Genomic DNA, 144,179 nt, shown 5'->3' with positions numbered 1-144,179 from the left:
CATTTGTGTTTGTTCTTTGGAAAATTGTCTGTTCAAGCCCCTTGCCGATTTTTAAATAGGAATGTTTGACTTTTTGTTGTTGAGTCGTAGGCTCTCTTCCTGTATTCTGTACATTAGAGCCTTGTCAGGTGTGTTGTTTCCAAATATTTTCTACCATATTGTAGGTTGTCTTATTACTTTTATGATGAAATTCTTTGATGCATAAAATTATTTTGAAAAGTCCAATTTATTTTTTCTTTTGCTTCTCATGCTTTTGTGGTAAACCTAAGAAATCATTACCTAATTTAATACAACGTCCTGAAGAAGATTCTGTACATTTTCTTATAGGGGTTTTATACTTTTAGTTATTATGTATAGATTTTTAAATCTATTTTGAGTTAATATTTGTATATGGTATGCAGTAAGGGCTCCACATCCCTTCATTTGAATGTGGATCTTCCATTTTCCTAGCACCATTTCTTGAAGAAACTATTCTTTCCCCATTGAGTGGACTTGGCACCCTTGTTAAAAATCAAGTGGCCATCCAGGTGAGGGTTATCACTGACCTTGCAGTTCAGTTCTACTATTTGATATATCTGTGCTTCTGGCAGTACCATGCTAATTTGATTACTGTAGCTTTGTAATAAGTTTTAAAGTCATGAAGTGTGAGTCTTCCAACTTCATTCTTTTTCAAGATGGTTTTGGCTATTTGGAGCCTCTTACTCTTCCATATAAGTGTGAGAATTGACTTTCCCATTTATGAAAAGAAGGCTGTTGGAATTTTGATTGGGATTACATTGAATCTTTAAATCGATTTAGGTAGATTAACATCATAACAATATTTAGTCTTCCAATCTATGAACATAGAGTGTCCTTCCATTTATGTAGGTCTTCTTTGATTTCTTTCAGCAATATTTTGCAATTTTCTTTGTGCAAGTGCCTTATATCTTGGTTAAATTTATTCCTAGATATTTGATTATTTTAGTTACTATTGTAAATGGATTGATCATTACTAATGTATAGAAACACTACTGATTTTTGCATGTTGAACCTTTACCCTGCTACTTTGCTGAATTAATTTATTAGTTCTAGTAGCTTTATGGTATATTTTTCAGGATTTTTTTTATATATGGAATCATGTCATCTATAAATAGGAACAGTTTTACTGCTTCCTTTCCAATTTTGGTGCCTTTTGTTTCTTAGTATTGCCTAGTTGCTCTAGCTAAAACTTCCAGTACAATGTTGAATTCATCCAGGCATTGCTTTCTTCCTGAAGGTGCTGCTGGTGATCTGTGGCTCCTCTGTCACAAGGCAAGGAACATGGCAATGTCTGCTGCTCTCTCCCTTCTCCTCTAGGTTTCGTTGATTTCAGCATCTTGTTTCCATGGCTTTCTCCTTCTCTTTCTGTATTTATTCCACTTATAAAGGACTCCGTTAATAAGATTAAGTCCCTTCCTGAATGAGGTGGGTCACACCTTAACTGAAGTAGCCTCATCAAAATGTCCTACTTATATAGTGGGTTTACATCCATAGGAGTGAATTAGATTTAAGAACATGTTTTTCTGGGGTACAACAGCTTCAAACCACCACAGTTGGTATGTCCAGTGTCTGGTCTTCTATGTGATTTATCTTGTCCCTCTGGATGGGCTATCATTTCTTGTTTCTTTATTTGTCTTGTACTCTTTTGTTGCACACTGCACATATTTATTTATTTATTTTTTTATGTTAACTCTGGGATTTAGTCTCTGAGGTGTCTTCTCTTTACGTTTGTATGCAGCTAGTGAAGTGACAGACACTTCCTTGATTTCCAGGTGCTAAAGAAAACAAATCAGCACACAAAAAGACACCCTTCACAGTCTTTACAGATTGGCTTTGTGTTGGCTCATGCTCTCTTTCAGAGGTTAGCCTTCTGCTCAAGACCAGCCTGCAGTGAGTGAGAAGGGCAGGGTCCTCTCCATCTTTTCTGAGTCTGCATCTTGTACTGGGAATATGCTTGCTCTGGATTTACAAACTCCCCTATTTACAGGAATTTGAATGCCCCCTCTACTTCCTTTGAATTAGAATTTCTACCTCCTCTGGGTGTTCCATTGTATAGCTTAAACCAGATAATTCTTTGCCCCAGGTCACTTTGACTTAATTGTTTCCCACACTACTTAGTTGTTTGCAAGTTGCTTCTGTATATGGGGCAAGTTCTGGTAAGGCAAGGTAGAGATGAGTTTCTTCATTCAGTGTTTCTGGATGCCACCTGATAGATTGCACTGACATAGAGGCACCCCAGTAAGGACGCACAATAGAAGCATAGGCTCACTCCACCCTGCACCAGGCAGGGGTGAGGGAGGGGCCAGGAAGGGCACCAGATACTTCTACTATTTTTTTTTTTTTCATGCACAGGCTCTGGGAATTGAACCCGGGTCTCTAGCATGGCAGGCAAGAACTCTGCCATGAGCCACGATTGTACCACCCCACATACTTCTACTATTTTTAAAGCAGAGTTTTCTTAATTTGGTACTTTCCCAGTTACTACAACCCTTTATCTGCTTCCTGAAGTTGAGGAAAATGGCACTGCCAGTTTGGCTAGTCATTCAAAGATTCTGTCAAGGAATGGTACCATGGAGCAACTTATACCATGATCTTTTTGACCCAAAGCCTCCCATGTTAATTTTTAAATGTATAGTTGGATGACCTGAAACCTCTAGATGCATATTCAGTATTTATTTATAGTTCATGTCATTTATAAAAATGTATTTTCTGTGGACCTATTTAGTAAGTCTTTAACATTCATTATTTCTCTGATCATCATTCTTTATATTTGAAGGTATAATGAGAGAAGCAATTGTTCAATTATCTTCCATATAAATTAATTAAATATTATATTTAATTTTTACGACAACCTTGAGAAATATCTCCATTTTATAGATGTGAAATAGTTGAGATTTGAGTGATGAGCTCAAGATCACAGAGCTGGTAAGTGAGCACTTGGTCACTTAGATACAAAACTTTTAAACTTTTTCTCCTTGGCCTAACCATGTTTTCTTTAATACCACATGATATAGCCAAATACATGCAACAGTTTAAAGATAACTGTCTACATATTCAATTCCTATTTCTGCAGGGTTTTTTCAATAAGGCTTTAGTTCTCATCTTTGTACTTTATTCAATAATATTTAAAGTTAGGTCTGAATATTCGGTTAGGATATAACATTCCTAACGTCTCTTCCCAGCGGGTACTATCAAGTTCCATTGATAAAATAAGGCTTGTTGCATAAGGAAAAAAGTTGTTGTTTCACATACATTAAGGGCAGGACTGAGGTACAGACTATTCTAATTGTCTTCAACTATTAAATATCTTATTATATTTTAGGTCAGATAATTTGGCTTGTAACATTCAAAACTGTATTAATTATGGGATTTTATAAAAAGGTTATGCAGTGTATGTTTGCCAGTTGGGAAAGAAAGATAATTATGCTTGAATGTAGGTCACATTTAAGAAACTCTCTTAGGCCTAATGGGAACCATGTTTCTATAAGAATTAAGAGTTAATGATATTCAACAGATTGGCTCTTCTCATCCCGTGACCCAGTTCTTATGGTCAAGGGTGCTTTTTCCTTTTTTTTTTTTTTTTTGTGAGGATGCTTAGGAAGAGAAACTTGAATTATTTCCCATAGGGAAGTTTTGGGCCAATTGTGGCAGCTACTGAATTTGACCTTGCTGGTTGTGGTAGTAAGATTCAGGTGTCAACTTGGCTAGGTGAAGGTGCCTAGTTCTATTGCTGTGGACATGAGCCAATGGCATGTGAACATCATCGGTTGCTGATTACATCTGTAGTTGGCTAGGACGTGAGCCTACTGCAATGAATGGTGTTTGATTTAATTGGCTGGTGCTTAAATGAGAGACTCAATGTAGCACAGCCCAAGCAGCTCAGCCTACCTCATCTCAGCACTCGTAGCTCAGCCTGGGCCTTTGGAGATGCAGAAAGGAATCACCCTGGGGAAAGAGGTTGGAACCCAGGGGCCTGGAGAGAAGACCAGCAGAGATTTCCCTGTGCCTTCCCATGTAAGAAAGAACCTCAGCTGAAAGTTAGCTGCCTTTCCTCTGAAGAACTATACGTTAACTAAATAAATCACCTTTTTTTTGAAAGCCAATCCGTCTCTGGTGTGTTGCATTCCAGCAGCTAGCAAACTAGAACACTGGTTATAAAAAATGGTGAGTGAAAAATACATTCTAGGTTTTCATAGCAGATAATTCTTCTAAATCCTTCCGCAAAGTTGTTTTATGCTGATTTTTATCCAGAAAGCATACTTTTTTCCGCAATGTCTTGTTTTATTCACCATCCTTGAAAAGTTGTTTGGTATAATCAAACTTTCAGTGTTTTTGTTTGTTTTTGAGGTTTTTGGTTTCAGCACAATCAAATGGCAAATCTAAAGGCTACCATCCATTGAGAAATAGAGAGTTCATCCTCAAAACTGAGTTTGATGTTGGGCTTTGATGTAATTTTGTAGCATCTAAGGAATCTTTGTCAGACCATACCTAATTAGCCATTTTACTTGAGGCAGTAAGAATACTCTACTGGAAAATTTCCCAGGCCTTTCCCCACCCCTCCAAACCCTACTCCTCAATACTAAGAGAAAGGCTGCCACAAAATAACAAGCTTTTAAATTCTTTGCATGTTCCAGGAGAAAACATAAAGTTTTCTAATGGTGTAGTTGGATTTCCAGGAATGGCACATGATTTTGCAAGATATGTAGCAAAATATATCTCAGCCTCCTAATATCAAGAGCCAAGCTTTGATTTCACCATTATAACTTAAATGGTTTAACTTGATTTGGGTTGAGGCAAGATTGCTTTTCAAAAGGAAAAAAAGGAAGAGAGAGAGATCTAAATTCTAGTTTATAGTTAACAGGGCTGGGATTTTTTGTCTGTTTAAAAGATAAAGTTAGTTATTGTTTTCATCTGTGCTTTTTCTTATTACTAATGAAACATTATAGGTCGCTGATCAGCTGATGAATTATTCTAAGTATGAATTTTATAGTGTGTACTTTTCATTATCTCTCTTCCATCTTTAAAGAATTAAGGCACTTTCCTCTTGTCCAAAGCTATGAGCTGGACCCTCACTGGAGGAAAAAAACAAAACTGGGTTCCCCTAAACATGTGACCAGAGCTGGGGCCCGACTGGCTGGTGAGGGTATCTCAAGGCAGGTGCTGGGCGTGGAGGCCAGGAGGCACAGGCTGTCAAGGAAACAGATTGGACCCTGTCTGGGGGAGTTGCCCCTCCTTCACTTGTACACCTCACATCACAGTGCTTGGACCCGGATGGCTGATTAGCCAGAGATTCCTTTGAGCTTCAAACAAAAGCTCGGGTAATGTTCCTCAGGGAAGGAACAACCTAAGACAGGCACAGCTGCAAAGGGGTCATCAGGAAAAAAACTTGGAGCCAACAGAGGTGGGGCACAGACCCTCACCCCCCAACTATGCAGGGGCCAACCCCCTGCATGGCTACCTTGTTTCCTACACCCAGCTCAGATCCAGATATGCCAACACCTGCAACAAGAAAAGGACGAAATATAGGTAGTGCTATGACCCCTTCTTCTAAGTCGGGGTAAGCATCAAAGGGGGGAACGTTGCAGGAAGCCCCTGTTTGTTAAAGCCACTTCCTGTTGCAGCAGGCAGGCCCCTGTTTACTCGGGCCACTCCCTGTTGAAAAATCTCCCAAGGCTGGTCAATAGTTAGGATAAGAGAAGTTCCTGTGAAGCTCCCTACCCACCACCAACCACTCATCTGCTTCTGCAAACCCAGCTTTGCACCCTTCCCAATTTAAACCAGCCAATCATTTGCCTTGTCTTTAATGCGTCATCCTGTCTGAAAAAAAGTGATGTTAACCTTTTGTTCGAAGCTCAGACTTTCAGAGGCTACTTGGCTAAGTCCTATGGCCATAGATGAATAAAAAACTACTTCCTGAAAAAAAAAAACAGCAATTAAGGCACTTTAGCAAACTGTTTTAAGGAACTAACCATATCATAAAAGCATATTGCAAAAAGCATGTTTCCAGTGCAGACACCACACTTCGGAAGGGTATATGATGCCCTGATAATCAGGACGATGGAAAGATCTAGGCCCTGCAGTAACTCTCCTGACTGGGTTGCTTTCCCCTTCCCCTCAGCAAGTACTTGGCCTGCAAGGATTGAATGCCTAGCTAGCCAAACAGTTTGTATCGGTGTTCCTATTTTGAGTGTTGTTTTACTTTCCCTGTGGGTGTTTGTGTGCAAAAAGCATCTTCAGGTTCATTTTATTATGTCTCTTAAAGGAAGGCCCCACATCTTTTCTCTCTATTGGCATCTCCATGAAACTCCCTTGTAGGTTTCTAAACACAGTAAAAGTTCACGCAGGCTTTACTATGTGTATCACTTTGCTGCATAGTTAGATTAAAAATGAGATTCTTGGAATCCAGAATTGAGAAAATATAGTTTTTCTTGGTCCTAATGAGGCCCATCGAGCATTTCAACTTCAAAGTTCTTTTCTAATGGAGTGTGAGTGATGTGTGAATTCCTTGGGATTTTGAGCTTTATATGAATAAGAAACTCTGAGATCACTTCTTACCAATGGGTGAGCTACTAGAGCAGTTATCCAAATGCCGCTCATCTTTTGGGTGTTGTATGTTTAGCAAATCTTATTGACTGTAGTTCTAACTCTCACTCAGTCTTGGAGGAAAAGATAGAATGTTAAAGCCAAGTGCACATAAAGAAAATATCCAGCTATTCTTGACATCCTCCAGGATGTCTTGTTTCAAAACAAGAACTTGATTTATTTCTTAAGATTTATAAGATGCCCAGAGTGTTCTCCAGTCAAAGGCTGTGGTTAGCTCCTCACCAAGATTTTTGTTTTTAAGAGCCCAAGATGGTGGGTGAAGCCAGGCACTGCTCACATCAGCTTTAATGCAGTATGAAGAGGAAGTAATGGTTATTTTGTGTTTTAAGGAATGTCTAATGGGTAGGAAATCATTCAGGGAGCAAAGTAACATGTCTGCCCCCAGTGAATTCTGTGAAGACATTCTTAAATATTGGAGAAGAGCGAGACTTAGAATAAAGGCAGGATAGTGTTTAGCAGAGCTTCCTTAAGTTCTTTTCAAAGCCCTAGGATAACTTATTAGGGTGGGTTCATGGCAGAATAAATGCAAGCGTTTCTGAGGCTTTGTAAATTAGGGACTTTTCATTAAATCCAAGAGTTTGAGGTAGCAGAAATGGCATGGGTTGGATAAAAAGTACCACAGGGTGAACGTCTAAATCTGAGATAAGTAAATTAAGGATTCTATCTTGCCCTGTTTGTGTAGTATTCACTAGTTTTGAAGTTATAATTATGAACACTGTGGGGGATAATTTTAAACTCGACAGAAAGGTGTCTGTTTTATTACCAAACCTAGCACTTTATTTCTATGAGGACATGAGTGATTTTAGGGTAATTTTTGATTTTTAGAATACCGCATTTGATATTCCCATTATGAGCTTTTGAATATGTTGCACTCATAACATAGCTACAATGGTATAGATTTTTGTTTTTAATAGCCAGAGCCATTGTATGCTGTGGCTCTTGGATTTGATCCAAAATGATTCAAAGTTCAATGAAAATCTTTGGAGTCCAGAGCTCTGGAACTGATTGCAACCAAACAGTAGGTCAGCACTGGGAGAAGTGAAAGAAGTCGTTGCCCTGATTGCCGCAAGGGGAAATGAAAGAAGAGACATGCTTATCAACATTTTATTATTAGGGTGGTGAGTGGGTGGAGGGAGAAGCAGGCACTTTACTAAGTATCTACTCAATGTCTTGCATGTTAATAGATGCTTTAATATATTATTGCATCTAATCCTTGCTAAATCCTGAAGGATTTATCATCTTTATTATAGATAGGGAAATTGAAGAGAGAGATTGAGGAAACAGCCCAAAGTCATACAACCAGAATGTGGTGAAGAAATTTTATTAACTCTGGTGATTGATTCTAAAGCCGCAGCTAGTTCTAGTATACCTCAGGTAGATATTACCTGGTTAAGTTTTTATTTATGACAGCTGTAGATCTATAACCAGTGAGGTCATCCTCACTGTACAATGACCAGGGGTGATCAGATCACCCAATTTTCTAGGGCTTTAAAAAGTCAAGGTAACAACCTCCAGATGGGTCCATAGACCAGATTTGTCCTGAAACCTAGAGGGCGCAGCCTCCCCAGAACATCACCTAGTTCCATCTTCCTACCCCATATCACTGACAGCCCCTTCCAACATGAAAATTTAGAGGTGGCCATAGCCCAAACACCCCTAAAGAGTGAGTAGAAAGATCAAAGGTGATGGTGGAGTTATACAGAGAAGGTAGGGTTTAACAAATGGGTATGATTACTGAATCATATTGATATTTCTTTTAGTGTCCAGTATCTTAGAGCAGCTAGAAGTAAAAACCTAAAATTGTAGAACTGTAACCCATACCAAACTCTGAAATCTATTCTACAGCTAATTGTTGCAGTGTGCTTTAAAATTTATTGCTTTTTTATATGTTATTTTTCACAAAAAAGAAAAAAAAGTTTATTGTGATGATTAAAAACTATTTATTCCTTCTAGCCTCCCATATTCTGGAGCAGCTAGACGGAGAAATCTGAGAGGATGGTATGGTAGCCCATGACAAACTCTGGGATCTGTCCTGTTACTACTTGTTGAAGAGTGCCTTGAAAACTATTTTCTTTCTTTGCTTTGTATATACTTTATATTATACCATTTTAAAACGTTTTTAAAAATTCAAGGTACAGATTTCAAGGAACCTTGATTTTGAATTAGAATTTTTTCTACATTATTCCTTCACACATTCAACAGGTATTTGTTGAGCCACAACTATGTGCCAGGTACTGATCTAGAAAATGGGGCTCCAGCAGAAAGCAAGGCAAATGCAGTTCTTGTCTTCATGAGCTTAAGTTCTAGAGCTGGTAAACAAGAGTTAAACACATTCAACACCATGAAGGGCTTAGTTCAGTGAGTAGAACCATAATATAATCCTAACACTACAGAATGCTGCAAGAATAAGATATTCCGGTGAACTGAATATTCTGGTTATTCACATGGACTTAATTAAGAAGCAGATCTGGTCTCACCGCATGGCAAATCTGGGAAATCCCCAGATGAGGAAGTCCATGGTGTCTCACCCCCTGGGTTAGATGTCATAAAGCAATGCCCCTCATCCTTCTGTAGCATATATCACTCAAACTGTTGCTCCTTAAAAATTATTTTTAGTCTTTTCTTCGAGTGGACTTTGCTTGATTTCATTGGTATTAAAAGTGGAGTAGAGTACTCACTCAACAAGGTTGTCTCATCTCTATTGTGGGGTGAGAGTAATTTTTCAAGAAAGGGAATGCCATAATCAAGTTTTTCATCTTTTAAAGATCATAGCATTTTGATTTAGAATGCTCTCAAAGACATAGATAAATGAAAAATGAATGTTTCAAAATGATTATTATAAAGCCATTTATTTAAAAAATACATTAAACAGCACTGTGCAGTTTTAAAGGTGCATGCATACATAGAAAAATATTTAGGAAGAGACACAAAGTCCTTGGGGAGGAACCCGGGATTACAGTTGGTTGTTAAATGAGACTTTGTATAATCCATGCTATTAGAATATTCTACTTGGATAATGTTTAGAGTAAAAACTAATGCTAATGTGAAAAGAGGTAAATTTAATGGAGATCAACTTGGAGGCTGTTGTTATAGTCTAGAAGAGGAATGATTCTGACCTGAATAAAAGTGGGGGAAGAGATATGGGAGGCAGTTTGGTCTAGTGGTTGAGAACAAGAGCTCTTATTCTAGACTGCGTGAGTCTTGGCTCTTACACTCATTAGCTATGCACCATTTAGATAAGTTGCTCAACCTTATGTCATGGCTATTCAGCTATAAATGAATATGAAAAGAATAATACCTACATCATTGGTTGTTGTGATAATTGAATGATTTAGTGTATGTAAAGAGTTTAGAACAATGCTTGGCACATAGTGAGACCTATATAAATGTTAGTCATTATTTTAGGGGCGTATACAGGACTAGGTTGTGGGAAATGGGAAGAATGATGTATAATAGACAATTCTAGTACATTGAGCACCAAACTGATGTTGAATGACTTAAAGCCTTGTGGATAATCATACTTTCATGACCATCACTTCCCACTGTATGCCCTAAAGTCATAGGGATATAGAACATTATAATGAATCTTTACTAATTCTATGGCAGTTACTACAAGTTGCTCTTTTAATCATGAATTACAACCTGGAACAAGATGGTCACATCACTTAGGTTCTCGGACTAGTTGTGTAATTAGCAAGTTGGTGACCATGCCACTTATCATTAGTGCTTAGGGTTTTTTTTTTTGTAATTAATAAGTTGCCTCTAATATTTACAGATATAAAGTGTTCCTCTTCTACTTCTCCCTGCTTACTCTATGGCATTTTCAGTCACAGAAACAATCTGCTTCTTTGTATAATTTGTGAAGAACAAGACAAGTTAAAAGAAAAGCCACAATGTCTCAGGATCCATTTGTGTGAGGACACAAAGATAAATATCACCCTGTGGAGATAAAAAGACCCTGGTATGGCACAACTCCTTACCTCATTTTAAGGATTCAATGAGGAAAAGTATGCTCTGAGAAAATGTAAAGCAATGCACACATTCGTATTTAGTCTATAGACTTTTTTTTTTTTGCAAGGGCAGACACCGGGAATCAAACCCGTGTCTCTGGCATGGCAGGTGAGAATTCTGCCACTGAGCCACTGTCGCAGCACCCAGCCATGGTTGCACCACCCTATTGACTTTTTAGTTGTCGTATTTTTCTCTTCTGTATAAAATACTGTGTAGAGAAAATTCACCAAATTAATATATCTCTTCGGGTTTGTCCACTTGTCCCATCTTTGAGTAGACTGACTGTTGAGTAATTCATTGTTTAAAACCTTGGCATTTTGTTCACTTCGATATTGAAGACACTGGCAGGACCATTATTAAACCTTGGGAAAAGTATTTAATTTAGGTGTTATTCTCCCTTCTCTACTCAATGACTCCCCATGCATCTTGTCCATCATATCTCCAAATTAAGTTTTAATGATATTAAGAACTGTTCATCTCTGCCCAGCAAACTACTTGACCCTTTCTGGAGGCCTTAATCTGGCATTTTTTGGCCTTTATTTTGATCATAAATTAACCAATATCTAGCCTCTTAGATAAGTCTGTATAATCTATAACCATAGCCCCAATTTCACTCCTTTCTCTTTGCTGGCCTATATCCCAGAGCATAATGCCTTCCTGCTTTCTACCCCAGGAATAGGAGCAGGTTTATTATTGTTAATCTTCTTCTTCTAATTATCATTTAGAAACAAAGAGATAGGCATTTACATATTTCTGATATATTCCTAATCTTCAACTTTTCTGATTTACATAGCAGGAAATACTCAATTTGTTATAATTAATTTGAAGTTTGATTCCCAAATGAGAAGTTACTGATATTTTGTGAAATTCAAAAACATGCTTAAAAACACTTTATTTGAAACATAATTGTCATACCATAAACTGCATATATTTCAGTGTACCATTGAAAATCTACTTTTGAATAGCAAACCTAAGTTCATTTTCGACAGAAACTCCTAGATGAGTACCTTCCCATCTTTCTGTTGCCTTCAAAGCTTAGCTTCCCAAAGGTATTGTCTTAATTTGCTGTCCTTAATTATACTCACCTTCCGATAAGTTTATTCTCAATACCTCTCAATCATGTTAATGTGCTCATTACTCAAAACTCAGCTGCTAAATTCAGTGGATCTTTTTCTGCACTTTTCTTGGATTCTTTGTGACATTTGCCACCATTGATCACCCTCTACCAACTTGAGACATTCAACTTCCTTGGCATCCGTGATAACAGGTTCTTCCTGTCCCCCTCTCACCATTGACACGGTTTCTTCTCATGTTTCTTTCTTCTTCCTCTACCTTCCACTTACGTGGTAGCTTTACCATAGCTCCGTTCTTCATTGTTTATCATCTTATTCTCTCCACGCAACTCCCTCCCACCCCCTCCAACATGAGCCCATGCTCTCAACTTTTTAGTGATACTAAACATATGTTGATGAGTCACAAATGAATGATTTCCTCTTAGACCTATGTGGCAGGTTGAATTATGTATCCTAATGAAAGACATGTTCTTAATCCTAATCCACAGTCCTGTAGGTATGAACTCATGTATAAATAGGACCTTTTGAACATGCTATTTTTCATTAAGTTATGGCCAAATGAATCAGGGTGGGTCTTAATTCATCTTACTGGAGGTCTTATGAAGGGAGGAAACTGGAACCCCAAAGTCTATGCAGGCCACACAGGAGAAGCCAGAAGTTAGTAGACACTGGGCGAGCAGGTGTGAGGACAGAGAGATTGCCTTGTGTTGGGAGGCAGAGATACAGCCATAGAATCCCAAGGAGTATGATAAACCAACACCAGAATGCTGTAGACTTTTGAGAGAAAGTGTTGCCTTGCCAAAATTTCAGATTTGTAGCCTCTGAGACCATGAACCAATAAATTCGTATTGCTTAAACTAACCTATTGTGTAGTATTTGTCACAACAGTCTGGCAAACTAAGGCAGCCTCTTTTCTAACATCCAGATTGACAACTGGACATTTCTTTTTATAATATAGGGATATAAAATTCAATATTTCAAAATCTCACTTCATTATTCTCTCCTCAAAAATCTTCTCCTCCATTTCTATTCATGGACATAAATTATAGATCTTCTCTGTGGGAAGCATACAATGTTGGCTGGGGAAACAAAATATGACTGCAAGAAAAAAAATCACAAATGAGCTGTGTTGCTTATGTCAACTTGGTATAGTGAAACAGTAAAGGGCTCAGTAATATAGTATAATGCTAGAGAAAAGAGCCTTAGAGAATAAATTCCTGGTAATGGGGCAGAGCTAATATATGCAAAGAGTATTCAGAAAAGTGATAACATCAAAATCGGGTAGGGGTTGTCAGAAAAGACTTCATAAAGCAGGCACAACTTCATTCCTTCATTTATTCCACAGATGAATGTTGAACATTTTCCGTAGGCCAGGAATTCTTAGGTTCTGGATATGCAGCAGTGGACAAGAGACCATGACCTTGCTTGTTTTCTACTGGGAAGAATCAGACAATAAACATTGTAAAAAATAATTAAAAATACAATGTTAGAGATAAATACTGTGAAAAAATAATAGGGTTTAATGGAAGATAAAGTAACTTAGAAGGGTGGAGAGAGATTCTTTTAGATAAGTGATGAAGGAAATCTTTCAGAGGTGTGACATTTGAACTATAACCTGGGTGTTGAGTAGGATTCATCCATGTGAACATCTGGGGCAAGAGTATTGCAGCAGAGAGTATCTGGTATTGAATGGATTAGTATACTTTTGTTGAACTGAGAACAGGATGAGGGCATCTCAGTGGGACAGGAAATAAGTGAAGCCCCAGAGCCTGGTTCTCTCAGCCCTGGCTGCTTGTTACTGGAGAAGCTAGAAGATTCTGATTCGATTTGTCTGGGGTGAGGTCCAATGTTGGTATTTTTTCAAAGCTCTTTTGGGGCAGACAAGGCTGAACTTCACTGGTCAACAGGCAAATGATGAAGTCCTCACCATCAGTGACACAGCAAGGACTAGGAGATGGGCAGTAATGTAGAAGAAGCAAGTGGCATAGCAAAGATGAAGCCTAATTCAAAGCACTCTCTAAAACCAGGCCAATTGCCTGGACATTATGTGTCAAACTGTAAAGAGAACACTGCAACTTGAACACAGGGGTGGCATAATGGAAAGGAAAAGCTTTAGGAAGATGAGATTGAATTTAAATACAGTAGGCTGTATAACAGAAAGGTAAATTAGGAGGCAATTGCAACAGTTTAGGCATGCTGGGATGATGGTGTGTTAGAAAGTGGCAGAAGAGAAAATAAACGAGACAGTTCATAAGCAGAATTTGTTGGAGAAAAGAGAGAGAATAATAAAGAGTACTCCTGTACAGAGCACATGTAAGAAATGGGAAAGTTGAAAATTGGTATAGTTATGACATGAAATTATAATAATACACTATACTTTACAAAGTATTTTCTCCTCCATTTGTATTATGGAATCCTGACAAAAGTTCTATAAAGTAAGTCATATTACCCTCACTTTAAGACAGAGAAATGGTGCCTGAGAAAGCTTCAATAACTTGTCCAAAGTCACATAGCTAATACGTGCCTGAGCTATAACTCGATTTCATATCACCTGGCTCCAAATCCAGTGCTATTTCATTCATTCAACAAACATGTATAGAGTACTTGGCCAATGAGCTGAATAAGACACATTCTTGTCCCTTGAAGGGGTTTATAGTAGAGTTGGAAAATCGTTGTGTGAATAAATCATAATAAAAATTTGAATGCTACAGTAGAGTTGCAAACTACTTTACCATCATGGTAAATGGAGGGTAATCAATTTGTTTTTGGGGGGTGGTGGTCATGTGGAATGAAGAAGGATCATTTGAATTCCAGCCTTTGGAAGTTTTAATCAAGTGACATGGACATATTTGAAGCCAAGTGCCTGGCCTCTTTCTGATGCAGGCAGGATGGCATGGAAGGGTGTAATAAGAAAGGGAAGGTGACCAGTTGCAAAGCTACTATGCTAGTTAGGGAGAGAAATGATGAGTGTCTGATCTAAGGTAGTGGCAATGGGGCAGAAAGAAGAATATGGTTTGAAGAATATGCCCACACAAAATGTACAGGAATTAGAAATTGATTGTGTGCAGTGATTGGGCTAGAGGGAGGAGACTGGCTTTCTCCAATCTTGGCTGACTGGGTACATATGTATTTTCTAAGCTAAGCTACACATGGACAAACAAAGACACTAAAATCAAGAAAAGTCCTGAGAATGGAGGTGAGATGAGGTGGGAAGGACAGAAGATGATGAACAGCTCTAAATAGCTTGTTGCCTATTACTCCATTATGTGGTTTAAGGCTAGAGTATAAGATTTGGATTTAGAAGATGTGGCTTTCTGTTGCAGCCCTGATAATTATGTAGAATTTTGCATATACCATGACACATCCCTAACTATGATATGATTTAAATCAGGTGCTAACAAGTCACCTGAATTCCTTAAGAGGTAGGACCTAGAATTTGGTGGTAGGCTCAGGGGAGGAGTGCTGGAACCATACCAGTGATGGTGCATTCCCCTATGCAACCTGAGCCATGCTCTGTGCCTCAGTTATCCTCAGTAAAATGGGGATAATAATAGTATAGCTACTTTGCAGGTTTGTTGTCAGGCTTAAATATAAAGTTCTTAGGATAGTGCCTGATACTGAACAGTGGCTAAGTTCACATATCCTCTAGTGCCTAGCTAAGTATTGGGTCTTAGTAAGTGCTGGAAAATGTTTGTTGAGTGAATAATGAATCTGCCTCTCTTGCTCAATTCAGAGAGAAAGGGCTTCAAAACCAAATTGAGCTATTAGAAGAAGCCCACAAAATGGGTGTGCAGCCCTGAGTTTATTAGACTCCAACAAATCTGGAACAGATGGATCTCTGTGTTTTTCTTTCACTGACATTTGAGATAAGATTTAGACTTACTAGGTCTTTCTTTTTGATCCAAATATTGTGTTTGTGCCTGCCATGTAGGAAAAAATAGAAAAACTCCAAGTGAAGAGATCTGTAATGTCTGAAGTGAAAAAACTTTAATGGTAGGCAGTAAATTTTGTCTCCTATAGACTACTGATATATCCAACAGTTTCTCCAACACAATGGACTAATATAATAAAAATGTCTTATACGTGGCATTCTTAGTGCTTACTCAAGGAGTTGAATCCTGGATGCTAGGTTTTGGGGATATAACAGCAACTAAGACAAATTCACATAAAGAAATTATCTTCTAGTGGGAGAAGATAGACAACAAATAAGTCAAAAGATAAACAAAAATATGTTAGTGTTAAGTACTATTAATACAATCAAGGAGGGGAAGAGAATAGCAGATAATGAAGGAGGAACAATTTTAGATAAAAGTGGAGTCCTGAATAGCTAGGAGACAAACATGTAAGAATGAAGACTAGGATGAGAGTACTTCTGAAAGAGGGAACAGGAAGGGGGGAAAGGCTGTGGTGAAAATGAGTCTGGTGTTTTCAAGGGACAGTGGGAAACCAGTGTGGTTGCAGTTGCATGTGAGGGAGGTAGTGATGACGTCTGAGAAAGAGCAGGTCCTTGTACACCACAGTAAGTAGCTGGCATTTATTCTAAATGCAGAGGGAAGCCAATGGAAGGTCTGAAGCAGGGAGTGACAGGATATGATCGAAATAACCTTTCAACAGGATCATTGACCATTGTGTGGGGAATGGAAAGCAAGGGTGTACATTGACCCTGGAATGGTTCCCAACACATAGAAGGCATTAGACAAACAGTTCTTGAAAGATGTCTTCAAACTATAATACATTAAAAACTGGCAGTTATGGCCTTTGAAGAGGATGTTTTCTCATTCCCCAAGACCAATGTTATCCAGAATTTGCAATGAATGTGGCTTATTTGTTCGTGAGGTCTGGGAACAAAATGCTTCTTCACTTGGAAGGGCAGCAAGGCAACTGGCCAGGAGTGTATTTTATCCCATGAAGGGATTATGTCTCACTCCAGTACTTTGGTATTTACCACATGCCATTTTCACAAGCATGACATTTAGAGCAGAAAGGGAAGTCCTTTTGGAAAAATTTGCTCTCCAGTTGCCTCAACGTCTTAAACAAACTGATGTCCTCAAAAAGTGCATACTTGATTCCCTTGTCAGAGACAAGACTCGTAAACAGTTTATACTCACATTTTAAATTTTGCTGTAGTAGCAGCAGGATAAAAAGAACTAAATACAGAACTGGAGGCCTTTTTGGTCTTATTGACTTTAAATACAGTAAAATAAAATTCAAGAAAATAAATTCACATTTAACATTGCTACACCACAGGAAGGAGAGTATCATTTTTGGAGCATCCCCAGCAGAATTTCATTTCCTAAATCTGTACCTCTTTGCTTCTCCCCTGGAAAGCCCGCAATTCATCTTGGGGGCTATAATTTTTCATATGGAGTAAGGGAAAAGAAACTAAGAATCTACCACTCTACCACCAAGGAGAAACCAGAAGTCATCATCATTGGTTTTCATTGTATTTTGGTTTCACTTTGAAGCTGCTTGCTCTTGGAGAATGCACAATGCTGACCTGGGGAATTTCTGCTGGGGGTTTTCAAGTGAACCAGAGGACCACTGTGAGTTGGCCGATGAGAATGAAATCTTTTCTTTAAAGAGCATTTTAGGCAGAAGATGGGATTTGGAATCAGAAGCCTGGGAGCTGAGTCCTGGCTCATCAGTACACCTGCTATGTGGCTTTTGACAAAGCACAGAAGTCATCTGAATCTGGAGTTTGGTAATTGCAAAGCACTTTGAAGATATTGGTCATTGACCATTGCTGTTCTATCATTGTTTTTATTGTCTTGGCAGATTCCTCCTCCCAAGGATTGCCTTTACCCAGCATACTTACTCATTTGGAAGTTTTTTTGCACTATGCCTGTTTTGAAGGAGTAGGCTCTAAGTACTCGATTCAATACAACAAACATTTCACGAAAAACCCATATTAGAAGGGGTTAGTGGGACATGTAGGGCATTAACTTAATCCAAAGGGGCAGAAAGAGAGCATGAACCCAGGGCTAGCAGAATGAAGGATGGATTCTGTCAGAGAGGAGCAGAAAAAAGAACTCTGTGAAGTGGTAGCACAGAGAAGACCTCAGCTTACCTACCCAGGGGTGATTCAGACCTAAAGTAGACCAGCCCCCTGGGCAGGGGCAGGCACGGGGCAGGGTGGGGGTTCAGGCAGGAAGTCCAGCCCAGCACGTACGACCTGTGTCTGGTAAGCGTGGCAGCAGCCAGCATGTGATTTTCCAGCTCAGCCGTCAACATCAAAGGGCCCACAGCAGGAAGGAAGGGCAAGTCCCCACAGGCCCAGTGACAGGGGTACAGAAGTCAGCAATAATAACAGCTCCCAGCAGTCAGACAGCAGCTAACCGGAACCAGAAAATCTGGCATAAGGTAGCAGGGTCTCAGCAAGCTTTCCCACCATCACCACCTGCCTCTCCCCTCCCCCCACTCCCTACTCCCTCTCCTGCTAAAATTTATCACTATTTACTGAGCATGGGCTCTGGAGTCAGAAGGCCTGGTTTAAATCTGTTCCATTACCTATTGGCCGTGTGGCCTTGCGCAAGTTTTGAAACCTGTAACAAGCACCCACGGACAGTAGCTGCTTCCCAGCCTCTGAGAGCTGTGAAGACTGAATGAGATCTTATGAATGAGATGCCTCATACCTGGTAAAAGCTCAGTCAAGAAGAGGAATAAAAATAATAAAAATACAACCAGAGGGTGGGCCATGGTGGCTCAGCAGGTAAGAATGCTTGCCTGCCAAGCCCGAGGACCCGGGTTCGATTCCCGGTGCCTGCCCATGTTAAAAAAAAAAAAAAAATACAACCAGAAAATCAGTTCTGGAACCCAATGGAGATCACGCATAAAAATCAATATGGTTCTCCCAAAAAAGTTATCTTGAACCTGGAGCAAACAGCAAACTTTAGGTAATGCTGCATCTCAGAGGGTGGGGTTAGTCACCTTTAAATCTCTTCTTCCTGAATCAAGCGATGCAGGATATGGAGACCTGGCAGATGCATTCAAGGCTGCCAGGCAGATGTGAGAGTGCACAGCATTCTAGATGGGAGGGGGCTGAAGAAGGGGAAGAAGCTCAAGGCAGGCCAGAAAACCAGACTAGAGGGGGTCAGTTGGAAATGGTGGGTAATCTGACTGCCTTTTATCCAAAAAGTCCTGAGGTGAAATCCAGAGCAGGAGGTCAGTTTGAAAGACAAGCGAGCTCAGATGAGAACTCTTCAGAAGAGGGGAAGTAAATTGTTGGTTTAGGAATAGATGGCAGTATTGAGGTAGAAATAAGAGAGATTATGGCAGAAAGAAGAGAGATTATACTTGCTGCAGGAAATTTAGGAAAGAGAGAAGAGGAAAGAGATCCAGCACTTAGCTGGAATAATTTTTGGAATGAAAAGAGGAAAGGTGAGGGAAACTTTACATGATGGCCTCAGTCTCAGTGAAGAATGAGACAAAATCATCTAGGATAGAAAAGGGGGTCGTGAGGTAGAGACTTGTGGAAAAACTGTCAATAGTGATTGTGGGGAATTTGGGATGAACCAAGTGGAGATGAATCTATGATAGTTCTTTCTGCAAATCTGGAATGCACTTTCCCCAGGTTCAGGCTCAAATGAAAACTGAAAGTCACCTCATACCAATGGCCTAAAATAGCAAAACCATGCTTATCCTCCCAGACTCCAGCTAAAACAAATCATCTGCACCTCTTCTGCCCACTACCTGCCACAGACTCTATGCTACTGCCCTCCAATCAGCATCACACCTACTCCATCCTACAGACTGCTCTCCCAGGGCCAACCCAGGCGGCCTGAAGGCATATTGCCTTATCTCAGTTCTCATTCTTACTGACATCTCTAATGTGTGACAGGTTCCTTTTCATTCTTCAGGTCTCATTTTAAAAGTCACCAACTTGAAGCAGGCTTTCCTGAAACCTTTAGAGGAAGCCCTTGCTTACCTTCTACTCCATAACATATAAAAAGGAAGAAATAGATCTCTTGTTTGCTTTCTGGATCCTCAATTAGTCTGTAGGCTCTCTAATCATAGAGTTCCAGCATCTAAGGCAGAGTGTAGCACTCGGTAAGTGCTCCATAAATATTTGTAGAATGAATGAATGAACTAATAAAATAATTCATTTTGCATTGCCCTCTTTCTTTTCCTATCTCTTACCTCTGTGTATCCTTCACTGGTGTCTCTTCTTCCTGCTACAATGGACTGGATGTGCTTCCTTGTGAAGCACTTTCGGGATGTTAGTTGTGCATCTATATATTCCTCCCTTTGTGACCTTAGCCATGTCCACACAGAGGAATAGCCTCCACAGTCACCTTGGCTTCCCAACTCCAGAAGACTGGACCTTCTTTAACCCAATCTGAAAAGGACAAACTGTTGCAACTGTACATTAAATTTCCAAGTATAACTTTCACGATGGTCAGTTCCATGTACTCCAGAATTGTCCCTTCTTCAAACCCTTTCACTACTGTGGTTATTCTGTGTAACTGTATCATCCAATTTAGCTCTTCCCCCTTTCTGGTCCCTCATCTTTGAGAACCTTCTTTCATTAACATCCAATGTCTCCTCTTAAAACATTATTTCAGATCAAGAAAAATGTCTTACAATTTCAAATAATTCCTAGGATATATCCTGTGTCCTTGATAAACACAAGTAAAAGGCATAGTAAGGGTTGGAAAAATGATCCAATCCAGAAGCCAAAACTGTAGTCATGATACCCAAGGCAGAAAATGATCTTAGTTCTAGTTGGCAAAATGCTTAGCATTATGTTTCCATTAAGCAGTTGCATCACATAACAGAGAATGGTCACTGTTCATGAGTCAGGTGGTTGTTTCCAGGGACTGTTTCTCATGGCCTCAGATGTAGGCTGATACTCAAGCATCCTGGAGAAACATTTGCTTAAAAGTGTGGATTCTGGAGATAACTGTATGGATTCAAACACCAGCATCACCTCTTACTTGCATAGTGACCTTATTTAGGTTGCTTGATATCTCTATATTCCAGCTTTCTTATCTTTGAAGTGGTGAAATAGTTTTACTTTCACCAGAAGGTGGTTGTAGATATTAATGTTTTGATACATAGAACCCTTAGAGTCATGTCTGGGCATCATAGTTGCTATCATAATTTAGCTATTAGTAATGGGAGACAAGAGTCCAATCCCAGAGTGGATGACTGGCAAGCATGAAATGGGATGTGAAAGTTCCAGCCCCCAGTTGGTATTGTATGTGGGGCGGTGGACTGTGGTTCCATCAGAACCAAAAAGAGGACTCTTGAGTGATGCCCAGTCCTGCGGACTGAGTTACCATGGAAAGTGGGACGTTGACATCCTAACATTTTTCTTCTAAACACTTTCATACAATGACATACAGTAGAAATAGTCAACTTTTTATGACAGACGAGGGGAAGCTATAGAGCACTTGAAGCCCTAGATGAGGCTGTTCAAGATAATTGGCTGGTATTTGTGGGTAGAGAGGTCACTGGGGTCTTTCCATGTGCTTCTACTTGACCATCCTAAGGGCTAAACCTCTCAATACCCTTTGGCATGCCAGTGGGCCTGGGTACTGTTTTAGGGTTTTGCTGCGGAGTGTCTTCCCCCAACTGCTTGTCCTCTGATCTTCCCTGTCTCGGTAAATGTCACCACCATCTACCCAGATGCACCTGGAGAAGCTTTGACTCCTCTTAATCTCACTGTCATCCAATAAATTACTGAATCCTTTTGACTACATCCGTGACTTTTGCTCTCTTTTCCATCACCATCTGGTGCCCCTTGCCCTCTAGTTTCAATAATGTTGGTGTGATGGAGATAAAATAGTGAAAATATTTAATTGGTACATTCTGATTTTCTCTATTAAATTACATTCCCTTAATTTCCCACCATTAGAGACTCCTGCTTCTATAGAAGTGACTGGTTAATGAACCTTTTAAAATCAGACAATAGGCTTAACCTCCAAGCATTGCAGAGCAAGAGAGACTGGGAGTCTTAGTTGGCTAAATTGCTTTAGCACCGATTTAGCATATCAAAGGCGAATCCCACAGGATTCAAATGAAACTTTTCCCAACAAGTAGAGAAAATACCCCTTTAAAAACCTTTAAGGTTTAGAAGAGTACAGTACCGAAGGAGGAAAATATGATCCAGTGGAATGTCTGCCCCTCCTGGGCCCTTGAGAACTGTAAGAAAGTAACTCATTGCCAAAAAAATGCAAATAGTCACAATTAAATACTTTTTTATTTTTAAAAAGCAGGAGGCAGTGCAGCATACTTCCAGGCAGAGGGATAGATCCTCAAATCCTCCTATAGTTTTCAAGGGCTACAGAGCTGTGCATGATATGGTCCCACCAAGTCTGAAAAGCTGACTTCTTGCTCTTTCTTTTATATTGCAAGAAGAAATTATATTAACAATCTAGTTAAAAGATTATTTGCAACACTGGACTCTTCTGGTTCTTGGCCCCAAATTTGTCAGGAAGACTGCATTCCATTCTGGGAGGAGAAATCAAAATCAGTGCTCAGGTATCCCTCAACAAAGTCTTGCCCAGTTTTCTATCATCTCACAATTCACTGCCTGACTCTTTAATCTGGGTAGTTTTGAAACTAGGTTTGGTTTCATGACCATGGTCATAATTCCATTCCTCAAAGGAACAAGAAGCATTTGGCCCAGAGTGGGGGAGCCAGGTTAGAGAGATGCGTAACATGGAAGGAAGGGTCTCTTGTCTCTGAATCTCCTTTGGGGCTCTGGAAGGGGGCCACATCCAAGGCCACCTTGAACATGGGCATAGCCATGCAATGTCCTCATATAAACTCAGCAATAAAACCCGATTTGCCAGAGAAAAGCTGTCAAAGTTCAGAATTATCAGAGATTCCTTTTCTGAGGGAAATTAAGTAGATGGGTCCCAAAGTAACTAAATGCTTGGCTGGAGAACTTGCTAGAATTGCTGTAGTTTAGGAGTTCAGGTGGCTCTGGACAAGTACTGTATAGTGGGTTGCCCAGGTCAGGGCAGAAGGGAAGGCATCTCAGGGATCAAAGTACCAATGGAGGTCAAGGAGAGACCAAAGCAGCTAGGAAGAGTGACTGACCCTGACTAAATCTAAAGACACCAGGTCGCATGCCTCACAGTTATAGACTTCTGTTAAAAATGCCTGCAGGACAAACATTAGGAAGAGTTTACAAAGCATCATTCTGGAGATTGAGGAGGAGAGAACATCTTCTCCAAGGATCCCAACTGTGGGCCATCATGAGGTTGCATAAGCTATATCCCTTCTCTGTCCATCTAGAGAGCAGCTGCTAGGTGGGTAGAGCATAAAGGCAAGAAAACCACAAAATTGAAGAGATTGAGCATTGCCAAAAGAGGTTGAGAAAGCATCAATTAGTCTAAAAAAACCTTTAAATTGGATAGGATTAATACTGTTCTTGCCTTCTAACTATTAGTTGGAGGCTCAGGATAGGTTGTGGACAATATCTGAGTTGAACCTAATGGAATATAGCCACATGACCTCATGTTTCACTTCTTCAAATGCACAATAGTCTTATCCTAAGATCTTCCTTTTGCTTGAAACCCTCTCCCCTCATTTCTTTGTCTGGCTAACTATTAAACATTAGTTAAAGTATAAGTTTAGAAACCTTTCTTACAAACTCCCTTCTCTCAAACATCTCCCCCCCCCACCCCCAAAGTTTAGCTTCCCAGGTGAATCTGTGAGTGCCCCATGTTCCCTTTTCCAAGAGTTGGCAAAACATGTCCCATATCTTGTCCACTACTTGTTTTTGTAAGTACAATTTTATTGGAACAACCATGCCTTTGCTTTTTGAGTAGCTGCACTAGAGACAGCTCAGCCCACAAAGCCTAAATTATTTACTCTCTTGTCCTTTATAGAAAGGGTCCCTGCTCTTTGCAGCCAAGGTACTCATTTAATGTTGGTCATCCCCACTGAATTGTAAACTTCATAGCGGCAGAGGACATGTCTATCTTATTTAGCATCTCATCTCCTCTATCCTCCACTCTGTCTAGAACCTGGTAAATCCCCAAACAATATTTGTTGAACAAATGAATAAACAAATGAATGAATGAATAACCTGTGATCATAAAACTTGAACTGAATGTTTGAGTCTCTCTTGAAGTTATTTGTGGTTAAATGACAGAATTCTGGCCGGTAGAATACAGTAGAAATGACAAAGGCCTGACTCCTAACATCTTCCTGCTCTCTTTCACACTCTTCATCTTCTTCTCGTCACAGGCAGAAAATCCACTGGAATACTGAGTACTCAGAAGATGATGGAGCCACTAGATGAAAGATTCCAGGGTCCCCGAGTAGATGGATAGAGCCTTTTCCCTTCCAATGCAAGCCAAACCACAGTGAAAACCATATGAGCAAGAAATAAAGTTTTACTGATTCAAACCCACTGAGGTTTTGGAGCTTATACCAGTTAGCCAGCCTTGACTAATAAAATATTCATAATTATTTTAATAATTAATAATATTAAAATATTTTAATTATAAAATGATTATTGCTGACAGAGAGTAGGAGAGACCACTAGCTATGACTGGGCTCTAATTTTGGGATCTTAGAGGGAGGCTGTATTCCAAGGTATGCTCTGGTTAAATTCCCTAGGGCTGCTGTAACAAATTATCATAACCCATGTGGCTTTGAACAATAGAAATTTTGTTCTCTCACAGTTCTGGAAGCCAGAAATCTGAAATCAAGGTGTCAGCAGGGTCATGCTTTATCTCAGGTATGGAAGGATGGTCAACATGAGAAAGTCAATTAATGTAATACCCACATTAAAGAGAAAAACCACACAATCTTTTCAGTTGATGCAAAAAAGATGTTTGACAGAACCTAGCACCTCTTCTTGATAAAAACACTAAGAAAACTAGGAATAGAAGGAATGTTTCTCAACTTGGTAAAGGGCATATGTGAATAACCCACAGGTAACATCATACTCAATGAAGAAAGACTGAAAGCTTTCTCTCTAAAATCAGGAACAAGACAAGGATGCCCATTGTCACCACTGTTATTCAACATTGTCCTGGAAGTTCTCACCAGAACAATTAGGCCGAAAAAGAAGAAATACAAGACACCCAAATTGGAAAGGAAGAAGTAAAACTTTGTCTGTGTGCAGATTGCATAATCACATACATAAAAATCCTGAAAATCCACAAAAAGCTACTATAGCTAAAAAATGAATTTAGATCAACATGCAAAACTCAGTAGTGTTTCTATATGTTAGTAATGAACAATCTGAAGAGGCAATCAGGAGAACATCCGTTTATAATAGTAAATAGAACAATCAGATATTGTTCTGGTTTGAAACTATTGTGTGCCCCAGAAAAGCCCATGTTCTTTCAGTCCTGATCCAATCTTGTAGGGGCAGATGTGTTCTATAATCCTGACTCAGTATTGTAGAGTTGAACCTTATGATTAGGTTGCTTCCATGGAGATGTGACACACCCAACTATGGGTGTGACCTCTTGATTGGATTACTTCATGGAGATGTGATATACCTGATTGTGGGTGTGAACTTTCGATTAGATGGAAATGTGACTCTTTCCATTTGAGATGGGTGTTGATTAGTTTACTGGAGCCCTTTAAAACATTTTGGAGAAATCTCTGAAGAGGCATAGACACAGATGTTTGGAAATACAGAAGCCCCAGTAGATGCCAGCAGCTGAGAGAGCCAGTGAACCAGAAGCTACATAGATGCAGACATTTGGAGATGCTTGGATTGCCAACAGAAAGAGCAGATGCCTAGACATGGATACTTCTAGATGCAAGCTCAGTTGACATGGCCGTGTTCCTTTCCATGAGGTATTAAGTAAGCCAGAAGGATCCACAGGGGCTGAGAAAGCCATTTGAAATCAGAAGCTAGGAAGAGGATGCATACTCCAGCCACATGCCTTCCAGTGAGACATCAACCTTTCTTTGTAATCATGGCATCTTTCTCTGGATGCTTTAATTTGGACATTTTTGTGGCCTTAGAACCATAAGCTTGTAACTTTTAATAAATCCCCTTTATTTAATAAAGCCATTCTATTTCTGGTATATTGCATTTTAACATTAGCAAACTAAAACCAATATCAAGGAATAAACTTTACCAAGGATGGAAAGGACTTAAAAATAGAGAACTACAAAATACTGCTAAAAGAAATAAAAGAAGACCTAAATAAATGAACACTCTGTGTTCATGGGTTGGATGACTAAATTTTGTTAAGATGTCAATTCTAAACAAAGTGCTTTACAGATTCAATGCAATACCAGTAAAAATTCCAACAGCCTTATTTGCAGAAATGGAAAAGCCAATCATTGCATTTATTTGGAAGGATAAAGGACCTCAAGTAGCTAAAACCATCTTGAAAAGGAAGAATAAAGTTGGAGGATTCATAATTTCCTGATTTTAAAATTTGTTACAAAGCTGCAATAATCCAGTATGATACTGGCACAAGGGCAGATATATAGAGCAATAGAATTGAATTGAGAGCTCAGAAAAAAACTCTCACCTTTATGGCCAATTGATTTTTGAGAAGGATGTTAAAATAGTCTCTTCAACAAATGGTGCTTGGAAAATTGATGTCCATATGCAAAAGAAGGAGGTGAACCCCTACCTCATACCATATACAAAGATGAACTCAAAGTATATCAAAGACCTACATCTAAGGACCAAAACTATAAAATTCCTAGCAGAATATATAAGGAAGCATCTTCCAGACCATGTGTTATGCAGTGGTTTCTTAGACTTTATACCAAAAGCATTAGCATCAAACGAAAAAATAGATAAATGGAACTTCATCAAAATTAAAAACTTTTCCTTATCAAAAGATTTTATTATAAAAGTAAAAAGATAGTCTACAGAATGGGAGAAAATATTTGGAAACCACAAATCCTGTAAGTGCTTAATACCCACAGTGTATAATGAAATCCCACAAGTCCACAGAAAAAAGACAAATGACCCAATTAAAAAATGGGCAAAAGATTTGAATGGACATTTCTCCAAAGATGATATATAAATGGCCAATAAGCACATGAAAAGATGCTTAATATCATTAGCCATTAGGGAAGTACAAATCAATACCACAATGAGATGCCACATTGTACCCATTAGAGTGGCTGCTATTAAAAAGTGGAACAAAAGGAAGACAGAGAGGACTCAAAATAAGATATTTGCACACTGATGTTCATAGTGGTATCATTCACAATTGATAAAATATGGAAGCAACCTAAGTGTCTATCAACAGTTGAGTAGAGAAACAAGATGTAGTATATACACAAAATGGAAGGTTATTTAGCCATTAAAAGGAATGAAGTACTAACATGGATGAGCCTTGATGACAGCGTGCTGCTGAAATAAACCAGACACAAAGAGCAAATATAGTATGATCTCACTGATACGAAATAATTAGAATAGGCAAATTCTTAAAGTCCCAAACTAGAATGAAGTTTGCCAGGGGCCAGTGTGGGGTTAGGGAATGGGGAATTAATGTTCAATTGATACAGAGTTTGGGGTGAGGGAAAAGTTTTGCTAGTGGAGGATGGTAATGGTAGCACGACATTGTGATGTAATTAACACCACTGAATTACATCATTGAAAGTAATTAAAAGGGTACTTTTAGGTTCTCTCTATTTTACTAGAATAAAATATTTTTTAAAAACCGGCATAGAACTATACAACAAATATAGTGAACTCTAGTGGAAACTATGGACTATTGTTAATAGTACAATTATAATAATGCTTTAATTCTAACAGAGATACCACACTAATGCAAAGTGTTCATAATAGGGGAAAGTGTATGTGTGAGGAGGGGTATATGGGAACTCGATTTTCTGCAAACTTACAATTTCTCTAATTAAAAAGAAAGGGCATATTTAGAGTGTGGCCATAATCTCATCTGGAAGCCTAGAAATTGATGGTGAGTGCTGTATCACAGCATGTTTGAAGGAGGCACCCTGGGGTAATTACTGTAAGTCTGGAATAATAACTATCATGTAGGCTGCTTCAGGAATTAACTTAATGTGAAAACAGAGGTCATATGACTTACTTAAGTGTAAAGACAGGTACCACATGGGTCCAAATTTAGCCACAATTTCCCTTTGAAGTTATTGGGTGTTGTAGGTACTTATCTAATCGTGGCATTTGGACAGTGTGTGTTTTGCACATTTAGGGCCCTGTAATGAGAGGCAATGTTTATTCATGCTCTGGACTCCTCCCCATAGACTGAAAAAATACCCTTTGCTCAACCCTGTGTAATCATTGCAAATATTAACAGCCAAATCTGATGACAGAAGGTAGGTTTGTGGGGCAGTCACCCTGCCCAGTTGGCATAAAAGATCTATTCCCGGAAGGAAAGTTTAAGCAATGGTGTGAACTTCAGTCTGACTGAGGAAGCCTCAGTGACTTGGTGATTCCAAAATAGTGATTTTTTTTTTTGGTGAGGTTGGTCTTCAGGATATTAGTGTGTGGTAAGTGAGGGAAGGTTGTTGTTGAGGAATATTTAGATTACAAAATGTGAGTCCTAACCTTGTCTCCTTCAAGGTCAAACCTCAACCCTACACCCTCCTGTGTGTATCTCTGTCCATCACAGCTGTCACTGGTCACTCCCTAAATTAAAATCTACTTATTGACATTAATCTACTAAACTCCAGGTGCTAGGTTGAGCCTTGGAAAGTCAAAATTAAGGAGATAGAGGCCCTGGCTTTAGGAGTTCCAAGCCTTGGAGAGTCAAAATTAAGGCGATAGAGGCTCTGACTTTAGGAATTCCCTATCTAATTCTGAATTCCTACATCACAGTTAGTCTAGTGCATGGTTCCTTAACCTGGTTACTCAGTGGAGGTAGCTTTAAAAAAAAATACAGTTGTGTGGGCCTCTCTCTCTAGATAAATCAAATGAGAATCCTGGGGATGGGACCCTCAAATCCATATATTTAGCAAGTTCTCCATATGAATCTTATGCAGCCATAAGGTTTCCAATCTGCAGATTTGAGTTTGGGATTACTCATACTGCTTATTGTTTATTTGATGCATAGCAATGTTATCATACATACACACACACATATCCACATATATGTGTAGGTATGTATATGTATATCTATGTGTATGTATGTGTGTATTTATTAATTTTTTATTATTATTTTTTTTTATTTTTACATGGGCAGGCACTGGGAATCGAACCCAGGTCCTCTGGCATCGCAGGCAAGCATTCCTGCCTGCTGAGCCACCGTGGCCCACCCTTATTAATTTTTTATGTGTCCAGCTTATAAAACTTGATTTAAACTTACTTGAAAACCTATGATTTATGTCAGATTATATTAAAGTCGGTGCACAGTCCCTTGATACATCAGTATTTCTGAGTGTGTGTTAGAATTCTTTGGAAAGTTTTTTAAATACACTGATACCAGGCCCTTGCCCCATACCAATTAAATCAGAAGCTCTAAATATGGGATCATGGCTACTGATATTTTGAAAAATATTCTCCTGGTGAAAATATGAATGAAAAGTTCAGAACCATTGGGATAAATGTTCGCTATTGATGAGAATAATTATATGGAGCTACTATCTCTCTGGAACCAGCATGTACCTTTTGATAAGTCCTAACATTCTTTTGGTTATTTTCAGTTTTCAAAATGCTTCCATATGTCTACACATGATCTTGCAAGCCCCTGAAAGAAACCTAAGAGGCTGTCTTTATCAGGATTCAACAAACTTTTTCTGTAGAATATTTTAGGCCCTGTGAGCTGTATATTGCAGCTACTCGGTGGTGTAGCACGAAAGCAGCTATAGACAATGAGTAAATGAATGGGCATGGGTCTGCACCAACAAAACTTTATTTACAAAACAGCCATCCAGCTAGTTTGGTCCTTGGGCTGTAGTTTGTTCTACACCAACACTTTAACTACAGATGAGGAAACTGAGGCCTAATTGGTAACGCCATTTGACTCAGATCTCCTGGCTGGGAAAAGGCAAAAATGAAACTGAAGTTCTAGTATCTTGACTTAAAAAAAAAAAAAAGTGAGCAGTTTTCTTAAAAATAAAAACATGGGAAAAAAAGGAGATTGTCCTCCTTGCCCTCTGGGTTTTGCCTGGCTGCTGTGTTTCGGCATGCTGTGCACATCTGTACTGTCCTACCGGTCTTTAAGCCCCTAGAGAGTACAGTCTGGGCTTGCTTTAGTACCGTGTCCCCACAGGCCTGGGGCAAAGTCAGTTCCCAGCACATGTAGTGGATTAAGCAAAAAAATCTACCTTCGTGTTTTGTGGAAAAGCTGTACGAAATAAAGTTTGAGCACTACTCTCTTCAATGTTATCTTCTCTGCTCTTTTTCCTCTGCCGGGCATGCAAGACATATAAGCAACTGATTTTTCTCATTACAGTCAGAATACCCTCTACCCACCACCAGCCTCTCCCACCCTTCACCTCCCACAGCCCTGCAGTTTCTTCTTGGGAGGTACTGTTTACAGTTGGGCGAAGCTGGGGCTCTCCCTTCTTATTACAAGCTGAGCAAATGGACAAGAAAAACTTGCAGAACCTGCTCAGCAAATTCAGACTATAAACAAGCAATCTAAAGGAATAGGGGGGTAAATATTACCTTATGACCACAATTAAGGTTTTCTCTCCCCGGGCTGTCAACACACCAGGCTGAGCAGTGGCCTGAGAAAGTTGCTCACTTCACAGGCAGGTTTACTGCTTAGCATTCAAGCAAGGGCATTTCTGGCACTTTGCTTAATGCGAGGTGCAATGGGCTATTACCCCTTGGAGCTTGCTTTGTCAGGACCCACCTTTGTCACACACATACAGACGCACATGAGCGCACCCAAACACACACTCGTTAAAGTCACAGTATAGAACAAGTGTAAGGCAGATACTGTGGTCGTAAGAGGAAAAAGAGACTTTCAATGGAGACAATTCAATGTGAGAATGAGCAGATCAAACACTTTTGAAATAAATGCAGAGAAAAATTTAGCCAACAAATACAGGCTATCTAGCCACATGATAATTTTCATATTCACATTATAGAACCTCTTTATTTCATTCATAAGTTTTGTGCCATGATAAAAATTTGAGAGAAACAGAAGAAATAGACATGCTTCCTGTTCTCCAGTAGTGGAGGAGAAAGGACCACTATTTAGTTGAGAAGAAAGGACAGTACAGTGTATGTAATTGAATGAATGAATGAATGCCATATGCATTTTTAAAAATGATAAAAATTTTTTTTAAAAAGACCCCAGAGGAATGGAGTAGATAACACTTTTAAAAATGAATCCAGAAGAAAGGAGTCTCTTTGTGGGATGGCATGGCCAGGAGAAGGTGGCACTTGAGTTTGGTCTTGAAGGATGCATTTGGATGGCAGAATGGAAGATGTAGACCAAGCCAAGCAAAAGGCTGAAACAAAAGAGGCAGGAGTGCACGTGACATTCTGAAGGCATGTAGAATGCCATCTGGCTGGGGAGTGTATTTTCTTGGGCCATGGTGGTGCCTTGATTGCAGAATAAAATGGCTGTGGCTTGTGGGAAACGGAAGAATGTCCTAATGAGTTCTTTGGACTGTGGCATCAGAATGCTTGGTTTAAATCCCAACTCTCTGTTTGACTTGGGAAATGCAGCTTAATCTCCCTGAGCTGATTTCCTCTTCTGTAAAATGGGGCAATAAAAGTGGCCATCTCATAGGATTGTTAGGAGGAGGATTAAATGGGATAATCCATGCTAAGCTGTCTGTGTAATGCTTGGCCCACCAGTAAGCACCTAATAAATAATAGCCTATGAATTGCAACAGATCCTGAATACCAGAGGGGATTTTCTACCTATGTTAGAACTCATCTTTTCTAGGCATTTGCTTATGGCTCAAAAAATCTCTTCTCTGATTATACTTCTTTCCACTCCTGTCCCTGACCCAAGCGGGACTCTATGTCAGATGGAGCTGAGGCCTTGTCCACCAGACTAAACCTCATGAGTCTGGACTTTGGAGTTCTAATCAGACTGAGTCTATGGCCAAGTTCTCTTTGCCTTTGATTATCTTGTTTTTTCATCTGTAAAATGACCTTTGATGTTGGTAGAACAAGGAAATCAACATTCACCCACCCCTGTCTTCCACTCCCTGAGAGGTAAAAAGTTCTAAGCCAGAATAAAGCATCACTTTGTGCACTTTACTGCATGTACGATATGCCTCGATTAAAAGTTGTTTAAAGAAAACAATACACGAAGAAGGAGACGTTCAAAGGCGTTCCCAAGATGTCCCCTTAAGGAAGGGTCTATAGATGAGGAAACTAATTCCAGAGAGTGAAGGGACAAGGTCAGGACCACACAGAGGAGGAGGCATCTTGACGTAAATTGGAGGCCTCCTTTAACCTCATACTGATCCTACCTGATTTATGGAAGCACATGCTGCTTTATTTTCCTAATAATTAGAACTTTCAGTTAGGACAGAGAGCAAGCCTCATTACTAGAGGTGGGATGAATTATACCAAGTAAAGATTATGCATAGGACTTTTGTTATGCTTCAGAAATGGAAAGACCCTGCAAACAGTCTTTCCTTTCCCAGGACTACCAACATGTCTAAATTGCTGAGAGTGCTCCCCAATAGTATACGGCTACCCCTTGAGGGGACTGTCATGGCCACTTGACGTTTAGGAGAGGAGTTCATGTCTTTTTGTTGTTGGTCCTTAACCTTCATGGATCCTGCAGCCTCTAAGAGGCTTCCGTGAACATGGAATGACTACCAAAACCAACATGCACTGACTACTGCCGTGTTCCCAGTGTTGCCAGCAGGACTGTATGTCCTCTTCATTTGTGTACTTCTGAATCATTTCTTCCGGGGCAGCTTTCTTTGTGCCCCTCTGCTGGGCTGAATGGCGAGTTTCTCAGGAATGTATGCATTGCACTCTTTGTGTCTCGGCCATTCAAATCTGACTTACAGGGCATTTGCAGTTGAGAGAGTGGTATCCTCCCGAAAATGTTCTCCAGTCCTTTGCATTGGAGAGGCCTAGAAAAGTCCCTTGGGAAGTTTATCAGATGGCCAGAAGCCGATGCGAAGAGCAGGAGCCTGTTTCACATAGTTTTCATCATCATCTTTGCTGTCCGGATTCTCTTTTAAGAAAAGCTGTAGGATATTCTCCTTTTCAATGAGGTCTGAACTGTTGCCATGATGGTTTGCAGGCTCCTCGCTGTGTAAGCACCCTCCATGGAGAAGGTGCTTTGTTTGCTCTGAACCTGGGTGTACCCAAGTGTTTTCCAACCTCCCTCGTGTCTCGCTCATCCCTACCTTTTTTCCCTCTAGTCCCCCTGACTTTTCTGATTCTCAGACGGTGAACAAACAGTGCTCTGCATAATGGGTCAGGCCTGGTGAGATTCTGGAGGTGTCTGGTACCTCTAGGCCCTAAGCAGTTAAAAATGCCTATTGTGGAATAAATAGTGTCCCAGAGAGAATGACCAGGCCTGAGGTCTGGGAATAACCATTGGTAGGTATGGAGTACTAGGTGCTATGGCCCCGAGGGCAAAACTCTACATGCGTTGTATTGTTTCATTTTCACAGGAATCCCAGAAGTAGGTTTATCTTCAGTTCCCTTTATACCGATAGGAATGATGAGGCTCTGAGAGCTTCAGCAATCTGCCTGAAGCCTCATGGCTGGTGGTAGAGCCTGAATTCAATCTCTGGGGCTGTGGGTCCCTGGATCCCATTCCCTTAACCACTATTTGTTACACTGATTTCATTCTGGTGTGTGCAGAGTATTGCCAGTTTTGAGAGTAAACTGTTCCTGGATAAAAATAAAGCACAGATATGGATGTGTTTTGTTCATGCACACATTCTTTTCAAGCGCCAGAGGACAAGGGGTTATCCTCATGACTTTGCTAGGAAACAGAAGACAGGTTGTGGAGTTTCTTGGATAATTCTAGATATCTGAACACCTGTTCAGCTATTCTGGGATCCTGTGGTGGGGGCCAGGGGGGAACATGGGGAGAGTGAGGTCATTATTGCAAAAACCATTTCCTGAAAGCTTGACTTCAGGAAATGCTGGAGCATTAAAAATATCAGTTGTGTGGGAGCGATAGCAGAAGCATGACTCGCGTTCAGCAATTGTGTCCATGGGTCACAAAGGATTTGGGGAACATAGGGGTATTCATGCAAGATTGTGCTTGTGGGTGGTTCATTATGAAATTTTTAGTAGGTTGAGCAGCATGGTCGAATTTCTAGAGGAGTGACATTTCAGATTCCCCATGGCAATTGTGAGACCTGACTCATCTATTCATACATTGATTAATAACCATGATTTGTCTACCTACTATGTGCAATGCTCTTTTTTTATAATACAAGAGGAATATAGCATGCCCCTTGCCATTTTGAGCTGTGCTTATGAATTGGCTGAGGCAGAATGAGCTGTTGCTTTGCTCCTGAAGTTTGGCAGAAGAATTAGCCCTTAAAAAAAGACACCGTGTCTCATATTTTTAGCACAAATAATTTCTGACACCTGGTTTGGTAACTCCCAGGTTTTCTGACCAGGGGGATATGATTATCAGGAGCAAAGAATCAGTGACTTGGTCTGGTTTAGACATCTTTTTGGTCACTCAGATATCTTGTAGAATGAGACAAGGCAGAGGGACCAGGAATTAATGGCCTACTCATATTCTGTACCTTTGAAATGTGCCCAAAGGAGTTTTTCTTTTTTGCTTTGACATTTTATCTGAAATTTGATACATGCTTTAGAAGATAGGTAACATTCATATACATTATAAAGTATACTAACATAATGACCATCGCCCAACCTAAGTACCAAATAGTATCAATAACTTACAACTCTCTGTGTGTTCCTCCTCTATCCTAAATTCCCTCTCCTTTGCCTCCCCAGCCAGAGGAAGCCACTCTCTTGAGATCTGCATTTACCAGGAGAGTATAAAGATTTCAAATCTCTTGAAATGAGTGTGATGCTGTGCATGAGGGAAAGCTGGGATATTCACAGAGAGGAGATTAGTACCCAGGACTTATCTGGCACTGGGTGCTGATGCACCCATTTATTTGTGACTATGCCAGTTGTGGGATATAGGAGCACGCCCTAATCACAAATGCAATTCCTCCCGGAGAGGCTGCAGAGTGAAGGCTATGGGTATGCATCTGAAGTCAGGGAGACCAATTTTCAAGTTCACCCTCCCTTGGAACAAATGGTATGACTTCAGGCTAGAAACTTATCCTCTTTGAACCTGAGTTTCCTCATCTTTCAGGAGGGGAGGAAGCTCTAGTACCTGCATCCCATAGTGGTGATAAGAATGAAAGGAATAAATGCCTGTAAACTTCTTGGCACATGCTAGTGCTCATTTAAAGGTAGGCAAAACTGCATTTCAGCTCAAAGGAAAAAAACTATTGAAGTGCCCTTGTTTATCACTAGGAAATATGCAGATTCTGAATTTGGAGTTTTATTATTTCTCTTTTTTCATTTTACTTTCCCTTTTAGGGTCTTTTCTCTCACTCTTCACCACTAGGTTTTAATATTTGCCAATATTATATGTAGACCATCAGGAGAAAAGTGACTTAAACTGTCGATATATGTAGGCAAAACGACTAATCATTTTCTGTTGTTTGCAACTGATTAATGAAATGTTGGTGGTTTAATTCATTATTTCTTTTTCTTTTTTTAAAAAAGCTTTTTATTGTGTTAACACATACAACTCAGAATTTCCCATTTAGCTATTTTCAAGTACAATTCAATTCAGTGGTATTAATTTAATCTTTAAAATCAGTAGCTACCAGTGCATAAAAGTAAAACACATTTTTTTGGGGGGGGGGTAAAGTCTCCTTATTTTCTCCCCTAGTAAAAAAGGTTTTCTTCCTTTCAGATAAATTTTGTCTCTGAACATAATATGTATGTTTGGTTTTATGTGTGTGTGTGTGTGAGAGAGAGAGAGAGAGAGAGAGGGTGTGTATTTTCAAGGTCTCTCCTTTTGCTGGGTTTGACAAAAAAAGGAGTATTCACCTATGAACTGCTACATACAGAATTACCTGGAAAACATATTTCAGGGATTTTTCTGAACTAATTGAGCTCATTAATTCAATAAAATATTCAGCAAAAATTTATTGCAAATGTACTATGAAGCAAGTGCATTTTTAGGGGCTGTGAATAAATTATAAATGTCAGGAGACATGAAATTAAAGATGCCTTTTTTCTGTGAGAAAGTTTCCAAGCTGGATTTTAATCACAGTTAATAAATTTAAGAATGATCCATTTGAATACTCATTAATAATAGAAATATTGGAAATTTAGAGCTAGAATGATAGATTTCCTTAACATATAAAGAATATACTAGGTGAAAGTAAACTGTATTAAGTATTTACACATAATGTGCACCTCAGAGAGAGAGGTGTTCAAATCCTTGCTTTGCTAGTGAAGAAAAGGGAGTCAGCGCAGTAATGGAATTTTTTTCAGGATGTAAAGATAGTAAGAGACAGCATTAGCATTAAGCAACTTTCGAGTCTTATTCCAAAGTTTCTCCTTTTCCTCTTATTACAAACTTTCCCTTTCAAATCAGTAAGAAAACAAACACCACCCTTCTTATAGATGTCCAATATTGCTTTGGAAGTTTTGCTCAATGCAAAAAGACAAGAAACTTTATTAGAATAATTAATACTTTCAAACACACACAAAAATGTGTAAAGTATTATGATTGTATACTTTTAAAAACTAAAAGTAATCTAGAAAAACAAAAACAAAAACTATATGCATCAATAAAGAAGTCAGGTGAGCACAAAGTATATATATACTAGGCAACCTCTTTCCAGTGTCAGAATAATGAGATAACATTTAACTTATTTAAGAATAAGTATTCCCTTGTTACATATTTTATTTAATAGAAACAAAACTATAAAAGTTTACCAAATAAGATCAAAGAAGACAATTGGACAGGCTTATCATGTCTTTGAAAGTAAAGATACATCACCATGTCTCAATCAATTTATTGATTTGATATAATCCAACTTGAAAATTTCAATGGGATTTTTTCTTTTTTTAAATATTTTTACTGAGAAATCTTCACATACATACAGTCACGACGTGATGTACAATCAATGGCTCACACAGTGTGTTCATCATTCATCATCACATAGTGTGTTCATCACCATGATCATTTTTAGAACATTTGCATCACTCTGGAAAAAGAAATAAAAACAAAACTCATACATTGCATATCCCTTGCCCACCCCTTCATTGACCACTAGTATTTCATCAATGGGATTTTTGAACTTAAAAATGATTAAAATGGGGCAGGCCATGGTGGCTCCGCGGCAGAGCTCTCGCCTGCCATGCCGGAGACCCAGGTTCTAGTCCTGGTGTCTGCCCATGCAAAAAAAAAAAAAAGATTAAAATGTCCATCTGCAAAAAAGAGCTATTGTTTGTTGAGCACTTACTACATGCTAGGAGCTATTACAGATGCTTTAAACACAGTACATCATTTAAACTTCACCAAAAAACCCTTCATTTTACAAATAAGGAAACTGAGGCTAAGGGAGCTTAAGTAACTTGCCCAAATTCACAGAGTGATTTGTAAATGAGGGGCTCTCTTCCAGGCGGCCTGGCTGGCTCCACTGCCTGTGAGCCTAAACACTGCCGTGCTCAACTGAGAATATTTAACTAGGGTTTTGCAAAGTGGAACATGAAAGTAGAGCTACATCTTCTCCAAATAAGCATGTAGATAAATGGAAAAATTTAGTCAGAAATAAGTACACTCATATAAGGATATAATGTATATAAGAGGCATCCAAAAATAACTGTGGAGGAAACAATTATTTAATGAACATTGTTTAGGATTCCCTGGTGCAAAATGTTGTGGAAAAAAAATCGATCTAATACCTCATCTCATCTCATAAAACAAATTTTGGATGGCTAATGTGTTAGATAACAGAAAACACAGCAAAAAATATAAGTTTTTGCCTGTCAGATATCTGGAGCATCCATCAGTTTTTTGCTTTGAAGTGACAGAGACAAAAGAAAAGGTTGACAGATTCGACTACATAAAGAATCGTAAACACATGTACAAAAGCAAGAATAAAAAGTCCGCTGATGGGCGAGAACGGCATCAAACATAACAGAGGCTCTCACGTGTGGGTGAAGTCCTCAGAGGAAACCTGAGAGCAATGGACCCCTTCTTTCAATGTGCTGGACAGAGGGAGGCAGCCGTGCACAGAGAGAAGGGGGCTGACATAGTGCCTGCGTGTGGCAGGTCCTGGGGACTGGAGAAGCAGAATGGCTCTTACAGGTGACAGGAGATGCTCACCCAGGGATGTGTCTCCCACGAGGCACCTCTACTCTAGCAGGCAGGCAGGTAGGAAGAACTGAGAGATGATTCAGCCCTGGCTATGGAGGAATTGGGAGAGCTGCTAATTCGTGAGAAACGGCTTCCCCAGGCAAAGATGATGGAGGCAGCATCTAAGCAGCCTGTTGGCAGCTGGAAGTTACGGACGCAGGGGAAGCAGGAGCCAAGGCGTGGAGATTCGTCTCAGCTGTGAGTCGTTTCTCTGTTGGTAAAAGGGAAGTGGGGCTATGGACCATCATCCCAGCAGCCCTTAACTCAGGGGTCACATGGGAACCTGGAGGGAAATAGAAGTTGTGGGGAACCTCACGGGCCTTCACATTAAGAATTCATTTAATAAATGCAAAAAAGGTGAGAATAAGCAATTCACGTAACATGGAATGTGAAACATGAAATGATCATCACCTTAGAAATAACCCCAAAAATGAAGTAGAAGTAAAATTTAGAGAACATGATGTTATGCCTGGTGAGCTGGCCTCTTCCCACTCGGTGTTAATTTTGTCCGTTTTAATCATGACTCACCTGTACCCAAAAGCCTGGCTGGCCATAGCAGACACTCAATAAATATTTGTTAAATGTGGAAGATAGCAGCCAGTTGTCTCATTTATGGCAAAAACTTGATAACTCGAACACTGCTGATGGCATGCTAATTTGGGTCAAGGCTGGGAAAACAACAGGGAAGTGACTCACTGTTCAGTTACCATACAATTACAGATACTCAAATCCTTTCAACCTGTCTGTACACTCCTGGGAAGTGATTCTAAGAAAATAATTGAACACCAAAACAAACCTATCTGCATGAAATTCTGTAATAGAAAAAGTCAAAATGGAAAGGGGCTAATAAATTCTATCATGTCCATAAAATATTATTTAGCATTGAGAATGAAGATTAAGGAGACTGTAGAAATATGGGAAAAGATTTTCTATAATGTTTAGTGAATAAAGCAGTACGTAGAGGAACCTCCCTGCTGCCTCCAGGCCCATCAGTGTGGCACCTGCTCCTGCCACTTGGCACCTGGCTGCGGTAGGTTCTAAGATCGCATAGTGGCAGGGAAGTTTTTTTGATGGTGAGATTGGAAATGTGCTTTTCATAAAACAGTTTATATTTTAAGCTGATACTTTAATGTAAAACGTAGGAAAATGAAAAACTCAATCATCATCGATATCTGTTACTTTCTTGACAATTCTTGAGTTAACATTTTGTGCCTTATTTTTTATTAAATTTTATTTTTGTGGGGGTGCATGATCCAGGAATCAAACCACTTGTGCAGTCATTTTTAATTTAAGTTTAAAAATTACAAATATAAACGTGCTTTGAAACCATCCCAAGTTTTATTTTTTAATTTTATTACAGCATAATATTCTGTGGTACAAATATCTCATAATTTTTCAGCTGTTTCGTATTTTTGGACATTCAAACTATTTTTGCCATTAAAATATTACAATAAAAATAATTACATTTATATACCCATATTATACACACTTACACCATATACACTCACTCATAAACTTTTGGTGCTTTTGTTTCTCCCAAATATGATACTGATACTGCTTCATCATGTATGTTTTGGATTTTGGTAGATATTGGCATTAATTTCCCAAAAGGGGATGGCAAGTCACACCCCCATCAACTATGTCCTGAGTGGGTCCATTGTTTCCTCGCCTCCTCACTGCCATGGAATGCATCTTTTAATTTTTGTCAATTTGATAGATGAAAAACGGAATCTCATCATTATTTTAATTGGCATTTTCCCCAACTTTTGTTAGGTTGTACATCTTTTCATAAGTTTATTGTCTTTTGGATTTCTCTTTCTGGTAACTAATTATATTTATATTTTTATATTTCTCATTGGAGTCCTTTGCCTGTCAATTTTTAGGAGCCTTCTGTCATATGCATTATAGTCTATGGTTTATCTTTTAACTTTGTTTTATGGTATCATTTGTCATAAAAAGTTTAAAAACTGTATGTGGTTAAATATATTTATCTTTTTCTTTATGATTTCTGGATGTCCTGATTTGCTTAGGAAAACCTTCTTTCCCCAGCTTGGAGAAACTATTTCTTAGATTTTCCAATATTTTATTGTCTATTAATAAGTCTTTGAATATCTGAATTTAAATATGTATGTATATTGTATGACATCAGGGTGCAGGTTTCTTCTCTTCCAGATGAAGAACCATTCGGAATGAACCATGACTTAAAACTTTGAACTTTCCTACATGCTTAACTCCCTTGCTCCAGGGACCACCCATCACCTATGTGGCGAAACCATTGCCTTGATCAATCCAGTGAGACACCTCCTGCTTTTCTGTTCCTGGGCTGCTGGGAATTGCTGGGAAAACAAGAACAGCAGAAGAGTACTAATTGCTGCCACTGAAAATTCCTGGTCTTCAGCTTTAGCTGTGCTCATGACACTTCCTGAAAATAATGCGTTTTTGTTCCAGTCAGGACCTTTTAAAACCTCCTCACTTTCACAAGGACCCTTGCCCTTCCACCTTCGTCCTCACACTCATGTGCTTGTCTCCTGTGTGGTAGACAATCCTGAGCTCTTCCCCACACTTCCGCCTTTGCCACTCCAGAGCTTGTCCCTGAGGAACACCCTTCCTCTGGGGAATCCCAGTCCCTCTTGCCTCCCTGGGGGCCTTGCTCCATCCGTTAGTTCCTCTCAAATGTAAGTTCTTTATTGACTTGCCCCCATCTTTGTTTAAACATGTTCAAACCTCTTTCATCTTACAAGCAAACCAGAGCCCTCCTTTAATCATAGGTTTCTTCTCGTTGCTGACTGTCCCTCTGTTTTCCCAGCTAAGCTGCTGCCTTCACTTTCTTACCACCTGGTCACTCATAACCCTTCACAATCTAGATTTATTCCTAATATTTACACTGAAATTGCTCTGGACGGGTTGTTCTTAACTGGGTGTAATTTTGTCCCCCAGGAGACATTTGGCTGGAAACAAATGTCTGGAAGCATTTTAGTTTGTCACAGCTGTGGGGAAGGAAGGATTTGGTTCTGACTCTAGTGGGTGGAGGCTACGGATTTCACTTAATATCCTCTAATGCATAGGGCAGTCCCCTTCAGCAAAATATTATTCAGCCTAAAATGTCATTATTGCCAAGATTAAGAAATCTTGCTGTAGACAAAAGTCACCATTGACTTCTTAGTTGCTAATTCCACAGGAAATTTACAGTTCTTGACTTCTCTGAGGTGTCCAATACCATTGCAACTTCTGCCTTCTTAAAATGATATCTTTTGGCTCCTCTGACAGTCCTTTGTTTGGCTACCCTCTTATTTCTTGAATTCTCCTATTCATGGTTTTTGTTTGTCCATTTTTAAATATAAATGTTTTTTAGCAATCCAGTCTCAACTTCCTTCTTACAATCCCTACTGTTCTTAGATGTTCTTGTTTACTCCTGTGGCATTAACCACTGACGTTTTCTAAATTTCTAAATATATGTTTTTTGTAATTCCATAGCTTTACCAGTATTTCCAGGGGTCGTGACTCACTTTTCACAGCCTACTGAACATCTCATGTGCTCCAGACTGAACTCGTCATTGTACTAACTGTCCTTGCCAGATGTTGTGTTCCTGGAGCCATCAACATAAAGCAAACGTCTAATAAATTGTCGTCTCCTACTAGAGCTTCTCTGCTCATTCTTCTTAAATCTACCCACTTCTCTCTGTTCCAAATCCAACTACCTAAATGATTGCAACATCTCCCAGCTATTTTCCTTATCCAGCATTTCCCACATCCAATATCTATTTCAGATTATTTTTGGCATTATTTTTCTAAAATACAAATCACATTAGCGTTTTATCTAAAATCCTTCACTTCCTTTCCCCTTCTAAGAAAAGTCTAAATTCCCAGGCATGGCCTAAAAAGCCACTCATGATACCCAACTGCTTGAGACAAGTTCACATCTTACTTATTTTGGCATAGCAAGGTGCTCAATACATGTTGGTGAGATTAATGAATATATGAGAGAACAAAATTCGGGGAAGAAAGCTATTACAAACATGTATTCCATTAGTGTCAAAAGTAGAATTAATTTTATGTTTCTTTCTAATTATTTGAGTGGTTTTCTGTTGAATCATGAATAAGAATTAATTTTATACTAGACGCCATAAAAATAGTCTTAAAATTGAGAAATGAAAATAAAATATCTTTGAATAAATGATTAGAAGTGAAATTATTATGCCAAGTTTACATCTTGCAGGCTTTGATGCATATATCTAAATTGCTTTAGAAACATATTTTTAATAATATTTAAAATACCTATAGATGCAGGCTAAATTCTTTAAGAATGAAGTATCATGTTGTTTGCATGGTTCAGTCAAAAAGTACATATATATATGATATATCATATATATATGTATACATAAACACATAGATATACACAGGTACGTATGGAGAGAGAGAAAAGAGAAAGCAAGTGTGGCAAATGCTAACAATTAATGAATATAGATGAGTGTTATATGGGGTATTCATTGTACAATGCTTTCAAATTATCTGAAGTTTGAAAATTATCAAAAGAAAATCTTAGGAAATACAACACCAACAGCAAAGTTTGAAGGTAGGCATTTTTAAACAACCTCAAAAAACCTAACATTATAATTGTCAGAATTCTCTGCTGAGTTAAGAGAAAAAAGTAATACATAATTTTATTTTTTACGTTTTTAGTTATTAAGTTGAATGCTTTTCATATATTTGTATGGAATTTTATTTTTCCTTTTGTGAGTTGTGTTTGCCTATGTTGGAGCATTTGTTTTTTAAGTCTCTAAATATAATATCAAGCATATTGACACTTCATAATATATAAATAGAAAACTATGAAGCATCTCTATATAAGAATTTCCTGTATGATAAAGTATTGCAAACTAACGGTAAAAGGGATGAATTGAAAAAGCTGGCAAATTCTATCACACGTACACAAATGTGGATTTACTATCTCTCACACTAGAATACCAGTACCAACACTATGTGATTCAAATGTTGTTTACAAAAAAATGCTCAATCCTAAAAATTTAAACAAATGTAGATAATTTTTGGTTGACTGGGGGATTGAAAAGAACTTTCCATAAAAACAATAGAACAAAAAACAGAACAAGAAACCCAACCCTGACAATTTATTTGATTACGTACAAACTTAACATCAACAGACAAATATCAGAGCTGAAATCCTTATGAGAACATGATAATGTCACTATAGAGAAATCTTTTTTCTAAATAAAAGGAGGGAGAAAATTCAAGTCATGAAAGAAGCAATCCAAATTCCTTAAAAGCATATGCACAGATATTTTAAACTAGAGAATGTAGGAGTATTGGTCAGTCAGCTCTTGGCAGTTTGTGTGAGTGAGATTCAACCACAGCTGATGACAGTTGAGAAAACTGGTAATCATGCTTTTGGAAATGTTCATGTAAGATTCAACTCTGTGTTAACAAGTTGAACATTAAGCAGGCAAGAGCTGTACAACCTCCAGCCGTACTTGACATCAGAGAGGGCCTTAGTGATCAATCTGAGGTTCCACATTTTAAAATGCATGTGAAGAAATTGGAGAGGGTCTCCCAAGCAGCATTACCAAAATGATTACAAAGAAAGTAAAACCAATGGGGGAAGATTAAGGGGATTTATTTATTAAGTCTGGAAAAGAAAAAGCTAAAGGGTGAATAGCTATCTTCAGTTGTACAGTCTATGTAGGAATGATTCTCCTGGGGAAAGCTAGACTATTCTCTCTTTATGGTATACAAATGGAGGGGAATATGGCAAAATCGCACCAAGAAACTCTAACACGGACCCCTGAAAAACTTCGAGGCAGACTAACAAGGAAACAAAGGAACGCCTGTCTTTGCATGTCTTTGAGAGCCAGTTAGACAACTTCCTATCTTGTGGCTTGGTGATTGAATAGCAGGTGGCTGGGTCCTTGATTAGAATGATAGGTTTACAGAATCTTAGAACTGAAAAACAGCCTCAGTGGATGAAAGTTACTCATTCATATGTTTTGCAGATTTCTGTCACCATGCACCTACCAATGACTTACATAAAGGAAGATAAAGGCTATGAAGGCTTGAAGGTAGTGTGCCATCAGGATCAAGTGAATGCAGCTTCCTAAAGCATCTGATCACTCGTCTGATATGGAAAACCAAACTGTAAGTTAGGGCACTTCAGTGTAGTGCTGTGATTCTTAAGCTTTTGCAGGTTATAGATGAAAACTAACCTAAGGAAACTGCATATAGGTAACGTACCTACCTAGGGTGCCCAGGTCCCCAAATGTAGATGGCCAAGATGGCTGAGACACAGAAGTTGGACTTACATTTATATCTACATGGAAATCCTCCCTCTCCCACTTAGAGCCCTACAATCTTGCAAATGTTAATTAATTTCTCCAAGTCTTAGTTTTCTCATTTTTAGAACAGTGATATCTTTGCAGAGAATTTTTTGATGAAAATAAAATGACAAAAGTAAACAAAAAAAAAATTTGAAAAAGTAAATCACCTAGCACATAGAAGATGCTATAGGGAAGTGATTTTCTAATTGCAAGTTATGATCCACTGAAGGAGTTTCCAAGTAAAATCTATTCAAGAGGTCATAATTGACATTAAAACATGAAATAGAATAGAAAATGTTCATTGCACTTAATTGTTTTGAGTAATTATTGTTTTGAATATTTTTCCTGCTATATATATGTGTGTGTTTGTGTGTATTTGAAGGTGTGAGTGTGAGTGGTGCAGCTATGTACTAGTGATATAAAATTTCCTATTGTAGATAATGATTAAAAAAACATAATAATTAGGGTTTTTTTGTGGTGGTTGTCGTTCTTGCCTTTAACCTCCTTGTTTCATTTTTCTAGTGGTTTCTTAGGATCACAGCATGCAATCTGACCCACCATTGTCTACTCTGAAATGACATGATACCACCTCACAATAATGCAACAACCCTACAACAATTTTTCACTATCCACACACTCCATCTTTGAGTGCCATGATCTTCATACATCTTAATTCTATACATATTGCAAATCTAACAAGATATTACCATCATTTTTGCTTTAAAGTGTTGACTCACCACTAAATAAATTGAGAAAAAATAAAACTTCCACATTTACCATCTCTGGTCCTCTTCAATGCTTTCTGTAGATATGAGCTTCTATCCTCCACCATCCTCCCTCAAACTAAAGAACCTCCTTTAGCATCCCCTATAGTGTGGATCTGCTAAAGTAAACTCTTTCGGCCTTGACAATCTGAAAATGTCTCCATCACAGCCCCACAGCTAAAGGACATCTTTGCTGGTTCTAGAACTCCAGGCTGACAGTTGTCTTTTGTTGCTACCAGAAAGATGTTGTTCCATTGTCCTCTGGCTTCCCTTACATCTGATGAAGTCAGCCAATATCCCCAACATTGTTCTTCTGTATATAATAGCTCCTCTTCACTTACTGCATATAAAGTTTTATCCTTGGTTTTCAGCAATTTGGCCATGATGAGCCTTGGTGTTGTTTTGCTTGTGTTCATTCTGTTTGAATTTCGTTGAGTTTCTTGGATCTAGGAGTGGATGTTTCAAATTAAATTTGAAAAATTACTCAGCCATTAGGCTCCTCAGATATTTTCTGTCTCTCTTCCTCTGAGACTCCCATTACAAGTCTTTTTTTTTTTTTTTTTTTTTACAATTTTATTTGATTCCTTAGGCGTTCTCTGTTCTCTTTTCTTTTCAATCTATTTCCTCTCTTATGAGTGGACCTAAACTCTTGTGTGGTACACACTCTGTGGTGGTTGGTTGTTCATTTGGGCTGCTTGGAGCATAGTTCCTGGGCACTGCTCTGTGTCTAGTATGGACAATGGAGCTCATGGTAATTCTGTGCAGAATAAATGAAGGAAAAGGGGGAAGGAAGAAAATATCAAATGACTGTAGAAATGTAGAGATAGAGAGAAGTGAGACGATGACTGCAGTTATTAGATAAATCATTTCATCAGCTATAACAGAAAACCCCACAATTCTCAGTGTCTTACACAACAAAGATTTCTTTCTTTCTCTTATCATAGGTCAATGTGGAATGCCAGGGTTGGGGTAGAGCAGACTCTGTTCCAAGATTAGTTAAGGACTCTTTATATAGTGGCTCCACCATCTACTCAAGGTTATCAGAATCCTCTCCATTTAACTAGGAAGAGAGAGCAAGGATCACATGTGGGTAGTTCTTCTGGCCCAAGCCTGGAAAATGTACCCATCACTTCTGTCCCCTCCTTATTGGCAAGATTTCAATCAGAAGCACCACCCAAGCACAAATGAGACTAGAAAATCTATCTCAGCTCTGTGTCTGGGAAGAAGTGGGGATATGGTTATTGGGAAGCCCTAGCAGTCTAGTTTGGGTGGTGTTGAAGGAAAGCCACAAAGGGGTAAAGCAGATTAGGTGAGAAAGCAGTTAAGAAGACACTTTCCAGGGGAGGATGCAACATTTTCAACCGTAGTATACAAGTTAGTTTTCTCAACAAAGGTTGCAGAACTTGTTAAGTGCTGTCATTTGCAAGGCCGCAACCTGACTTAGATAATTACAAATGTGTGCCAATGCGGGAAAAACACTATAATTGGCCATATTCCAAAAACCACTAAAAACACTGAGTATGGGAATGCACTCACCCTTGGTCTGGGTGAGGTTACAGGCATCTGTCTGGTTACTTTAAAGCCCAGGGTACAATTATCAACCTCCTAAAAACAATTTTATCCTAATTTCGTCTTAATTATATTGAAACTGTTTTCAGTAACTACAATTATGTCCTTCAAAATAATCCCACTGGACATTTCTCAGAGCTATTGAGAGCAACTTCTTATCAAAGGTGGAAAGGAGCAGTAGGCGTAGAAAGGCAGAGATCTTCAATTAAGAAAGTACTTTATAAAGTGTTGCATGAAATAGAGATATTGATAATATAAGAATGTGTGACTATTGTGATATTTATTATTATTATTACTTTAGTTTATTTATTGCAGTTGAATTGCTTGTGAAGTTGAAATACCAGTACTGGTACCCATCTAAGAGTGATTAAACCATGAGATCTTTTCTTTTTAAGGTGATGCAAGAAGTTGTTTTCCTGGTGATGCAAGAAGGGACTGTGTGTCCTTCCAAAATCCTACCTCCGATCTGGTTACAAAGTGGGCTTTCCAGTAGGGTGGATGCTTTTGAGATGCTGCAATTTACCATTGGTCCCTGTACCTGGATTCCAGTTGTGCCTGCAGTGGTTTGTGGCTGGGTGGTTTTCATGTTAATAAATGAAAAATATCTAGAATTAGGTTAAGGCTTCTGAACTGAGAGACTCAGAGAAAACCACCAAGGGATTGAAAGGAAATAGTTGCCCTTTCATTTATACAAGGATGAAGCATCTCAACCAAGCCACAGTCCCTTAAATAGGCCTCCACTTTGTCCAATACAGCTCCAGAAGTGTCTAGCATGGGTCACACTCAGGGTGTCCAACAAGGCCGCTAGCAGTTCAGTTGCTGTCATGGCATCTTACTGCCAGAGAGCATGGAAATATGTAGCTCTGGAACTAAGCTTAGACGTTGGGCAGCGTGGCTTATCATGACTTCTAGTTTCTGATTTGTCTTTTCTCATTGATGTGTTACCTTTGCTGCCACTAAAACATGAATAGAATGAGCAGAGTATAGACAAGTGAAGACTATAAACTTGTTTTCATGATTTAAAGTTTCATTTTATATATTCAGAGAATTTGTATGTGTATCCAAGAATGCAAAATTAACCATTAGAGAGAATTAAAATGAGAATATATATGTATTTTTGTGTACAATCAACACATGACTGAACCAACCAAAGAAAGATAATACCACCATTAAATTGCCAGCTGAGATTTTATTTTACTTTTAAAAACAGAAGGGATTCTAAGAGAATTCTAGGGAAAGTGTAACTGGCACTCATGAATGCAGTTAGCTCTGTCTGAATAAATGATAATCAGTGAAAATTTTAGTTAAAATATTGATTGAAGCAATGGGGTTAGATAAAGGCTTGCAAGACATTACATTTTATAGTAATTTTAAATATTAAGGAAAATATATTGAGTGGTCACCATGTGCCAAGAACAGTTCTAACAGCCCTATGACATAATATTCCATAATGGAGACACCATGATCCCCATTTTAAAGCTGAGGAAATTGAGTCACAGAGAATTTATCCAGATTCACAAAGTAGGCTCAGCCAGCCTGGCTCTAGCAGTACCTATGATAACCTCTCCTATACTCTATTGCCTGCCATCTTAGCCTATGGGTCCACTTTGCTGTGCCCCTATTTTCTTCCTAGTTTTTCAGGGTGTAGTTCTAAGAGAAAATGGGACCCAGCCTTTTTTATGTGATGCCTATCGCTTTTCCTTTCCTGTTGGGACAGTGGCCCAAGCTGCTGTTGGAAAGAGGGATGAATAGGAATCTTTCTACTCGCTGAGGAAGTTCTAATGTCTGCAGACCATGTTGAGTCAATATATTTAGAAAAAGTTAAGAAGGCTGTATGTAACCCAGAAGAGAAAAGAGAAATGAAAGGCCTTCAGTCCTCTCCAAATGTCCTGAAGGACTCCTAGGTAGGTTACATGGGATGTTTTTCTAGAGGCAGGATGAAGAAACTTTTTTCCTGGAAATGAATAAACTGCTGAACCCCTGATACACACCCGCAGAGTACACTTTTGAATTTTTGTATTTCAGACATAATAAATTGAGATTTGCTGGCATTGTGGTTGCACTGAGTAGATGAAAATCATTACTGTTTCAAGTTCCGGTCGTTTTTATAACCTTTGTTGTTAAGGAGCAAGAGAAGCAACAGTCTAGGAAATATAATAAGACTTCTTTCAGCTTTGGCTTCAAACCACCTTATAGTAAATTTTCAGAGATATGCCTGTGGAAGCATAAGCTATATGATTTTGGTTATTCGCATAAAAATGCCCAACGTTTAACAAGAATGGCAGAACGTGTTCATACTAATAAAAGGAATCTTTCCCTGTAATAGAGTGGAAGGTCATGCACCTATTCCAGTCCTTTCTATGGCTAATCAAATCCTCTTTGAAATTTTTTAAAGAGCCTGATTAATATTCTTTCCAACTGATCTTCAGTGATAACAGATCTTTGCTCCTTGAAGTTGAATTTTCATATATGTATGTGTGTGTGTGTGTGTGTGTGTGTGTGTGTGTGTGTGTATATGCTAAAGTAATCAGGAGCTGAGTCTGAAGAAATATGCAAGTGATAAAAATAAAGGTGATAAGACTTTTAGTGAAACACAGAGTGTGGTTATAACAACAAAATTAAATTTATTTGTATAAACTTAATTGCTCTGAAGACAATTTCCAAAGCACACTGCAACAGCAAAGACTACAGGTAAGTACGGCAGCAATGAATTAGTAGACTCCTGAGGTGGCCACTTGACCTAAGAACATTTATTGTTTTTTGTATCTATGAATTATCTTAAGGCTGTTTACAAGACTCAGTTTCGTATTTTATAGTTACATGATATATATATTTAAGCAATAGTTCTGATATAATAAAATTTAATAATAGGAAAATTAATGTGCTAACACTGTCAAATAACAAACAAAAGTCAAATTAGACTAGCATCTATGCTTTGAGGTAACTTTGCTATAAACCCATGTCTTTCCACTCTGTACTGCAGGTATGATCTTTCACCTTTAAAGAGTATTCAGAATGGATGAGAGAAATGTAAAGTTATTCTGAGGAGAAAGTCATTTATGGAGTTCTTTTGGTAGCTTGAAATATGAGTGGCAAGCCTTTTGTCCACTATTACTGTGAGAAAAAAAATCCACATTTAAGTCTCATTTTTATTATTGTTCTTAGAATTAAAATTTCAAAAGGGTATTCTATAATTTTTGAATCCTAATTAAAAGATTAATATTTCACAGTCATTACTTCTTGGATCAGTTTTGGTAAATGGTGGTTTGGTAATGGTGGGTCCCAAAGGACATGGCGGAAGGGAGAGCCCTAGACAAAGAGTTGATAGATCAGGGCAAAAGCCTTCCTATATGTCTGTTATTGCTGGATTTGTAACCTTAAGCAAGTTACTCTGTCTTGGTATTCACATCTTTAAAACAAATGGACTATAAGATCTCTACAAGTTCCATTTAGTTTTAACCTTCACATAACTAACTGGTATTCTCTAAAGTTATAACTTGGATATTTGTGGGATTTTGTAGAACATCTTTTAAGGCACTGATTTACTTGGCATCTGGCTCTTAAGCCAGCTCAGTAGATTCTGTCATCCCTCACAGTTTGAACTGGGAGAGGGAATGACCTACCAAGCACTCACATAAGCATTATTTCTTATGGAGAGGCAACTAAACTACTAGCTTGCCTTTTTCTTGGTTGACATACCCAGGAATTATGATTATTATATGTTTCATATATTGCTTCATTGATAGACTGCAGTATTTTTGGAGTGATGCAGTTTGCAATCTTCCCCTTTCTTTTGATGGTTTAAACCATAGAGCCATTATGGAGAACTACATTAACTCTCTACTTTTTTTTTTTTTTTTTTTAACATGGGCAGGCACCGGGAATCGAACCTGGGTCCTCTGGCATGGCAGGCAAGCATTCTTGCCTGCTGAGCCACCGTGACCCACCCTTAACTCTCTTCTGTATGTATATTAAGTGGCTTTGAATTCTTATGCAGATCAATCTGATTTTACCATTCTACATTGGACTAAAGTAATCCAGAAGAGAGTAGTTCATCACACTCATGGTGATGAAATGTAAACCATTTATGTTTTTTGTTAGGTTACAAAAACATTGTTTCTAAAACCCTTTTAGGGATCCCTAGTTCCTACCTCATCACCCATGGCTCTTTTCACAATATCACAAAGTTACCAAACTAAAGTGAAATATTTCCTTGGAGTAACTCAATATAACTCCTCAGATTACCAGAAGATTTTTGCAAATTCAGACACCATGACACATAAATCTAACTGCTCCTACTCCTGATTTAAATGTTTCAGGGACAGAACATTAGAAGTGTCTGCATTGTGTATTAATACTCAACTTTGAGAAAGTGACTTGAATGATTAAGTTGCAAACATAGCTTTGCATATACATCTTTTACTTAGCTTAAAAAAACAAAAAAACAAAAAACTTAGCACATTTAGCAAGAGGGCAATATTGCCTGGCAATAAAGAGTAATAATTAGGAATGTGAGCTACACTTTTAATTCGGGAATATTAGGGGGAAGGGATTAGCTGGAATTGACCTTGTAATAGAAAGTTCATGACAAAAAGGCTCTTCACTGAGATAATCCATATATTTAAACTGCAATTTCTATACTTGGATGGAATTTATAGTCCCAGCAGGCACTCAAGGAAAGCTTATGGAGTGGAATTGAAGTTGTTCATGGCCAATTAGTCCAGAGGGAATGGGAATATACTTTGGTATACTTAGAAAGTATCAAAAAACTTCCAATTTCAAGTGGTCTCTAGAGGATTTTTCATACTTTAGAGGCTCAGGGTTAAACAAGTTCTTTTAATATTATAGACTTATAGACTGAACTCCTAAAAATAAGTGCATATTTAATTTACCTTTTGATTTCATTAAGGATCTATCTATCTATCTAATATATGTGTATCTAGCTCTACTTATCAATGTATTTACCTCTATAATCTTTGCATCTCTCAAAGATGGACATGAGCAGATTTTGGGCAAGGACAAGGAAGAGGAATAAAGAAGGGAAATGAGAAGAAGAGGAGTGAGGAAGTAAGAATTTAGCCAGTTTGTATAAATTATTTTTTCATTGAATAAGTTTTCTTTATCTATGAGACATTATTATTTAAAATGATATTATGACAGGGTCTGGCTATTTTTGATTCAGCATCAATCAGCAGATAAGCTCTCTCTCTCTTTCTTTTTTATTTTTTCATTAATTTTCCTACTCAGAAGAGGAAATCCTGTCTAGTTATCAGGAATTTATTTTCAATTTTCCTCTGAATCTAAAATGGAATTCTTTTGACATATCCAGAAGAGAGCTTCAAAGGCAAGTCAGCTTCAGCAACTTTCATGTCAATGAATGCAGAAGTTAGTCCATAGGCTTTGATGGTTGAGAATTCCACTTTCTCCCTCATGACTGCATTTGTGCCTAGCTGAAGCTATGTGCTTGAATAAAAATGATGACCCATCCAAATGGGAATGAGTAGTCTTTCATTAGGTGTATAGTTCAAAATCTGAGATGAATTACATACAATTTTCAGGAGGGAAAGGGGATTAGTCAGCTTTTGTTGGGTTATGCTGCAATAACAAATGATCTCAAATCTCAAGATTTACAAGAGTAACAGTTTGTATGTTGCTCATAATGCATATACACAGACTGAAGTCAGTTTGTGGCTCTCTTCCTTTGAATCCAGGTCAATAGAAGAGTCCCATCTGGAGATGACTGGTGTGTGCCAGAGGAAAAAATAAAAGAGATGGTAGACCTCATAATGGCTCACAAAACTTCTACTCAAAGCTCTGTACATGTCATTTCCACTCACATGTTATTTGCCAGAGCAAATCATGTGGCCAAGTCTGACAAAGATAGAAAAGTCTCTCACAGAGACAGTGGATATTTTGAACAATAATACAGATCACCGGAGAGAGTGTAAGACAACTGTTTAATGTCTTGTTCTCTGCTAGAAGACTAAAGTGCCAGTCTGATCCACCTTGCTATCCTTTCACATAAATTATAGCTTTATCTTTGTGATGACAAAATAGAAAAGCTGAAATGACCAAGATTTGTGAGCGAAATCTTGTGTTGACACTTAGAGTCTCATATTTCAACAAAGGAGTGTTATAAAGAGGCTTTCAAAGTATAACCTAAGGACAGGCTCCCCAGGAAGCTTTCTTGGCTTAGGCCAATAGTCTCTTACTTACCTTTTTTTTTTTTTAAAGTCACCTTCCACAGCCTTTTCTCCCTCAGTGGGACCTTCTCCTAGTAATATAAAATAATGATAAGCATGTTTTACTACTTGCTCCTCCTATAAAATTATAGGTTATCTAAGAGCAGTAGTTGTTATATGGTACAATAAAAGTTATTGCCTAACTGAGAAGTTGCTTAAAATCAGACCAAACCCAAACTTCAGATGAGCATGTAAATTTAGTTTCAAGACCATTATCGCTTAACTTTTTTTTCAAGATATAGACTAAAGCATAGGCAATGTCCATTCATTCATTCATTCATTCAACAAATATTGAGTGCACACTCTATTCCATACACTAAGCCAGGTGCTGTTGTGGCACCCAGTGTTCATGGCTCCTGTCTTCATGGATCTTCTCTAAAGATAATCTCACAAACATACTGTTACACTACAAAAGAAATACAAAGGGTGCCCTAAGAACATATGGAAAACCTGATTTACTTCGTGTCTCTATGGAGACTTCCCTGGCAAAAGGTCAGTTGAGCTGTCTGAAAGAAGAGTGACAAACTATGTAAAGAACAAAAGAAAGAGACTTCTAAGAGGAAGCAAAAGCACGCACAAAGGCCCTGAGATGGGAGGAAGTGAAAGAAAGCCAGTGGATAAGGAGCACAGAGAGCAAAGATGTGCACTTGAAAGTAGCAGGCAGTCAGATTAACCCAGCGCCTTGATGGGATCTTAAGAGTTTGGGTCTTTATCCACCGAAAGATCTTTCAGATGGAGACGACTGGATTTAAGTTTTTGGATGTCACTGTAGTTGGCATGTGAAATGGTTTAGAGAGGGGCAAAATTAATGGCAGGGTACCAACATAAAGTCTTTTACAATAGTAGAGATAAGAAGCTCTGTTCTGCACAAAACTCACATCTGAAAGTTAGACTGCATGCTACTGATATTCTGGATCTCTTAGTTCTAGCAATTAAGTCTTAAAAATTGGACCACCATCTGGCAGATTTAAAAAAAAAATCTAATCTAAGTTAGCCCATGATTCATGATTTACAGTACTGTGTAAAATGTACCTCTAAGCTAAATGATCCCAACCACACCAAGGGTATATAGATCTGTGACCTGCTAATGATTTCAATGAATGAGTTTAAGAAACCCATGAAGCTGAAATCCCATTGTTTGTATTTACACTCATGTGTTTTTCTAGGGAGACAGACCATTAATTTTATCATATTCATGATCCTCAAAAGGTTACAGAGCACTGATTTACACTATGACTTGACCGATGCATAGTTAGTACATCACCAGAATGCAGTCCAGGGTAATATGTCTTTAATTGATGGAAGGCATCAGCTGTCAATATTCTCTAGTGTTAAGCAGTTGTGGGGAAGCGCCTGCCCAGCCAGAGACTGTATTTCCTAGTTTCCTTGCATCCGTGGCAGGGCCATGTGACTGCCTCTGACCAATAGAACATGAAGAGGTGTTTTGTTTGACATGTGTGTGAAGTTAAGTATCTGATATGCTTTTTCCAGAACTGTCCTACCTTCTCTGGTGACCTTTGAGGGCACATTTGGGAAAATGGCAGCATCATGAGGTGGAAGAATCCTTGATTCCTGAGTCATGGAGGCAGCCAGGATAGCTGCCCAGCTCCAAACACCTGCACTGGATTTTGGTAAGTAAGAAACATTATGATTATCTTACACAACTGAGATCTAAGGGTTGTTTGTTAAAGCACTTAATCTACCCTGACATAGACAAATAGCATCTCACGTGGAAAGATGCAGCAAAGTAGGTTGTGTTGGCTGGGAAAAAGTCCTCTTTGGAATTCTGCCTGAAACTGAGAAACAATACTGCCTTACAGGCTGTCACTGCCTGGTATCATTTTGCAAATGTAGGCCCCTCTAAGTTAACTCACATAGCTCACAGTCCAATTCTTGGTTGCATGAGAGTATGATTACCATAGATTACAAATGTAAGTGGCCTTTAACTTACATTTAACAGAACAGTTTTAATAAGGTAAAAGAGAAACATATCTTTTAGGTGGGTTGACAAATTCATTCATTTAATAAATATTTATATTTATTGAGTTTCTTTAGTATCCAAGCATATTTAAAAAAAAATAAGATACTAGGGTCTATATAAATCAAATTAACTTGATTAATTACTAAGACGGATTTACTTAACATTCAGTAGACATAGTTTAGTATCCATTACCCCACACCATGGAAGTAATTTTGACCACTACACATTTCTACTAAATGTACTCACCTACTTTTATATGTCAAGCTATTGTAAAATAAAATCATGGATATTTCGAATTACTAAAATGAGCTTCCTGAAGTGCTTCAGGGTTTAAATTAAAGTTTGTATTGAACCTATATTGAAACATGAATGTGAAATGTGTGCAAAGTCCACTCTGGTTCTGAAAGATAAATGCAATCCCCTTAACACGTACCTCCAGTTTCACCTAAACCCCCTGTCTAGAGGAAAAGCATCTCTGAGTCCCGAAAATATGTCCGTGATTCAGCTGTTGTTCTTGAGTGCCCACCATGTTCGTAGCATATAATAGTAACCTAATGAATCTTGCACAGGGCCTTGTGTGTATTAGGTTCTCAATAAATACTGAATGAATGACTGAGTGAATGATTCATGTGTCATTTTGTACAAGCCCAATGAACTTGTAGAGTTGAAGTCTAAACCTTAGTAGCATTTACCTCAACTTCTGTACTTCGTTCACATCAGCACTTTATAAACGTCAGCACCTATGTGGTGTCTGCACAGCTCAAGGAATTGTTCTAGTGGCTGCTTGTAAAAAAATTACACTCATTTGGTAAATTTCAGTCTTGTTCATCACAGAGTGGGTACAGACCAATAGTAATTACCCCATACTCTACCATTACAGAGTAATAGGTCTAAGAGGCAGTCAGGTGACCCAAGCAGAAATATGAAGAATCTTCCCTGGGATTTTTTAAAGCTTAAACTCTAAAAGAGAAATTGCTTTCCCTGCTGGTTACACCTCTTTTTGGATGTTACTGGGTGGATGCCAACTAGGCAAGTAGATATGTGAGTCTAGAGTTGAGAGGAGAGAGCGAGGTTGGAGCAATGGATAAAGAGGTAAAACTTTATGAATTGCTGTTACTGATGTGTCCCCAAAGCTATTTGCTTTTTCACTTGGGTTTACAGCTAGACTAACATTTCCAGCCACTCTTGTCATTTAATCTGATCATATGACTGAGTGGAATGGGAATGAGCCAATGGAATATTAGTGAATTGATGGGTACGGTTTCAGGCCTGGCCCATAAAAATTTCTTATGCCTGGTCCTTCATGCTCTTTCACCTTTTTCTTGTTTGTTGCAAACAAAAGTTACAACTTTGAAAGCTATTAATAGAATGTAGCAGAGTCAGAAAGTGGAAGGATCTTGGATCCTTGAATTTCTACTTGGAGGATAATTGTCAACTTCTCAAGAACACTGATTTTGAACTCTAGGTCAACTTGAAATAAACATCTAACATGCTTAATCGTTATGTACTTTTGGATTTGCTTATAGCATCCAGGATTATTTTAACTCATAAAAGATTTATTTAGTGTATAAATGCCATTTTAAATAGTTAAATGACATTTCCTAAGGAGTGAGTGTAATAGAGAATGGAAATGATTTGAAGACTGAGTCCTGAAGCACTCCAACATTTAAAGACTAGGAAAAAGAGAGAAAATTAGGAAAGGGGTCTGAGGAACAAGGAGCATCCAAGAATCTGACAATAAAATTCAAGGGAGTGATGATTTTCTGAAGTAATGTGAAGAAAAATTATTAAAGAAGGAATGACTTACACTGTAGAAAATCCAGTCACTGAGGTCCTTTATTTCTATATCAGTTTTGCTTTCAATTTGATGAGATTCCAATAAATTTCCTCTTTTCTTTAAGTGATTTGAGTTGGATTTCTCTCACCTAAGGTTTTTTTGACTGAGCCTCCAAGATGGTTCCTGTAAATCTTGTTGCTTCTTGTTCATGCCTTTGCATTGTCCCCTTGGGTATGGCCTAGACTTCTGATTCACTTCTAGTGAGTAGAAAGTGGCAGAAATGATACGATGTTACTTCTGAAATTGGGTTGTAAAAAGATGATGACTTCCATCTGTAATGTACTCTCTCATCTCTCTTCTGGACTATACACCCTAAAGAAAGCTGGTTGCTCTTTCCTGAGCCATCCCTATGAAGAAGCCCATGAGGTGAGGAACCAAGATCTGCCAGCATCACATGAATGAGGTTAAAGGTGGATCTTCTACCCCCAGTCAATGGGATGGAACCTCAGCTTTAGCCAACAACTGGACTGAAGTGTCATAAAGAGCCACAAGCAACACTAAGCTAAGCCATGCCCAAGTTCTTAACCTATAGAAACTGAGATAATATGCATCTATTATTTCAGCCACTAGATTAATTTATTATGTCATACTAAATAAACACATTGGCCAGTAGACTTGCTAGGTACAAAGGCAAACATTCTCACTAAAAGTGCCTGAGTAGTAAACCACCCAGGAATATTTATTCATGTGTTCTATACATTCAACAAATATTTTTAGGTATTTCCTCTGACCCAGTGTTGTTCTAGGCATTGGAGATGAATTATGAATATCAGGTTGTGAATAAGAAGATAATTTCAGATAAAGAAAAACCTTATTAAGGAAATAAGAAAAAGATGGTGTGATAGAGAAATTGGCTCTTCTTTTGGAAGGTCAGGGAAAGGAAACCTCACTGAGAAAAGGCATTTTGCTGATATATGAATGGAGGAAGGACAGCAATAGGAAGATCTGAGGGCAAAGGGTTCCAGAAGAAGATATTGCAAGTGTGAAGACTCTAGGATGAGACTGAAGTTAGCATGTTTAAGAACTGGAAAAAAGCCAGTTTCTAATGTATAGGAGTCAAGAAGTGCTGGAGATGTGGTGGGGGAGGTTAGACCCTGTAGGACAAGGTAAAACGTTTGTATTTATTTAAGGAACTTCCATTTAAATGGTGAGCACCAACAGGAATAAGATAATTTTGAATTGAGATGGATGTTTGGTAAGAAAGAATCTTTAGAGTAATTAGGATGCTAGGCTAGATATTCTGGTTGGTCAGACTCAGAGGCCTATATGAGAAGCTGACCCTGGTGGATGACAAGTCAAATATGTGAAGAGCTAGCTAGAAAGGTATTGCAGGAGAGAAAATGGAAAGGCCTGAAACAGACATGAGCTTAAATTACCTAAAAACTGAAAGGAGACCAATATGTATGAAGTGTAGTGAGCAGAGCAGATGTAGTCGATGAAGTTAGAGAGGAATTCTTGGCCATATTCCGTAAATCTGTGTATACCATTGCCAGGAGCATGGATTTTATTTGAAGAACAACTGGAATCTGTTGAAAATTTTGAAGTTAATTTTAAAATTACACATATGTTTGAATCTAGGAGAGCAATAGATTTGTTTATCCCATAGGAATAATATAAGGCCTCACAGAAGAGAAGACATTGCAGCTTGGTCTTGAAGGTTAAGTAGGAACTCTCTAGGTCAGCAAGGAAGGAAGACTATATAGGGTAGTAGGTAAGGGCATGGAAATTTGGCTGGGTTTGACTGTCCAGGAAGGGGGAGCAAATCTATGTTACAGGAGCACTGAGTGCATGGTGGGGAGAAGATGAGAGGAAAGTACTAAAGATTCAGAGGTAGGACTATCTGAAACTACCTAGCCTAGCTTTGAGAGAGTCCTTTAAGACTTAATGACAAGAACTGCCACTCATCATTCAGCAATAAATGATTATTGAACGCCTACCAAGCACTATACACTCTTTTCCAGCATAATCTTATTTACTTTATACCTAGAAGCCATTTTATAGATACAGAAGATGAGGCTTCTTAAAGCAAGGAAATATGCCTAAAGATTCACAGCTACTAAGCATCAACGTGTGGAATGAAAGTTATGTGGTCTATCCCTAAGTAAAGTGTGTGCTTGGAGAATGAGTTGAAGTCCACAGTTGGTGAAAAGTTTCTATATAAAAATTGTGGGAGGGATAGCTGAAAAGGTAGGTTGGAGTAAGTATGAAGAAGGCTGCTTTGAACATGAGGCTAAGGAATGTGTACTAAATCCAAAATTTCGAGGAAAATTTGACATGACTGAAATGTTTTGGGAGGATTTATTTGGTATCTGTTTATAACATGGATTAGAAGTGGGAAAGACTGAAGGAAGATAGAGAGACCCGTCAGATAGCTGGTTTCGGCTTATGCTGATAGTGGACTAAACGGAATGATGGCAGCAAAAATGGAAGGAAAGTCAGCAACGAGAGCTCTCACTCCTGGGAGGAATCAGTAGGACTTGGTGACTGATTTAACATAGAGGTTCTGAAAAGGGAGCCTGAACAGTAAGGAGGATGCTGTTCCCGTAAGCATGACAGCAAGGTCAAGAGAAGGAGCAAGATCGAAGGAAGTGGGTGGGAAGAAAGAGAAGACGAATTTCAGCTACTTAAGTTGCATCTGATGTAACAATGTTGAAGGTGATTGTGTGGCTAGAGATCAGGCGTGGTCTTGGCTAAAGATAAAGAGTTGGGATTCATCTGAAGAAAAAAGCGCTTAAAATTGTGAGAGTTGGTGAATTTCTAAGGAAAGATGAAGATCAGTGTAAGAGACACTGCTGGTTTCCAGCATTCATTACCCACCTTGACCTTTCTGACCGAATTTCTCTTTTTGTTTACCTGTCACCCACCTCCCCTCAGCTATGTGCTTTGCTCAAAGTTATTTACAGACCCGGAAGATGATGAGTCTAAGCCGGTAATGGTCATTCTGAGCTCTTTGTAAGGAAGGGTATATCTTGATGTGAAACCAGGAATTGCTCCACCATCTTGGGCCTCTGGAGAGACAACTCCATTGCCCAAAAGCACCCTGATGTGATATAACCAGACACCAACCCTTAGGATATTCAGGTTCAGAAGCCTGGAAGTGGAAAGGAACAGGACCAATGAAACACAGAAAAGATGGGTCAAAAGCAAGGAAGACAAAGAAACTCAAGTTAGGCTTGGAAAACAAGGTATCAAGGAATTGAAAAGAACCAGGGGATTTTGACAGGTCTTATTAGGCTGAGTGGGGGTGAAATATCCCAGTAGAAGCAGAGTGAGCTAAACGGAAGAGGGAACATTTGAAGACAATAATTCTTTCGGACCAGCATATTCAAAAAGCTGCTTTTGACAGGATTTCTGAGGTGACACTAGGGTCAGTTAAAGGTTGTTTCTGAGCTATTAAACACATTTTCTCTTTATAAAGTAACATTCATACTAGCCAGGCATGCCATTCAAAAGCCAGCCTCAATGCAGCTATTATTCAGATTCACCCTGTCAGTGTGAAAATATGGGTTGAAATGGACTTTGCTACTTGAAATTAAGTGTGATCACACTCGGCCGCCCAGGGAAGCACTCCAATTCAAACCTCAATTATGAGAGCCTCTGAGCCACAGGGAGATGGGGGTAGCATTCAGAGAAAGAAAAATGCTTCTTTCTCTGGGATTTTCCCCATTTGCAGCCTGAATCCCACTTGAATGTTCTTTCTCTTCTGTGATTATTTTTCCTGCTCTCAGCATCCTCTTCTCACTTCTCCCTCACAGTTCTCTCTCCCTAGAACTCATAGTGAACCCTTGAGTGAGAGTCACATGTGACTTCACCACCTTTTGGAATTAACTAAAATTTACTCTTTCCTAGTAAATTCCCCCAAGACGCCACACAGCAGCTTTCAGTTCCCAGTGTGGGACTCCAGCCGTACTGAGCAAAGCTGGCTCTGTTCCTGAACCTTGTTTATCACTGTCCCCTGAGAATCCGCGGATACTGACACCAAAATATTCAAAGAAAACCCTACTGCTCTTCTCAGCCCAGCTCTTTACTTAACGTGCTTGGAAGATTTGGCACTTAGATTTCTCTGAAGTTTGGCCTGGGTTTGCTCTGAAATGAGGCAAAGCAGAAAAGACAAGAGTTCAGAAAAGGGTGATTAAATACAAACATTACAGCTACGAGGTAAGATTCAAGACTTCACAAAAACCCACTAAAATTCCCCGGACTTGTTTAGGCAGTGGCTAATCTGCAGGAGAGGTGATATTTGGTTGTAAAGTAGGAGCAGGGGCCATTCTTTTATGATTTAATGCATTTGTGGAGGTTGGTATTTTTCCCCTAGCTTTCACTAGTGGTGGGAGAGAGGCGTGGGGAGGGCAAGAGGGAGTTGGCAGCCAGTGCATAAAGCATCTACTGGCTAAAGATTTCTACACTTCTGCCAAAATGCTGTTTATTTGTTAAAAATAGACTTCTGTTATGAAATTCAAAGCCTTCCCCAGGGCCACCACCCCCTGCCCCCACCCTATGGAGACAGGGTGATGGGGCGTCAGGGTGAGCTACCAGCTAATGCTTTTGGGGCATTAATGTGCCAGCTGCTTTTCCAGCATTCATTGTAGCCCCAGTCACCAGGCTGGTTTTACACTTTGTTTTTGTGTAAAGAGATTGGGATTAGAGGGCTTTTTATTAGGGAGGGAGTGGAGAGTGAGAGAAAGAGAGAGGGAAGCGTCTTTGAGTTCCATATGGATGGGCTGCTTGACAGGCAAAGCTCAGGGCTTTGATTTACTTCTCACTTGCTGACTTATTTCAAAAAGAAAGACTCCACTGCATCAGGCAGCTCTGCTGGAAGCTTGTAGGGCCATGGATTTGGTGACTAGGGTTTCCAGTATGCAAAATGCTGCCAACAAGCCAGGGCTAAGCTTAAGCTCCATGGAGATAAAACTTTCCCAAGCTTGTAGGAAGCGATGCTTCAGTCACCTCAGGGTGAAAGGAGTTTGGAATGGTCCCTGTCTGAGGGCTGAACAGAGGGTGGATGTCTACTTGATTCTTTGAGCGTTAATGGGACTTTTGCCGGCCTGGAAATGCTGAACTGCTACAAGTGTCCTACGTGTCCCTTCCTCTCATGGCCAGCTTGTCCGAGTAGGTGACCCGTGGGAACGGTGCCAGTGAGCTTCTCTTCTGCTTAGCATATTGCCCAGGCGTTGAAAGAAAGAGCGGCCTCTTTTATTGAGCAACTCCTCTTGAAGCGGAATTGCTACACACACACATACACACACACACATCACACAATGTATTTTTGTGTGTGTCCATTTCAAGACTTGAACAAAATTACTAGACAAAGGTCCCCAGTGAACACTTCCCTCTTTTGTTTTTAAGGACAGAGAAAGACAAAGTGAAAAAGGAGCCTCCCTTATCCTCCCCCCTCCCCACTCACAGCCCAGAATGAAAACATGCATTCCAGGGCTGGTGCAGGGGTGGAAAAGTTCAGGAAAATTAGGCCTTGTCTATTTGCTGGCTCCTTAAGGAACTGTTGTTGCCCAGCGGCAGCTCCCCTTGCTTTATGGAAGCCCTGCTCACAGGTCGCCAGGGGACTGGAGTGTGCAGGGCAGGCAGGGGAAGAGGGGAGCGACAGCTCAGGGCTGGAAAGATGGGCTTCGCTTCTCCAAAAGAGCAGAGAGCCTGATGCTGCCCAGCTGTACTCAGAAACGGTTTATAACACACAGTTGGATGATAAAGTGAGGCTGTGTGTGTGTGTGTGTGTGCGTGTGTGTGTGTGTGTGTGTGAGAGAGAGAGACAGAGAGAGAAACAGTGACTCACTGGTGGAGGGGATAATAGAAGAGAGAGGGTAAAGTCAAACACTACTCAACCCTACTCAGTCTTTAACTTTAAAAAAAATGTAGAAAAGGCTGAAGATTTTCAGCCAAATGAAAAGCAGTAAAGCAATTGAGAAACACACCTTATGACTAAGAGAGCATTGCAATGGAAAATATGTAAAAAAAGAGAAGTTAAACCAGCTGGCTTATTTAATTTTGGCTTTTGCCCCCCTTTGCATTTTTTTTCTTCAGCCTTAACTAGGGAAATATGTACTGTCTAAATATCCAGTGTTTTTCTTAGTATTTAGCCCTAACAAAATTGTTCATAGGATTTCATAAGTAGAATTTGGGGGGTTGGGTGTGAACGTGACATTTCACCTCTGGTTTTTGGTCTGTAGTATAAGGAAAACCTCCTTCTATTCCATGGCCTGGTGCCCAGGAGTGAGGGATAGAGGGTGAGGGATAGAGGTGGAGATGAGGGGTGGGGAAAAAGCTCAGTAACTATTCATTCCTTATGTTATTTTATTGCAGAACATTTCTTCTTCCATTCATTCTTCTTTCATATCCAGGAACTAAATTTCAAAGCTCTATTCCAAAGTATATAAGGAGATTGATACAGTTCCAGTTTCTGAATGCATTCTTGCTTTCAATGAGCATCATTTAAGCATTGTCTCTCTACCAGGCATGGCGTTAAGTGCTTGAGAAACAAAGATAACTAAAACATATTTCCTGCTTTGTATGTCCTCTAACAAAGGGGAGAAACAGCTATCCAGTCCAACATTTATAGCAGTGTTGTAAGTACTGTGTGACAGTGGAACAGAAAAACATCACTCTGCCTCAGAAGAGTGGGGAAGGCTTCTAGAAGGTGGTGAGATTGGAATTGAGTCTTGAAGGGTAAGTAGGAGCTCACTAGAAGGTCAGAGCAAGGAAAGGTATTTCAGGCAGAGGGAACAGCAGAGGAAAGGCTTGTTTTCTCCTTGGGTAAATGGGGGAGACTACAATGCTGTCAGGGTTCTGGGAAGCTAGGCTGAAAAATTTAATGGAATGGGATCAGATTGACCCATGGGGTCCAGAGTTCGAAACCAAGGAACCCCATAAGGCAGCATCCAGAGGTGAAATTAGAATTTGACTTAGTGGAAAAACAGCATCCATACATCATCCTAAGTGGGACCTGAAAAGACAAAACCCAGCAGAGGCAGAAGTTGGAGGTAGCACAGGTTTTGGGCTGTGGGTAGCAGAGAGAACCTGGAGAGAAGCCCTTTGCACAGAGTGGTGAGAGCTCTTCCAAGGCAGCCTATGGGGCCTGTCTGGGCTGAGGAAGGGCAGAAGTGAAGGCTCAGAACCCATTCAGGCAAGCACAGAAGTAAGACAAAGCACACCATTGTCAGGGAATTCAGGTCAATCATCATGACTGATGCCTGGGCAATTCAGGAGGATGGCAGAGAAGTGGGAGTCAGGGACTAGATCATAAGGAGCCTTGTACAAAGTGCTCAGTGGCTCACACTCTGTAGTTCTGGGCTGCAGTTTCCCAAAGGAGAGCATGAATCCCAGCGATCAAGATGTTGTTATATGGTATGTGAATGGGGTCTTCACATTTAATAGTTATATATTTATTTTTATATGAATCAAGAAGAAATATAACTAGCCCATTGTATCCAACATTTCACAGTAACAAAAATTACTGAAGATGACACTAATGTAGGTAGCGCTATAGTGAGCTAACATGTAGAAAGAAATAAAGCACTACATGTATAGAGATATAGCAAAACTTTATTCTATAAGTGACTGACATTCCCAAACTTTGGACATAGGCAATGAGGAGTCCCTGAACAGTTGTAAGCATTGGGCTACGTGATTCAGTTTAAAACTTGAGGGACTTCTGCTGGTGATTCTTAGATGCCTCTGTTGGGAAGATAGCAAACCTAAGATTTCCATCAGTGCAGGAATTAAAATGAAATCCTGAAGGGTTTCCTGGATTCTTTTTCTAAGAAAAGAGCTTGGGATAACATGATTTCAAGCAAATTTCCCTCCCAAAAGGGTGATGAACAAGTTTCACTTATTTATAATTATTTGAAAGAGAATTCCCTGTATCTCAACCTGGTCAGCTCCGCAAGGCAGGTGAGCTGGGAGGGGCTGGTTGAAGTTCTCCATCTAGAGTTGTTTATAAACTCACCTTCTCCCTAAAACCATTCCAGTTGCAGGTATTGAGCTGATTAAGATTCAGCTCACATTCTCCTTTCCAGTAATACCTTAAGGAAGAAGTTCTCAAAGTGAGGTTCCCCAGAGCATTAGCATTAGCATCTCCTGTGAACTTGCTAGAAATACATATGCTTGGGCCCCATTCCAGATGTGCCAAATCAGAAACCCTGGGCCTGTGCTTTAACAAGCCTTCTAGGTGACTGAGAACTGCTGATTTTAGGTGTTCTGCTCCATAGAAGTCATTTTCTGATAATGACTAAAACGGAAGCTTGACCTTTTCTTGGCTCTACATTTCTGATGATATTTTCTCCTAGAGCTAGGGTGGTGCTAGCCCATTCCATGTCCTACTTTGGCTAATGACTCTCTTCCTTTATGAGGGATGAAGAAAAATTCTGAACAGGAGTTTGGTTTACATTTTTGCCTTGCTTATACATTCTGATAAGAATATAGGTGTGGTCTTCAAATAAACCTATTCCAGTCCCAGTTGTTTTGAGTGGGAGATAAATAGGAAGGCATAGCCCCCCACTCCCTCCCTAACATACACATCTTTGGCCCAGGACACAGATACCCAAGTTACTTGATATCCTTTGAAAAGCAGAAGATGCTACCAGACTGAAATGTGGAATTTGACTATAGCAGATGCTACAGTTGCTCTTTTGGCAAATTGATTTTAAATATCAGTATTTTTGTGGGGGTAGAGAGTAGGAAGTTAAGACATAAAATGTTCAATGTTTCTGTTTGAGACTTGGGAAAGTTTTGGTAATGGATGATGGTGATGGTAGCACAACATTGTTGTGACAATTTGAACATGTGGTGGACCCAAGAAAAGCCATGTCCTTTAATCTTCATTCAATTTTGCTGGGTGGGAGCATTTTGATTGTTGCCGTGGAGATGTGACTCATCCAATTGTGGGTGGTAACTTTTGATTAGATGATTTCCATGAAGGTGTGTCTCCACCCATTGATGGTGGAGTTGCTTACTGGAGTCCTTTAAAAGAGGAAACATTTTGGAGGGAGTCCCTTTTGTAGAGCCACAAGAAAGCCAGCAGATGCCGCCATGTTCGCCATGTGCTCTTCTAGCTGAGAGAGAACCATTGAACTTCATGGTCCTTCTTGACCCAAGGTATCTTTCTCTGAGTGCCTTGAATTGGACATTTCTACAGACTTGTTTTAATTGGGACATTTTCTCAGCCTTAGAACTGTAAATTAGAAACTTATTAAATTCCCCTTTTTAAAAGCCATTCTGTTTCTGGCATATTGCATTCCAGCAGCTAGCAAACTAGAACAATTGTGAACATAATAAACCACCCTGAATTATATATTTGGATGTTTAAAAGGAGAAACTTTAGATTGTATCTACGCTCCTAGAATAAAAAAAATCCATGGAACACACAACACAAACAGAAAACCCTAAGTTAAACCATGGACTCTAGTTAATAGTAATATCATAAAAATGTGTTTTCAGTTGTTGAAACAAATGTGCCACACCAATACAAGGTTTAATAATAGGGTGGTATAGGGGAAGCTGGTATTTTATGCAGGACTTTTCTGTAAACTTCTCTAATTAAAAACAAAACAACAACAACAAAAAAAGCGCTATGCCTCCAAATCAAGGAGATGAAACTTTTATAAACATCACATCAAGTGATGACTTAAATTTTCAAAATTGCTTTTGACTGTGCAAAGATGATCATATGGGAAGAGGGAAAAACAAAAATAAGAAAAGGTTATTATCTTAGATAAAGGAAGGTGCTGAAAGAATGGAAGAGGATGAGAGTGGCATAACTCCCTTGACGGTCTAGAACTGATCAAAAATCTGTATGAAGAGCTAGTCATTCCCTGTCATTTCCATGCCTCTCTGTGTCCACAAAGCCATGTCATTGCCAGCAGAGCTCCTAAGTGATTGGACTCCAGCACTAGTTCTATATATGGCTATTTTATAAAGAAGAATAGAAAGCTGGTGTGTTCCGGTGGACATGCAGACTTCAAAGTAGGAACCAAGAATAAGTAGCTCCTTATGGATTTCAGATTGTTTTATCAAATTTATCAGATAGGGTTTAGCACATACACCTGAAGTATTTAACTTAAATACCATAGCTCAAAGACAGAATTGAAGGGAATCATTAAGATCAAGTCCAATCTTCTCATTATGGGAAACTGAACTAAGAATTTATGTAACTTTCACAGTCACTCAGAGGATTCCCCAATTTCACACCTATTACACTTTTTAAATGGAATGCCAATATCTTGACATTTTTTGTCTAAAAAAAAGAAATGTTGCTGCCAATGATTCCTTTTTAAATCTCAGTTCATTTTTAAAAAAACTTTTCATTTCCTTTTCTGAGGTAGTGAAAATGTTCCAAGATTGATCATGGTGATGAGTGCACAACCATGTGTTGTACTGTGAACCACTGATTGTATACTTTGGAAAAATTGTATGGTGTATAAAACCTCAGTTCATTTTAATGTGTTATTGGTGTGATAATTCATTTCATGTGTCAAGTTGTCTAGGTTATGGGGTCCATTTGTTTGGTCAAGCACTGGCCTGATGGTTCCTGTGAGGATATTTTGATTTTAAACTATAATTAGTTGATTGCATCTATGATCAATGAAAGAGGCTGCCTTCAGCAATGTGGAGAGTCTTCTCATGCAATCAGTTGCAGGTCTTGAAGGCCAGAACTGAGCATTTCACAGGTCAGAAGAAGAACTCTGGACTTCATCATTGGTTCTTGCTGGAATATTCAACCATCCAGCTTTCTATGAGGAATTTAGATTAAGGGCTTCAACACTGTCTTTATTAGAGCTTCCAGCTTGCAGCCTTAGGGAGTTCAGACTTTCAACCCTCACAGTCATGTAAGCAAATTACTTATAATAAAATTATATATATATATATATCCTGTTGGTTCAGTTTCTCTGGAGTACTCTGACCAATAAATTGTGTCCTTTTCCCAAACACTTATTCTCTACCAGATTGCAGTAACTGAGAAACATTTCTCAAACAGAAAACTACATAACATGGTTAAAATAAATTAAAGAAGATTTAAATAGGTGGAAAGACATTCCCTGCTCATGGATAGGAAGTTTAAATGTAGTTAAGATGCCAATTCTACCCAAATTAATAGGCAGATTCAATGTAACAACAATCAAAATTCCAACAACCTACTTTGAAGACTTGGAAAAGCTACTTAGCAAATTCATTTGGAAGGGAACAGCTAAAAATATCCTAAAAAAAGAGCAAAGTGGGAGGATTAACATGTCTTGATTTCAAAGCTTATTATAAAGCCACAGTGGAAAAGCTATGCCTACCTATAGTCATGCCTAAGAGTTACTTCCAAAAAAACCTCTTTTGTTGCTCAGATGTAGTCTCTCTCTCTCTCTCTCTCTCTCTCTCTCTCTCTCTCTCTCTCTCTCTCTCTCTCTCTCTCTCTCTCTCTCTCTCTCTCTCTCTCTCTCTCTCTCTCTCTCTCTCTCCCTCTCTCTCTCTCTCTCCCCAACTCTGCAAGTAAAAACCTTACCCTCCCTCCTACTTGAGACATGACATCCATGTGTGAAAGTCTCCCTGGCAATGTGGGACATGAATCTCAAAGATGAACCTGACCTGGCCCTGGCACTATGTGATTGATAATGCCTTTCTAACCAAAAAGGAGAAAAGAAATGTGGCAAAATAAGGTATCAGTGGCTGAGAGAGTTCAAATAGAGTCAAGAAGGCATTCTGGAGGCTACTCTTATGAAAGCTTCATATAGATATTGCTGTGTACCATGGTTTACTAAATCCCTACCAAAACCATTTCTGTCAACCCTGAAGAATACCTAGGGCTCTATCTGAGATTCTACAAAATTTTCACACACTAAGATTCCTTTCCAGAAACCTTGAGTCAGGTTCCTAGGCCAGATAAGTCTTCAAACTTATCAGTTCCATTCCCCTATTCCATATTATCAACATCCATTTCCAATGTGAAAAAATTAGAATGGGCATTACCCAAATACCCTTAAAGACTGGGAGAAGAATCAGAGGAGAAGAAGGAGTTATAACAGAGAAGATAGGATTTTATGAATTAGTATGTTATTGAATCATTATATTGATTTTTTTTTTTAAGTCTCCGGTGTTTTGGAGCAGCTGGAAGGAAAAATTTTAAATTCTGGAACTGTAACCCATATGAAATCTGTTCTGTAACTACTTGTTACAACATACTTTGAAATTTATTGATTGTTTGTATATATGTTCTATTTCACTACAAAAAATGTTTAAAAAGAAACATTTCTCAAAAGTAGATTCTTTTTTTTTTTTTTTTTTTGCCTTTAAAGACAAAGACTTGCTGGAGCAAGTAGCTGCTATATCATAGACCTTTATGAACATAGTAACTTTGTGAGGACTCTTCACAGTTGAGTGGAGAGAATCCTGTTGTAACTATACTAAAGGATTTTGCACCTGAAATGCTAGGTGCAAACGTTTAAATTCTCCATTCAACTCATGGTTAGTAAACCAAGGAGTTTCAGTGATTGCCCTTAAAGAATCTTTGATCTCTAGCAGCCAAATATCAGTTGCAGAGTCTGATCCTGTGGATTGCTGAATTACAGTGTAGGTTGAATTCACAGTTTCATCTTTCAATATCTCAGATGAAATTTAGGGCATTAATTGAAGGGTGGTCATGGAAGGATCCCTGAGAATTGGAACTGGTGATCCTCAGATGAATTTAAACCCACTGAATTCCCATTCCTTATGGAATCTCCTTTCCTAAAAGCAGCAGGCCTCTCACCTTTATCTGATCTGTCTGCTTTTGCCTTGGAGACTCGTAATGAGCTCAGCTGAGTAGTGTCTTTCAAGAGGTATTAGTTATTTATTTTCACAATAGTGCTATATAATCAAACACCCCATATTAAAATAATATGCCTTTATATAGCTCATGAATCTGAAGGTAAGCTTGTTATTTCTTCTGATGAGTGCAGGTAATCTTGATAGTTCTTCTGATTTGTGCTGGGTTTATTCATTTGTCTCTGAGTGTGCAAGTTCCTGGTCGGTATAGGATAGTCTTAGCTGAAACTACTGGGGAGACCAGCCTCTGCTCCATATCTTTGGAGTCTGTGTTTAATTCTGGGTTATCCTACTCATAGCAATAGCAGAGGGCAAGAGTGAGCTTAGGAAAACACAGTGTCCCTTGAGACCCGGGCTCACAAGTCACGTGACCGCACTTATACCAAATACTGGTGGCCAAAAGAAAGTCACAAGGGCAGCACAAATTCAAGGGGAAATAGATTCTTCCTCTACTGAAAAAAGCTGCAAAGTCACATAGCAAAGAATGTGGACATAGGAAGAAATGAAAATTGGAGCCATGAATGCAAATGAGCTACTATATAATGATATGTGACCTTTCTGCTACTTGGCATCTCTGACGCATAATGGCAAGGTAGCTTAAATGAAGTTGACAAGAACAAGTTCCCTCTCCCCTACTCTTTCTTTCCAATTTCCCTCTTTGTCACCCATTAAAAGACTGAATAGAAAGTCACTATCAGTGGAGTCTGTAGTTTTAATAGTTCTAGACTTTACATCATGGAGTAGTGTGTAGACAATAGGTGACAGCAGCCTTTGTACACTGGGGCTGAAAGAGAAGCTGCTGTTGTATTGAGCTCCCTGATTTTAAAGAGAAAAGTGAAATCCTGATGTGACAGAAGTCAGTTAGTTAATCTTAGGTTACAGAGGCAATCTTCGGTGCTGGCTATTTGTGGAGTTCCTAGAATCAGAATAAATGGGTAACCCTTTAAAGGCTTCTTAATTTATACAAATGGAAAAAGAAAAAAAAAAAGCAATTTTTAGATTAGCTACCCAAAGACCTGACTTGATTCACCAGGACAATCTCTGTGATTTACTTAACTCCTAGGAGAATTCACAAATTCAAGAAGTAGACAGGTACACTTAAAGAAGGACTCTACAATGACATCATAATCATGTACTACAACTCTTTTTCCCATCCAAAAGGGATCTCCAGCCACTCACCAGGTTAACTGTACTTGGGTGAAGGACCAGACTTTTCAGGGATTATTGTCCATTAGTTCTGAGCGAATTCTTATATCTAGAAACCCTGAACTACATGCTGGTCCACTGGATAGAGGTGGGTTTATGGAATTCAGGTAATAAAAAGAATTTTGGCCCAATTCCATCTCATAGGGAACTTGATATATCAATATTCTCATCCTCTGGTTATTTCTGCAGTTCCTGAGTTCGAATAAAAGTCCTCAGTAATAGGCAAATTCTGATATTGCCTCTTTGATCTTTGAAATGAGAAGGTGCTTAAGGTAGGAAGACCTGGATCACAATGTGGCATTGCTGGAAATGTTTCAACTATTGGGGTCACCAACAAAGACCTGCAAAATGTAGGAGCAATTATTTCTACCACTTCATGACTGACCTTGTGTGTTTGACCAAATAAAGCAGAAATGGATCTTGAGAGTATGATAATGAACCATCATACATTTAATTGGATAGTACCTCCAAGTACTCTGCCATTCCAGAGTAAATCAACACACAGCCTGGAATCTGGCATACAGAAATGTAAATGGAAATTTCTCTTTTGGTAAATAAACAAAAACACATGCTTTATTGACAGGCGTAATGCACATTTATAATACTGCCTCAATGTTACCTCAATTCTTTGGCTCTGTGCCATGACTTAATCCACAGGGCCTCTAATTTCTCACCATCCCTAGGGCGTTCCACATGCCCACTACATTTGATTATGTTGTATCAATAGGACTTAATGAACATGGAGTAGCAAGAACCAGAGATGCCTTGGTATGATGATTTGTGTGATGGGAATGGGAATGGGGATAGGCTTTATCGTCTGAGGTAGTTTTTGAGACTTGATAGTTTGGGTCGTGTTGAAAAGATAAGTTACTGTACCATGGACACCCAACCAATAAGTTCAAGTCCTCTTCGGCGGGCCTCTTGATTTTGAGCAAAAATCTGCATAAAGGTACACTCCCTCTGAGTAACATTTAGGGCTGCTACGTTGTACAGGACTTAGGGAGAGAGGAAAATGTCGCTGGTGTTTCCAGACTGCTGCATAAAGCCACTCTGTCTCTTGGCTCCTACATCATACAGATCATAACTGTGTGAAGGGTCTAAGTCTGCGTGGAGTCTGTGGCAATTATAAATAAGAGAACTACAGTGGACACCTTCTGTGATTTTTCACAAGGCCTTGGATTTTTTGACAAGTAACTATTTTCTGTTTGAAAAATAGCTCGGAGCTCTCAGTGGGGACCTATAGAAACTGAACATCTGATCCTGGGGCAACCAAATGTGAAATCTGAGCTGCCCAACATGAATAGGTGTTTACTGATCCTCTCAGCCAGTGCTGTATTGTGTGAGGCACAAATGCAAGCCTTTTAATGTAATTTTTAACTTTCTAGTAGCCACATTAAAAAATTTAAGAGAGAAAATTATTTTATTAGTGTATTACATTTAACCTGGTATATTCAAAATGTAACTATTTCAACTTGTAGTTAACACAAAAATATTGAGATGTTTTATACTTTTTTTGTGCTGTCTTCCAACTCCAATGTGTATTTCATGTCTCCAGTACATCTCAATTCAGAGAAGCTACATTCCAGTGCTCCATAGTAGTGGCTAGTGGCTACCATATTGGACAGTTAAAGTCTCGCACGCCAATCGCACCCCATCAGCACCCCATCAGCAAGTTGACCCAGGAACTGGTTCAAGAGCTTGAGGTGTGATGTCATCAACATGGTGATGCAAACATCCCTTTAAAAAGCCTCCCCAGAGATTTAACAAATAAAAGGACAAATTCCACCTGCTTTGAACTCTAGAAGATGGTAGAAACAAGAGAACAACTCCACAAATGCTGCATAGAAGAAACAGAAAAATCTCAGGTAACAGAAGTCCATTCTGGAGTGTAGACAGTTCCCAGTTCCCCTCCCTCTCACTGGGTCCTGTGCAATGTGGAAGCTGCACAGAGGCAGCATGGCCTCAGGTCCCTTTCACCATGGACAGAGACTGTAGACCAAATCACAGCACCAAGTTAGAACACCACATATATCCAGGCACAAGGACCTAAGGCTTTAAAGACTCAGGGCGGAGCATGAGCTAATGAAGAGTGCTGCATCCAAAAGGGCCCTGGGGTTGGGAGGGAGAGACACTGATAAGAAAGGCTGGTAAGAATTTCAGCCTATTTCAGAAGGCTGGACCACCTAAAGGCAAAACAGACTTTTCTGAAGTGACTTGCCTTTATGAGTTGACTCCATCTGGCTCTGAGGGGTGGAATACCCTAACAGGGAAGAAACTGGAGCCAGAAAAGCATTACAGAAAACAAAAGAGGAGGTAAAACCTCAATTGCTATAAGACACGATGGGTCCCAGAAGTGAAAAGTAAAAAGAAAACAGGGCCTTGAATGAGGGAGAAAATTTAAACAAATTATAGGAGCTGGAGAGAAAAATCTGCACACACACACACACACAAAAAACAGAACAGATCAAGATTCATTTGAGAAGAAACAGAGAAAAGGAAGCTCTCTCCTGGAGGTGAAACAACTGCAAAAAAAGTGCAATCTTAAAAATTACACCACATATTCAGAGCAAGAATCAGATGAAGAAGAGTTTAGAAAATCTGAATATTTAAATATGAGCTCTTCTAAAGTCTAGAATAAGTTAGATCAAAGAAAGGAGAGCCTTAACACAAAGCCAATCAACAATAAAACCCTAGACAAAAGGGAGAAATGGGCTTTCAGAGTTAACCCATCAGATGCTTAGATATCAACCAAAAATCTTAAGCCATACTAAGAAACAGAAAGATATGCCTCAGTCAAGGGAACAATGAAAACTTCAGAGGAGACACAGAATTTGGAACAACTAATCAAAGAAGTTCAAACAAATCTTCCAAATCAATTCAAGGAGATGAAGGAAATTATGGCTATGGAGCTAAAGGATATTAAGAAGACAATGTGTGAGCATAAAGAAGATTTCTAAATTTAAAAAGAAACATAACAGCTCATTGCTCAGTAGTGTTAGCAGCTTCCCCTTCTGTCCTCCGACCTGACCAGCAGCCTCATGTATGCTGAACTTCTAGGAAGCACCTGTCAGTGAGTCTTGGAAGCTTGAAACCATCCTTACCTCGCTCTGACTCGGGGGGAAAAATGGTTGAAGTAGATTTTCCAGAAAAGCTCTTCATTAGTGGGCTCAATTTAGAAACAAATGAGAAAGCCCTTGAAGCAGTATTTGACAAATATGGACAAATAGTGGAAGTAGTCTTGATGAAAGACCATGAAACCAACAAATTGAGAGGTTTTGCTTGTCACGTTTGAAAGCCCAACAGATGCCAAGGATGCAGCCAGAGACATGAATGGAAAGTCTGTAGATGGAAAAGCCAGCAAAGTGGAAAGCCATTAAATCATCACTTGAAAGTGGTAGACGTGGGCCACCACCAACTCCAAGAAGCAGAGGCCCTCCCAGTGGTCTTAGTGGTGGAAGAGGAGAAAGTGGAGGAACAAGGGGTCCTCCCTCCTGTGGAAGGAACATGGATGATGGTAGCTATTCCATGAATTTTAACATGAGTTCTTCCAGGGAAACACTTCCAGTAAAAACAGTTCTTACTTCGTGGTGGTCCTCCTCCTAAAAGGACTAGTTTGCAGCAGCAGTGGGATGGGAGGAAGAGCTCCTGTATCACATGGAAGAGATAGTTATGGAGGCCCATCATGAAGGGAACTTCTGCCCTCGCATAGAGATGTTTATTTGTCCCCAAGAGATGATGAGTATTCTACTAAAGACAGCTGTTCAAGCAGGGATTACCCAAGTTCTCATGATACAAGCGATTATGCACCACTACCAAGTGATTATACATACTGTGATTATGGTCATTCCAGTTCACATGACTACCCATCAAGAGGCTATAGTGATAGAGAAGGCTATGGTCATGATCGAGCCAATTCAGATCATCTGAGTGGAGGGTCCTACAGAAATTCATATGAGAGTTATGGTAACTCTCATAGTACTCTACCTACATGAGGGCCCCTACCATCTTACGATGGAAGCAGTTGCTATGATGATCACAGCAGCACACGTGACAGATATGGTAAAAGTCAAGACAGTTACTCAAGCAGCCGAAGTGATCTCTATTCAAGTGGTCGTGATTGTGTTGGCAGACGAGAAAGAGGGCTTCCCCCTTCCATGGAAAGGGGTACCCTCTGCCCTGTGATTCCTACGGTAGTTCAAGCCATGGAGCACCAAGAGGTGGTGGCTGTGGAAGACGCTGATTTGATAGAGGGGGAGGCAGAAACAGATACTAAAAACAAATGCAAATTTGGACCAAAATCCCTGTTCAAAGAAATAAACAAAAAGTGGAAACTGTTAAAACTACTCAAGGACTACCAAGGAAAAATTGTGTTACCTTTTTAAAATTTCCTGTTATGTCCCCCTCCATAATTTTTATGTTCTTGTGAGGAAAAAGTAAAACATGTTTAATTTTACTTGATGTATGACATTGCTTTCAACAAGCAAATGTTAAATGTGTAAGACTTGACTTGTGTATTAGTGTTATAACTTTCCAAGTAAAAGCGTTCCTAAAGATCACTTTCTGATTTTTTCCCAGTAAATGCAGCAAGCACTTGTAAGAGCTTCCACAAACATCTAGCCATTGAAAATGGAGAGATGAGTCTTTGTGCTTATACAAACAAGCTTAGATACTAGAGGGTGGTCGGGTCATGCTATTCTTAGGATTTCAGTCCTAACTGAAATCTCAGCATTCTCAGTATGAAAAACCTGAGATCAGATGCTTATGTAACAGAAGTGCTATTCACCCAGTAAACCCAAAAAAGCAAATGGATAATGCTGGCCTTATTTTGCCTTTCTGACATTTTCTTAGGAATCTGCAAGAACCTCCCCTAACCTCTTTCCCAATAAAACCATTTAAGTATGTGCTAAATGACTACAGGATAATAAATTTAAAAGTTTGGCTAAAACCAAAATAAAAAAGGAACATAGAAATTATGGCAATGAAAGGTACAACAATGGACATTTAAAATAAATTAGAGGCATATAACAGCAAATTTGAACAGGCGGAATAAAGTACCGGTGAACTAGAAGAACAAGACAAGCAAAATAATACAGTCAGAAGAACAGAGAGAGAAAATAATAGGAAAAGTTCAGCATTGTCTCATGGATTTGAGTGACAGCACAAAGCATACAAACATGTACATCATAGGTGTCCCAGAAGAAAAAGAGAAGGGAAAAGGTGCAGAAAGAATAGTTGAGGAAATAATGGTCAAAAATTTTCCAACTCTTATAAATGACATAAAAAAGATGATATACAAATGGTTGAAAAGCACAAGGAAAAGCTTGACATCACTAGCTATTAGGAAAATGCAAATTAAACACGATGAATTATCATTTCACACCCATTAAAATGGCTATGATTATAAAACAAAAAGTTACAAGTATCAGAGAGGATAGGGAGAAATAAGAACACTCATTCATTGCTGGTGTGAATGTAAAATGGTGCAGCTGCTGTGGAAGACAATTTGGCAGTTCCTCCGAAAGCTAAATATAGAATTACCACATGACCCAGCAATCCCACTATTAAGTATATACTCAGAAGAACTGAAAGTAGGGACTCGAACAGATATTTGCATACCGGCATTCATAGCAACATTATTCACAATTGCCCCTAAAAGACAGAAGCAATCCAAGTGTCCATCAACAGTTAAGTGGATAAATAAAATGAGACACACACATATTACACGCTATTATTCAGCTGTAAGAAGGAATGAAGTCCTGAGATATGCAACAACATGGATGAAACTTGAGGACATTATGCTGGGTGAAATAAGCCAGGCAAAAAAAAGGACACATGTTGTGTGATCTCACTGATAGGAACTAAATATAATAAGCAAACTCACAGAGATAGAATCTAGAATATAGGTTACTAGTAGATAGACTGTGGTTGAGATTGGGGAGCTAATGCTTAATTTGAACAGAAATTTCTATTAGATTGACTATAAAGGTTTGGAAATGATGACAGGGATGGTAACACATTATTGTGAGTGTAATTAACAGTACTGAACTACGGATGTGAATGTGGTTGAAAGGGGACGTTTTGGGTTATGTATATTACTAGAATGGAAATTAGAAGATAAAACGTGGAATTGTGTAACAGTGAACCCTGTTGTGGATAATAGACTAGGTTAATAGTGCAAGTTTAAGAATATTTTTTCATGAATTACAAATGTGTGGCAAGATTACAAGGTGTTTATAATAGGGTGGTGTTTGGAAAAATATATACCTAACATATATTTTATATATTAACATAGTTAATAGTACTATTTCAATATTCTTTCATCAATGGTAATAAAAGTACTGCAAAGTGTCAGCAATAAGAACTATATGAGAACATTTTATTTTTTACATGACTTCTCTGTAAACCAACTTCTCTAATTAAAAAAAAATTAAAAAAACAGTATGTTAAATGAAATAAACCAGACATGAAGTAGTACCTATCATGTGATGCAATTATATAAAATGTAAACATAAATAAATCTATAGAGACAGAAATAGATTAGTGGTTTTGCAAGGCTGGGGAAGGATAGGGAGATTGAGAGGTGACTGCTAAGGGATATGGGGGTTTTCTTTTGGGAGTAATGAAAATGTTCTAAAATTGATTGTGTTGATGAGTGCACAACTCTGTGTTTATGCTAAAAGCCATTGATTGTACACTTTGGTTTGTATCATAGGTGAATATATGTATCAACAAAACTTCCAAAAGCTACACAGGTGTAAACACATGCATACAAATGGACAATAATCAAAAGAAAACATGGAAAAATGAACAAATGTATATATGTTCATGTGGTTTGGTAGTTTCAAACTGTATGTATCCCAGAAAAACATGTTCTTACGGTTAATCCATTCCTGTTGGGGTGGACCAGTGTTGATGAGGCTACTTTAGTTAAAGCATGATCCACTTCATTCAGTGGATCATGTATGTAATTCAGACAAATTTATGTGTATCAATTTATATGTAATTCAGACAAAAAAAAAGAGAAAATGACTGAAGCAAGAAACTGAAAAACCAACAGCCAGACTTTAGGAAGAAAGCATGACCTTGATGATGCCTTAATTTGGACATTTTCTCAGCCTCAAACCTGTAAGCTTGTAAGCTAATAAATTCCCATTATTGAAGCCAGTGCAGAAGAAGAAAGGAGGAGGAGGAGGAGGAGGAAGGAAGAGGAGGGCTGGAAAGCCTCCTTACTGAACAGAGAGGTCATACTTCTCCTTCTCCACTATACCTCAGTCTCCTCCTAAGGATTTTTGACAAGTTAACTGGAGAAAAGGAAAGTTGTGAACCTGATTTTCAGATGACTCTACACACTCTAGTCTTGCAGGAGCTGGGAGAAGACTGCTGCAGTTGTAGGAGCTGACTTGAAAGAAAATGGGAAATAGAAGCTCATGGATCCAAATGCCAGTGACACAACTGATGTCTCACTTTTCCTGAAAGGAGACATGTTACTTTAGAGAAGATGACTGGAAAAATTTCGTCTGTTTCTGTGTGTTGCTGTTCTAGTTTGCTAGCTGACAGAATGCAATATATCAGAAATAGAATGTTTTTTAAAAGGGGAATTTGATAAGTTGCTAGTTTACAGTTCTAAAGCCGAGAAAATGTCCCAGTTAAAACAAGTCTATAGAAATATCCAATCTAAGGCATCCAGGGAAAGATACCTTGGTTCAAGAAGGCTGATGAAGTTCAGGGTTTCTCTCTCAAGTAGAAGGGCACGTGGCAAACACAGAGTTTCTCTCTCATCTGGAAAGGCACATGGTGAACATGGTCAGGGTTCCTCTCTCGTCTGGAAGGGCTCATGGTGAAGATGGCATCTTCTGTTAGCTTCTTCTCCTGGCTTCCTGCTTCATGAAGTGCCCCGGGAGGCATTTTCCTTCTTCATCTCCAAAGGTCGCTGGCTGGTAGACTCTGCTTGTCGTGGCTATGTCATTCTGCTCTACTCTCTCTGAATCTCCCATTCTCCAAAATGTTTCCTCTTTTATAGGAGGAGTTCAGAAACTAAACCTTGGAAAAATTATCGTGTTTGTAATAATGGTTCACATGCTATTGAAATCATGCTTAGCACAACATGAATTCATTTTGCTTATCACTGATGTGATGGCAATGGATTGTACAAGGGAAAATGATTGGTAGTCCTAGAATGGGCTTTTTAGTTAATCAGCTATCATCAAATTGAGTGAGAAGCTCAATGAGGCTTCTAAATGTTCAGGAGCATCTGAAGCCAATTGTCACATCTGTAAATTATTTAACCCCCTTTCTGTTGACAGATATATAACACATATTCTTCAATGTGAAGAATACATCTCCCCAGGTAGAATCTGGCTGTAGACTGGGGTTTCTCCAGCCAGCCAAGGTTTCAGAATGAGTCTATATTGTACTTAGCTCTCAAATCATATTGATATATTTGGGGAACTTTGTGACCCTCTTATCCTCATAACATTCATAGAATACTAGAGTAAATCAGTAAAAAAAATCTCTTCTTTGTCTCTATTTAAATTAATCTAAAAAATAAAGAGGCATAGCAAATCATCTTAAAGATGGCTCTCTCTCTTTATTGTAAGAATTCACTAATAATCTCAGTTAAATAGGCTCTAAACTGGCATGTAAAACATCCACATCATCTGCTTTGAGTTTTACCTAATTTTAAACATTAAATTTGAAACATAGTGAATGAAAAGCCCATTTCACCATAATAGGAGAATTTCTCTTTTGTTTTTTGCACAGCCTCCGATTTAAGAAGGATACTTTCGCTGTGCTGAGTGAAAGGCTCGATCTCATACACACCCTTTCCCACATATGATCCTGAATAGGCTGCTGAAGGATAAGACAAACAAAAGCAACACCAGCAAGTTTCTATTTTTTTCTTTTTTAAAGGAACAATAGGTTTATTGTGCAGGCCTCCAAATGACAAAATAGCTTACTAAAAATGTATGTTCAAAGCTAGTTGATGTTTCACTGAAGTTTAAAAGCCCTTTTGCAAGTTTAGATTAACACATTGATAATTGAAAACTATCTGGACATGTTATATGTTCTAGATTTTAATCTGAGGCTTTCATGAGTTCCTATACCTTGAAACCTTCATGTTAACTAAGCTGCCTTAAATCTTTTCTGGAAGAGAATAAATAAATCCATTGGTTAAATTAAATTAAAAAGAAATTCAGTTCCACATTTGTAAAGGCAGCTTTCATTCCAGAAAGAATCTGTTCTTATCTAATCAGCCTCATTAAGGATGCAACTGCCCCAAAACAGCTCTATCCGAGCAGCACACACAGAAATAATCCAAATTAAATGAGTCTTGGGGCAGCGTTAAAGAGTTTGCAGATAATTTTGCAGCATACTGAGCCAAAGGCATTACCTTTATTTTGCTGCTGCCTTTTTCTTCTTGAAAATATGGAATTTGCCTTCTCTGGAAAGATGTTTATCATAAGAAGTCTTGCTTACAATTTTTTCATGCAAACAAAAACATCTCCCAACTGCAGGATTTCACACAGATACCATACAAAGGAAGGTTCTGGTCTTAAAGCAAATGTGTGTCATTACAGAAGCTCCCAGAGTCATTGCCAGTGACTGGTCAGTGTCAATGGCCATGGGTTTTTCTATCTCTTGTACCATTTGGTAGCAATGAAGAGTAGAGATTGGGTATTTCTAGTACATGGATGAAGTGGGAATTTACGATTGTCCTGAATACTTATGGAGCATGGTGAGCTTCCAGGTAGGTTATTTCAAATGCATCTCCAAGACTCAAAACCACTGGGCCCAGATCTGATAAACCCATGCTTCTAGGGAGGGTGTGTTTTATAAGATGTAACCAAGCTCTGGCTGTCTTTTTTCCCACTCCACTTCTTTATTTCAACTTTTCTCGTGCTGCTTCTTTCCCTTTACTTTAAGAGTCATGTAGCTCCTTGTCTTAGAATATAATTTTAACTTTCAAAGAAGGAATTGGATTTAAAAGTGGTTTTGTGATTTCTCCCACATTTTGGCCTGGGTGGTGATTGTATTAAGCCAAGCTTTTATAGAAACACTATCATTAAAAGTTCTCATGGCCTCCAGGGACAGGATTTGAAATATGACACAGGCCTTTCTGATTAGGGGGATGAGAACTCCCACTCATTTGCCATGGTTTTGTTTTTGATTTATAATAACTCCCAACTAATGAGCCTGTTTTAGAGCTATTTAAAGATATTCTAAACTAAAACTGTAAAGGAACTAGATGAATCTCAAAAAAACCTTAACACAACAAACATTGTCCCCACCCCTAGCCAGTACACAAGCTTTCAAACTTTTCTCCTTGTTTTTCTGTCCTTTTGTTTGATTTGACTTGCTGCCTCCCTTTTTCCTCCCTTCATGCCCTTAGGGGCTGGCCATTTATCTGGACTCTAGAACTTTGCGTTTTCTTCCTTTCATTCTTTCTCCCATGATTCTCTAGATGCTAACACTGCTGACTTTGAAAATGGAGGAGGGTCCAAAAGCCAAAGAATACAAGCAGCTTCTAGGAGCTGGAAAAGGTGATTCTCTCCTGGAGTTTCCAGAAGCAACAGAACAGGAAGACCCATTTTTAATTTCTGGCCTCCAGAACTATAAGATAATAAATTTGTGTTGTTTTAAGCCTCTGAGTTTGTGGTAATTTGTTAAAGCAGCAGTGGGAAACTAATATAGTGCTGATCATTCATTATTTGTGATTGCAATTGAAGTAACCCATTCAGCAGCCTATAATATTAAAAAAAGCTAACATACTTCTTTTTAAATATTTAAACTGATCATGAAAACCTTCACTTTTCTTTCTCTCTCTTTGTTTTGGTTCACAATTCCAGTAATCAATCTGCATCAAAAGGACAGACCAATCCTATTTAGAAAGTCTCTTGTCACCTGGGGAGTCTGATCCATCAGTGTTGGACTCTGGTTTTCACAATGTCTCAGTGGATTACCTTATGTGAAGTTGGTGCACGGGTACCTACTGCTCTTGTGGTGGCCTCGCCGGACCAGGGCCTGGGACTTATTCCTGTGAGAATGAATCTGGTCTTTCACAAGCTCTGCCATTTGCCTACTGCTGTCAGATTTACATCAGGAGGCACTTTCAGTCTTAGACACTCTGTTCCAGAATCTCCCAGCCCTGATGTTGAGGCTTCATCACCAGCCTGGACACCCTTTTCCTAATAAGGGCCCTTTCTTTTGGTTTCTTTTATTGCCAAAAGACCTTAATTGGGAATACCCTATCAGTAAAGAGGCTAAAGTATACTTAATTTTAAAGGAAAGTGGATGAGATCACAATCTTTTTTTCCTCAAAGGAGGCAATTTGGTCCAATGCAAAATTTCTCATCCCCTTTCTGATGACCAGCTCTGCACACTGGGGATTTTGGAAAGGGACAAAATGATATAGTTCCACTTTGCCCAGAGAAATAGGTGTCCATTCCCCTCATCTTACATAATTGCCTAGAGGTGGAGAAAACAAACTACTGCTGAGTCAGTTTTCAGTATTACCAGAAGAAACAACTTGACTGCTGCAAGTTGTCACTGAAAGAATAAAATCTTATGAGAAAGTTGAGCAGTGTGTTCAGGAGAGGGAGAGATACAGGCTACATAAGATCCCTTATGGGAGATTGAATCATGACTGCTGCAATGATATGCCCCATTCTTAACCCTGGTCCTGTGGGTGTGGACCCATTTGTAAATGAAATCTTTGAAGAGCCTATTGAGATGAAGCCAAACTGGAGCAAAGTGGGCATAAACCCAATAAGCAAAGGAAATCTGGTCATGGCGGTAGTGGTGAGAAGACAGAAGGAGACAGATCACCCTCTGAAGGAGGCAGATATTGAGCCACCACCACAGCGCTTCCAGACTTTGGAAAAAGCCTGCTGATACCTTGATTTTGGACTTCTAGCCTCCGAAACTCTGAGACCATAAATTCTAATGTTTAAGCCAGCCAGTTTGTGGTATTTTGTCACTGATGTAATTTCAAATCAATGTTTGCTACAGGATCTAACTCTGCTACGGCTGTGCTCATCTCCTCTTGGTTCCTCTACTGTTAGAAATAGTGAAGTGGTGAATCACCATTGAATTAGTCTCTGATTCTGTGATGAGAACATGACTGCCAAAAGCTGTTTGAATGATCTTTTGGCAATATGAAAACACACTAAAAGTGTTAGTTCATTTGCTGTTACATTCTGCTTTTTAGAGGCATATCAGCTATCTGTGGAGCCTTGATTCCATCATATATTCCCAGTTTTTCGGTTTATTTTTATAATACAGATATTTTAACTTTAGTCTCCCAAGAAAAGAAAGAACAAATGTTTATTTATATTACCAAAAACCTCTACCCTTGTCCTAAATTTCTATTGCAAGTTTTCTTCTACACAAAAATAAACAGATGAATGAACAAAAAGCCTTAAAAATATTAAGGAAATTTATTGTGCACACTGTTTTCCAAGCACTAATTGTACCACGTGCCCAAAATAGAAAGATCCTCTAGAGAAGCTCTTGACTTAGTGGTGGAGACGGACCTGTGATGCGTGTAACCAGTCCATAAATATTTAAGTTCCTACTTTGTGCAGGTTCCTATAATTTCAAAAATGATGACAGATGTGGTACCTGCCCACATGTCCCTTAGAGTCTGGCAAGGAGAGCAGTTGTTAAACTAATTATTTCAGGTATAATTGGTATAAATAATGGAAAATGTAGCATTTTATGGAAATGTTTAACAAGGGAATTGCTTCAAATTTGAAGGTCAGAGCAAATATTAGTTCAGAAATAGTGGTGGCAATTGCAGGTGGTGTTCTAGTTTGCTAGCTGCTGGAATGCAATATACCAGAAATGGAATGGCTTTTAAAAAGGGGAATTTAATAAGTTGCTAGTTTACAGTTCTAAGCTGAGAAAATGTCCCAGTGAAAACAAGTCTATAGAAATGTCCAATCTAAGGCATCCATCCAGGGAAAGATACCTTGGTTCAAGAAGGCTGATGAAGTTCAGGGTTTCTCTCTCAAGTGAGAAGGCACATGGTGAACACAGTCAGGGCTTCTCTTTTGGCTGTAAGGGCACATGGTGAACACGGCGTCATCTGCTAGCTTTCTCTCCTGGCTTCCGGTTTCATGAAGCTCCCTGGGAGGCATTTTCCTTCTTCATCTCCAAAGGTCACTGGCTGGTGGACTGTGCTTCATGGTGCTGCAGCATTCTCTGCTCTCTCTGAATCTTGTTTTATTCTCCAAAATGTTTCCTCTTTTATAGGACTCCAGTGAACCAATCAAGACCCACCCAAATGGGTGGAGACATGTCATCACCTAATCCAGTTTCACAACCGCTCTTGACTAAATCACATCATCCAGGGAGACGGTCCAATCACAGTTTCAAACATACAGTATTGAACAGGGATTATTCTACTTTTATGAAATGGGATTTTGATTAAAACATGGCTTTTACAGGGGCATACATCATTTCAAACCAGCACAGGTGGGTTGGGGGAAGAGAGAAGAGTTTGAAAATAGCATATACAAAAAGCCTTATGTGCCAGCTTGAAAGGATGTATGTACCTTAGAAAAGCCATGTTTTAATCCTAATTCCATTTTGTAAAGGCAGCCGTTTCTTCTAATCTCTCTTCAGTACTGTATGTTTCAAAATTTAATTTAGATTATCTCCCTGGAGATGTGACTTAATCACGAGTGGTTGTTAAACTGGATTAGGTGGAGATGTGTCTCCACCCATTCCAGGAGGATCTTGATTAGTTAATTGGAATCCTATAAAAGAGGGAACATTTGGAGAAAGAGGGAGATTCTGAGCGAGCAGACCGATGTAGCCATGAGAAACAGAGAGTCCACCAACCAATGACCTTTGACGATGAAGAAGAAAAATGCCTCCCAGGGAGCTTCATGAAACAGGAAGCCAAGAGAGAAAGCTAGCAGATGATGCCATGTTCGCCATGTGCCTTTCCAGCTGAGAGAGAAACCCTGACTGTGTTCACCATGTACCTTTCCATTTGAGAGAGAAACTCTGAACTTCATCGGCCTTTATTTTTTATTTTTTATTTTTGGCATGGACAGGCACCGGGACTTGAACCTGGGTCTCTGGCATGGCAGGAAAGAATTCTGCCTCTTGAGCCACTGTGGCCTGCTCTCATCGGCCTTCTTTAATCAAGGTATCTTTCTCTGGATGCCTTACATTGGCCATTTCTATTGTCTTGCTTTAATTGGGACATTTCCATGGCCTGAAACTGTTAACTTGCAATTTAATAGACTTACCTTTTTAAAAGCTGTTCTGTTTCTGGTATATTGCATTCTAGCAGCTAGCAAACTAGAACACCTTGAGACTGGAAAGAATATCTTGTTTATTGAAAACTAAAGGCAGGCCATTTGGGCTGGAACAAAATATTGGGAGGGGTTTGCACAGGTTATGCTTTTAATAAGAGCAGATGGACTCGCTCAGGGATAAAAATATGTCTGCATCAAGACCTTTTTTTTAAAGCAATAAAACAATTGTATGTGTACTGCTTCTGGTACTTATTCATTTAATAAATCTGTGTTGAGTACTTAATATGTGCCAGCTCTGTGGTAGGCATGAGAATAAAAAAATGAATTTCAGGTTCTCTTTATGTACATCAAATAGTTGTGTAACTATGGAGGAAGATATCTGGTGTGATAAAAACAGAAATGAGGAAACAATCCTGCTCAATACCATTTAAAGAAGTGATACAATTCCTTTGCAGCTATTCTGGGATTTCTGGCTTAAATCAAGCCTAAAAAGAACAGTGGAGTGTAAAGTGGCTGTGCAACTCCAATCTATTTATCTGCAGGATCTTTGGGACAGGTTTTAAAACTACAGATGCCTGAGTTCTTCCCTAGATGTAGTGGATTTGGACATTTGGGCAAGAGACCTAAGAATCTAGAATTCTGAAAAGCATCTCAGAAATTCTATATATATATTCTACAAATAGCATTTGGGAATCTCTGAGGCAGATTATGGAACCTAGGAGGTGATGATACCATTTCTCAAAATGTGTGCTGAAGGTTCTTGGTGGATTTGAAAAACAATTTATGTACTGGTTACATAAATTAGGAAAGTTCTGAGTTGGAGTTAAAACAATTTCTTAGCTGTGGGGGCCCCCAGAAGAGTGAATATGCTAACGTGTCCCTATGGCCCTCTGAGAGGGGATAGTGTGTACATTGCATCCCAAATCTGATGGCTGGGTTCTTTACATTTATTGCAGAGCGTTTCATGAGACTGGTGCTCTGTGGTTCTGATTTGGACAAACATTGGGCTCACTTCTCTTAAAGAAGTAGCCATGCTTTCGATGTCACTGTTGCAGATAGGTCAGCCCATGGAGCTTGGCTACTTGTAATAAATAAGGACATAGGTAAACATTTTTTAAATATACTAGTTCAAGTCTATCACTCCTCCTAAAAAAGGGAATAGCCCACTGGAAGTTATCAGAAAGCATCTTTCTGGATACATGAGTCCTATGATCCCTGTTATTTTACATCACTGACTTTGAAGCAGCCATTTGAAGGACCAAAACAAGTTATAAGTACTATGTTCTCTCCCTCAGTGAGAGGAGTTCAGAAAACGTAGGAGCAAAATACGCAAGGGTGGTTCTATGGAATGAAACACACTGCTACACATTTGTCTTCCAAACACTCTATTTATTCCCATTGTTATTCGCTCATACCTTGCCAAAACAGTGATCCATCTTTCTTGAAATGGAACATTGGGAGAGAAATGGGCCATAGTTATTGTCAGTGGTAAAAAAAAAAAAGTAGGACTGCAAAAAACTTAGCCTGTATATCTGTCATTAAACAAACACATATCCGGAGTGATGGAAATGTGAACTACATGAATCCAGGATTCTTAAATGTTTGCAAAATTGCAGTACTTCAACTTCTCATTTTTCTGATATTTTTAGATTATTTAAGGCAAGGCTTATATAGATAAAAGTTTTAGACTTGATATTTGATCTGTAATAGTGACAAATGCTTGAGACTATACCTTGTGGAAATTTGGGATCATGCAGACAAAACAATCATCAATCTTTGTTTCACAGTTTCACACCATTTCCTATAAACTATACCCATCCTTTACAAGCTATTTCAGTTCCCACCTCTTTCATGGGGCTCTTCTAGTCACTCCCTGCACACATTTGGTCCTTCACCTGCAATATTTGTTTCCAACCTCAATGATTCCTCCGAACTAGTGCTCATTTCATGAGCCATTAAAAAAATTTTTTGGGGGGGGGTAGCTTGAGCAATCCATATTTTTAACAAGCATCCCAGGTGTCTGATGATCAGCTTAATTTAATTTGAGAATTGAAACTACTCATTTGGTAATTTCCATGCACTGCCTCCTATTGTTAGAGAGCCTTTCTCATCAGGGACTATCTTTTCCTTAATTTGGTTGCATTTTTTTTTTTTAATTTAAAACTATGTTTTTGAGTTGTGGAAAGTCATTCTAGTGCTATGTTTGAATTTCTGTAAGTGCTTTTTTATTGTTTGTTAAAGTTATTATCTTGTCTCCTTTGACAGTTCTGCTTTACTAGAATATTCTTCTTGATAGGTGAATTGTTAGTCCTCGCTCTGCTGATGGGCCCCGTGCCAATTTGAAAGGATCATGTGCCCTAGAAAAGCCATGTTTTAATCCTGATCCACTTGTGGAGGCAGCCATTTCTTTTAATCCCATATAGCACTGCAGGTTGGAACCTTGATTAGATTATCTCCACAGAGACGTGACACGCCCAATAGATTAGAAGGAGATGTGACTCTACCCATTCAAGGTGGGTCCGTTTACTGGAATCCTTTAAATGAGGAAACATTTTGGAGAAAGCTTCAGAGCCATGAGAGCCACAAGAGCCCATGCAGCCAGACACCTTTGAAGATGAAGGAAAATGCCCCAGGGGGAGCTTCAGGAGAGAAAGCTAGCAGACATTGCCATGCTCACCATGTGCCTTTCCAGTTGAGAGAGAAACCCTGAACATCATTAGCCTTCTTGAACCAAGGTGTCTTTCCCTGGATGCCTTAGATTGGACATTTCTATAGCCTTGCTTTAATTTGGACATTTTCACAGCTTTAGGACTGTAAACGTGCAACTTAATAAATTCCCCCTTTTAAAAACTGTCCCATTTCTGGTATATTGCATTCTTGCAAACTAGAACAAGCCCTGTTGGGCTATTTTCTATTTTACTGCCTATTCCAGATTTTAATAGTCTGGAATAGCTGTTGGGGAACCTCACGCTGCAGGAGTGGAGGGGGATACAGCTGTCTCAGTCCTTGTTAGCAAATTAGCTGTCCCCTGCTCAGGTATTCAGGGGAAGTCACTTCCTCACATAGCTTCCTAGTGCATGACCAGCCTCAAGGGCAGAGAGGAACTGTGTATATCTGTTTAGCTCCCTCCAAACTCCTCCAGAGCTAAGCAGACCTGCAGGTGTCCCCAAGATCAGCCCCCCGCAAGCTGGCACACTGCCCTTTAAGGATCTGCTGATTTTGTAAGGCCTCTCTCTCCAGGAAGAATGACCTCTTAAAGGCTCTCTCCAGCTGGATCCAACAAATGGAAGACCTTGCCTGCACCCTCCATGCCTCAACTGACAGCCTGGCCCAGAAAATGTCCTGTAAGACAGGTACCTGGAAGTTGATTTGAATTAGCATGGGAGGCAGAAGAAGGTGGAGGGAACGCAAGATGGATGCCAAGGCTACCATGTACCCCAATTCTCTGTTATTTAACTTTCCATATGTGTATGTCTGATTTCTCCAACTAAGGGGCTTTAGACATATACCTCAATCTAACTTGACTCACTTCCCTTAATTTGAAAGTGGAGACAATAACTCGTATATAACATTGATATCTCAATCACAGCTACAACTTATAGCACAACTCTTTCTATACCAGGCACCTGGCTAAGTGCTTTGCATGCATTTTTAATGCCAAATGATGCAATGTAGCTATGCCAATTTGAAAGGATTTACGTACCCTAGAAAAGTCATGTTTTAATCCTAATCAGTCTGTGGGAATAACCATTTCTTCTAATCCCTATTCAGTAGTATAAATTGAAAACTTAATTAGGGCATTTCTCCATGGAGATGTGATTCAATCAATTATGGGTATTAAGCTTGATTAGATGGAGGTGGGTCTCCACTCATTCTACGTAGGTCTTGATTAGTTTACTGGAATCCTATAAAAGAAGTATTTCAGGGAAAGCTTCAGAATGCCACAGCAGAGTCAAGCAGAGCCACAAGGCTGAGAGAACCACTGAGTCCACCAGCCTGCAACTTTTGGAGATGAAAAAGGAAAATGCCTCCTGGGGAGCTTCATGAAACAAGAAGCCAGAAGAGAAAGCTAGCAGATATCACCATGTACCCTTCCAGCAGAAGAGAAAAATGCTGAACATTATTGGCCTTCTTGAACCAAGGTATCTTTCCCTGGATGTCTTAGATTGGACATTTCTATAGACTTGTTTTAATTGGGACTTTTTCTTGGCTTAGAACTGTAAACTAGCAACTTATTAAATTTCCCTTTTTAAAAGCCATTCCGTTTCTGGTATATTCAATTCCAGCAGCTAGCAAGCTAGAACAGTGACTAATGCATGTAGCACATCACCAGGTACAGGTGGGTGCTCTATGCATGACAGTTGTTCTCTTGGTTGTTGTGTTTAGCAACAGACCTCCATGAGGGTAGTTGCTGTCTTAAGCATTTTTAGCATCCCTTTTCCCCACGCCCATACTTTATACCCTATCTTGCACAGAGGAGGGTTGACCAGTTAGCATGAACAAATTATATGCTTCCTAATTACAATTCCCTTTTCTCTTCACTTAATAAACTCAATTGATTTAACACATTTCTAAAAGTCTACTTCTTTTGCAAAACTGCATGTAATCTCTCTCCACTGATAGAATCTCATCTACACATTTCATACGTTATTCACCTCAATTCTACTTCATATTCAAATAATTCATGCACATGAACAAGATGCCTTCCTAGAACTTATTCCTTCTTTGCTCTGAGTCAAGGACTAATCTATATCTAAAACTCTCTCTTTTGAAGCATTATCCCTAAAACTTAGGAGAGCTGTTATAGGAGACAAGAATTAGATGAACACTTCTTTCTTTAAAAGCAAAAGCCATCAAACTGGGAATGGGTCATATAACATAAGGCAGCTTTGTATGTTAGAGGGTGGACACGCAGAGGGAATATGACCGAATATCCTGGTCAAAGTGTAGTGTGGACATCTTTCTCCCTTTTTTAAGTGAGTATTTGTTTAAGTAACATTCTTCTTGAACTAATGCTCAGATGCTCATCTGCTCAAATAAATTAGAAATTCCATCTCAATTGATTTGGCTTTTATATTTAAAGAATTCATCAATATTTTTGTACTTCTGTCTCATTTTACAAAAAGTTTCTTTTATAGGTAATTGTATTTTGGAGATCTGCTCTTATGAATGGAACTGGGCCCTAATTTATGACCAATCAGTAGTAGGTGCTGGGCTTTGTTTTATAGTATTCATTAATTGTCTGTTGTGGGCACTGTCCCATAATAGGAACCTCTAGGAGAATCAAACCTCTGGTCCTGCCTCAGTGAGTAGCAGACCTTAGTGATTTGAAGATTGCAGGAGTCAGGAGGTAAGAGTGTGGATTTGGATATCCCAAGACTTGAGTCTTGAAAATGCCTCCTAGAAGCCCTCAGGACACATAATGAGCCTAACATAAAATTAACTTTTAATATATTAACTGTTATTATTGGTGAGAAGGTAAGGTACTTGCAAAATTTTGCTAAAATACATTCTTCTGAGTCACAAAACCTGTTTGATTCTATTTTTTGAAAACTCCACAATGCCCAGCACATTGCCTTATTACAAATGCTGAGGCTGTCCCCTTCCAGAGTGCAATGCTGACAGAGGAGAGTGACTGCGCCATCAGGAAATGCACTTCTCAGCCACCATGCCTTTAGGTATTGTTATATAATTTGTTCATTCCAGAAGCATGTGAACAGAAGGTGGTTAAAAAACATGTGAGCAGAAACTGTTAAAAAGAAGTAAGCCTACCTCAAAAATTTTCCCTTATCTTGGCTAAATGCAGAAGACCCCAAGGCACTGGAAGATGATAGAGGCACGAGATGGAAGGATTCTGGCTCTCCACATCCTGCCAGTCTTTTGTATTACAGTTTCCATGAAGGAAAACTAAACCTTTACAGTATTAGGCCACTGAAATTTGGGGGCTTATTTATACCAGTTACTAGCATTACCTTAACTCATTCTGCTGTTCAATAAATTTGTTGAAAGAATAAACAGACTGTATATCCAAATCACCCTAATATAATGCCATTTAGTTCCCAACTATGGATAAGATAATGAATATCTTATTAATAAATATTTTATCAATCTGCCTGAGGCATCACATTGAAACAGGGGCAATCAGAATTGAAAGTGGGTCAATGGGATGGGGTGGCTCTGAGCCATTATAGCATTTTCCAAATTTTATTTTAATACATTAGATCCTTGTTGGAATAAAAGAAGCAAGCAAAAAACCCACAGAGTATATTGAGGGTGGGGAGACTCTTTCCCATCAATGGGGTGTGTCATCTTGATAGTCAACTATCAAACTAAATAGAAAGCATTTATCTGCCTGCTTCATGGTTAATCCAAGCAGAACTCTATGTATTTTTAAAAATAATATATACGTTTGCAAAATACGGCCAATAATTCCCTGACTAAACCAAAAGAGAATTATAAAAGGCTGTTAGTAGCTTTTGTGTTTAGAAATGTAATGTCTTCCAGTGAGTTATTTTAGAAATGAAGTGTCTGGAATTACTTATGAATACTGGGTTATACATTTTTTACCTTCTTTTTTTTTTGAACTAAGAGAACTTAAACATGGTATAAAAAAAAAAAAAACACATCTGATCTTAGACTTCCCCTAAAAGGAATGACTTTTACACACAATAGCCTTGCTTTTATAAGTGGTTGGTAATATCTGCAAATGTGTAAGGCATTCATTTTCCAGGAGCTCTTTTCTCCCTGGTAACACACCAGGAAATACCCGAGTGTTGTTATTTGAATTCTTTCTTATGCTCTGACTCCCTGATGAATTGAAATTCAACTTCACAGTCAATTGAGTAGCCATTGAAAGCTCAGGTGTGTTTCTGAAGACCCTCTCAAAGGCTATATAATGGCTTATATCTTCCTAAAGACAGCAAACTGAATTTTAATTGGATCGTGCCTCTGCCAAGAGATCATTATACCTCTACTTCAGGGCCATATATTTTAAAGCTTCAATATAATTTGGGACATGGAACTCATGTTTAGAATTAATATTTAAAGTTGAAGCTGTAGCAGCTGACACCCCAGTCATGTCAGCAGCTCCCCAATTAAAATTCTATTTAAGTTGAGTACCTCAAAAAATGAATACATACTTACTTATATATAACGTGCATATCAAAATTCCACAGATTTCAGATAATGAAAAGCAGTTTGTTTTCTCAGGAAACAAGTCTCAAATGGGACTAGTTCAAAATTGTTCTTATCTCCACCCCACCTTGACCTTGTCAGATGGATTTAAAAAAAAAAAATGAAGCAGTGGAAAAGTTTACTTAAAAACTAAAGATCTGCTGACTTGGAACCAGACCTGAGCAGGCCTCCTGAGTGATCAGGGTGGCATGGAGCACCGGTGACTTGTGCTTCAACATTCTCCAAGCTGGTTTCCCTCTGATCGTAGAAACCAGCAAGACAACATCCGAAAGGAAGCCAGAAGACCTGCGGGCCATAATTCACAAACACAAAACAACATGGTGGCTGTGTTCTTGTTTGTTCTTTATAGTTTTAAGAATCCATGTAAATTTCCTGAGGTTAAGAAGACTGCGAGGATTAAGGTTGAAAAATACTGTGAAAACATCTCAGAGCATGCTGAAGAGTAAAATTCATACCTTACAAACTCTTGAGCGGCAGTGTTATGTTATGTTCTTGCTTTACACCATAGCAAAGTGGACCTTTGTGCATTATATGTTGTTAGGCCTAGTGATTGATTTTTTTCTGTAAAATTTAGATGGTATCTTTATTCCAGATTTGAATGTTTTCGAAATTTTGATTTCCTTTTTTCATAAATTTGTAGACAATGCTCTGGATTCACAGAGTACCTGGTTCGGCTGCTTGGTAGATTACATCCCTTAGTTTGTCTAAGGTGTGGTTTTTTCAATTATAAAATTAAGGGATTGGACTGTCATCTCTAGACCAAGTACAGTTTTGAGATTCTATGATTTTAAATTTCAAGTGGTTTTTCCTCTTTCATACAGACTCAAAGTCCCTGGTCAGCATAAATCTCTAGATTTCAGTATTTTTCTGCCATGATGTAATTAAAAGAATATTTGGATCATATGCTCAATGCTTATTGGAATCATATACTGGCTTTAGCTTGTTTATTGATTTCTTTCTTTGCCCAAATTTGTCTTCACCAAATTTTCTTCCATGGTATCACCAGTTTACCAGCTACTGGGCTCAAAACTTGAATTTTTCTTTGATGGTTCATATTCCCATGTCCCCAACACTAAATCACTTACACAGTTCTGTCAGGTGCACCTCTGAGAAGGGTAAGTTTAGGTTTACAGAATGGAATTGCAGAATTGGCTCATACACTTTACAGAATTTCTTTGAGGATCTGATGAGATATATCCACCATCTCCCCAGGGGGTGAAAATATACAATTTGAATATAATTTTAGATGATTCAAAGACTTCTTAAAGTGCATCCATGGATCTCACATTAAGAATCCCTCAACTAGGCCAAGTGTCTCCAAAGGCAGAATTTCACTCAGTACCCAACTGGACGACTCTTAGTATCTGCTTGAGTACTTCTAGTGACTGAAGTATTCAGTTCTTTTCAGAACTTTCCTATTCCTTCTTTATAAAGAAGTTTTCATAAGTTGGAAAGTTTCTTTGGGGTTAAAATCCGTTTGTCTGTAACTTTCAGTTGGCTTTAGGTCCTCAGTATTTGAAGATGTCTCTCAATCTCCCACCCATTTTCTAATTTTCAGTTAAACATTCATCATCTTCTCAACTGTGCCTTTTCCATGGCTTCCAGACTTTTTACTATCCTGGTCATCTTTCTCTAGATACTTTCTCTAGAAACTCCTCGGTGTCTTGACTTAACTTTGGTTCCATGAAATGAATGATATTCTCCATATATGACATGAATGACCAAAACAAAGATCTCTGGAAAATTTCTTTCATTAATGACACAAAAGAAAGAACTGTGGAGCCACCCAATCTTGGTTGATGGCTTGGTTTGGCTATTTGCTAGCTGTTTTGACCTGGTGCTAGTTACTTAACATCTTTGATTCTCAGTTGTCTCAGCTGTAAAATGAGAATAACTACACCTTCATTTTAAGTTATCTTAGCATATGCTTAGCATTCAGCTATTATTTTTATTATTAATTCAGATTAAGATTACTCAAGATATTTTGGAAATTTATTGAGGATGGACAAATAAAATCTCCAAATTATTTTTCTTTAATGTCAAACTTGGCCTCTCCTACCCTGAATTTATATTAGTTTTTTTAACTTCAATGTGGAATTTAGTAATTACTTAGTATGCCTGAATTTTACCTTACTGGTTATGACCCATATGCCAAGCCACTAAGATGTTACTGAATGCCGATTCTGTCATTTACTGCATAACCTGCCCTTTTCAGTTTTGTGATCTCCAAACAGGTGTAGGGACAAGGACCAAACTTGGTAGCACACAATAATTACTTCTCCCCGAGTTGAACTCAATTCATTAAACAGCTCTCCATCATGACCAGAGTTTGTCCTATGACTTGCTGATGACATGTTATGCTATGCATTTGGGATTCCCCTGATATAACTATAAAAACACTAAAAGAAAGAGAGAGGGAGGGAGGAGCAGAGGGAGGAAAGAAGGGGGAAGGGAGAGAGAGAGAATAATAATGATATTTAATGGGTTGTTCTGTGTGAACTTATATGCTGATAGTTGTTTAACTGAATCTTTTCCAAATCCTCTAAATCATAACAAAACAATATGAAGACAGCAGAGTTTGAAATTCTTCCCTAAACAGATAATACATCACATCCTTGACTCAGAGGCCAGAATGAAGAAGTCACCAAAAGCTTCAAGGTTCAAATAAGGGAGGAAGCCTGGGTCCTCAAAGCATGGTCTAACTTGTTCACAGATATGCCAGTTCTGTGTTCTTCCAGTGTACTTCCACAGAGCTTGGCAGTGGAGCTTATGAGACTCTCTGGGGACAAGAGCTGGACTAGCTAGATGTCAGGTCTTTATTCTTGCTCAGACCCTCTAATCTTCCCCCAAGCTCAGGGGCAGGGAGAAGGAGAAATAACAAACTGGACATTCCTTCCTTCCGAAAGACCTACTAAACTGAAACTCTTTGAGAAATCCTTCAGCAATCTTTATGAATGAAGCTTTTTAAAAAGAGGTTTCTTTTTTTTTAAGATGAATTTTGAAGGGATCTTTTTGGCAGGCAAAAAAAAAGACAATGCTAATACTCTTCAAATGAGCTCAGTCTGTTTTGCTTTTGCTTTCGGCTGCTGAATGGGTTAGGGTCCCATTTGGAAGGACAACACCTTCTGCTTGGAAGATCATGTAAAGGAGGTGGAGGAGGGGTGTGGAAATACTGGAGCGGCAGGCGGGCCAGCAGACACAGGAGGACAGGACTGCAGCCAGCTCCTCTTAGTCCTGAAATTGTTGTTGCCTGAAGTGGAATCCAAGGATCTGGCACCAGGACTGCAGAAGGACCCTGAACTGGCTCTGACCCTATCAGGAAACACTACTAGAAAGCTCTCTTGCTCACTGTCCTGTTTCTCAGAAGTGCCTTCTCTTTGATTTTGGATTAATTGAGCCCTGTTAATATGGTTTAGTGTACCTCCTCACCCCTGCTGGTACAAATAAAAGAGCTATAGAAAGTTTTTTTCTTTTTATTAGAGTTTGTCATAAAGTTTTAAGGTGTGATGGGATATACAACATGCAAGGTTTCACTTTTTGCAGAGGAAAATGTGATAGACAATCTATTTCTTTTGTCTTAATCTACTGTTTTATTTAAAGCAAATGGCAGATGTCTAAAATCATCAGGATCTTGTTTCCTGGATAAAAGGTGGGAATAAGGTAAATTTCCCCAATACATAAATTTCTATCTACAAATAAGTACATGGAATAAGACAATTGTACTTTCAGATCAGCATCTAGTACATAAAACCAAGCTGACCCTCATAAGAACGTTTATAACTATTATCCTAGGAAATAAAAAGGAACTAATTCAGCTCTCCAAACCTTCACTATCCTGGAATGCATAAAAATATGGGAGAATCTATCTCTGTGTCCATATGATTCCTTTGGAAAGGGGATCCACTTACATCATCTATCCTACTTAAAAAAATAAAAAAAAGGATACCTATCACTTGTGTGGCGTAAAACAAGCCACCTTCCATGCTTACCTCTCAGGTTCCTACCTTGAAAAAAAAGTTCTCATTCCCACCTTGCACAGCGGTTAAGGATTAAAGATTCCATATAAAAGCAGAGCTCTTAGACACACAGATTCAGTATGCCCTCAGCTAATGGCAGAATTAATACCTAGGGCACTGGCTCTGTAGATACCTTTTGTCTCGGTGCAGCTGTCCTGCAGAAGACCCTCCCTCAGGAGCCTCCCTTAGGTAAAATATTGGAACAGGAGCCTTTTGGTCCTTCAGTTATAAATCCCCCTTGAGTTGAGCCCAGGCTGAGCCTGTTACATGCTGACTACCATAATCTTAAGGAATACTGTTGGTTGCATTTCAGAGGTCATGGAAATCATCAATTCAAAGCAGTTTTCCTCCCATTACTGCTAGGATTTATAAGGATTTCAGGCATTCTTAGGTGTCCCAAACTAAGATCTGGCCAGGGCTGGCTTAGGAAGGAAGCCCACCAGAGTCTGGAAAGATGGGCTCGCTGAGGCTTCGGGGTCTGTGTCCTATTGAGGGGATGGTTCCTGCTGATAACATTTCCAAGGAGCAGGGAGTCATCAGCAGCCAAACCCACTTCCCTCCAGAGCTAGGAACTGAATTTAAAACCCAGAGATATTTGTGGAAGAACATCTCATGTTCCTTCAAAGCACCTAGAACAACAGGCAGCACAAAAGGTGATGTTAATGTAGGGGGTGGAGAAGGGAATCCAGCAATTAAGATTCTTTACTTTTATAGAAATGAGAAAAAAATTGAAGGAGACATTTCAAATTTTAACTTCCTTTCCCCCATCACAACTCCCATATCTGCCTCATTAAGGCTTTAAAAATCAGGGGATTCCACTGAGAGGATAAATGTTTTGAAGAAGTAATCCACTGATCACTTCCTCTCACTTGGTATGTTTTAACTAACCTAATCAGTGTTTTTCAGAGTAGCAATGGATTTGTAAAATAGTGTAACACAACTGGATATCGTGAGGAACCACAGGATAAAAGTATCCTGTAGACAATTTCCTTCTTTATGTCTAACCCCATTAGTGAGCATCTTTGATTAAAAATCAAATGTGTATAGATAAACTCATTCATTGAATGCAAGGTGGTGGGGACACAAAAGATGTTTTTCTTCAATTTTTTAGTGTATTTACCTGACAACGAAGATGCTCTGGATGACATGCATGAAAACAAAAAAATCTTAGTTTTAAACTGAGCAGAAGAGATTGATTAAAAGTGCCAATAGTCCCATTCATTTTTTTTTTAAGGGCTGCTTAGTTCAAGCATATTTGATATATAGTGCCCCATCCCATCAGCATGGTACTTTATTTCTTGCAGGTCAATGAGTGTTGTATTTCGACTGGAGAACTCGAAATGAAACACAAACAAGGTTTTTTTTAAGTCCCTCGGAGAGAACATTAAAGGACAACCACGTCTTCATTTTGATTGTCACCTGGATTCACAATTGTGCAACCAAAGAGGGCTCTAGATGGTCAGATGACTGGTTAAGAGGACTGGGGGTGAGAAAAGGAATAAATAAATACTCCCGGTTTTTGGTTTTTTTTTTTGTATAAGCAAATAAGAGTGCAGAGCAAACAAAAGGAATGAGTCAGTCCTGCTGGATCAGAGAGTACCTCTGAACACACCTTGTGCTTTCTCCTGTGAGGAATTTCGCCATTACCAGTTTAGCACAGACACTTCTGCTGCGGAACCTAAGAATGCTTGCCTCTCACATAAACACTGCGTTTTTGCCTGGTGCATACAGAGGTTGCTGAAACCTGAGAATGCTGTGTGTGATAACCAGTAATGGAATGCTGAAAGAATCAGGGGGCTTGAGTCCCGCGCATTTCATTTGGGTTGAATTGCACATGTACAGCAGTGTCTGGTCAAGTAAGCAGGGCATGCGGAGAACTTGCTTGCCCTCCGCGTTGTGAGAAGTGGAGCCTCAGATGCTGGGATGCCATCTCAGTTGGGGGGGAAAATCCATCCGAATGCTTGCCGCTGAATGGTGCAGGCATTTGTCAGCTCTTGTTTATTTCGTTTTACATGCGAAGATCGCAGCTGTTTCTTTCAGTAAAAAGAAGCAGGAGACTGTAACAACTTACCTCACATTTTCCCTCCTTCAATTGCGTATGGAGCCCAGCAGCTGTCTTTGCAGATCCTGTCACTCAGGATTGGAACGGTTTTTATATAACCGAGAATGGAGTGAGGAAGCTGAGCTTGTTGGCTGGCTAGAGGTGGCAGGTGGGAATGAACAGTTCTCTTAATGGACTCACGTGGTCTGCTCCTGCTGGGATTGACTCAAAAAAGAGAAAAAAAAAAAGCATTCAAATGCGGCGATGAAGGAAGGTTGGACATGCACATCTTGTATAACAGACTTAGAGATCGAAAAGACTGTGTAACATGAATTCACTGGTTGTTAGAGCTGGAAGGGATTTAAAGGAAAGGTCCTCTTGTCCAGGCATTTCAAATTTATTTTTAGAGCAGAACTTTTTTTGGCCCCAAACAGCATCTTAGACAGGTGTAGCATGTCATGAATCAAAATACCTATGGAGAGGGGGTGCGAGGGTAGTTCAGTGGTAGAATTCTCACCTGCCATGTAGGAGACCCAGGTTCTATTCCTGGCCCATGCACTTCCCCAAAAATCAAACAAGCAAGCAAATAAACAAAAAACCAAGCAAGCAACAATTCAACAAATGGTGAATAAAGGGATACTCATGGAAAAAAGGATGAAATGTGACTCCATCATACAGTATACAAAAAAAATAAGCACCGATGGAGAACAAGCAGGAACATAAATGGGAAAAGTTGGCTGGGTCCAAGAAAAGCAACTTCAGTAACAAATGAACTCAGTGTTAGGAACACAACAGGAGTGGCAGGGACTGTGGCAAACTGCTAGTGTGTTTCTGCCTGTTTTGGTTTCCTAGGCTGCTCCAAGCAAATGCATGGGACAGGCTCAATGATGGGAATTTATTCGCTCAGTTTTGAGGTGAGGAAAATATCCAAATCAAAGCATCCTTAAGGCGCTGCTTTCTTCCTAAAGACTGGTGCCAGAGATCCTTGGCTCCTCTATCACATGGCAAGGCACACGGTGGAGCTTGCTGGTCTCTCCCTCCTCTTCTGGGTTCTGGCTATGTCCAGCTTCTTGCTTCTGTGGCTTTCCCTCTCTGTGTGCTTGAATTTCATTCTCTTACAAAGATCCCAGTAGTAGGATTAAGACCTATCCTGACTGAGGGGGCACATCTTAACTGGAGTCACCTCATCAAAAGATCCTGCTTACAGTAGGCTCACCTCACAGGAATGGATTAGATTTAAGGACGCCTTTTTTCTGGGGTACATGCAGCTTCAAACCGCCACACTGCCTTTGACAGGTGGGGGTTCATTCATCCATTCACTCATTTAATAAATATTTATTAAGTGTGTACCATATGCCAGTGCTTCCCCTATCTTGTTTTTAAGCACATGTAAAATAGATCGGATCCCTTCTGTCATAGTACTTATATTCCAGGGAAGGAGACAGCTAATCAAAATGGGAACCAATTTTTTAAAAAGTTTATCTGTGTGAGTAAGGATATATACCAAGAAGTAAAGCAAGACAGGGTAAGGGGATAGGGAGTAACTGGGAAAGAATTGTTCATGGTGAACTTTTTAAGGGCTACGTGATAGCAGATAATTGACTGATAGGAAGAAGTAAGCCAGGTACAGATCTGGGGATGGGAGTGAGGGATTAGTGAGCCAGCCAGGGGAGAAGTGAGCGTGAACACTCTGAACACACTGTGTGTCTTCAAAGGACAAGTGCTGTCAGATTATCTCAGTTTTCAAGAGAAGTTGTAAGGCTTTATTTTCTAAAGTGAAATCTTATTTTCAATTGTTGGCAACTAATCTTAAAATGCAGGCCTTTCACATCACCTACCCCCAAAGTCCCTGGTTTATGAACTCTCTGATACAGACCTCCCAAGAAATCAAACAGAGATCAGTGAAGCTAAGAGTGGAAGACAGAACCCTGCTTGGCTTGGCTTCCTTCTTCCCCAGCCCCCCACTAAGTGAGTGTACTTTGAAATTCCATTCTAGTTCAACCTCTCTGTGGAATGAATTGTTATGTGGGGCATCTTGGAAACACCAGCTCAGGCACAACAGAAACCTACAGCAAATGAGCGCTTTATTACTCGCAGAGCACAAAGGATCCAAAAGAGCAGGGAGGCGGGTGAGAGCCCATTGTGACCAGTCTCCCAGGGAAGCCAACTGCTCGGGTCAGGGGCTGTGGATGGCCACTCGGCCCACCCGCTTATAGTGGAGAGGAGAGACCCTGTGCTGTTGGAGTGTTGAGTATTTCTTACAAGCCCACGGGTAGGGGCCCTGCCACCGAGAGTTCCCGCCCTGAGAAGAGTCTAGAGTTGCCTGTTCTTGGTTTCTGACTTCTGACTGATTGGGCCTTTTCATTAGAACTAATGTCTTTCCCTGGGCAGTGGGATGGAATCAGATGGACACATCAGCACACAATAGAAAAGGAGGCAGGAGGAGGGGTATGGGGGTGCTGGGTGTGACTCCCCAGCATTCTGTTTACCAAGGCAGAGGTTCTTGTCCAAGGCCACACAGTGCAGTGGGGCTGGAACCCAGGGTCTCCTCACCCCACCCTTTCTCCAAAAAAACATATATACGAAGCATTTTCCTCCATGCCTCAAGTGTGGGGCAGTCTTAACGGAATCTACAAGACCAGGGACTAATGAACAGTAATATGAATAGTTGTAATTTCCAATAGGGAATTCAAGGAAAACTTTCAATTTTCAGACTTCTGTTCCCATTCGTCTAGCCAGTTCCTACCCAAGGGTAGAATTCTATTTCATTTACAGCTTTAACATCTTCCCTGTACTTTTCACAGTTTGTGGTTAGTTTTACTCATTTACTGCTATCCTACAGCTTAAATCCCATGACATCAGAGGAGTCTCAAATAACAAAAAATCATCCAAGTTGCTAACAAAGGGAAGAAAAATATCAGCTAAGTCTGAAATGTTTCAAGAGGCATGTTGATTTGTTTTTAATACGCACACATGATGCAGATAGCTCACGTTCGCCATTGCCACTCAAAAGTTAGGTCAGCCAGGATCAGAAAAACAGCCCATCGTCACTAGGCTCAAAGAACAGAAACACAACACATTGCTTCTGCTCAGTCAGCCAAGTTCTTGTTTTCCAATCACCCTGACATCAACTTCCGGTGGAGGAAGTATGTCAGAGGGGATCAAGTGTGATGCTGGTGGTAGGTCCTTCTGCCTCACACTTTCTTGCCACACGCAGGCTGCAGCCAGAGCCATGCTGGCCTCTGCTTTGTTTTGAAGGAACCTGATTTATGGATGGGCTCCAAAACAGAATGCACGCTCATCTCCTAGAACAGGTGCAAAGTGTCCTCGATGTTACCAGCCTACAACTACTCTCTTCCTCTCATTTCTCATGGACAAATGGAATATGCCTTTTACTCATATCATAGTTTTGTTTTGTTTTTAATGAAGCACGTAAGGGTTAAAGAATGAGCGAATTTGACTCAAAAGGATTTTTGGCATTTTGTTCTTTCTATTCAGCGGAGAATGAAACTCATTTACGTCTTTGGAAATGCTCTTAGAATTTCCCAAATCTAGATTGTGATAAAGGAAATCAATTGAGAACTTTCATAGTGAAAAGAGTTTAATTGGCATTATTCCCTTTGTCTAACGAATTAGAAAACAGGCAGTTGTTAAATATGTGCTGTAATCCACTCGAGGTTGTTCATATATATTTTAGCGCGGTTTTGTTTACTAAATATCAGTAACACAGCAATGCCCAGAGAAGAAAAACAAAAGCAAACTATGCAAGTGTAATTTGCTGCCTCTCTTGTTAAAAGTATATTGGAAAATTATCTGGAAATAAGCAGGGACCATCACGGGTTATGCATGTCTCAGAAATATGTGTTTTTTGTATCTGTGCTTTGCGATGATTTCAACTGAGTTGAATCCATGATTTATTTTATTAAGTAATTACTCTAATTTAGTAGGTGTCTACAGTGAGTGGGTAGGGAAAAATGGGTACAATTTAAGTGTATTACTTGATTGCCTACAGTCTGCTAGAGATTGAACAAATATATGAACTAATACAAGTGTCATCAAGTACAAAATGTGAGCTATGAAAACTCTAAAGGCTAACATTATGACAAGAACATGGAAAACATGGCTTGGATTGGGTCTGAACTCATGGGTAGGGTTTGGATCTGCGGAGAGAAATGCAGTCTGGCAGGAAGACAGGCAGTGACAAAGACACAAAGCAGCAGTGAGCACGCCCTGCCTCTGGGGTCTGCAGAGGGTGGCTTGACCCTGGCAGAGAGAGTACATAATAGGCATTAATGAGGCAGGCCTGGATTATGGAGAAACCCGAATCATAGGAAGACAAATTTGGCCTGGAGGACACTTGCTGGATGCTTTGAGAGGATTACAGTAATGATAATATGCAGAAGAAATTTGAAGGAGGCAGGATCAAAATTTTGAAAATTACTTTGGCACTTACTACAATATTCCTTTCATAAGTGGCTCCCAAATAGCAGTAACAAAAGGAAAAAAGAGTGCTGTTAAATCTACTTGGATCTAAAGATAAAGAAGATAAGAGCACAGAGTAATCCTTGACTCAACCGTACATTTATTTATAGATATTAAATCTTCATGTGCTGAGATTCAAATACCCAATACAGTCACTGCTAATGGGACATAGACTTTTGGAGATCATAACCAGGCTTGAGTTCAAAACGTATATGTAGATTTCTTGGCAAAGTGTTATATAAAATGACTCTTGTGGGAAGTAGGGCAGAATCCAGAGCAATGAATTAAGATATTTGCCCTTTTCTCATTAGAGCACCTGGTCAGCATGGAGGAGATATAATATGTTTGGTGAGCCTGAGTCTCCATCTGCTTTCCTTAGCAGCAACAGTGCTCCCTAAACCCCACCCACTCAAGCAGCACCCCAAGATCACAGCTATCGTTTGATATCAAAACTGATAAGAAAAAAGCTCTGGACCAGTAATCAGGAGTCTCCTGATTAGTGCTGGCCCTGCCTTGCTTGCTGATGATCTTGGGAAATCACTAAACTCTCCATTCAGTTTTTTCATTATAAAATGAAACTACTAGCTGCCTGAAAAACTCAAGAAATCTATCATGCAGCTCGAATGAGAAATTACATACTAAAGCCAGTAGGGCTAATGGTGATGGTGGGAGTAGAAAAGAATGATCAACTCTACATGGGTAACTATCTTGTCCTATTTATCAGAATGTGATTCTCTAAAAGATGCATCAGAATCATTCTTCTGCTTGGAATTTCAAACCTTGAGCTCTAAAAGGCCTGATCTAAAACAGAAGCTCTAGTAGAGTAAAGTATTAGTTAAATGTTTTTGCTGGGGAATGTCTTTTTTAACTCCAAATGAAAACTTACATGAACCCTCAATATATAAACTGGATAAAAAGGTGAGTAGTTTTTAGTATAAAGTTATTTTCAAACTTATTTAAAGTTGATCAATGGGAATAATGAAGTTTTTCTGATCAGGGGAGTCTTCAGATTTTAATTTTAGATTACAGAAAAATTGTTCAGTGTCAAGACGATCCTGCTTCATACAGATAATTAGCTGAAAGTGATAGTAGTTACTTTTATCAGTGTGCCTTAAATTCTCTGCAAAAATATTTAAATAAACAGAAAGAACAGGAAAAACATTACTTCAATGCCTGCACACGTTAAAAAAAAGTTAACTGTCAGCACAAATTAACATGCAGAGGGAGAAAATGTGTTAAATTTGGCATACTTGCATATGAATATATATTTCTTTTTATTAAAGTGTTTTAAATAGTGAAAAATATTTTAACAACATTGTGTGAATCAAAATTTGTGGAATCTTAGAAAATTCCATGGAATATTGAGTTTCTGAAGAGTCATGCTCATGAAGAATTGTGCCTCTCTGAGGCACAGGGAAATTAAGTTATTTGCCATTAAGCACACAGTTGGTAAATCACTGAGACAAGATTCAAATCCAGGTTGCTTGACTCCATGGCATGTGCTTCAGTACTGAACTGGAGTTGGAAAATGGACCTGAGGAGGAAAATGGGTTCAAGGACTGCCAGCACAACTTAGCAGCTACACAATTTCAGTTTTTGAACCTACAAAATTTGGAAGCTTAACCACAGCATTGCATCTAAGAAGCTTGGCATTTAATAAGGGTTTAATAAATGTTTCCTGACTCTAACTCTCCCCTATGACCAATTCATTCCCAGAAAGCTATGTGTGTAGTGATCATCTAATATAGGGTGTCTTAGTTTACCATGCTGCTATGACAAATACCATACAGTGAATTGGCTCAGACAACGGGAGTGCATTGTCTTGTGGTTTTGGAGACTAGAAGGCTTGCTTTCTCCCAGATCTGGTAGCATTCTGGCACTGGCTCACCACAATCCTTGGGGTACTTTAGCTTGCATTTCTGTCTTATGCCTCATGGCAATGCCATCTCCTTTCTCTTCCTGGTTCTCACTAACTTCCTGCTTCTGGCTTCTTCCTGTGGCTTTCTCTTTATGAAGCCGCCAGTAAACTGGATGAAGGCCACCCTGTCTTGTTGGCCATACTGTAACAAAAAATAACATTTTCCGGGCAGGCCATGGTGGCTCAGCAGGCAAGAATGGTTGCCTGCCATGCCAGAGGACCCGGGTTTGATTCCCGGTGCCTGCCCATGTAAAAAAAAAAAAATTCAACAAATGGTGCTACAATAGCAGGATACTCACATAGAAAATAATGAAATGTGACCCTGCCATACAGCATACAAAAAATAATAATAATAATAAAATAACATTTTCCAAAGGTCCTATTTATAGTGGAATGTAGATTAAGATTAAGAGCATGTCTAAATTGGAGTATATGATTCAATCTACTGCACAGGGGCTGGCAAACCACCTCGTATGAGCCAAATTCAGCCCACAACCTGGCTTTGTAAATAACATTTTAGTGGAACACATCCTTACCCATTAATTTACATATTGTCTATGGTTGCCTTCCTGTGAAAATGGCAGAGCTGGTAGTTAGGACAGATACCATATTACCTGCAAAGCCTAAAATATCCAGTCTGTGGTCCTAGACAGGATAAGTTTGCCAATCCTTGATCTAAAATCACAACTGTGTTTTCTGCCTGCTAACATCCCAAAACAGAATGACCCAAGATAGCCGTCCAGCTATTGTGCAGCTGAAGGACAAGGCATAATGAACCCTCGCTAATGATCTTATAAGTAATCAAAACAACTGGTTGTTTTGGACACAAGTCAGTGGTCTCCCTGCTGCCATGCTGACCCTGCCATATAGTGACACATTTTGGTTTACATTAAAATTTTCTTAGCATGCCTTATTGTCTTATACATTGTAAAATGTGGCAATGATTATTAGGAAAGTTAAAAAAAAAAGTTAAGATTAAGAAATTCAAGCTATCAGTGACTCAGAAATGATTTACTACTTTATTAATGGTTTCTAAAATTAAGAATGGATTTTTTTTTTAAGAAAAAGTTTGGCTGATCTCCATTATCAAGGAAACCTAAACAAAAAGAAATAGTCAAATTTAAGATCACTTAACTTAGATAAAGTAATTATTTCCTTTGAATTAAAATTGCAGTTTGTGGAATTTCTTGTCTGTAACTTAAAGAATAAATAATTTGGAGGAGGTAAAGATGTGGTGCAGATACCACATTTCATTCTTCCAAGAGTACAGGCCCTTCTATCCCACAAGTTCCATAATGACATTTGTTAACTTATAACACATTGACAGTTTCAGGCTTCATCCTCCATTTTTATAACATATTTGAAATTTATTGACAGCCAATTATTTCCTTCCTAAAGATATGAGGACATATATTACATTCAGGATCTCACTGGAAAGAATGGATCCTAATTTCAAGAAGTTCAGTCATGTTTTTCCTCCTTACCTTCGTAGTGAGCTGTTTCTGTGTGTGAAGTTTACCCCTACTTATAGAAACATTTTTGACTTTGGAAAATAAGGTTGTAGGATTAATGTAAGTGTATAAGGCAGCATACTGAAAATTTGAATGGAAATTCCAGTCATTCATTCATTCACCAAATATATATTGAGGACCCAGGATATACCAGGCATGCAACTAGCCATTGGATATATGTGATATATCAAATATATCCAGTGTCATATATATCCATATAGCAGGTCTGATGGAGCTGAGGAAGAGATAAGAAGTAACAAATTGTAATAAGCTCTACAGAGGGTAAAGTAATAGAGAAAGAGATGAGAGGGGCAACTCATGGGCTGTGCTGGTAATGGGCAGGAGAAAGTATATGGATGTGCAAAGGCAGGGACAAACTTGGAGTTTTCAGTGAACTCAAAAGAGGACAGTGTGACTGTGACTGGAGCAAGGGAAGAAGGTAAGGAGAGTGTGACTATGCAGAGCTTTCTAGGCCCTGGCAAGAGAAAAGGACAAGTTAAAGTTTTATATATATTTTTTTAAATGAGAACATATAGCTTCATTTATAAGAAGGGAGACAAAAACAAAGACCTTTGTCTGGGTGAACGTTTGAGGAACATTTCTCATCTATTTATCTTTGAAATCTCCAGCTAAGTGGAAAGGAGTGACTAGGGGCCATGGCACACCCTTCTGTGGATAATTACAGAACAATCTCACCAGAGTAAATGCCTTTAGAGAGAGGAAGTCATTTTCCTCTTTCAAATCTGGAATTTTTAGTAGATAAAACATTTCAAGCTGCCCCCAAATACATTGCTATCTCTACAGGGGTTCACATTACCCTTTTTTTTTTCTTTTAGAAAAGATTCATGTCTTAATTCATCATACTAAAGGAAAATATTTATGTAAACCCTGCAGTCCTGAGTAACCACAAGAACCAAAGAGAAAGCAATTAATGCAGGATATATGTTATATATATGGATAACATATATTTCTTATATATTTAACTCTCTAAAAAGCCACACAGCAGGCAATTTATGGTACCACAATAGTAAACTTGACAGAGAATTACAGCTTCTGAAATATAAGTGTTTTGCAGATGGTAGTTATAACACTTATCACTTGGTGCATGTAAACTGATGATCTCAGCAGGCTTTCCAGACCAGATTGAAATATAGGGAGTTTTTAATAGAACTGGTAGATAATGATGATATTATTATCATGAAAGCCAGTTAGTCCTAAGCAGTTGGATAGAGAGAGGTTACAATTTAAAGACCCTTCAGTACTAAGTAGGTAATGGCACTTTTCATGTCATGAGTCATTCTACTTTGAAGGGCTTGGCTTTGAAACACTAGATGATCAGTATGTATCCTCTTAATATCATTAATCATCAAATAGGATCAATACAGAAATGTGAAAACTAGAGTTTCGAGTCCTGTTGTTTCCACATGCAATTTCACTGGTAAGTGGACAAGCCTGGGTTGATTACTTAGAAGAATAAATTGCTATACCTGTAAAACTCTTATAGGCACATATTATGTGCCCTTCAAAGTGTGCTCTTCTAGGGAATCTGTTGTGATACTTTGAAAAGAGCAGGATGAAGAGTCAGAAGACATAGTCCTATTATTCACCACAGTCTCAGTAGGACCTTGGACAAATCATTTCACCTCTTGAAATCAGCTTTCTTATCAGTAAAATAAGAACCACAATTGTTGTTTCTTCTGCCCACCTCATTAGATTCTGGAGACCAGAAGAAAATACTTGATTATCTGTGGAGTATTATACTTTTTATTAACCACTATATTTTGTTTCACACTTGGACCAGGAGATTTCTGTGTGGTCACTGTAATGTGGTCCATGTTTGTGCCAGGCCACACTGAGCTTCCTTCCTACAGGGGACATCTGCACCTGAAGAGGTGGTGTATCTGGGGAGAAAGGGAATTGCATCTTTTCAGATATGCCTGGTCTCATATAAAAGGCAACTCTAGCATTCTTCACTGTGCTTAGGATTATAAGGTGTGATTAGGAAAAAAACTAGAACTCTTAGGAGAACAAGGCAATTAGGTAGATTTCAATCAACTGAGACTTTTCTTGACCCCAGTTATATGCTCTACTTGGTGGTTGCATAAATTATAAATACAATTACCTACTGGACATCTCTTTTGAATGTCCCTCTGGCAAGCGTGTCTACATGTGAATTTGTTTCTCCTCTTCTTGTAATGAATAGAAAAGCCATCTCTTTCATTGCCAAACCCAGAAACCTTGGAATTATTTTAGATTTTTCTTCATACGTAACTCCCATACCACAAGCAAACACCAATTCTGTGGATTGATTTCCTAAACATATCATATAGACATGCATTCCATTCTATTTGTATTGCCTCTGCCTTGATTCTGGTCCTGATTTATTCACAAAAGAATTATTGCAGTAACTTCCTAATGGACATCCTTTGCCCAGAACTGGCTCTTATAAATCATCCTCCTCAATGATGTTACACTAAACTTCCTAAATTAAAGATCTGACTAAATTATTCCCTAGTTAAGAATATTTTAATGCTGTTCATAGCTTTTAAGATAAAGTATCATAGCCCATGTGATTTTTCTCCTCTAGCCCAGTAGCAATCAAACATTATCCCACAATTTTCAGGGCATCCTTTGTTCTATCCATCTCATTCAGTTTCATGCTGCCATACATTCACACACGATGCTCATTCAGCTTAGGAAAGCCTGACCCCACTATATATGCCTGGATGACTCCTGTTCATTCCTCAAACCTCAGTCCTATTGTTATCTCTTCCCAGAAGATTCTCAGAAATATTTTTTAATAATTTAAATATCCTCTTATTATCCTATAATAATTTAAATATCCTTGCTCCAGGCTTTTACTGTACTGCTACTGTACTCATTAATGCATACCTTCCTGGGTATACTTAGATTCTAGCAGTGACTGACACACAACCTGGCTTTCAATACATTTCTTTTTGAATGATGAATCAGCACATTCCAATATGGTGCCCAGGCCAGAAGTGAAGATAAAAGTCACGAAAAGCACTGAATGAAAGAAGAGAAACCAAACTGTAAAGGTGTTATCTCCTAGAGTAAAACTTAAGGAGGCAAAAAAGAACAAATTGAAGCAATGAGCCCAAAAGAAGTTTGGGATAAATCACACAAGTATAACATTCTGACCAAGGCTTGACATCTCCTTTTGGCTGTGGGAGTGTCCATAAATCTACAAGATTGCAGCAGACATTTTTATATGGCTAAGTGTTCCAGGGAGAAGGAGTGGCCAGTTTAAATGCCTTAAGGCAAGAGTGTGTTTGAAGGACACGCAGAAAGCCTGTGTGCCTGGAGTAGAGTAAGCGAGGAGGAGAGAAGCAGAAATGTCCAATTTTGGGTGGAGGGGAAGGGGGAGAATTGCATTGCAGGATTTTACAGATCATTGTAAGGACTTGTGCTTTTACTCTAGTGAAATGAGAAACCATTTCAAGATTTGGAAAAAGTGAATAATATGATCTTTTATCTTCAGGGAGAGTGGCTATTGCAGGAGCCATCCTGATAAGGCTGGCAAAAGTGTCAACACTGTAGGAGACAATAGGTAGAAAGCGATAAACAGGGAGAAGACATTAGAAATGCTTCCTCCCTTCCATTTTGCAGTTGAGGAAACTGAGGCTCCAAAAATTAAGTGATTTGCCAAAGATGACTCGATAATATCATAGCAGTTCCCAGTACCAGGACTAGGAATCATACATCCAGTTCTCTTCATTATATGTATTTGGAGAAAGATGCATTTGCCTTCTCATGTAAAGAGCATAAGTGTGATTGCCTACTGTTTGCGGGAGGCTGGTTTTATCCCTGTTGGCAGATAGTAACACTTGAGTGAGTTTTGGAATATAAGGAATATACTGGGACACACTCAGCTGCTCACCCATGTCTCCTTGGCTCAAGGACTCCAGATTGAAAGACTGGCAGGAACAAGTGGAAATTATTCATGGGCTCTAGTCACAGCCCATGTTTCCACAGATGTCCTTCATGGTAGATCATTTTATTGATAGAGAAATTTTCAGAAATGATGATAAGGAAGGCCATTCTCTAAACTGTTCTCCATATGCTTAGAGAATGGCACCTCTGGTCTGGATTAATAAAGAATTACTATGTGTTTGTGCATGTGTATGTATATACATGCCTATATCCATATATATTTATAAAAAATAGAGAAATAGCAAATTTGAAATAATCAATAATAAAATATGCTTAACAGCATAACTATGTCAACAGCATCTATGTTGACATTACTAATGCATAGAGATCTGAATTCAAATAACAATTCTGACTCTTACTAATTACACAAACTTGGGGAAATTACTGAATCACAAGATTCAATTCACTCACCTGAAAAATGGTGAGTGAATTGAATAGTAATTCATACTTTTTGGCCAGATTAGAAAAGATGCTGGATATGAAGTACTTAATACAATGCCTGGGTCATAGTAAATATTCAATAAAAGTAGCTTTTATTTTTATTTTCTTCCCTTTGCTTACTTTGGATTTAATTTCCTTTTCTTTTTCTAGTTTCCTAAACTGGAAGCTGAGATCATTAATTTAAGATCTTCTTTTCTAATATAAGCATTCAATGCTAAAAATTCTGTTCCAGCACTGCTTTAGCTCCCTGTCACAGATTTTGATATATATTGTGTTTTCCTTTTCATTCAGGTAAAAAGCATTTTATGTCCTTTGTGATTTCCTCTTTGACCTATGGATTATGTTATATAGTGTAGTTTAATTTCCAAATATTCTAAAATTTTTTGCAGAAATCTTTCTGTTATTGAGTTTTACTTTAACTGTCTTATAGATACTTTGGATGATTTTAATCCTCTTAAATTTGTTGAGAGTTGTTTTATATGCCAGAATATTATCTACCTTAGTGAGTGTTGCATGTGCTCTTGAAAAGAATGTATATCCTGCTGTCATTTGGTAGAATGTTCTATAAATGTCAGGTTGGTCTATAGTGCTGTTCCAGTTTTCTGTATCCTCATTGATCTTTTGTCTAATTTTACTATTAATTACTCAGAGTGAAATATAGAAATAACCAACTATAATAATAGGGTTGTCTTTTTCTCTATTTAATTCTTGTTTTAGTTTGTTGATACTGCCAGAAGTGCAATACACCAGAAGTGGGTTGTCTTTGATAAAGGGAATTTATTAAGTTACAAATTTAAATTTCTAAGCCCATAAAAATGTCCAAATTAAGGCATCCAGAGACAGATGCCTTGACTCAAGAAAAGGCTGATGATGTTTGGGGTTTCTGTGTCAGCTGGGAAGGCTTATGGCAGTGTCTGCTAGCTTTCTCTCCAGGCTTCTCTTTGCAAATGGCTTCCCTGGGGGTGTTTTCTTTCCACATCTCCAAACATCTCTGTCTGTGTCAGCTCTGAAGCTTTTTACAAAATTGTTCCCTCTTAAGGGAATCTGGTAAGTGACCCACATCGAATAGAAGGGCCACATCTCCATGGAAACAGTAAAAAAGATTCCACCCAACAATATTGAATCAGGATTAAAGAACATGGCTTTTCTGGGGTATACAGTAGTTTCAAACTGGCACAGTCCTGTTTTGTTTCATGTTGCTTGAAACTTTGTCATTTAATATTATACCCTCTTGACGACTGAAACTTTTACCTCTAACATTATGAAAATTTCCTCTTTATCCCTGAAGATATTTCTTCCTTGGAATTTCGTGAGATAAAATGTCTGATAATTAATAGTTACTAGATTTCTTTCGCTAGTGTTTGCATTGTATATATCTTTTGCCATCCTTTATTTTTAATCTATTTCTTAAGTGGTATCTTTCAGGCAGTATATAGTTGGTATTGCATTTTTATCTACTCTGTTATTTAATTTACATTTCTAGACCTTTTATACTTAATATAACTATTGATATTGGTTGATTTTAAATCTACTATATTGCTATTTGTTTTCTCTTTGTCCCATCTTCTCTTTGTTTCTTTATTCCTCTTTCCTTTTTTTTTAATTAGGTATTTTTATTATTCCATTTTATACTTGTAAGTATAACTTTATTTTTTTAGTTATTGCTCAAGGGTTTATGATATATACTTTTGCTTTTGTTTCTTGACTGCTAAAACTAATATCATACAATGGGTCAGCTCAATAACAGGAATTTATTAGCTGATAGTTTCTGAGGCTAAAAGTCTTGCTTTCTTTCAGGCTCAATATCTTCTGGCCAGTCAACAATTGTAGGGGTTCTTTGGCTTTTCCATCACGTGACAATGCACATGCCTGTGTCATCCCCTTTCTCTTTGGGGTTTTATTGAGTTCTAGCTTCTGGCTGATCCCTGTGGCTTCTTGTCTCATTTCATTTGCTTGTAAGGACTTCAGCTGTATTGGGTTACAGTCAACCTCATGCAGTTTGGGATCACCTTAACTAACATCTTTAAAGGTCCTATAGGTTGGAACATGAACATGGCTTTTGTGGGTGACATATATAAATATCCAAAAAACTTTTTTGGGGGGTATAAGCAGGCTCAAGGAATCAAACCTGGGTCTCTGGCATGGCAGGCAAGAATTCTGCCACTGAGCCACTATTGCACCAATATCCAACAATTTTTAATTAATCATAGTTCATTTTCAAGTAATATTATACTACTTTACATATGATTTAAAAACTTTACAATTTATACATCTGTTTTTGCTTTCTGTCCTTTGTGCTATGTTGCCATAACTTTTACTTCTCTATATACTATAAAACCCAGAAACCATTGCTTTTTTTTTCTTTAAGAATCACCTATCTTTTAAAGAGATGTAACAATGAAGAGGAAAATGTGTCCTATATTTACCTGCATATTATCTGTTTCTGCTACTCTTCATTCCTTTGTGTAGGTATAAATTTCTACTTGGTGTCATTTTTCATCTGCCTGGATAATTTCTTTTAAAATTTATTAAAGTGTACATCTGATGTGAATTCTGTAGTGAATTCTCTCTGCTTTCATTTGTCTGAGAAAGTCTTTGTCTTAATTTTTATAAGATACTTTCACTGAATCAGGAAAGCAGTTTGTCTTTCAGTACTTTAAATATGTCTTCCTTCGGTCTTTTGGCTTGACTAGCTTCTGATGAGAAGTATGATTTGGTGTTTATTGGCCTTTTTATTTTAAGTTTCTTCTTCTTGAGATTCACTGAAATATTTGGACCTCTGGGTTTATAGTTTTCATCATTATTTTTTTTATTTTTAGCCGTTGTTATTTCAAATTTTCTGATCCCCCCTTCTCCTTCTGGAATTCCAATTACATGTATGTTATATCAGTGATATTCCCATTTCTAACTGATGCTTTATTTTGTCTCTCTATGTGCTGATTTTTTGGATCATTTTTGTGCTCTACCCTCAAGTTCACTGATTTTTTTTCTATAGTGTCTAAACTGCTTAAAACTCTCTAGTGCGTTTTTTATTTCAGATATATTTTTCATCTCTAGATGTTCCATTTGGATATGATTTTATGTCTCTCAATTTTCTCCTCATCATACTTATGTTTTCTTCATTATTGAATTTATGGATGACATTTGTGCTGGCTTGAATGTGTTTCATACCCCAGGAAAGCCATATCCTTTAACCCTGATTCAATATTGTAGGATGGAAACCTTTGATTAGATGTTTCCATGGAGATGTGACTCTGCCTATTCAAGGTGGTTCTTGGTTTACTGGAGTTCTTTAAAAGGGGGGACAATTTGGAGAAAACACAGTTGCTTCAGGACCACTAGAGATGCAGACACTTGAAGATGCTTGTAGTGCTGCCCGAGAGAGCAGATGCCTAGCAGTGTCACCATGTGCCATCTCGGGAAATTCTAAGCAATCCAGAATCCAGACTCGTGTCCCAGGAGAGCTAAGTGAAGGCCACAGAGGCTTAGAGAGGGAACCACTGGCACCAGAAGCTGAAAGCAAAGCAACTGGAAACAAGGACTGGCAGATGCCAGTCACATGCCTTCCCATGTGACAGACATTGGTCTTCCTTGAATCAAGGCATCTTTCTTTGGATGCCTAAGTTTGGACATTTTTATGGCCTTAAAACTGTAAACTTGTAACTTAGTAAATTCCCTTTTTAAAAGTCATTCCATTTGTGGTATATAGCCTTCTGGCAACATTTAACAAACCAAAACAGATTTATAATAGTTTTGTTTTTTTTATTCCTTGCCTGCTGGCCCCATAATCTCTGTAAATTCTGGGCCTTTTTCTACTGACTGATTTATTGCTAGATTTGTTGGCTTTGTTTATTTCTTTAATTGATGTTAGTTTAGGTAGTCTAGTTAGTTGTTTAGTTTGTTTTCTGGCACAGATGAAGTTACTTGAAATCAGTGTGTCCTATCCTATAAGCTTGGTTAGGACGGATTCAGTGCAGTTTTTGGTCTAGGGCTAATTTACCCCAACTACTAACCAAGTTCCCTTCTGAGAATTGTACCCAATATCCACTGTGTTGTGCAGTATTTTCAGTTTTGCTTATGAGATCACAAACCAATACCAGCCCTATGTGAGCTCCAAGAATTAGTCCACCTACTCCTTTTTGGTGTTTCTTTCCCCAGCCTCAGGGATTGCCTCTCATGAATGTGCAGATCAGAACCTAGCCAATGACTTGAGGGGAATATTCTCTATATTTCCAGAGTGCTGTTTCTCTGTCTTTATGTGCAGCTTTCTTCTCTTTGCTGCTTATCCCTTCTGTCTCTCTCTATCTCCCTCTATCTCCTAAGACATCAAGGTGGCAGGCTTTGTTTGTATCCCCTCTAACTGTGTTGCAGCCTAGGAACTTCTTTAGCATTCAGTTGGTGAAATCACAGGGTTTGTGGGTGAAAAATGTTTCCTTGTTTCCTCAGGACTTTGTAAGTTTTAGCACTAAAACTAAATGTCCTGGTTATGCTACCTGAGTCCCAGGCAAACTGGGATGATTGGTCACCCTATGTCACACTGTTGGTTTCCCTCATTATTTATATATATATAAATATATATTTTAGCCCTCTAATGGTTTCACGCTGGTTTCTGATACTCCATTTTGATCAGAAGTGGGAACTTTTATTTAATTTTAACATTTAATGTATTTTAATGTCCATGTGGACAATCAGTTGGAGAAAACAAAAGTGAAAATGGGAAGACCAGTTGAGACCCAGCTTTGCGGACTTAGATGATGGTGGCCTACACACAAATGTTGATACATGAGGGAAAAAGAAGGAGTTGAAGCATATCAAAGAAATATTCTAAATAGGGTGGGATCCTAAAACCACACATAGACTTTTTCAGACTGATATCAATAACCCAAACCGTTATGAATCCAACTCTTGTACCAAAATCCAAACTATGTATTTTTTATCTGCCCACAGGATTTATGGATGAGATTTCCAGACCCAGGGTCCATACCCATTGGATAGGCAATCTGGTAGTTAGTAAGAAGCTAGGAAGAATGGAGTAAACAATTCATGGCCATCTCCTTTGACACATATGTTCCCAGCAACTCAAGCACTGTCAATGCCACTTTTAATCCACATTATGCAGAAAGCTAGGCATCATTAAGCTTTAACCATTATAGAACATGATTTCTCATCTGCCTCGTGAATGTTTTTCTTCCTATAATTCATCAAGATTAAGATGTCATGGTTAGTTTGACTGGACCTATTTATTGGAAATAAAGGAGAGCCATGGCATATTACACTCCAAGATGAGAATATCCTCTGGGCTGAGGTAGAGAAATCACCTCTCACTTAACACAGACCTCTAATTTCACCTGCAACAAGGAGCGGGATCTCTCGCTTGGTTGGTTTTGAAGGAGTGTGTGTGTGCATTTGTATATGTGTGTGCATGTGTGTGACCTGTATGTGTGTTGGGCTGATGCAGAAGAAAATTCAGTGTCAGAAACCATTCAACAGAATGTATGTGTGTGAAGATTTATCAGTAAAAATATTTGTTAAAAAACCATCCAGCAGTAAGCAACAACATATAACAAAAAGCCATGTGAAAATGCCTTTAAAGGAAGTCCAACAATTTCAAATGGTTGATATCAGATCTTTTTCTGAGTCAGCAGAGGGAGAAAAATGTGGGGATTTGATGTCAGATAGAGAGGAAGGAGTCAGACCCAAGGAAGAAAAATGAAAAGAGGTAAATGTCTTGGCCACTCTATCAAGGTTTTTCCATACTCTGCTAAAAGTAATCATGGATAGAGAGAAAATGTGACCAAAACATTTTTGTCATGCTTGGTTGTGAATGCATCTTTTTATTACATTTAAAAACAACACCTCTCTTATAAAGCAATGTCTTTCTTCGATGAGTTGTATATTTGTGTTAACAAATAGCTTTTCAGTGGCAGAAATCTAAAAAATGGCCAAGATCAAATTTCTCCAAAGAGAATTCCTGAGAGGATAGGACTGAGATAAGCGCTCCATTAGACTATAAAATCCCTCAGGGAAGAGCTGTGTCTGAGGCGTTCAGTTAATCTCCAGCACTTATTCCTGCCCATGTTCAGCAAATATTTTTTGAGTGAAAGCCTGGAGTTTGGAGAATCAGACACTTTTCATGGATGAATAAGTTTGGAAAATGCTACATTCAATCTCCTTCTCTTATATATTCACAACACACAATCAATATATTTAAGGCTCTGAGAAGACCTACAGTAAGAAAAAGATATTCATTTTTGCATAAGTAAGCATTCACCAATATCTTTGACCACATAACTCTCTTTTCAGGGAATACTATAAACTTTGTCTTTAGAAATGCTGCCACAACCCTACATATCTTTGCGGTAGCAAAGCTGTTCCTAAAGACAAGAATTTGAAAAGACTGCTGGACATCATATTTTATTCTTGTTAAATTGAATCTACATACCACAAAACATTTTACATCTTCGAGTTAAACTGGTTTCTTGTATGAGCTGGAATTGGTAGGTTGCAAGTAGAAAGTAATTTTTATTTTGCCTCTGCTCTTTCAACACTGATATTTTGACTATATACCCACCTCAGTCTCCAAGAACCAGTGAAATTTCAGTAGTTCTTAATTGGCTTTTCTGATCACCAAGAGGTAATAAAGTGTTTTAAAACATCTTTTTTTTTTTCAAGGTAGTAAAAAGTCTAGTATTAATCCCTGTAATATTGAAATGTCTCTTCTTACAGCTCTGGTATGACTTAGGTTGGAAATCGGGGAATAAAAGGAAAGTCCAGGTTGTTTGCTCACTTTTTCCTCTCTCTGTCTCTTTTATCTTCCTAACTGTGATTTCTGGCTTCTCCAAAGAAGGGGAAAGGAGAGGTAAAGAGGTGGAATAATAAGCTCTTCTTTGGCTGGTTCTCTTCCAATCTGGCATTATGAGCCTCTGAGTGTAGTGGCCATCCCAACTGACTTTACTCTAATGGAGCATTTTGGTGAGTTTTTGGAAGATACCTTCCCTTCCATACATTATAGGGCATCTCTCAGTAATTATACCCCTGATTCCAGTTATACCTTCTCAGGCCAGCCATTTATGGCTTCTTCATTCTCTTGGATTCTAGTGATATATTCCCCTTATGGGGCCATCTCATTCTTCCAGGCAATTCCTGCCAAGATGACCCAATCTGTCTTTCTTGAACAGGGTCCTTCTTTGTCCCAGTGCACTCTGGAGGTGTTGCATATTCCCAAAGGAGTTCTGCCCACACACCCCAAAAGGGCAGCTTTAGCCACAGTACCCTGTGTTTTCAGGCATGAATGAGACCCTACATCTCTTAAAGTTCAGAAGGTGCATATCAAGCACTCTAAGTGGTTTGATTAAAGTGCTTCTCATTTAGCCTGTGTTAAAGGAGCAACACACCTACCTGAGGTGGGTAGTGAAAAATGGGGACCCTCATTAAACTGATAATACCCTCCAAAGAAATCTTCACGTTGGAGGTAAGCCAATGTGCTAACATGTGCAGAGCCTCTTTGATAATCTTGAGCTGGTTGTATACAGGCAGGCTAACAGAAGATAGGGCTACTTGGCATTACTGTATCTGGCCTCTTCAGAAACTGCTAGACAAGAGGAAATGCCCCCCTTTAACATCCCACTGCACATGATTTAATGTACTAAATCTGTACACACTTTTTGGGAGAAATATAGCAAATAGCAAGAGGAACCAAAGCTAAAATTATAAGAACTAGCCATGGATATAACCACTGAGAGGTAAGCATATTATTTTTAATACACAAGGCACAGAAATTAAGGAAGAACACATTTTGAAAAGTGTTCATTTCATGCACCATTTATTAGCTTCCTATGACAAGTTTCAGAGCCATTAGAATGTGGACGGAGATTGGATATCATTTGTTAAAGACTCAGTTTTTGCTCTTCTGCCCAGTTCATGACCATCAGGCAACAAATTAATTTTCCCTATAAACGCTTATCTGTGCTTTGGCTCGCACTTGTCCCTTGGCTTTTGTTGTGTTTGACCTTTACAACAATACCCTGTTTGCCTACAATCTCCTGCTCTCAGCATTTGTTACTAATGAGTCAAAATACATTAAAGCCATTAGAAATAGCTAGAGAGTTAAGAGTCCCAATTAAAATAAGAAAAAACAGGTCATGTTGAGTGCCAATTCTCTGATCCATGATCAGCCATTGCCTATGTGTTTTATCAAAGTAGAACTCACAACTTTCTGAAATTCTTAAACCTTTCCACAATACACTAACTCAGTGGCTCTCGTTGTGGCTGCATGTTAGGATCACCTGGAGAGCATTTAAAATTCCAATGCCTAGGCCGCAGCCCAGGTAATTAAGTCAATCTTTGTGTTTGGGCCCAGGTACCTGTATTTTTTTTTAATTCCCAGGTATCCCAATCTGTAGCCAAGGCTGAGTGTCACTGCTAACATCTTTGGCCCAGGAAGTAGCTTCTATCTATTTATAGCAGGGTACATAATTAAATCCTTATGAGAGTCCATCCCATAAGAGATAGAGAAAGGGCATTGCTTTAAAAGATATATTATGTCCCATCACTTAAAAATTGGAAGTTCTATGACAAAAACCTAAATTTCCAATTTCTTTTGAAAATTCAGCAGATCTGGCCACAGTGGTCTACTTCTCCCCATGACAAACAGCTGATGGTGGACAGCAGCAAACTGCCTCATGGGGCCATATGCTTTCCAGTTCACCCACAGGCCTCAACCAGCTGAGTTACTTGATTGACCCTTACTCTGGATATCTGCTATGTTCAAGTTCAGAGAAATCTCTCAACTCTTAGCCCCTTGTCCTTTCCTTTCTCAAACTCAGAAGACCCCAGCTTGCTCCACAGAGCCTACTGTGACCTAAATGGCTCAAACAATCCCCTTAACCACTGGATTGATTTAAAGGTTATTGGGGTCTCTCTTCTGTTCTCAGCCAACCCATCCACCCACTTAGAATGTTTGCTCTGTTCTTTTGCTTTAAAAAGGAAAACAAGGTGTGAGTACACATCTATTCTCCAAAGACACATCTCTTCAGCTCCTCAAGGTTGGAAGCCAGATTCCTGATTTGTTTCCATTTAGAGATGTACGTACAGAGGAGGCATTTGTGGACACAAGGCTATTCTGCTTTTGATTTTCCTAGGGCTGAATGCACAGCTAGTCCTCAGTGGAGCTGAAAATAGAACCCAGGACTTTCAAATCATTGTTCTGCTCATGGGGCCGTGCTTCCTCCCATAAGGACTTGGTTAAACAATGTCCTGTTTTGCAAAACAGAAATCATAATATACGTATGAGAAACTGGATGCAAAAGAAACACAGGCCCTCCACCCTCAAGACAGATGGCATAAAAGGAGTGGAAATTCATCTCTGGCACTGCAGCTTGCTAAAGGGTGCGCTCAAAAAATGTGTGTTGAATCATCGACTTTGTGATGTGCAGCACTTTGAACAAGGAGTTCTTGTTGAATGCCAAGAATGTATTTACTCAACAACCCACAGAAAAGAAATTTAGAACATTAGAAAGGTTATCATGAAAGTGATGGGACCTGTATATAATGATGGCCAGAGACTTGGAATCTGGGTGCTGGTTTTCAGCATAAGATAGCAGGAATCTCAGAGAGGAGCTGGAGGTTTGATACACGCTCCATTCTTGGGGCAGGGTATGTATGTGCCCCACGAAAGACTGCAGAAAACAGATACAAACTGTGGGGAGTAACTGACAATGAGCTCTCCTTTGCCACCATTTTACAGACGGTTCACTTCTCTTTCAGAGCTCACGACCTTGCACTGTTTCTCAGTGAGGTCCTTGAGGGCAGGAACCATTGCATCCCATCGCTCTGGCCCAGACGTTTCACGGTCCATCCCAGCAGACAACAGAGCACAGCCTAGAGCTAGGCTCTAGCTTTGTGAGCTTGAGTCCCAGTTCTACAACCTCCCAGCTGCAAGACTTCCAACAGTGACTCTACCTCTCTGTGTCTCAATGTCCTCATTTGTAAAGCAGAGGTGATATTAAGAGTATTTACCTCAAAGAGTAGTTATAAATATCAAATGACTTGTGGCAAAGGTGGAATGGTAGGTAGTACATAATAGGCATTCATTAAATGTTAGTACCTATGGGCAGTCAATATACAATTTATGAATATAGATAGTCTAGCTATCGATAGAGAAGACTGTTAGGATATGTTAGGAGATATGCTAAGCACTCTAGACAGTGTTTACTCCATTCTATTCTCAAACTAGGCCCACAAGATAGCTAATTTTACCACTCCATATCACAGATAAGATATCTGATGAATAGAAGTCTCAACTTACTCCAGGTCACACGACTGGCAAGTGACAGAGGAAGGGTTACAAACTATACAATCTGAAGCCATGCCTTTGACCACTAGCCTACCAGTTAAGTATATATTCACTAAAAAGAATAATAAGGTAAAATCTGCTTTTTGATGTTCTTATGAGATTCATCTTTTATTGAAGCTTTGAAAACAGTAAATATATATATGTGTGTGTATGTGTGAGATAATGGTGATGACTAATAAACACCATGAGAAACCCCCATTAGCCTCATTTGGCATATCAAAAGGTGTTAAAAATAATAATTAACCTTCAAAACCAAAGAACAAGTAAAACCAGTCATTTCCACACACCAAAATGCAGTTTAATATGTGAGTGTCACCTACTCAAGACACCAGCCACTGAATAAATTAACAGAAGAGTGTTTTGCCACTGGAGAGGCAAGATCTTTGGCCTATTTCTTTCTAAAAAATATTTAGCTCTGAGGACTTCCAGGAAAATGGTGGAATAGGATGGCCCAAGATTACCTGTGCTCCAAGGAGCAGATACAGAAGTGACAGAAAACTGATGGGGACAGCAGTTCCAGGGTGCAAATGACCTGAGAGGGTCTTCTACACCACATAGGGAGGCGTTGGCTGAAAAAAGCTGAGGAATTGAGACACAGAGAACCAGAGACCATCCAGCTAGCACAGATACCTAACATGCCCCTTTCCAGATGGAGGTGCAGAGCCCTCAGGAATGCACTGAGGAGAGAGTGGGACTAGGAAACAGGCAAAGCCACGCTCCTTAAACGTGCCATAATTATGCATGCCGCCTGCCCCATGACCTGTAGCTTCCCCCATGCCCCACACACCCAAGCCCTGCAACCCTGGAATCAAAGCATCCCCGCACTCTGGGACCCATGCATCCTCACCCAATCCACTTGCCCAGTACACACCCTTGCCCCGCACCCACCAGGTTCCCGTGGCCAACCCTTGCCTGCTTCTCCACCCTCCAGGCACTCTACTGCACATCTGTACCACAACCTCACCCCACTGCAACATGTATGCTTGCACACCCACCCAGCTCCTCTGCTCCCAGTTCTACACATGCGCACCCCAGGCCCAGCTCCTCCGTGCCCTGCAGACATGCACACTGGCCCCCCCTGCCCCATGGCCCACACTTGCACGTCCTGCCCTCCCAGGACCTGTACCACACCTGCATGCTGGGACCCCCTCTCCACAAGTGCTCACATGCACTCACACACATCACTGCATGTGCCCTGCATCTCCTGTGCATGCATTTAAGCCCACCCTGGCTGCCTTCATGACTTGGGACCCACCTGTACCCCATCCCATCACACCCATGCACACTCCAGATCCTGGCACCTGCACACCCATGCTACAAGCCGTGCATGCACACCCTGCCCCACTACCCCTGCCCCACTTCAACACCTGTGACCAGCATACTTGCACCTTGCCTCTGAAGATGCTCAAATCGACGTCCCAGCCCACTCAATTCCCTGCCTCCCACACCAACAAAAGTGTGCACCTGTACCCTGCCCTCACAACCCCTGTGTCCCACCCACCCCACTCCATCATCCCTGCCCCTTCCCCCTGTGCATGCATTCACCTGCACCCAGCCTCCCCTGTGCCCTGACCTCCATGTCCCAATACCCATGAGTCCTTGCTCCACATATGCACCGGCACCCTGCCTGCACACCTGCCCTCGTGCACCTGCACAGCACCCTCAGTTCACCTCCTGCCACATCTGCCTCCATGTTCCCCATGCCCTGCCCCACCCAGTGTTCAGATGCCTGCCCAAGCTGCATCTCACCACCAAGGCCCTGTACCATCCTCCACGACCCTGTACCACACACTTCATGCTCCTGGGCACCAGCAGAGCACACTCACCTCACACCTAGCCTTGGACCACAACCCACCATCATGCTGCCACATGCCTATCACCCAAATACAAAACTTAAGACTGCTGAAGGAAATCAACTTCCAAAGTAACCTTATCAAAATAATTACACGCTGTAAAGGCAACAGAAAATCACAAAGCATATGAAGGTGCAGACAGATGTAACCTGGCTTAATGACCAAATAAAAACAACACAGGAGACACAGAATTTGGAACAACAAATTAAAGATGTTCAGACAAATCTACTAAATAAATCCAACAGGTTGGCTAATGACATAAAAGAGATCAAGAAGACACTAGAAGAGCATAAAGAAGAATTTTAAACAATAAAAAAGAAAAACAGCATATTTCTCAGAGATTAAATTTGCTGCACACCAAATAAAATATATATTAAAAACATACAACAGCAAATTTGAAGAGGCATAAGGAAAAATAAGTGAACTAAAGGACAGGACAATTGATTTTGAATACACGAAAGAAGAAATGGCAAAAAAGATGAAAAATCCTAATTGGATCTCAGGTAAATGATGGCAATTAAGGGAAAAATTCCATTCAAAATAGCAACTAAAAGAATCAAATATCTAATATATATTTAACTAGGAATGTAAAGTACCTGTACATAAAAAACTACATAACAGCATTAAAGAAATCAAGGAAGATCTAAATAGGTGGAAAGACACTACCTGCTCATGGATAGGAAGGTTAAATGTAGTTGAGATGTCAGTTCTAACCAAATGGATCTACAAATTCAATGCAATGCCAATCAAAATTTCAACAACCTACTTTGAAGACTTGGAAAAAGTGGTTACCAAATACATTTGGAAGGGAAAGAGACTTTAAGGAGCTAAAAATATCCTTAAAAAGAAGAACAAAGTGGGAGGACTAGTACTTCCTGATTTTAAAGCTTATTACAAAGCCACAGTGGTCAAAACTGCAAGTTATAGGCACAAAGATAGAAGTACTGACCAATGAAATCTAATTGTGAGCATGGAAACAGACCACCAAATCCAAGGTCACCTGATCTACAACAAGACCCCCAAATGCACTGAACTAGGACGGAATAGTCTTTTCAATAAATTGCCATGAGATAAATGAATAGCAATAGCTAAAAGAATGAAAAATTCTATTCAAAATTAACTATACAAAAATTAACTCACAGTGTATCAAAGACCTAAATATAGGAGCTATTACCATAAAAGCCCTTGAAGAAAATATATGGAAACATCTTTGATAGTAAAGGAGGTAGCTTCCTAAACTTTACACCCAAAACACAAGCAATGAAAGAAAAATTAAATAAATGGAGCCTTCTCAAAATAAAATACTTTTGTGCCTCAAAAGATTTTGTCAAAAAGGTGAAGAGGCAGCCAATTTAATGGGAGAAAATATTTGGAAATCATATAACAGGCAAAGGTTTGACATCCTGTATACATAAAGAAATCATACAACTGAATAACAAAAGAACAAACAACCCAATTATAAAATAGGCTAAAGATATGAATAGGCATTTTTCCAAAGATCAAATACAGATGACTAAAAAGCACATGAAGAAATTCAGATCAAAATTATAACAAGATACCACCTCACACCTATAGGCATTGCTGATATTAAACAAAAAGGAAACTACAAATGTTGGAGAGGATGTAGAGAAACTGGGACACTTATACACTGCTGTTGGGAATATATGATATACAGCCACTATAGAAGACAGTTTGGGGTTCCCTAGAAAGCTAAATATCAAGTTGCACTACGACCTGGCAGTACCACTATTCAGTATATACCCAGAGGAGCTGAAGGAAGACATAAACAGATATTTGCACACTGATACTCATAGAAGCATTATTCACAATCACCAAAAGTTGGCAAAAGTCCAAATGTTTATTAACAGACAAGTGGGTAAATAAAATGTAGTATATACATATGATGGAATATTATGCAGCCGTAAGACAAAATGACATCCTGAAGCACATGACAAGACGGATGAAACTTGACAACATAATGCTGAGTGAAATCAGCCAGACACAAAAGAACAGATACGGTATGATTCTGCTTTTTTGACCATGGTACAGGTAAACTCAGAGGCTTATAATACAGAACATAGGGGACTAGAGATACACAAAAAATAAAGATGAGTGAACTGTTAGCTAATGAGGTTGAATTTAAATATAAGGGAATGGATAGAAGTGAAGGCAGTCCATTAGTGGGTCTATAAGTAATATCGCCATATTGAAGGTGAACATGAGTGAAAAGAATTATATAGAGCCATATATTCCACTAATTAACACTACAAATATAAATTCTTGCATGAATTACTTCAAATGTATGAATCTTGTTCCAAGAGTTTATAGTATCAGGATACAGGGGGAAAGTGACTATGCATGCTATGGGTTATATTTAGCAGGAAGACATCAACAGTACACAGCACTAGCAGGGGTAAATAATGGAGGGGAGGGGGGATGAGAATTAAGGGGAGGTTTGGATTTTATATTTGGGAGGGTGTGTTTTTTATTTTACTCTTGGGTGCAATGCAGCCATCTAAAATTGAAAGTATTGATGGACTGTTGACTTTGTACATTATATATGATGTCCAATGGATGGAAGGGGCTGAAGGATGTACTAACTGGGAAGTAGAATGGCAAACTGTGGTGTATACATATGATCAAATATATGGTGCTGCTTTGAGAAAGGAATAAAGTCAGAAAGCATGCAACATTGTGAATGAACCTGTAGGGCACTATGTGATGCAAAACAAGCCAGAAACAAAACAGAAAATATTGTATGGTCTCACTTAGCAAATACTTATAAGAAAATTGAGGCCTAGGTTGTAAGCTCTTATAGCAGTCACGTTTAGTCCCAAGTGGTAATTGTTATTTCTAGATTATGAGATGCTGTGCTCTATATGTATAACCTGGTATTTCCCTGAAATTAGGGTACCTGTGTGATACCTAAAACTCAGAGTAGGAGTTCTGCAGCTCTGAAGGTCAGCATGCCACACACAACTGTTAAAGAAATTGAAAAAGAGATCAGGCTTCAATTAGTGATAAGAACAAAACCAATTAGGTTGGAACTAAGGCAAATCAGAATAAGGGGTAAGGACGACAGAGTCTGTGTTTTAGAAATTCCCCTATTCTATGAGACCAAAAGAAGAGAAGCTTAATTTGTCCAGAACGTAAATTTTCTGTAGCACATTATCTAATTCAACCTGTCTAGATAGTTTATTTAAACTATCCACAAACTGGGAGCCCAGAATGGGAACGAGGGCTTGTAATTCTGTATGGCTTAATGTTATGTTCAGATATATCCCAGAGTAGGTTGGACAAATAATTTAAAAAGTACTGGCAACGTCCCTTGAGGGATGGAAGAAAAAAATATGGAACTATTAAACTTTACCACTGGAGAAACCCCTATTATTTTCTCAAACATTAGGGACTCCCAAATCAATAGGCCAAGCTCTTGTGAAGCTTATTTATATAGTGGAGATGCTAAGCCCACTGATAGTTAGGCCTAAGAGTTACATGCAGAGGACCTCTTTTGGCATTCAGATGTGGCCTCTCTCTCTCTTTAAAGCCAAATCTGCAAGTACCCTCTCCCCTACACGGGGAACATCCATGGGTGAAAGCCCCCCAGGCAACATGGGATATGACTCCCAGGGATGAGTCTAGCCCTGGTACCATGGGATTGGCAATACTTTCTTAACCAAAAGGGGCAAGAAAATTGTAACAAATAAGGTATCAGTGGCTGAGAGAATTCAAAAAGAGTCAAAAGGCTACTCTGGAGGCTATTCTTACCTATGCTTTCAGCTAGACATTGCTGCTTATCATGGTTTGCCAAATCCCAACCAAAGCCATTCCTACCAACCCTAAAAAACACCTAGGGCTCTATCTGAGATTTTACAAAGGTTTCATATACTATAATTACTTTCCAGAAACCTACTGCCTCCAGATAGGTTTCTAGGCCAGATAATCCTGAAACCCAGAGGGGCTAGCCTCTCCAGAACATCAACGAGTTCCCCTATTCCATATTATCAACAGCCCTTTCCAACATGAAAAAGTTATAATGACCCAAATACTCCTAAAGATTGGGAGAAAGATCATTGGAAAAGTCTGAGTTATAACAAAGAAGATAAGATTTAACAAGTGAGTATGATTGCTGAATCATTATATTCCTATTTCTTTTTGTCTCCAGTGTCTTGGATCAGCTAGAAGGGAAAATCTAAAATTGTGGAATTGTAACCCATACCAAACTGAAATCTGTTCTGTTCTACAACTAATTGTTGTGATGTCCTTTGAAATCTATTGCTTTTTTCATATATATTTTATTTTTCACAATAAAAAAAATATATTTAGCGCTGATATTTTCCATTGATTCACATATTTACCTCTTTGGATAGCTTCCTCTGCAACAAATACAAAGAGAAATAAGTGGATGGTGTTTTCTTCTTAGATACTATTTGGAGTATTATGTGTCCTGGAAAGCAAACCAAACTTGAGGCTAGGACAAGAGATTTCTGGCTCTGGCTCCACCATCAAGTCATTCCCTCTAAGACCTGAAGCCAGTCTCCCAACTTAACTGTATCTCAAATTTTTTCATCAGAAAGATATTGGGAGTGCAAGGTAGTTCAGTGGTAGAATTCTCACCTGTCATATGAGAAAACTGGGTTCAATTCCTGGTCTATGCACTTCCAAAAGAGAAAAACAAGCAAAACAAACAAAAGTTAAACAAATGGTACTGCAATTATGGTATACTCACATAGAAAAAAATGAAATGTGACCCTGCCATACAGCATACCAAAAAAATTAAAAAAAAAATTTGCTTTGGATGTCATTGATGATAATAGTCTCAGTACCTCTAAAAATCTTCAAATTATTCTAGAATGCACCTTTTCCCCCACCCCCTGCTCCTGCCACTGTATTTCACCATTTTTGAAATCAGATTATTTTACAATTAAAATTAGTAACTTTTTTTTCTTTTTCTGGCTCTAAAAAGTTGTCATTAAATTGAGAATGTGTCTTAGAATTCAGGCAGAAAAACAAAACCCAAACATAAAGCTGTTGCAAAGGTTTGGTTGATGTGCGAATGGCTTTGCCTACTGAAAATTCAAGGAAGAGTGGTTAAGCATCATTACTGTTTATTTTCTTTAACTAAAAGATTCAAGACCCCTTCCAGGGAATAAATTATATTTTTATCTCTAGCAGCTACAAGCCCTGGTTTACCTGCCAGTGGTGGCAGCCCTGCATCCAAGACAAAATACTTTTTTAAAACTGTAAAATATCTCAATGTATTTCACTGCTTAATCCTCTTCCTGCATCTACAACTCGTCTGTGTGAAGCAAAGTGATTTCTCTGCAGTCGGCTGAGACTCAGGGACCTCCTATGTATATCCAAATAGGAGAACATCTGTCCATTGTTTCAGGAAAGGACAGGGTGAAGGTTAGCTCAGGGGTGGGGTTTCCTGTCTGTGCTGTTTGAAACCAAGGGAGGTGCCAATGGTTTTGAAGGTTTTATTAAAGGGGAGATGATTCTCTCTGGAGTAAAGTTGGTAGTAAAGTAAAATTCCCTCCCTAGTTTTAGCTTGGAAATACAGATGTCCATAAGACTGTTGATGATATTTTCCTGCTTACAATCCTCACAATCCACTTTGCCCTTGCAGATAAGGTCGACAGGCTTTAGCAACTCTCTACACTTGACCCCAAACCACCAACAGGTCTATAAACTCACCTCTCCCATTTGTGCTTGGAATAGCTTCTCCACATCTCTACCTGACCAACTCATTTGTCATGATTCAGCTCAGATGTCGTCTTGCTTTGGTAGCCTTTTGCATCTTCTCAGTGAGGATAGAGGCCTCTTCTTTGTGGTCCCAAAGCACACTGTGCTTCCCTCTATCCCCAAAATTCTCAAACCTGGCTCCACCATGAAATCATTTGGGAAGTTATCAAAAAACACCAATGCCCAGGCCCCACTTGCAGAAATTTTTATTCAATTGGCCTGGGTGGGGCCAGTCTTGTGTAGTTTCTTTAATGCCCCCAGGTGATTCTAATGTGCAGCCAAGGTTAAGAACCCCTGCTTTATCCTAAACCTTAAAACATCATATTGTATTAAAACCTTTCGTGTTTATCTTCCCCCAGATTCAGTTTCTCAGGACTGGGATGAGTTTTTATTGATATGTATATCCCCAGAGATTAACAAAGTGCCAAGTGCTAGAAAGTGCTCAGTAAATAGTTTATGAATAGCAAATAAATGAATGAATGAATAGCAAATACAGACCCCAACTTCACACCCATCCATATACAGAAGCTCACTTACTTTCATGCATTTAGGGGAAGGAATTGTTGAAAAATAGAAGAAACTATATGGATCCCAGGTGTTGGGGACAAAGGACATCACCTAAGAGAAGTGTCTGAGAAAATAAATAAAATAAAACCTGAAAGAACCTGGGAAAAATTGAATAATTAAGAGCAGGAGCTGAAAAACACAGAAACAAGAAATCGAACCTAAGCAGAAACTTTGGGTGGGAGATGAATGCAAGCAATTCTGGGAGAAGCTGTAGATCAGTACAGGGAGCAGCCAGCTCCAAATGTAGGAGATTAGAGAAAGAGTTGCTTCTACTTACAAAGGATAGAAATGCAGGTTGAAGGCCAGAAGATGCTTAGCTTTCTCTTAACATTCAGGGTCCCAGGCATGAATATCAAAGTGTCCAAGAAGTTTGGGGGAGATTCCACAGAAAAAGAGTCAAGCTTAAGCCTCACTGGACACTGCTGCACTCGAACTGCTCTGTGAATCTGTGTTTAGTGGATCTAAATATACGCCAAGTGCTTTATATGCGCCGTCCCATTTTACATGCACAATTGGGCTTATGAAAGAAGTTTTATTATTTCCAGTTTCCAGATGAGGACACTGAAGTGCAGGGTAGAGTCCCAACTCACCTACATTGCAAATGGTTAAGGTCACCTTCAAAAAGACCAGTGAGTATCTTTGACCTGATGGAAAAGAGGTGTTAGAGAAGATGGAGGGGTGGGAGAGGATTCCAGGGTCTCTGAACAAGAAGGGGACTAGGAGGTAGCAGGTAACAATATTTATGCTGATAGTTTGCTCAAATGTTTTAATTTTTAAAAGCTCTTACTTGTCTGGACCTGGCTTCATGAATTGACCTTGAACAGTGTAGGCCCAATGTGCTCCACTTTGAGAGACTCCTAATAAATGCATTTTGTGGAGTCTGTGCCCTGTCTTAGAGGAGGGAAAATGGATAAGAACACTTAGAAGTCAATGATTTTATAAGATGAAAGGATGGTTATATATAAAGCTGGGCCTGCTATATACATATTTTTTAAATAAGCTATTATTTTCGTAACGTGAGAATAGGTTATATTCCACACAATGCATCATCAAAATTTTAGTTATGATATATCTGGTTTGCCATGTTAAGGGGAATTCCTTCTCCTTGAACCTTCCTCTTGATTGTACACATTTTGAGTTCAGGTAAGCATCTCTTCTCACTTATTATTTTTTTGGGGGGGTGCATTGTCCAGGAATCAAACCTGGGTCTCCCTCATGGAAGGTGAGCATTCTACCACTGAAGCACTTGTGCACCCCATCTTCTCACCTATTTTAAATAAATATTTGGGTTCCAAAACAAAACCTGATCTTAACTATTAGTCACACAACATTATGGTGTGATGAAGATGCCTGTAGATTTTGGTCTTCTAAAAGATAGGTCCCCTTATCAATCAACCATGATTAGTAGTTTGAGCAGAAGGTGTCTGGAATACTTCGTCCAGACAAAGCCTTAGAGCCAGGACATCAGAGCTACTGCCCACCTCCCTGTACACAATTCTTGTCTGTGGAAACTATGTCTGCACTTGCTGTAAGAGATGCTTGTTTGTCGACATGTCAGGAGTAGGTTGGACTTGGGAAATTCATTTGGTTTATTAAGAAATAACCTGGCTATGAACTCAGTTGCATCTGGGTTTAAATCTTGACTTTGCTCTGAACAGGGCCAGGGCAAGGGAAGTTCAACAAATGTTGGTTTCCTCCCTTTCCTCTCTTTGTTGAGAAACATTCCACCCTTTACAGTGGATCATTTCTGTAATCCAATTATATGGACCTTCAATCCAACACACACATGAGGAGCTCATAGTTAGGGATTTTACTCTTCACTGCCTTTGGTGCTTTGACAAAAAACTGGGATTTCAAAAACAGCTCATGAGCAGTCTGTCTTTCGTGGCAATTTATTATCTGACCTTTCTTTAGAATGTGGATGCTATATTACTCCTGAATTTCTCACATGTGAAAAAAGTATATTCCTTCTCTCTATGCCTATGTCTTGTGCTAACAAGTTCAGACTAGCATTTTCTAAATAATAAAAGAGAAGGTAGCTGCCACAGGCATTTATGGCTCACTTTATCTCAGAATTTGTTTGGTCAGCACTTACATCACTTTCAAGAAATAGGCAGTGTGTATCATGAGATGATGTCTATAGAGGGAGTCAAAACAATTGGCAGGGTCCAACCTTGGGCAAGTTCACATACCCCCCTCATCCTGGGTTTGCCCCTGTTTGTGAGAGGGATATTGTCTGCATCCTGCTGATTTGTAAGATAAGACATTGCCCTGCCTGAAAATAAAAAAACTATGAAATGAGAAATATTTAACTAGAGAACTGGTTTTTCTCCTCTCTCTCTCTCTCTCTCTCTCTTTTATGTCTCAATTTTAAAAGTATTATAATGATTAGTTTCTCATTGCCACCTAATCTCATAAAGGACATCTCACTGTATAAATGCACATGGTCTGATTTCCTTTAACCATGGGAATTGGGTCTTTGCCAAAGTTCAGTAAGAGAAGGGGTCAGCTTTGGGATAGCAGGCTTTATTTTCTACCTGGGCAAAAGGCTTCTTTTGACTGAGACCAACTCAGGACCAGTCAATTATCATCTTCTAAGGGGGAATTATCAACTGATGCTTTGGGTGTCCCAATATTGGTGATGTGCCATGAGGATGGAGGAGAAGGGAAGGAACATTGATTAGTAGGAATAAATGAGACATAATAGATTGTCCTTACTGAGCTTCTCCAGAGGCTAAACTAAAGCATTTTACATATTTATCTCATTTCTTTTCTTTTATGCTTGTAATTACCTTTCACTGTAAGTCTTAAACTTCTTTTATAACTGAGAATTGTAGGCTCAGAGACATTAAGTAAATTATCCCAGGCCCCTAGGTTTTTGGCCACAAAGCCTGTGCTCATATCATTGGCAGGACCTCTGTAAGGAACTCTTGAATATGTCTATAGTGGGGAAAGAAAAAAATTTTCTGGAATGTCAAGAAATCCTGAAATGAACTGCTCTGCATAAGCAAGCTTGCCTAAATGGTTTATTCCAAGCTTCAAGGAAGGACTCCTATGCACTTGAAAATAAACATTGAACTATTTGGCATCCCTTTGCCAAGACGGTTCTGAATCATTTTCCCTAGCAGAATCACTGACGTCAGACATGATTAGAGATATAATAATCATGGATGCCATTGATTGAACTCATTATGCTCCTGGCTCTGTGCTAAATACTTCATAAACAGTATCTCATTTACCCAGGCAATGCCCCATGAGACAGTCTTATATAAACATGGACATTGAGGTTTATAAAGATGTGTAGCTTAAGCCAGGTCACATGATTTAGGAGGATGGGAACCCAGGTTTATCAGTCAGGGTTCTCCAAAGAAAAAGAACCAACAAAATATATGTGTGTGTGTATGTGTATGTATTTGTGCATATATGTATGTATGTATATCTATATATGTACTTACATGTGTGTGTGTGTGTGTGTGTGTGTGTGTGTGTGTATGATTTATTTTAAGGAATTGCCCACACATTGTCAGGGTTGGCAAGTCCAAAATCTATAGGACAGGCTGGGAGGTTGGAAGCTCAGCCATAATGCTTTTTAAAGGCTTCAACTGGATGAGGCCCACCCACATTGTTGAGGATGATCTTTTTACTTAAAGCCAGCTGATTGTAGATGTAAATGGTATCTGTAAAATACCTTCACAACAACATCTAGACTATTGTTTGATCAAACATCTGAACACTACATCCTAGCCAAGTTGATGCATAAAATTAACCATCTCATCAGGTATATCTGCATCTAAAGCAAATTGCCCTTACTGATCATCTATTACTCTTCCCCTTGTAAGGTAGAATAAGATTCAGTGAGCCCTGTTTTATCTCTTCTTTCAATCTGCACCAAATATGTGGTGACTTTAAGAAATGTTGTAGCACAGAATGTCCACAACTGGCAATAACAGTCAAAGGGATGTCAGCACTGTAAGTTCTTGCTGTGCTTATCTTCATTCAAAGATTTTCATAAAGGAAACTATAAGGAAAACCTTTGTCTCAAATGAGGTCATTTGAACAATAGAACACTCTCAGAAATTATTTACTAGGAACAGACTGATTAGATATCAGAAATAGAACTAATAAGAGACCCTCTCCAAAAACCGCCTCCCTTACCACATTTCCCTGAAAGATTACTTATTGTTCAGATTAATGGTTTCTAGAATAATAAGGAATAAAAGATCTTCCCAGCTAGATTGACTGAAAGATAAAAGATTGCCAACAATGGAATGTTTTCAGTCGATTACAGCATAAGGAAGTAAAATCTGGCATGTCATCATTAAGGAAAAGTATGCAAATATTGCCCTTGGATTTCACAGTGACAATATTGAAGCAATCCTGGCCTAATCTAACCTTGTTTGAGATGGGATGCTAAACTTTCATATCATGACATTCACTCCTCAACTCAGAGCTGATTTTGACAACAGTTCTTTCCTGGAAAATGAGTGAGTTTAAAATATAACATGGCCTGATATCAGTGGGTAAGAGAGACAGGGTCAGAAACGGGAAATGAATCAGAGTTGGCAAATGACCCAGCCACTCATGCTGCAGCTGCTTAGGATGAAGTGCAGCCAACACCCTCCCTGGAGTCCTGTAGAATGGACTGGCCTTAATGTGTCTGCCAGCCCATTCCTGTCTGATTGCCAAAACTCATATGACTGCCTCAAAATGGCAGAAACAAGAGCTTCTGTGTGTGCACCCGACTTCTCCAGGCTCCAACTCATGGGGGTGGGTATCTTGGGGAGGGATGGGAAAACACATTCATTCATTTATCAAGTATTTATTGTGCACCTACAAATGAGCCAGGCATTGTGGGACATGTGGTATAACTGGAGGATCAGGATAGAATCACTGACAAAGAAACAGCAATGTGAAGGAGTTCACACTAAGAGGCAGAGACCGAAAGCATAAACATGTGAAGCAATCACAGAAGGCAGAAGGTTTGACAACAAATGGACAGCACTGACTAGGTGCCATGAACTGAGCTAGATAGTGGCTTCGCAGCCCACGTCGGGAAAAGTGATGCGACACTCCACTCTGCTAAGGACTGTGAGAGAGTTGTGGGCATAGAAGGAAGCTTTTGTAGAGCAGGTGACATAAGAACTGGACTCAACTGAAAAGTAGCAAAGATTGGAAAGGTCTTGGATGCAGAAGGAATGGCATGGGCAAGCACAGAGAGATGGAAACAGTTGTTTGGGTAGCAATGAAAGGTCTGGTTTGGTTTGTGGATTGGGAACAGCATCTTAGCACAACTGAGCATTTCCCAAATAAGTGGGTCTACCCAGGGGGAGCTGTGCTGAGTTTTTCATTTTGTGTTTTTTTCCTTTAAGAGTGATAATACAGCAAAGAGACTCTAATCCTGTGACTCCAATCCCACCCTTCTCTCGTAGATCATTCTATAACCTCAGGGCAGACCATTACTGGAAATGTTATCAGGATCCACAGGGTGAACTTTGGGCCATATGTTTCAGGCTGATACTGATTCCACACATTTTATCCCATTATACCCATTACCTCCATAAATATGTATGTTACTGCATATTAGATTTGGAATTGTAGAATTTGGCTGAGAGGCACTTAGAAACTTCCCTGTAGTAAAACATCTTCACCACTTGTCTTTCTGAGGGCTGTGAGTTAAGGACAGGAGTGGATAAATGCAAATCCATTTTCATGTTATTAGAGAAAAGATAAGTGCTCTAGAGGAATGGAACATTTCGGTAGAAATGTTTTGATTGGTATAAAAATGTGAAAACATCAGCCAGATCTCTGTTAAAGGACTTGCAGCCCAGCAGCAGATTGTGCAGCCAGCAAACCAGCTCCAGGTGTCACTTCTTGGGAGTCCTCCTCGGCTAAGGACAGCCACCTCGCCAAGTCACACCCTTACCAGGGCAGCTCACCTTCAGTGACTTCCCAGGGTTTGAAAGACCCAGCAATTTGGATCTGATCCAGGCCAATTAATGGGCAGCACTCACTTCTAAGCTCCCTGCTGAGTCCACTGAGGCTCTATCAGTCTCTGTAACAGTTTCACTTTTTTCTTCATCCTTCCTCTCTCTTCCTTTCACAAAAGAGCAATTCCTAGTAAACATCTCATGCCTCAAATGCTGTCTCTGCATTTGCTTTAGGAAATCTGAGCCTGGAACATCTGGGAATAGGGTTGAGTCAGGAAAAGTCTCAAACAAGGGCTGTGGGAGCTTGGACCAGGGAAACAAGGAAGATTGCCACACACCTAAAAAGACACTTGGATGACTGAAGATGGAGAAGGGTATCAGTAGGGAAGGGGAAACCCAAGAGGAGTCAGATATATTTAAGATAAGGATGAATTAATTCATATCTTCATTTATTTAGCACTTGCAAAGCAGACACTAAGTGCTAGGCACTGAGGAAGGCTATTCCTTCCTGCCCTCTTCAGAGTTGCAAACCAGGTATCCACATTCAGAGAAATGAAAACTTCTTTGGAGTGGTATGTGTCAGGAAGCATTATTTTCCTGAGATCAATCTAGATCAGATGACTATTTGGACATTTATAAAGTCAAGAGAGAGAGAAAGACAAACAAAGAGGAAGGGTGGGAGGGAGGGGAGAGTGAGAGAGAAAGGAAGAAAGAGAGAGGAAGGAAGGAAGGAGAGAGAAATTCACCCACCTAATCCCACGTTGGTAACACTGTGAGAAGACCTGGAAGGTGACAGTGGTTCAAAGATAAGCTCTCTTTTCTATTCACTTTTTAATCCAAGACCTCTACAGCATTCTTTACAGGGGGGAATTTCTAATAGAAGTCAACATCCACCCCACCAGCTGAAACAGGCAAGAAGCAGACAAGGCCCAGGGTCTCCAGTTAAGGTGGCCTAGGAATGCAGTAGCAAAATTCAGGGGATTTGATTCTGAACTTGATTCTATATTGTCTCCCTAATCTTTATCATGAATCTGAACTTGGACTCTATTGTACCAAAGATAAAGAATTCTCAGGAAAAAAAATCAATCAATAAATGTAAAACTATAATCATACCTGAATCCCTGACTGACTGCTATCTATGGCAGAAATCAAGAGAACATTAAGAAAGACACCTTGTCACTCACTGAAAGGAAACAAGAATTTTGCACTTGCAGGACAGAGCGTGAAGATATTGATTGCTGTGCAGTGGGGAATTTCCTGCCTGCATCTAACAGAGAACATTTCCCAAGCCTGATATTCTTAGAACATAGGGTTATACCTTAGGGGATTTCCCAAACTGAACAGAGAGTATCACTTTCTACCTTCCCTTTCTAAAAAACTTTGTAACTTCCTAAAAAGTTGAGTCTTTGCATGCATTCAGAAGTTGATATCTTCAGTTCCTCCAGATGTCCTCCAATTTTCTCTTTCAATCCACATCTGTAAGTAGCTGACTTTCATAAGAAAAAGAGTTGACATCTCTTCCATCTAACACATGGAATGTTTCTAATATCATTGACAGAAACCAGATCCATCATTAGAAGTTTGGATTGTAGTTTTTAAAAGAATTAACAGTCCCCCAGGCATTTCTGAGTTCTGCACAGCCTTTGACCAGTCCTCCCATCAGGACTGGAGAAGTCCTTGTCCCATCCCTTAAGCCTGGTGAGTATTTGTGATTACCTTGGTAAATAGAATGCATCCAAACGGATGATGTGTGACTTCCAATGCTAGATTAGAAAATCCCATGCATCTTCTGCCAGTCTCTCTTGGGATATTCATCTAAGAAGTCTATCTACCTTGTGTCCACATGTGGAAAGATCACGTGGAGACAACAGATAGAGAGAGCAGTGCCTGAGGAGCCCCAGCCCAGCCAGTCCCAGTCTTTGGGTCTTCTGCATCTAGATGTGAGTGAAGAAACCTTTGTTATCAACCAGTCCCAGCAACCATCTGACTACATCTTCATGAAAGACTCAGAGTAAAAAGTACTCAACCAAGCCCAGTCATCCTCCAAATCTGTGAGCAAAGTAAATTTTGTCATTGGTTTAAGCAACTGTTCTGGAATGTTTTATATCCAGAAATAGATAACTGGAACAGAGTCTGATAACTGGAAGTTAGCTGTGCTGTAACAAAATTTAAAACATGCAGCACTGGGTGGGCCACAGTGGCTCTGCAGGCTGAGTTCTCGCCTGCCATGCCAGAGACCCGGGTTTGATTCCCGGTGCCTGCCCCCACCCCCCCACCCCCACCCCCACACAAAACATGCAGTGCTGACTCTGGGACAGGGTGATGGGTTGTGATTAGAAGGGCCTTAAAGAGATGGACAGAAGACACCTGATGGCCTTGAGAAAGATATCAGTAAGGACTTAATAGAAAAATGAGGAAAATGCTATTGAAAAATGGAGGAAAGAGGATCCTTGCTAGGTAGTTGCAGAAAGTTTAGCAAAACTGCCACCTGCAGCGAAATTGAAAGTACAAAATATACCTAATGAACTGATAGATTTGGCTAAGAAGATTTCAGTCAAGATGTTGAAAGTCAAAGTTGTTTTGTTCAGCCACATGTAAGTATGTAGAGAGAGGAGGTTTTTTAATGGAAAAAAAAATAAGACAAAAAAATAAAAAAGAACTGTTTCAATTTTAAGAAAATTTAAAGGAAATATTGAAGGTCCAGGACTTGCTACTTTAAAAAATGACACTATTTCTTTTTCTCATACTATCCACATAGCAAAACGTTCTCAAATTAAGAAAGGACATTAAGCCAAAGATTAAATCCAAAGATCAAAAATCCTTTGTTAGTACCTTAGAAAAATTTTAGGTGCTGTCTTACAAACCCTTTCAAACAAACTTTCTCTAAGTATCTTCAGAGTACACAGCAGATTTTCTCAAATAACAGATTAATGGTCTTACGGTTGTGGTCCCATAGCAATGTTATAGGAATCCCAAGAAAGAGTAGGGCTTATATCAAGATTTATAGGTGGGAGTTTTGCCTAATGGAATATACTCCAAAGAATCATAGGAATCCTGCAGAGTTTTTAAGAGAATTGTACTGAAATTTTGCCTGCTTGGACTAAAAAGAACAGAGATAATATGATAGAAAAAGAGGTCTTTGCACCCTTAATTTCCATGGGCATAAAGCAGGCTTATAAAACCATTCAGCTTCAAATGCAGGATATGTTCTAGATAAAATGAAAGATAATTTAAAGGGAGGAACAAAGAACTCAGAGGGAAAACTCAAGAGCAGTGGGAATCCTTCATAGGCAGTAGGATGGAGACCTAAAAAAATAACTAGCAACTTTTATCTTCCAGTATTTCAGAATTACTATGAAAAAGTGACTATGGTGTGATCTCATTTTCCTCTATTTTGAACTAGAGGACCCACCATTGTATTTTTGGTATATTGGTAGCAAATAACTTGTCCTTAGTTCGCAAGTCTTCAAATCATGTACCTAAGGAGCAGTACGCAAGAGGGCTTTTCCTGTACCTGAATCTGATTTTTTCATTTACTTGGGCAGGCACCAGGAAACGAACCGGGGTCTCCAGCATGGCAGGCAAGAACTCTGCCACCGAGCCACCATTGCCTGCCCTACCTGAATCTGTTTTTGATGCTAAACTTCTGAACCTTGAATTTAAGCCTGATGAAACAGTTGGGGGGTTCTTAGGAGGGGTGAGGATATGGGTGTATTTTGCATGTAGGAGACATGTACATAATGTATAACTAGTCAACAGACTGTGGAACTTTAACACATGTTCACAATTTAGGAGGACTCTTCCCATCAGGAGATGGAGTCTAATTCCTGCCCCCTTGAATATGGGCTGGCCTTCATAACACTTCTTAAAAACAGAATGGGGTTGAAGAGATGCTACAAAAATTACAAGGCTGGATCTTAAAAGGCAATACTAATTCATCCTTGCTCTTTCTTGGAATGCTCATCCTCTCAACCCAGCCATCTTGGTGTGATGAATCCCAGGTCATATAGAGAGTACAGGGGAAATGAACCAATGCCCCAGCCCTTAGGCCCAACAGAGCTCCCAGCCAATAGTCAGCACTCACCTGTCAGCCAGGTGAGTGAGCCAACGTGGAAGTGAATCCTCTCGCCCTCTATCAGGCCTCCTCAGCTGACACCGCATAGAGCAGAAACAAGTCTTCCCAGATATTAGACACATTTCCCAAATTCTAGATTTTTCTGCAGAGTTAATGATTGTTGTTATTCTAGCCATTAAATCTGAGGTAGCTTGATACATACCAACAGTAACAGGAATAATTTCCCTTGTCAGGTAGAAATATCAACATTCATTTCTGCTAACTCCTTTCCTTGAGTTTATAAGTACCAGGCTGTATAAACTCCATCCTTACAGAGCTAATCCTTAGATAAACATTTACTGACCATGAGTGAAAATACATAGCTAACATATATATAGCTGGCATTTATTGGGATGGGTCAATATATGCTAGGCCCTATTATATATGCTTTACATGTATTAACTCTTATCATTTCCCCAAGAAATCTAAGAGGAAAATACTTTTATTGTCCACATTTACTAGATGAGGAAACAGAGGCAGGGAGAAATTAAGTAACTTGACAAAAGCCAAGCAGCTAGACTGCCCAAACCAAGAACCCACACAGCCCAGCTCCAAAGTTCATGGTCATCACCATTAGCTTCTCTGCTTTTTATAACTGGCATCAGCTACTTTAACTTTTCCACTTACCGTTGGCACCAGGCAAACTTTTTACCTCTGTAATTCTAAACTTTACCTGCTGTTGTAGATGCTGCTTGCTCTTAAGACAGTCCAAGGTCTAGACATTGTCCCTAAAGAGCCAGATTGACTTAAAACATGGTTCTGCAAACAATGGTGTGGTCCAAATCCAGCAGCCACCTTTTTTGTATAAAGGCGTTTGAGAACACAGCCATGCTCACTCATTTATGCTAAGTCTTTGTGCCATGACAGCAGAGTTGAGTAGTTGCAACAGAGACCATATGGCCCACAAAGCCTAAAACATTTATGATCTGGTCCTTTACAGAAAAAGTTTGCTGACCTGACTTAGCTCCCTAAAGATTCCTTTATTGGCAAATTCATGGCATGTCTGAAGAGAGGACACAGGTATTCTAGGCAGTCAGACTTGGATGAAAACCCACTTCTGAAGCCATTGGGATCACAAGAAGATTCCTGAACTTTTCTGAATATGTTTTCAATTATAAAAATTTAAGAGTAAGACCTCCATGAAAATAGTTGATAAATTCTAAGATACTGATCCATAAATAAAATGCTTATTAATATTAATATAGTAAGGGTTTTACTAATCTTCTATGATTAGAGGAGAAATTAGGAGATCATATATTTAGAGGCCAAGAAAATAAATGATGTTCAATATTTTATCTTAATAAATGTTCATAACTGTTAAGCCGCATTAAAAGAAAATAGCAGCAATAGCTCCTGCTTGATGTAAGACACAAGTGTTAACTGATGGTTAGAGAAAGTCCAGTTGCGAATTACCTTCTGTAGTCCAGGTTTTAAAAGAAAAAATCCTACAGTGATGGCTTCACAGAAAACAGTTTTCTAGAATCAATTTCTGATTGATTAGATGTCACGATTTGAAAAAAGAATGCCTGGTTGCTTATCGAGCTACAGGAATAATTGTATTTTGCCCACTATAACTGAATATATTGTTTAATTTGAGAATATAAATCAATTTAAGAATTAGAAAAGGTAGACTCTAAAGTATTTTTTCCAGGTCTGCAGATATTCCAAGCAACTGCCAGTAAGCCAGTTATTTCATAGCTGAAGGCAAAATGATACTTGGGGTATTATGATTTTTTTTTTTTTAACACAGTCAGGCACCGGGAATCGAACCCAGGTCCTTTGGCATGGCAGGTAAGCATTCTTGCCTGCTGAGCCACTGTGGCCCGCCCTGTTATAATTTTTTAAACTGATGTAAATAGCTTAACTGACTATTTTCAGTTGCTTGGAAAGGTGAGCAGTCACGTTCTAGTCTCCCATTACGTGAACCCCATTCCAGGACAATATCTTCAGGAGGCATCTGCCTCTTTTATGGCACCATTGCTGGCAGACCCCTGTCCTTAGGGGGAGAGATGTGGAAACAGAGCCCGTCTTACTCCCAGGTGAAGCAGGTCAGCTTTGCAGGTATTGATTGCATATCTGTCTTAATGGGCTAAGTGGAGGGTGACAGCTGATAGTGAAAGGAGTAAGGTGAGGAAAGAGCAAGCCCTGGAGCCTTGGCGAGTCAGGTGGGTGGAGACCTGCTGAACAACCTCAAATGGCCATTCCGATTCTGGTTGTCTTTACTGGAGCGTCTTCTCTTTCCCTGTTTTCACTTGTCACACACCTAAAGGGCAGCGAAATGGCAAACTGACCCACCTGAACGGTCTGGAGATATGAAAGTATAAAAGATGATGATTAGACACAGTGGAGAGGAACAGATGCCTTTGGTCAAGTCTTGTTTCCTGTTTAACTCTCCAACTAGCAGGAGGTACTCCCCAAATTCTTTCTGGTCTGTGGAAGGAAAGAAAGAAAGAAATATGGGCATAATGTTGCCTCAAATCAGATAGGCACCTTTTTAGGGTTATACCATTCTAATTCATCAGTTCACTAAAGAAATGACAGAAACTTTAGGTGTAATGTTCCTTTAGAGATCACTTTGTCCAACTTTGCACTCAGGCAGGACTCTTCTCTGTAACTGTCAGGATAAGTTCATTTAGTTGTTCAACAATTATTTATTGAGCACGTTCTATACTTGGTATTGATCTAAACACAGGACTGAACAAACGAAACAAACATCCTTGGTTTCACAGAGGTGTGCCTACATCAGGGGCATATGATGGAACATTTCCAGTGACTGACAGCTGTCAGCTCAGGTGGGTGGTGGTGGTGAATTGGTTCTTCAGATCTGTATCTATTAAACTCTTAAGGAGAATTGTTTTAAGCACTTTACAAAAACTAACTCATTTAATGCTCTTAATAAATCTATAAGGTAGATATTGTCATTCCTCTTCTAAAAACTGGCAAATTAAGACACAAAAAGATTAAGGAGTCCCATCAAAGTTGCGCAGCAGATAAGCAACAGGGCCAGGATTTGAACTCACCAGTCCTAGTATTAAGGTCTGGTTTCTTAACCACTAGACCACACTGTCAGTGTTTGGCTAGTACATGTTTAACTTGTTTCTATTTTTCCTACTGTTGGCATCCCTTACCCTAAAGTGTTCAGCACCTTTTTAACTATCCCTTGGGATCTTTCACTGTATATACCAATATACTAGATAAACAAAATGAAGATAACTCCTGATTCTCCTGATTATGTGGGTACAAAGGAGGAGACAACACTTAAAACGTATGGTGCCTACCACTCTCCCTGCCCAAATAAAAGAACAGTACCTATATTATATTAGATGCTCAATAAGTTATAGCTGATGCTATTAATTCATTAGTTCCTGGCTCTCTGATGCCTGAAATGCCCGTGTTTAGTTTCCTTCCTCTAGTTCAAACTTGTTCTCTAGGTGTGCTAGTTTGAGACTATCTTGTACTCCAGAAAAGCCATATGCTTTCAGTCCTGATCCAATCTTGTAGGGCTAGATCTATTGTTTAGGTTGTTTCCATGGAGATGTGACATACCCAATTGTGAGTGTGACCTTTTGATTAGATAGAGATGTGATTCTGTCCATTTAAGGTGGGTCCTGATTAGTTTACTGGAATCCTTTAAAAGGGGAGATATTTTGGAGGAAGTTCAGTTGCAGACATTTGGAGATGCTTGGATTGCTAATAGAAAAAACTTAGGTACTGGGACACAGATGCTTGGAAATGCAGAAGCCCCAGGAGACATGGAGCTGAGAGACTCAACAGAAGCTAGAAAGGAACCAGAGCCCAGCAGATGTTACCATGTTCTTTCCATGAAATGATAAGCAAGCCTGGACCTGGAGAGAAGGAAGAAACACTAAGAGATGAAATCCAGAGTTCATCCTGGAGCAGCTAAGGTAGGACCACAGACACTTAGAGAGGAAGCCACTGGAATCAGAACCTGGAATCAATGGAGCTGGGAACAAGGACTAATATTTGTTGCCACATGCCTTCCCAGCTGACAGAGGTGCTCCAGACATCATCGGTCTTTCTTGAGTCAAGGTATCTTTATCTGGATGCCTTAGTTTGGACATTTTTATGGCCTTAGAACTGGGAGGCCTGTCATTCTTCCTGTCATTAATGGAATGAATTGATAGCTGACTTTCTTTAAACTTAGTTTCAGAGTTCTCTACCACAGTGCCTCAGTACCACAAGGCTATTTCCTTTCTCTTAGCCAATTCTCCTACCTGCAATTTTGTTGTAAGGTGCAGCATTGCTGAGTGCCTCTAGATCAGGGTTTCTCACAAGACAGCAATCAAGGGTGTGCCAGGGTTGCAGTCATCTCATGAAATGCAATGGAGGAGGGTCCGCTACCAGCCTCAGCCTCAGAAAGCAGCAGGTCCTTGCCATACGAATCCATCTACAAGCAACTCATGATACAGTGGCTTCTTCTTCCTGAGTTAGTGTTCAGAGAGAAAGAGAAAGTGAGATGGGCAGGAAAGACAGAAGACCAAGGCATTTTATAATCTGATCTTAGAACTGCCATATCACTTTTGCCATATTCTATTTGTTAGAAATTAGTCACTAGGCCTAACCCATACTCAAGGGGAGAAGATGACCCAAGGGCATGACACCAGGAGGCAGGATTCATCAGGACCACTTTAAAGGCTACCTTCCACAGTAGTTCAAGCAGTTATCCAGTCCCTTGCTGTATCATGTAGGATAAAATAGCTCTGTCTAGCCGGGTTTCTTGTCTTGGGTCTGAAAAAAAAAATCATCTATGCCATTCCATCATGGAATAAGAAGTGAGAAGGAGTTAGATAAAAGTTTGAAGAGGGCAACGGGACTTTTCTTTCTTTCTTTCTTTTTCTTTTTTTTTGGGGGGGGGGGTCAATTCATAGATTGGTTTGCTCCTTTATTAGAAGGGAATTTAAAGAATATCAAGGTGCCTTCTCATTTGAAAAGGAATGGTCCCCAAATACCTTTTAATGTCAAACCCCACCGATTTTTGGATTATTGCTTATGCCTTCTCTTTTTGTCATTAATAGAATGAATTCACAGCTAACTTTCTTTAAACCTAGTTTCAGAGTTTTCTACCACAGTGCCTCAGCCAAGGCTACTTCCTTTCTCTTAGCCAATTCTCCTACC

The 144,179-nt window shown here is 39.2% G+C and overlaps 1 pseudogene; it reads left to right on the top strand.

The window, feature by feature from the left end:
* The first annotated feature begins 73,780 nt into the window (after positions 1 to 73,780).
* On the top strand, positions 73,781 to 74,929 carry LOC143690292 (RNA-binding motif protein, X chromosome-like; annotated as a pseudogene).
* The last annotated feature ends 69,250 nt before the right edge of the window (positions 74,930 to 144,179 follow it).

The sequence above is a fragment of the Tamandua tetradactyla genome, chromosome 7, assembly GCF_023851605.1.
Source record: "Tamandua tetradactyla isolate mTamTet1 chromosome 7, mTamTet1.pri, whole genome shotgun sequence".
Classification (NCBI taxonomy): Eukaryota; Metazoa; Chordata; class Mammalia; order Pilosa; family Myrmecophagidae; genus Tamandua; species Tamandua tetradactyla.
Note: the sequence above shows the minus strand (reverse complement) of the source record. Positions and strands in the feature narration are given on the sequence as shown.